The following is a 101,186-nucleotide window of genomic DNA, read 5'->3' as shown; positions in this document are numbered from 1 at the left end:
AAGAGGATGTCTGATAGCTTAAAAACTGCATCATCTATGTTTCTGATTAATTCACTGAAAGAAAAATTATGAAAGGTTCTCAGCACTCCGTCTTCTGTGAAAAGCTGAGAAACTATGTCTCATTGAGGTATGACAAGATTTGATTATTCTCCGGAGAAAACAACTCTCACATCTCGCGTATGTGAGAAACAAAACTTGAAAAGTCAAAATGGAAAAATCTGGACAGACCTATGCAAAGCAATACAGCCCAAAGTATTTACTAGAAAGCAAACAATCTCTGATAGGACTAAAATGTTTTTATAAAGAATTTAATTGAATTGTAACCACATTGTGATAAAGAGAATGATCAAATTTTAGCTACACACTAAAGTTTTTCGTCCTCCTACTGATTTCAGTAAATGAAATTTTAACACCAGAGTTAAAAAGAACAGGTGAAAAATTGGTAATTACCCAAACAGGTATTTATATATTGAGAAAGCTATCTCAGCCCATGAAACTTTGGCAGCGAAGATAATCTGCATGCAAAAGCAGAACTGATGCCTAAGCTAAAGTTAAAGTTCTAGAGACGAAGCACAGAGCAGAACTGGAAAGAAATGTCTGCAAAGCAACCTGACAGGGGAAATTGAAATGAAGACAGTAACTGCACACAAAAAAAAGAAAAAACGCGGGGTGGGGGAATTTACAGGTCAGAAACGGCAGGAGACTTGTAAATCGAAAGGTGATTCAGACTACGTACTCAAAGCTTCTAGGCAATTGAGCAGCATTGCACCTGGTGAGACTGCAGAGCAACCAGCTTGCTGATGCAATGACTAACACCGGGGAGAGGGGAGAAAATGGTGCAAACCAGCGCAGCAGATCTCTCCTAGGAAGACAGGTCACCACTGGCACCCAGCAAAATCTTCAGAGCGAGTGGCAGTCCGGAGGGGATTTAAAAGCACTGGCAGCCTGTATAAAAGTGCGATCACCAAAGAGGAAATCACTGAACGGGATGGCCTTTTTGTTTGCCAACAGGAGGTGCAGGGCTGGTTTAAGAGGAGCAGGCATTGCCTCCACCTCTCTGAGCGGGCCCAAGGTGCAGATCCATCCTTAGCACGGGTTGGGGCTTACTCGAGCTGGAGCTCCTGCCCCAGAGCAGGAGGGCTGAGTCCAGGGGAGCTGCTACCCTGAGCCCTTTCCCTTGGCTGGGCAGCGGTTAGCCTGTGCTCGGCGGGGATGAGCGACGGGCCCGGCTTCAGTCTGCAAGAGCTGCATGTACGCACGGGCTCCGGCCGTGCCGCCTGCCCCGCGGCCGAGCAGCAGCGGCTGCAGGAGCCGTGCTGGCAGCCAGCTCCGTCTCTCCCATCCCACAGCCGCGGCCTGCCTCTTCCTCCGGCGGCGGCTGGTACGGGGTGGTGTGACCTGCATGCCACGCTCGTTGGAAAGCAGCCACTACCCCCTCCCTCCCAGCCTCCTTCCTTCCCTTCTGGAGCAAGCCTGTGCTGGGCTGTGGTTGATGCCTCGGGAGCTTCGCTGCTCCTTTCTCAGAGCTGCTCAGCCCCTGCTGAGCTGGCCAGACTTTCGCACATTGGCGGCAATGGGAAGGCTGGTTTAGAGTTGAACAGTGTTTATAAAACCGCAGAAATTAATAGGAACTCAGTGGCCGGGAGCAGGGCTGAAACTGCACTTTTAAAAGACAAAAAAAAAAAAAAAAGATGAAATTTCTAGTTTATTTATTTGTGCAATTTCAAGCTGCACAAAAGATCTCAGTCCATGACATTTCCACATTACAAATGATTATAATAATAGTGGGGTTTAATAGTTTTAAAGGGCTAATGCAGATAATCTTTAAGTAGGTGACTAGGAAAAAGAAATACGTGGAGAATGGAGTTCCTCGCTTTCCACTGGGTCACTGCACTGACATTATTGCTAGCCTGTGGAAAGGTCTGTCGGAGGGAGTGTTTCTTGGGCTCTGACAGGCACTGTCTCTTACTCAGTGTTTGTTTGAGGCTTAGCGCAGTGTTTCACAACCAGTGGCTTGCAAGCCGCAAGATAAAGAGGGTAGGAATATTATTCAGGAGGTTGCTTAAGCTTTGAAACAAATAGTTTCAGCGAGATAGGAAGAAGTCCTCTCTCAATACCAATACCGCGCTGACAATGAAGGGTTTTCCACTCTGCACTCCTGTGTGGCTGCAGTGTTTTCTGTCTCTGCTCCGAGGGCCCTGGGGTTTGTGTAGCTGGGCGAATGGTTCAGCGTACGGCGGCGCACTCAGAGGCAGGAGAACGTCTGCTCGCGCTGCTGGTGCTTGGAGCCAACCAGACATGACTCAGCCCTGAGCTGGAAGCCGTGAGCTGTCGTCAGCACAGTGCTGTGCTCTGGCTAGCGAGTCTTACTGAGAGGCTAGGTGCGTTAGCTCAAGCTCCGTGCTGTGCCGGCACGGCTGCCTGAGGTTTGGAGGAGTTTTGGCTGTGATCCCGCCGGTTCAGAACGGGGACAGAGCTTGCTTGCCTCTGCCTGCTAAAGACAATGTGGACTTGCTCTGAGTCTGTATTGTTTCTCTCATAATTACTGTTTGATTAAAGCGTTTAGGATATGTTTGTCTTTTTAATTTGGCTCCAGAGTAGGGCAGGAGGCCCATTTGTAATGTACCGTTTCCTTTAAGCCCAACCTGGCAAATTCTGATTACCTCTGAGATAGGCAGCGTTATGAAACAGTCCTGAGTGCTTCTGCAGACGAGCACATTCCTGCAGCAGAGCTAGCCTAAAAAATCCAGGAGCAGATGGAAGAAAGGCTAAGGAGGGTAATTAAATGTGGCTGTTCCCTAAGAAGTAAGCCTGTTGTAGCAGCTCAGCTGGGCCCCGTAAGCCAGGTACAGGATACAACTTCATTGCGTGCGGTCTGCAGTCACAGTGCACTGAATTTAAGAGAAAGTGTTTTTGTATCGTTACAGCGTGTTAATGTGCGGACCACCAAAGATGGCTGAAAGTTCTGCTCAGCCTTCAGTGAGGGTAAGCGTCTCCCTCACTGCTCTGAGCCTGGAAAGGCTGTTGCTCTACCTGTAGGAGGGGGCTGGAGAAAGAACAGTGGGCGTCTGGTGCCTGTAAAACAACCAAAGCATTCACAGTGAGTGAGTGAGCATTTGTGGGCTAACTGTAGCTTGATGTTGGATGATAATGATGCTGGCGTCAAACGCTAGTGGCTTACAAAATGAGAATAACATAGTCAGAGCACTCATCACACCAACTAATCCGTGCACCCGCTAATACATGTCTGAATATGGCAACACTTGGCTGGCTGTATTGGCTCAGCTGAGTGTTTGTGCTGGTGAAAAACTGAAGAGCAGTAGTAGAGAGGTGATGGGAAGGAGGGTATGTGGCTGTCAGTACAACGGTGGCAAAGCAAATCCGTTCCTAGGCAGAAATCTGTCTGCCTCAGGCTGCCAGCCTCAGGCCTTAGGTTTTATGGCTGTGGGTATCTGATCTACCTGCTAGGAGGCCAGGGGCATTAGGGAGGACATGAGCTAGGAAACGAGCAAAGACTGAGCTAAAAAGAGCTTGTTCAGACTAAGAAACCCTATGCGCTAAAACCAGCACCACTGTGTTTATCCAGGCCAGCTAGTAACTTTTTGGAACCGAAAATAAGTTGGTAAGAAGTGGTATTAATATGTCTTGACTGCAGGAAATACAGTGGAAACAGGACACGTGAAAGCTGCTAGGCTCGCACTAGTCTGCAAACTCTTTTAACTTGCCTGGCTAAGGTGGTCGTGTTGGAGCTAAGGGCCCTTCACGGGCAGCTGTAGAAGTTACTGACCATCATTTTCCTCTCATGGTGGAAAGGACCTGGAAGAAAGAGTGCCTTCATATTACAATATTTGTTTATGCTTCATAACCACCAGGATGTGACAAAATAAAAATAAAAGAAGCGTTTTCAGCAAGATTTACCGTTGCCAGCCAATTCAGAGGAATTGTTCTCTGTGGCAGGCGATATGCAAAACTACAAAAGCGAAAGGGGCTACAAAGCACGCTTGAGAAATTCCAGCCATGAAACCACAAATAACACACATGCGCACTGGCAGGCAGGGGCCAACAGCCAGTACGTGGCTTTGTGTTGATAGTGGACATCTGTGGTAGGAACAAAGCCCAGACGACACGAAGTTAAGACTTTCAAAGCAGTGCCTAGTGAGATACTAAAACTACAATCGAAACCTCTAGTGGCGAGGCACTGTGCACTGTTCCAAACAGCAAAAGTCTCCAGATTATGCCGTAGCAGTCAGCAAAGATGGATTTTAAAGTGCTGAATGTTGTTTGGGGTTTTATTTTAAGGCTTCTAAGCCCTCTTCTGGATCATCATGGTAGTTCTGTCTTATGTTTGTAAGGGACAAGATTGTTTTGTTGCTGCAAAAGTGTTGCGTTATAAAGGTTTTCTAATAACTAGAGGAACACACCTACTTCCTTCATAACAGGGATTTTCTTTTAAACATACATTTTGGACACTCGAATGCCATGTTGTCTGGTGCTGCTTAAAATATGTGTTCCATATCTAAGCATAAATACCATAGGGTATGACAGTTGCTATAGCAACTAAGCATCTACTATTAAATAGCACCCACAAGCTCAAAAAACATGTGCAGCCTGTCACTACACAAGGTATTCCTTTCTTTGCAGCAAGCTAAGTACCATATTTTCATCTTGGAAGTTAGTCTGTTTCTGATGAATGTGTTTGTGCTGTGCATATGAAGATCTTTTTTCCCCCACCAGCTCTACCTTCCTTTGAACACTCCAGATACTGTAAGAACAAAATAGCCTGAAGCGGTTGCAAGCCGAAGAAGTTAATGAATAATTCCTTTTTCATATATCCTCGAACATACATTAAAGTATGGCTTTCAGATCTTTTAGGCCAGATTTGAGGCTTACACCTTTGCTGTTCTGCATCTTTTGATATTACAGCTCTTGAAACCAGCCTTGTGGAAGGCACTGTGCTGTTTCTAGAAGTTGTGTCCCTGAAAATTACAATACTGGTGGGAAACGGATTTCTGCAGTAGTGGCAAACTGGAGACTTATAATTCAAAAGCACAGTTAAAGCTAATAAAACTTTTAAGAATATGTAGGTCAGTTGTTTAAGTTTGCCTTAAAGTCATTAAGCATTTGGACCATGAAAACCAGAGGAAAAAAGTAGAAAAACAAGGACACTGAGTTTCTTCTGCAGTAACTTAATTCTAGTGGTTGAGACTTTAGTAACAAACTGTTGACAACATTAGTGAAATGTGATTTTCCTTAGACCCATCATTAGACCCAGGGAGAATAAAATTAAGCATCTGTAAGAGAAATATGCTGGTAGAGAAGTTAACACTTTATCTGCAAGTTAAATTGACTCTGTGCTCCTTGGAAGAGTAGACGAAGGCTGTGGTGGCTTGTTGGAGTGTTTGGATCGTTTCCAAATTTTGTTTTAGAGTCTGGTGAATTGATAGGTTAAACTGGAAAATGTACTGTATCCACAAATTATTGCCAATGTTGATTTGATGGCGAGTTATCTGAATTACACAGTCTATAAGAAAAAATATGTCAAAAATCATAGTAAGAACATAGCAATTATAGTTTAGGGAGGGTATCCAAAAATGAGTATAAGAAGTAGGTAAGCTAGGGCATGAAAAGGCATATTAAAAATGTATTTTTTTACCCTATTTTTTCCCAAGAGAATGATTGCTAATGCCTGTCTGCCTTATCTGGTTAAAGAGTTAACCCAATTAGAAGCGTGAGTATGAACACAGATAACAGGCTGTGAGCTAGTCTTGTTCTCTGCTCCGGTCCTGTGCCCTGACGGGACTGACAGCTTTGACTTTCGTAGCAATAAAGGAATGTTAACTGATGTCTCCTGGTGCTCTGTCGGTAGCCAGTGGTTTCCCAGCAATCATTTTAACAAGTCTAATGTTAACAGAGTAATAAATCTTTAATTGGCCTTACTTAATCTGACTAACAAATAGCACCAAATGCCAACAGACTTGGGATAAAGTCAGCGGAGCTGCAGTGGGCAGTGGTGCAGGACGATGTGGAGTGGTTTGCCGAGGCAGGGAGGCAGAGGGGGGCTCCTGAAAGAGTTGTTAGAATTTGCTGGGTGTTTAGATACCGCAGGAGCTGGCTCAGCTGAAAGCCTTAGATGGTATGTTTGCCTCTCGCCACTTGCATCCTCTCCAGGGAATCATGGACAGATCCTGGCAAGTTCCATCATCCTCTCTTTTTTTATTGTGTGATGCAAGGGAATTGATTCTCTCTTTTTCTCCCTGTGATTTTCCTTGCTTGTTTTCAGTTCTGTTTTTTTTTGCTTCTTGTTTTTCTGCCTGTTCGTAGCCATCATTTGTAAAAGGTTGCATGTTTTTGCCATAGCTGGATAAATGTTATAACCCAATCTTGTGTCTGCCTCAACAGCTATCTGTACGGTAAGCATGAGCACAGACACACGTGTCTGTACGGACCGTTTTACCTAGCAGCACAGAGCCTTACAAATTTATGATTACAGGCTGAGAACTTAAGAGATATAAGAGAGAGTAATTTTTTTTCTTCTACGGTGAAGTTCACCATGGCCAGCACGAGAAATAGGCTAGAGTCTGGTGCCCTCTTGTGACTACCTTAACCTCCTGGAAAAGCATCATCCCGTGTCTTAAAAGGGATCAGGGCTTGAATTACACTGGTAAACACAAAGAAATGTATCCAAAACAAAAGCTGGAAGTATAGAAAAGGGGGATTAACTTCTCAGTGTCATTTCTGAAATGAAACTTCTCCTGCGTGGTTCAGAACAGAGGCAGTAGACTCACGACTCATAGTTGACTGATGTGTTGAATGTTTGAATGGTACGTTGCTTTCAGAAAAGCTTTTCCACACGTTGGTCAATGAGACATATGATGCTAAAGCACTGACAAGTCAGGATTTTACATTAATATTGTTTTATATCATGGAAGGATATGTCCAAACTACATTTCTACATAAAAAAATAATATTTTCTCCAAATTCTGAAGGTTTAAAGTCCTTATGATCTAAAACTATAGGCCAGCAAAAAAAGTTCAGATTCACATTCAATTTTCCACAGCCTTCAGGGGAGGAGGGCTGGTTTCACAGCTTTGGTTTAACTTCACATTGATTTATTTGTAACGGTTTTCAGTACCTCCAGAGAAAAAAGATTATTTTCTGTGATTTTTCCTTGTACAGTGTTATTTCTCATCTTGGAATTTGACTAAGAAGTGGTTCTAGTATCTGAAACTGAATGCTAAGAAAATGAAAAGACAAATATTTAATATGATTTCCAGCTTTTTCCCTCTCATGAGAGGGGAACGTTTCTGGTCAGAAGAGGGAGTGACTCATCCTTGAATAAAGCAAGCAGGGTCCGCTCAGCCTCTCATTAGGGAAAGCCCCTTGCTGAGTTATAACATCACACAAGCCTTTGAATTCTGCTTTTGTAGAATACTGAAGTTACCTGCTGACCTTTCGTTTCCCATCAAATCTTTTCTGTTATTACGTTACAGTCTGTCTGTAGCTGCTTCACACCTCTGTGTACAAAGGAAGTTCCCCATTCACCCCCTTTCTCTGGTTTCTGATAGAAACTTCAGATTTGTACTTGGCCTGGCTAGAATCTCCTGCCTTTTGTTGGCGGGCCGTTCCCACAGTAACAGTCAAGAAAGCAAGAAGTCAGTCATACTCCTGAGTTCCCTTGTTATTTAATGTACATTTTTTCTTCCCTTTTGCGTACTGCTGCATCCAGTCCTGGGTTTAGTTTGAGGCTTGTGCATTTATTATCTTTGGGACACAGCTATTACTGTTAATACAGTTAAGTGCACCATTCCATTGAGAGCTATGCACTGTCCATTTTCATAAGCCTTATTTTAGGAAAGATTTGAAGAAAAGAATTAGAGGTAGACAGGAACCGTACAAGCAGCTAAATGGAAAATTACAGGACTTTTTTTAATACCTTTTATCCAACATATTGTCAGGTCACCACCTATAAATGTCAAGCATACAAGAATGTAAACTACCTGTAATGGGTAGTGTGGGCCTAGTCTTCTCAACTAGATTTAAGAAAGGCAAAAAAACCCCCCTAAATTAATCAAATAGGTAAGCAGTAGTTGCCTCAAGCACATCAGGCTCACACTGTCAGAGACCCATTCCAGAAATCTGGTGCTGAGAAAGTGCTTCCCAGCCCACAGAAACAGTGTCAGGAAGGGAAGAGCTTGAGAGGCAGTGTCAACATGGATAGATCTCAAAGCACTAAGGATTTTAGAGATTATTACTGGTGGCCTACTGTGTACAGAAGTTGCAACAGCAAATGCTATTAGCGTTACTGATTGTTTTCAGTCCTGTACCTGGAAAGGTACTATGAGCCTTGTGAGTGCTTGGCCCTGAGTGTTTCCAGTCTGGAAGTCAACTCTGTGGATTGGTATTACTCCTACCTTTTGGAAGCAACAAAATACCTCCCACACACCAAAATACCAGAGTGAGGAGGAATCCCAGTGAAGTCCCCAAGGGTCTAGTGCCCGTGTTACCTAGAAGGAGAGCCAAAGTTAAAATGAAAGTCTTCATGTTTGTTTTTTTTTTTCTGATGCCCCAGCATAAATAGAAGCAAATAAAGTGCTTTGAATCTGACCCTGGAAGTGCTGACTCATTAGATTTTGTGCTTTAGTACCTTATATTTGCCTCCACGCCATTCATGGCTCTGTTGCAGAAAGCTCTGAATATGCATACGATGCACCTGCTCACTCTTTCTAGTATCTCCTGCAAGGGCTTGTATTTTAAACCGAGAAGACAGACAATGCTCAAGGGAAGAAGTGTCCCATTTTACAAATGGGGAACTATGATACAGGCTGATGCATTTTTAAGTAGCTTTCTGAACACTCGGGTATTTGCATACTTGTTCATCAGAACATCTGCGACTTTAGTTTTACAAAGCTTTTCAGGACTTAATATATCGTACAACACCCTTTTCCCACAGTATCTCTCTTCCCTTTGATTCTTCACCTCCCTCAAGAAAATATTTCAAGACAGACCTTTGAACATACAGGGGATGCGCTATGATCACAGGCTGAAATGCATGGGCCCTGTCACAGACTGAGGCTGCCAAACAGGATGGATCATTTCATGGCGTACTGAGAAGGCTTATTTTGAGCTTGCTTGTGTAGATGATATTCATGTGATTTTTTGTGAAATTCTTACCACGTAGCTTATCATCTCTCCTCAGCAGACTTTCCATCTGTCTGCAAGGCTGGTTTTTCCTTCATTATCTCTGAGCATTTCTTAGAGGATGGAGTAAGAGAGTAAAACCCTAGAAGTTAGCAGTGATCTGAATTACAGTGATGAGATATATGAGTTTAGAGTCCTACTTTTTCTTACCAATAGCTCATGATGGCAGAAACTAACATCTATTACCAGGATATTAGTATTAGTCTAATTTGAGGTAACAGATTTCTCTTTTTATGGTTCACATTCCTTTCACTTGAAGATTGCATGATGAGGCCATGCTGCATCCCTGGCGCAAATAGGGTATGAGAAACGCCCTCTCCTGTGCAAAGGTTTATTGTGCAGGGGAAAGAGGGCGTGCAGTGGGATGCAAAGCACCCCAGGAGGGACTAGAAGAGATGGAGAGGACTGGTAGGTATCACATCCTTGTCTCTAGACACTAGTTGCAGAAGACGTGCTGGGAGATGCAGCTTTGGGGAGGCTGCCACCTGGATGCTTTTCTACACACACAAGAGGCTAAAAAAATGATTGCATCCCTCTGATGCGATCCTCCGACCCTTATTTGCTACCTTTAGTTTGTGCTGCTTTGAAAATAAGACGGGTATTCCAACCTGTGAGGCAGCTTGGGCATCATTTCTCTATATAGAGGACGTTTCCTAAAAGACCAGTTGCACAGCGTGACCTGTAGGATGACAATATGCTCATGAAGACAAGCTGTTAGATTGTGGACGTTTTTGAAAGCCTGGTTCTGAGTCAGGTTTCGTCACTCACTACCCAACAGTAATTCGACATTGGGTTGTACGTGATAGCAGGGATGGAATCAGACCAGCTACAGGGTCACCAAATGCAGATGAAACTTTGTCACGCATAGAGAGTCTGAGTTCATTCGTATCTGGTTTTTTTTGCCTGTTTTGTATAACTATCCCTTTGAAGCAAAATTTAATACTGAATGTGAAAGCATTTCTTAAACAGGAATAGAATTTTATAAGTGAGTTACCCCAAATAATTACTTAAACAATGCAGTCTTTAGAAATAACGTAAAATTGATGAATAAACAAACAAATCAGATATATTGTCTGCAAAAACTAGTTTGCCCAGCTCTAGTTCATAGCCAGAAATTATTCACTTCATGCTTCACAGTCATACTTTTTTATGTATGCAAACTTGTTTCAGTAATCAGCAATCCATTTATCTCCCAGGTACATATGAATGTCTGAGACACATGTAAAAATAAAATCATGTTTTATTTATTTGGTAGCCCACTCTTCTTTAAATCAAATTATGGAAGTTATACTTGAGTAAATGCTGAAGATAAAAGAGAGTGAAATTTTTGAATCTCACTCCCGTTACACTGGCGAACGACGTGCTCGCTCTGAGCCATACATGTGGAGACCTGGCTGTCTAAAGATCAAATTGGGAAGCACGGCCTAGGTTTGGTTCTGTACACTCTCCAAGGCATCTTATAGCTTAAGCTGAGTTGAGGAAGTCAAGGGACAAATCCAAATAGCTGGGCTGAGGACTGCAGATCTGATGTAGTGGGTGAACCTTTCTTCACAGCACAAAGCAGTCCCTGCAGGCTCGCTGGTACTGCCCCTGCAGGAGGGAAGGATGGAAGGATCCACACAATCAGTCCATCCTTCAGATCTGCTCTGACCTGAGTAGTGTCCTTTGCTGTGTCTCTAGCAAGTGTCCCAGTGCTGACACCCTTCCTTTGCCTGTACGGCACAGTCACATACTGTGTGACAAAACGGATCGCATGCTTCAATTTATCACATGAGAAACTGTCGGCTTAGTTTAACAACGTGGAAATAGCATTTCTTGATGTCTTCACTGAGACATAAAGCTGCTCTTCCATTTATCCAAAGAAGTCAGGATTTTCAGTTTTCCCATGTGGATACATTGCTTGGTACCTGACCCCTAATCCCTGTCAGGGAATATTTTAGTTTGGAAAACACCTCTGGAGATCACCTAGGTCATCTTCAAAGTGGGATCAGGATGTACAGGGCCTTGTCACCCCTGAGGCTTTTATTTCAGAGTGCACCTGAACAAAGAAGCTCCAAGGATTTTCATTAAAAGAAGATGCATAACAATGTAGCAATTTAGAACAGCATGTAAATTAGGCAAGGCAAAAGAATTAGAGATCAGACCTATCAGACCATCAGACCTTGCTAATCCCTGTCCCTTGCACCTACAGCACTGGGCTCCAATACTTGTTGCTCTAAAGACATTCATGTTTTATCAGAAGAAAAACATCAGAGAGATTTCAAAATTCATTGAGGTGAATATCTAATTCGCATCCATTTCAATCAGTTGGTTTCTTCTCAGTTCACTGCTATTATTCATCAGAGTTTTACATTTAGACTATGAAAATCCTGAGGTTGGGACATTTTGCATATGCGCCTTCAGAGATTAATCATCAATGCCCTGGCTGATGGGGCTGTTACGAGCAACGCCTGCTGCTGATTTTTTTAGTAATGGAAAGTTTGATTTTCAGCAATATGTTTCAGATATTCAGCACTTTGCAGATCTCTCCTTGATACCTTGGAGAGTTTGATCTCTGGGATGCATATGAAAATACAAAAATACAGTTTGTTAATTAGCATCACAACAGAATTTCACATTTTTCCAGGAAACAATCTCTTATTCAATTCAGTATTATGTGAACTACTTTTGAGGACCCAAGCCTTTCATAGATGGATGCCAGAGGAGTCACTAAATAATACAAAAAGTAAATATATCATAAATACAATAAATTGAGGAAATGCCATTTTGGCACAATGCTTCTTTGGAAAAGTGTATAAAAATAAAGCATAACATACAGAAACACCTATGACAATTTTAAAACATTAACAAGTATTGTATTTATGTGAACATTGGCTAATGCTAGTTCAATTCAGAAATGTCAACATTAATGACAATTTAAAAATATTACAGAAATACAACATTACAGATGAAGCAGAATGACGCTGTGAAACACTTTACAAACTCATACTCAAATAAGCATCCAACTGATTCATGATCTTTGTTTTACTTTGATCACATAAAAATATGAAGAAGCTGTTTAGATAAATCTTGCCAGATTTGCATCATTCTTATTTTTTAATTTCTAGTTTGAAGGCACAGGAAGCTACCATCAATAATTTATTCATAGCAAAAGCGGCAGCAGCAACTATGAAATCTGCCCCAGCATAGTCTTGTGTATGCACCACCGGCGTGTCCAAGGGAGTTCCCATCTATGGGGAGAAGGGACTGTGTTCTCCACACCGCCATATCTTCCTTGCCAGTAGGGCACTTAACACTCATATAGACTCCTACACAATAAAAGTTGGTTCAATACCAAAAGGGAAGTGTTAGCTTAGACAGAAATGAAACACAAGTTCAACAAACATTCGGAGATGGCATAAAAACAGTCCATGACACCACTCAGAAATGTATAAATTTTCTGTATACTTCAGTGCATTCCAGATTTAACTGGAAAGTAAGTAAAATCTACTAATTGTAAAATATCAAGCATTAGAATGGTACATTTTAAGAATTTCAGGACAGTGCAGGATCTTGACTAATACAGTAGAAGTACTGTTGGTCTGTGTTTTCAGGCCACTGTTTTGCCATTTAATTCTCCCCAGAATGTGCAAGGAAGATAAAGCTGCATACTGAAGTATTAGGAAAATTTTCAAGGCTCTTGTTGAAAGACTTCCTCATTTTTAATATTTTCCACTGGTTAACCACAAACGTTGACAACAGAGTACGTGTATGAGAATCTGAACATGTACCTCCTCAAGAACTAAAAATTTCAACCATAAGAATGGGCCCTACATTGTTCTCCTCAGCAGGGATTTTTTTTGTCCATCTCAGAAGATAAAACTGGTTCTGAATTTCTATGAGGAAAAGAGCCAGTCCAAAAAATAAGCTTTTAAGGTTTCAATTTGAGTCAAAGTAAATTACTTAGTTTATTCCACATGTCCTTAGCAAAGCAATATTTTCACCGATGATGCTGGTGGGCAAACTTTATCGTAGGAGACAAACAGAAATAAGAAGTATCGTTCCCATAGTGTCCTCAAGGAGTTGCTGGCCCATGCACTGTGGCAAAACTTCCTATAGCCGTCAGCATGTAAAATACTCATGTGCTGCTGTCTGCTGCCCACAGCTGGTGTTGGGAACTTCTTATTTGTGTCAGCAGCTAACTGCTAGCTGCCACCTTCTTGGTCTTCGCCACTATTACAGGTCTTTTGAAGGTCCGATGAATCTGGTATTTCTTTGTTTTCTTCCTTTAGCCCTGCTTCCTGTGATTCTTTTGACGTTTTCAATTTTATGCTGTCTGTCTTATGATTAATGGATGAATTCAGCCTGGATGAGTTCAATCTCCATCTTCTCAGAGTCCTATAAAAATCTTTTCTGACGTTTTCACTAACCAGCACGTAGATGATTGGATCAGCAATGCTGTTTGCAGTGGCTAAACACAGAAACACTGTAAAAATTGGATATATATCTTTTTCAAATGGACATGAGCAATTCTGATGAAACATAAAGTATATGGCTCTTATTATGAGTACCACATGGTAGGGAGCAAAGCAGATCAGGAAAATGACAATAATGGCGATAGCCAGATACTTCACTTTGGCTTTTTGGCGACAAGTCAAGCTGCTGCTTGTTTTTGTACTTCGGAAAATTTTGTAGTTTGTGAAAATGAGGATTGTGAAAGGTACGACAAATCCAAATAGGAATCTGGCAAAGCTGAAAGAAGCCAATTTTATGTTGAGGGGCAAAGTCTCAAAGCAGGTCTTGTTATTCGCTGTCATATCATGTTCCATGTGAAATACAGGAGTGTGGATTATTGCAACCACAGCAAAGAGAATACACACTATTATGACTGCCTTTTTTTGTCCTCTTCTCCCCCTTGACTCCAGAGCATACACCAGTGCCACATAACGATCCACAGAAATGCAGCACAAAAGCAGAATGCTGATGTAGATGTTGCAGAAAAAGATGAATCCTGTTACTCTGCAAGCATTTCCACCCATATTCCACTGGTGTCCATTTTTCACGTAGATAATCCAGAGAGGCAAGGTACTTAAATACATCAGCTCACATAATGATAAACTGAAAATGTAGATGGCAATTACTTTCTTCCTTTGGATTTGTACTAACGTAAGCAGTGAAGTTAAGCAATTTGCTGGAATGCCTATGGCAAAAACGATGCTGTAAACAGCAACCAGGAGTACCTTGCTGTCTTCGTGGGGAATTTTTGTGCAAGAGGAGTTATTGGTTGTGTTTGTACAATTTTCCATTATTCTTTTTCCAGCTGGTGTTTCCTGAGAATCAGAAGACAAGGTGGAAAGTTAGCATTTGCATCACTTAAAAATGCATCAGTAAAGATTATGGTCCCATAGATGCCAACAGGACATGTCAAGGCAACAAGTGGCATGCTTGTCTTGGGGAGGCATCTAAGACAGGCAAGTTTTCCAAGACCTGCTGGTATCCTGTAGTGTCTCCTGAGAGTCAGGTCTGATTTACTTCCAGGAGAAAGTGCCTTTTTTCACAAGGAATTTCTTGACTACAGCATGCCTATTCACTAAAATGGGGTATTGGGGACTGTCCCTAAACAAGGCTGCCTCATAAATAAGACAGAGCTGCTGATCAGTTACTAAAGTCACTTCCCACAGGAAATTAAGGGTATTAGTCTTCATTTTTTTTCAAACTGAGTAACAAAATATGCAAACAGTAGAGATTTCAGAGGCAGACTTCCAAAAGAAGCTGTCATTTATGGTTAGTCATATGGGGGAACTGTCTGAAGTGGGTGGTGGTAGTTGATGTGTCTGAGACTACATAGCATACAGGAACGAGAATCTGGCCACTGCAGTGTACCTCCACAATGTGTTACAACATAGTGGTTCAGATCTAGCTAATTCATACTTCCCTCCTCCCTCCTCTTAATGAATAACTGCAGCTGAAGAACATAAACTTGTAGTGCTATATAACACCCACCATAGTAAACCAGTGAAACTGCCTACTACATGATGCCTCTGGGAAACAACAGGAAATATGGGCAGTTAGAGGAAATCAGCAAGACAAAAGAAAAGAACAGACACACATTTAAGATATGGAGGTGAAGAAAATTAATGCTCTTTGAAGAGGTGTGGTTACAAAAAACTCCACCTTTCCAAGATAACCATACACAAGAGCAGACCTGGTATTTGGTTAGTGTTAAGTAGTGCTAGGAGAAGCATTTCTTGCAAAGTCACATGATGATTTCTATGCAGAAGTCTTCGCCAAGCGAAGAGAGGAATATGGAGGTGGGTGTGCCATAATGGTCTTGTGTGCCCTTAAAAATAGTATTTTTCTGTATTTATGAGTTGCAGGTGTCCCCTGTATAACAACCTTGACAAAAAAAGGTGTTGTTTGGCTTAATCTTTTGGGCATTCTCTTATGGGGTGGACACCTGCTCCAGGCAACAGTCAGCTAACTCCAGAAGGAGGAGATATGTTGACAGAGATTGAGTCCCTTCAGGCAGAGGAGGGGCATGAGCTTTCTTGGTTCACACTGTGTATGAGCAATTTCTTTAACCCTGAGTTCATGCAGGGGAGAAGGTAGCTTTTAGCAGCCTTGGAACATTTATTTGTTGCTTGTTTGGGCCCATCTCAAGCAAACCAAGGGGAAGCAGTCTGTTCCCAGTGCAGTGGGATTGTCTCCTGCATCTCTGGAAGGGTGGACAAGCTGGTGGGGACCTTCCTTCCCCTCCATGTGGACAAGAGCAGTCCCTGGGGTGGCATAAGCAGCTCCACCCTGAATGCCTAAAGAGCACCTGCCATGCAAGATCCCTAGAGCTTGAAGGGCAGTCAGGTCCAGATGATGAGAATGGTATGAGGAAATGGACACGGGTTGCCTTAGCCTGCGAGACCCTCACAGCAGCGTGGTGCTAGCTACAGCCCTAAACACCAAGAGAGGTTCTCCTGGCCCCTGCCAAGAGGTGTTCATTTCCAGCAAGTACCCCAATGCAGTCAGAGCCTGCTCAATGACAGCAGCTTCTGAGTGAAGATGTCCTGGCAAGCCAGCAGGCGGGGCACAGGCAGCAGTACCAGCCATCCCCATCCCCGACCGCAGCGTAAGCCGTTTCCCGGGGTGAGAAGGTTTGGAAGGGGCCTCCACAGACAGAGGAACTGAGAAGATGGGGGGTTGTGTGTGTAAGTACACCAGAGGGTGCGACCGCACTCTGCGACTACCTTCCACTTCCCCCTGTGGCAAACCATGCTCCACTTGCGTGCTGACTCGTTGATGAGGGTTAGCAGGCAGCGGTCGCCACGCTAATTGGGCCAAAGCGTCTTGCCAGAGGGCCACATCCCTCCACGTCTGAGAGTCAGACTGTCTGGAGCCTGGTGGGTATGTTCAAGCCTTCTCAAGGGGGATCTGAAGTTTCCTGTAGTTTCAAATGTCCCATCGTAAGAACGACGGGAGAAGAGGATCCTCACTGCATGGGGGGAAGACGGCACAGTACTCAGCAGGGCTGCTGAAAGATTTCTGTGTGGGAGGATGTAAAATTACTTCCCTTCTTTCCTAGCAGTGAAAGTGTACTAAGAGCTGGTGTTAAGTTAGAAAAACGATAGTTGCGATAAGGGCTGGTGGTGACTTGAGTTTTTTGCTGCCTCTGGGCATCTGCCACCCTTGGTGAATGAGGTGGGGTCTTCTCTGGGCCACCTACCAAACCTCTGTCTAGAGGGGATAAAAACAGTGCTCGGTTTCAGGGTCAGCAGCGGTTCTCCACCCAGACCTCACCTGGGATCTGGCATACGAGAACTTGTCCTCGACTCAGACACGTCTGACCGATGTGAGAGCTACTGTACACCCGCACACCACAGAGCGGTCTTGGAGACCTTCCCTTCTAAGGTGAAGAACAGCAGGTGAATACAACTTATACATGAGGGAGATGGGAGCAGCCACGGCGGGGACATGGCACAGTTGCATGCCATCTTGGTTACTCAGCGGCTGTCTACCTCTCGCACCTTAGCAAAAAAACCTTCAAGAGTGGTTGAAGGTGCACTCTCCTCCCCTCCCCCTGGGCCTTTCATACTTCTCTTGACTCTGTGTTTGTCTGAATATTCTCCTTTCTGCACTGCTTACACCTGCTGTTCGCCGCTGGTTGTGCGAAGGCATGCTTCCCCCGGCGGTACCTGTCTCACCAGCAAGCAGCCGGCGATGGTGCAGGGCAGGAAGGAAGTGGTAGAAGAGTTATTCCGTAGACACGTGGTTTCCAACGCTTCTCTGTCTCGCCTCCTTCCTTTGCCTCCACCCTTCCTGCTCTGCTTCAAGTCTCCTTCCCGTGCTTGGCACCCGTGAGTGAGCCTCAGGAAGGAGATGCCTGTGACTTTTTAAGCTGCCTGCACGGGCCATGCTTTTTTTTCTTGACTTTTGGCATATGGCCTAAGCCACAGGGCTGAGACTGAGCTGAAGAGACCTTCACCCTTAAATGACTGTCAGCTGCCAAGCGCAAAGCCTTAACTGGCAAAGTGCAGCCATAGACGTGAATTTACACTTGTAGAGAAAAACCACGTGCTGAATGCCTCTCCTGAAGGTCTGGCCTGTCATCTCAGGAGCCTGGATCCTTCCCAGCAGTAATGCTTTATGTCTCAGCCCCATATCGGGAAGGAGGAGAGGAGGACATCCATCTGCTTCCCTCCCTCACTTTCTCCTGGCTCTCTGCCGTGTCCAGGGAAGAGTCTTCTGGCCCTGGCCCCTGCATCCAGCCCCAGTTCTGAGCTTCACTTGTCTCTGCTCAGCTCTCCAGGCCTGCGGAGGGGTTTCCTCCTTAAACTGAAGATCAGAAAGCAACACTCAGCAGACAATTGATGAAATTTCTCCCTGTGACATCGCCCCTCTGCAACTGAACGCACATTTTCATCCTGTTGTCAGGCCTTTAGAGTTTGCTGTTTTGATACTTGGCTCAGCCCAGAAGATTCCCAGTTCTGTCTTGTTCTGTGGTGGCTGGGCTGTGATGGATGTATTTCCACATCTCTTGAATGTAGCATTCATACTTGTACTGCTTTATCTAAAGAGGCAGCTGGTTACCTGTGAGGACTTTGTTGTTGTCTCACACTGGTGCAGGACTGGAGCAGGCTAACCTGCATCTCAGATGTTCATTCAAATAAAAAATAATAATAATTCCACCGCTGAAAAAAACATACACCATTTCAGGGTTCATTTTTCGCTAATATTTGTGATGAGCAGTTTTAGTGATAGAAATGTTGGTTGGAACAGCAGAACTTAAGAGATTTGCCACCTCCAGCAATTTTCAAGCATTTATAAAGGGTCAAACGTAGCTGTGATGCCAAGGATGAGTGATATCCAAGAATGCATTTGTGAGAGACAAGCTGTTTCAATGCGTTAGGTTTCTTAGCTGTCCTGTAGCTTTTAGTTGAGCAAAGCCTGTCTAAAGTAGCTGTTTTCACCTTTCTGTGACCTATTCTGTTCCACTGGGCTCACTGACCATTACTAGATGCTACATCATGTCCCGGCTGTGTTTTGCATCAACAGCTCAACGTATATTTAGCAGCACTCTGAGGCTTCTTGCTCCGTGAGACTCACAGTACACAACTAACCGCAGTCAGCACATGCATGTTTCTCACCTTCAAGACGTGCAAAACACCTCATCTTCCAGGACAGAGACGTCAGCTGTGGCTGAGGAAGCGCTTGAGCACAAACCACTGGAAGATGGGGTAATCCACTAAGGAAGATCTGCTGTGTGCCTGCTTTGTATTCACCCTCTTCCGTGGACATCTGCTCTTGGCCTAGGTTATAGCCACAATGTTGGGGTAGGTAGGCCTAACATTTCTAATGTTGTTATGTTCACACTGTTAGACAAATAGATAATTACATTTCTTACTCCTAAAATGGAGTGCCTACGTGCTCTAATATATTGAGACCTTATGGAGAGAAAACCCTGGAAAAGGTCAGGGCACCTGGAGATGGCCAAGTAGAAAGAACTGTGGACGGAAGAGGCATGACGGGTGTGAAATCCCATTTTCTTGGAGTGTGGTGAGAAAGCAGCAGAAATGCCTTGCTGCAGACCCACCAAGCAGGGCTGTGAAACCAGATGGAGACTGACTGCCCTGTCCTCACCTTCTCTTTGATCCAGTGCACCTTGCATTCCTCATGGCAAGTGGCCCAGATTTACCAGGAGGGGTGGAAAGGTGCTCTTTCTCAGGCTTTCCTAGAAAGTGGCAGATTTCAAATACCAAACTCGTGTCTGGTCTAGAAATCAGATCTTCCATCTTGTGGACAGGGGCCAAAACACTTCTTTGTTGTGCAGGAGAGCTTGTGCGGTGGTCATCTGTCCTCTCTCCTTACCCAGCATCAGAGAGCATGGAACTATCCTACAGAGGTGCCCTACACAGCTCATGGAAGATGAAATCATGAGCATGGGATGCTGTGAGGATTTCACATCACAGCCAGGCCAGAATTACAGCCTGGCTGTTGCCTTTTTTTCTCTCTGCCTTGTCCCTGACTAGTAGGTCACCTGGCCCTGCAGTGAACATGCACAGAGTGGGAAGCTAGCAGAAAACTTGTCCCCTTTTTCTGTCATCTGGGTCAGTTGCCCACCAGTTGACCTTTCTGAAGCGGCTCACTAGGGTCAAAGCAGCACCAGGGCTGGCACAAGGGAATTAGTAGGAAGTAGCACATGGCCAGGAGTGGAGCAGCTGGACGAAGGAGGAGGTAGGGGTTGTACTGACAGCAGCTCGGCCGTAGCGTGAGCTGCACCCTCCATCAGTCTCCAGAGGCACTGGCCATCTCTGCTGACTATTTAGGGGTCTTTGCAGCCAAGTTACCCAGCCAGGCACCTTCTCTGTGGATGCTGCAAGTACTAAGCAGAGCACTTTGGATAAGCAGTGCCTCTGGCCATTGGAGTCACATAGAGGTGGACAGCAGCTCTACCCACATCACTCTCTTCAATTCTTTTGCCTTGAAAATGCCACTGCTAAGCGCTGAAAAGTGTGTGGACTTTTGTGAGCCTGTCGGCTTAGAGCTTATTGCTTCAGAGTGAATGTTAAGTTCTTCACTGGAGTCTGAATGAAGCAGAAAAGGGTCCTGAGAGGTGCAGAAACTTGACTAGGGGCTCTTGCTGCTCATTCAGGCCAGTTGCATTAATATTTGGTCTTCCCTCAAGAGACTGAAGTGTTCTTGCTAACACTGAGGTGTAAAGAGGGAAGTGAAAACAAGGGGGAAAGCAAAAAGGCTTTATTTTGCCTTTTTTTTGTTTTATTTGTCTATGAGCTACTCATGTAAAACTGTTTCATTTTCCAACAGAGAAGTTGGAGTGATAAAAATAACCCCTATTAAGAAAGGTGAAAAAGAAAATTGCAGATAGTTACAGGGAAGAGAGGGAGAAGTCAAAAAAAGCACAATAGTTGAACAAATCACTGGTTGAAAGTCTTTGGATTAATTCACCTGAGATACAGAGGGACAGAAGAGAAAAAAGACACAATGAAATCCATAACATGAGTACAATTAGATCATCAGAGCACATTATTTATATATTTTTCATTTTCTAATAATTTTCTGATCATCCTTCTATGCCAAGGATTATTGTTAGAGCTGAAAATTTTGAGGAGTTTTTGTGGATATTAAGAATAACTAAAAAAAAAAGTCATAGTGGTTAAGATAAAAACAAACCATCCCTTCACACCTTCCTTCCTGCCCCAAATATTTGGAAAGGTTGACAACCTGCATGTTTTAAAGCATAAATCAACCTTCAGTGAAACAGGACCTGAGTTTCTCCTGAGGGGTTTTGTGTCCTTTCCTTCATAGCATGTGGTACTGTAATTATTTGACACAAGAGTACTAACACGATGTCAGTCTGACCACTCAGATCTAGTATCATAAGACATCAATTCCCAGATATGACAGATAGGCCACCTACAATGCTCATCACCAGCAATATCACTGCTCTTCTGAACCTGGGCTTCTCTTTCTCATGCAGAACCTACATTACCTATCTGTAAACTTTATGAACTATTAAACTTTACAGCCACTAGCTTTTGTGTCTGTTAACTTTAACAGAAAGTAAGAAATTGCCATGGATTATTTGCTCTGCTGTTCTTGAAAGTAGGAAAAATATTTGTGATATCTTTATAGATAAAAATAGATTATGACCCATTAGCCCAGCAAGTCAGTGAACTGGTTTATTTTTTGTTGGTTTGGTTTTTTTTTCCCCATTAGTAATAAAAAAATTAGTAGATGAAGTCACTCCTATAAGCAAGTCTCAGCATACAAAGGAAAAGTAGCAATGGCTCCACTTAGTTACCCAGCAGACCAATCGCTTTTACTGACACAAACAAGATAGTGGGATTTGAAACTATATAGTTTCAAATTTGAATATAATATATGAATATGTAATTTTGAAACTATATGTTTCAAAGTTCTGTAGAGAAAAAAGGCTGTTTTAAAGCTACAGGACTACACTGTGAATCTAGCCTGAGCACAACTCCATCTTAAAATATCTGCCTCCATCCTAGCTTGATCAGAAGCAAACCACCGATGGGATTTGAATGCAGAAACAAATAAACACCATATGAAGCAGCTTTAATGCCTAGTCAGGAAAAAAATCTCCACGTGATTCCTGAAAGATGAAAGTGGCAAATTTCTTGTATTTGCTAGATTTCTGTTTGAGTTTTACCCTCTTCTGAACGCTCCCTGGCTGCTGCAGCTGTGGAGAAGACTCTCAAAAAACCAGACAGACCTCTAAGCAGTGTTCTGCTGAACTGAGGCATGGCATATGCTTTGGTCTGGTCACCAAGTGTAGTCACCTGAAGTTCAGGTAGGTTTTTTGCTAGAAGCAACCACTTCTGCGTCAGTGTTTATGCTAATCTCCAACTGTGAGACACTGGACAGAGAGCACTGTGGTGAAAGCAGATAATCCCACTGTTGACTAGTGCTGGTTAAAACAAGTTATGGAGCATTTGTAGGCTGAAAATAGCTGCTGTAAGGAAGCAACAGGACCTTGAAATTAGTTATACAGCCTTAATATTTAACTCTATACTGCAGATATAAGCAATTTTATTAAAAAAAGATTTTTATCAGAAGACAGAAGATATTCATCATCTGCCGTTGAGGAGGGGAACTCAGCAATCATTTCTGATGAGAAGAAGGTGTTTGATTTGTCTCATGATACACTATTCATAGATGTGAACTCTCAGCAACTAGAGATTTTAAATACCTGCGTGTGGGCGTTTACGTAGATCCAGACATCCACTTCCCACTTCCCACAGTCTACAGGTAACCATACTATTCTGATAAAATAAGCAGGTATGAGTGAACTATCACATAATTCAGGGCTGAAAAAGGACCCAGCTTAAAATTGTGATCCTCCCATAAACTGGGTGTCTTAGTGCCATGTTACACTACGTGGTGAGGGACTGCAGAGGAGAGAAGAATGCCAGGCAAGTAAGAGAGAAATGTGTAAAGGAAACCTCCTGCTTCAGGGTTTCAAACCATCTTATTCAACACATCTAAAAGTAGGTAAAACTACATATGTGTCATACGGAGTAGATAGGGGATGTTCACAGGTGAAAAACAGAACCCAAAATCCCCTGGTACCAGTAGACTCTTTTCCCCAGTCTCATGATTCAGAGGCCATGACTCATGATTTTGGGACTTCTTTTGGACCTGGCAAAGTTTCTCAGTCCTCCCTGAAAGCATCAGAGAGTGGCTGTTGCAGGGCAGATCGGTACCTACCAGCTTGTCTAGAAAAGGTCCCACAGCCAGAGGAATGGCTTCATGGCCAGGAGAGCCATCAGGAACCCCAGAAATGCCATCATAAATTTGAGGCTAAACTATAAAGCCCCTCAAGTAAAAAGGCTGAGGAAAGCATAGATTTTGGAGCAGTGGCCATGAAAGTGAAGAGCTGAAAGCAGCCCCGAGACTGGTGAGTTTTTTTCTGTTGATTCATACCCTCTTCTTCACACACCTTCACACACCAAACCAGCAGGCACTCATGCTCAATGCCTCTCTAAAGCTATCACAGCCTAATTGATATCTTTGGCTGTGGGGGCTATTTAAATAAGGCTTCTGTTACTCGAGTGGCTCATTTGGAAACATAACTGGCCAGACTTTCTTGCTGGCTCGTGTTGGAACTATGAAGTCTTGGAAGAAGGAGATGAGAGGGGGGGATTCCCATGCACAGCTTCTCTGACCTGCCCTGGGGTGCTCCTGGATGTCAAAACACAGCCAAGTGCTGGCAGATTCGTCACTGAAGGCTTACACGTGGGTGAATACTGCACTGGACTGCCGAAAGAGCAGGCTGGGGTATCAGGGAGCAGGCTGTTTTAACAAGGCAAGGAGATCTGGCCGTGCTGGCACACTGGTAGAGCTGAGTGTGTCTAATTGACAGTTTTAAGGAAAATCCGACTTCAAGCAGCTGAACAAAGAAGCACCAAGACCTATGTTCAAACCGACAGGTGTACCCCTTAAAAAGGGGTGCTCTGTCATCCTTTAGACTTTAGGATCTCCCCAGCAGCTACTTATGGACACCTTCCCCCTTCTTCTGGGCCTCAGTCATCCAAGCCTTCAAACAGGAGACTCCTGCCAAACCTCTGGCACCTCCGGTTAGAAACACACAAGGAGCCACAGAAAGGCCTGTACTAGAGCTGTGTTCACCCCAAACTGTCATGGTCAAAATCATCTCTGGGGCAGCAACTGTTCACCTGCAGTTGCTGGAGATTTCTGGACTAAGACCGTACATCTTTTCACCCTTCAGTGAATGTCAGCAGGTGGACACATGTGGCACCTGGACTAATGCCTTAAGTAAAGGTCTTCAAGTCTGTGCATGAACAAGTGAAGGACAATCACAGCCACCCTGTGGCCAAGAGAGAGACTTGTCCCTGCTTGGAGGAGCATCATGTCCGGAGATGTGACCATTCGATCTCATTACCTCTCAGGCAGGCAGGGTGATCAGCGTGGAAATGGCATAGCCATGCCTATGGCTTGTGGTAGCCCTTAGTTGGCACCCAGCACCTCTGTGCTCCTGGACCCACAGAGGCTTTGGGGACCTCAGGCTCTATTGCTGCCACACATGAACAGAGCAATGTTGTTGTAGCAGAGCTGGACAGAGGCATGCGTTTTAGTCACCATGCAGTTATCCTACCTTGTGGTAAGCTGCTTTGCTTGTCTGTAAGGTGGCTGTGGATTGTGGCTGGCCAACGGCTCTGTTTGTTTCCCTACATTTGTTTGTTTTTATTAATGGCCAAGGGTTGTGTCCTACTGCAGCTTGGTCCTGCATGCTGTTGGCCTGTCGCTGCTGAGCCCTGCCTGGGCTCTGTCCTCCATTGCTGACCTGATCGCATACTGCCAGCCTGTCGTCGCCTGGGTTTGTCTTTCCCTATATGTGGTCTCTGCACTGCCATGGTTCATTCCTGCCTTTCACCATCCTGCTGCAGCTTTCCCTGCCTCTGTCCCAAGTCAATCCATGGTTTTCAAACCACTGCTGTCCCAGGAGATCCACAAATGGTAACTCATACCTCTTTTGTCGCTCAAGTTCCCACAGAAGCCAGAGGATGCTGGCTCAGGGGACAAGTGTCCAGGCAGGACTGCCACCAGGCAGTGACACTTGCAGAGGATATTTATTCATAACCAGACACATCTCCTGATCAAAATCCCAAATTCACGAGCTTCCCCCCTTCCTGCACTGACACCTCCGTTGCAATAGCGACAGTGACAGGGATCACAGGCTTTTCCTACATCCCCAAAATATGGTTGTCCCTTTCATCCCTCTGAAATCCCCCAGTCAGAGTGTGGCTTAGCTGTACTGAAAAGAGTGAGCACAGACAGGATGGCCGCTCTTTGCCAGTAGTAGGAAAATGCATGGTGTTGAGCTTTGACCTTGTTACTGTAAATTAACTCTCTCCCATGGGGGACTTACAGGTCTTGACACTGCCCTTGTGGGTCTGTGTGGGAGGTGCTGTGATGTGGGAGCTGCGCTGCTGCTGGTAGCATCATTAGTACTAAAGAAGTTGCTGGGGAAAACCAGAACAAAAAAATGCCCAAAATAATTTTGTGACCTGCCAGACTTGGGCTCACTGACATATTGCTTCTCACTGAGAAGTCTAGCTAGTTTCCCCTCAAAATTGTTTTACTTTTGTCTAAAGTGAATGTGTCTCAGCAGATGGGATCTGCAAAGCCTTTTGGAAACCACAGTGCCTTCTATACTTGAAACAATCCTGTTTTTAACAGAGCAGTTAAGGGTGGTATTTACAAGTGCTCTGAACTCAGACACCAATGTTTCCTCCTTTTCCATTTACCATGAAACTCAATTTCTTTGTTCCTTCTTGTCCTGTGATTCACTCTCAACTAATTGGAGAACTACGGTTTTCCTTTTTTGCCATCTGGGTCACCTCCTATAGCTAGCTGGTTCACATACCAGCAGTAGGATTTTCCCCTGAAGACCTTAGTTATGTCAGCAAAAACTGTGATACTTAAAGGTTCCTCTTTGCTCCTACACATTTCTCTGACGTCTCTGTAAGCCCACTCACGTCTGCTAAATCCCCCGTAGTGTCTTGTCCAAATACTCAGCTGCCCTCTCTTCCGGCTGTTTGTACATTTACCACAATGAGCATCTCATTCTTCGCTGCAACACTTAAGAGTCTACCCTGGAAGATATTAATGTAAAAATCCCAGCTACTAGATATTCCCCAAAGTGTCCTTCCTATATCAAAATCATACATTGTTTCCACAGCAGGATATTTGGTTCTTGGAGAACGTTTTTGTTACATGCTCTGTTCCTCCAACAGCAGCAGCCAGCTCTGAATCTTAGATGTGTTTGGTAGTATCTGTCTGCACTAAATACCCTGCTTTAAAAATAGCCTTGATTCATGAAGGCAGATAAGATCAAAGTGGCGGTAGTCTAAGAGACAGATTCTGTCAAGCCTGATGTGCTCTACAGAAAGCAGCTGTAAAGATGATGGGATTTCTGCTAGTATGGTGGGATCCTTGATTACCTCCTCCTCCACTGCTCCGTTATAGCCCCAGCATAGGAGGCAGGGCTAAGCAAAAATAGCATTCCTCCATATACACTGGCCCCCAAAGGGTTCAGTTTAAAGCAGTGATTTTCGGACAGTGAGGCACACCCCACTCAGGAGGCAATAACGTGTGGCAGAGGGACATAAGGTGTCCTATCTGTTAAACTGTCCTGGCTCCATGCATGAGACATGCACAGCAACCCTGGAGCCAGGAGCAGTGGGGAGATATCCAGATGCTTTTGGACAGGCAGCTGAGCCTGTGCAGGGAGGGAAAAGGGGTCAAAGGAGATAAAAACAACCTCAGACGGAACTGCACTGAACTGCTCATTGCTAATTACACCCCATGGCTCACTGAAAACACAACCGGTTTGCACTAAGTATCAAAAAAAGGCAAGCAAAACCTGAGCTTGTGCTGAGCTCAGGCCAGATGTACAGGCACTAAGTCATGGAGAGCAGCCACAGAAACCTGTCTTCATGTTATCTGGTGCAGCAGTCACTGCAGCTGCCACTCCAGCCACGTTCCTGTTGCATTGGGACCACAACAGCTAATGTGGGCAGTGGCATGACCCTCTTTGTAACTGCAGCAATACTGCTCTCCGCTTCCCCACTCCCAACTCTTTCTGGTGTGGGAACCACTGACTTACATGCACTTTTGTAGCCCCTTGGATACAAAAATGAAGGAACCTAGCTGGGAGGGCAAAATCATTCTGCACAAAGCTGTGAAATTTCCATTTCAGCTCTGAAGTGGGACTGAGCTTTGTCAAGGCAGCTGAGATAGTTGAAACGCTGCCCTCGGGCACTTCTACTTTGACAGCAATGCTATTTGTGTGATCATGATGAGGCTGTAAGATCAATATCTCCCCAAGAGGCATGCGAAATGCTGAACCTGGAAGAGTCGTCTGAGTGTCAGGCAGAAATCTGTACAGAGGGGGTGCTCCATTCACACTGTGAGTATTTGTTTAAATGTAGTGTCCTGTGAACAGATCTGTGGAAGAGTCCTCAGAAGAAAATCAGCCTTGCCCATAGAGTGCTAAAGGGCTGAATAAATGTTTTTTTTTCCCTCTTTCCCAGCCCCAAATGAGGTTACTCGAAGTTAAGGAACTGCTGTTTTTGAGGCAGCTGATCTAAATGGGATTCTGGGAAGGGCAGGTTAAAACTAAGCCCAGATGCTCCTTGGTCTTTGGCAGAATAGCAAACTTTATGTTAAAATTTCAAGAGAAGCCAAAAGCTATAATCTGTAGTACCTTCAATTGCAACATAAACATAGACAAATGGGGGAGGTAACAGGGAGAAGAAAACTAACCAAGAAGACCCTATGAGAAATTAAATTCAGGAAACAATTCAGTTTGATCAAGTCAAACTGTTGGTCAGCCCAGCTCTGGTAAGATGTTTACCCTTTGCTAAATCTTATTTGGCGTAGGAAAGATCCTCTCCGATCTCAGAATCTCTCAAAGCAAAAGTAGGATCCTTTAAAGTCTCCAAGGAAGGAACCAAATCTGATTCATTCTGCCCATCTGCCAGTGTGGTGCGATTGCTATTACCAACCTGTGACTTTATCACAAGACTTGTGGTCCACATACATAAAGCTGCAGCTACTACGCAAAATAACGGCTAGGCTAAATGCAAAGGAGTATCAGCTTTCGTTTAAAAGCAAGGTCTTTGGTTTGCTGAGGAGAGCATTAAGCATGGTCCCAGTATTTCTGAAGTCTCAGAGAAACAGGTTAACTCCCAAAATATTTGACAAAAAAAATTATCTTAGCTCATTCTCCACATTTCTGAGTGCCAGAGATCAGCAGTACTGTGTGAATAAAAGATAGTGAAAAAGAAGAAATGTACTGTATCCAGTCGCCTTAGACTAGCAGGTAAACATCACAATAAAATGCCTGTCTTGCTTTTCCAGCAAGGTAAGGATGAGAGGAAAGGCTGGATGTGAATTCTCCTTATGGTCTACCAAATGAAGCCCAGCATTCCTGTTTCTAATACAAATATGTATTCATGCCTCATGATCTGCAGTGATAGTTAAATCTAACCTCACAGCAACCTGTATCCTGCCAAAATCCTTCAATCCTAATTATCTATCCCTGACTGGAACTAAAATTGTTTTGTAAGAGAGAAATATGTTTTTTATAGGAAAGGGAATTTGTAGGGAAGACAGGTAGCAAAGACTCCGTCAGCTGCAATGAGCTCTAATTAATACAGACCCAACAACGCTTTATGTCTATCAGTCACAAGGAGATGTAGACTACGGTGAAACATCAACAGAGTCTGCATTTCTGAAGCACAAACGCACAGCATGGAGAAGCAGTAATCAAAGCAGAACAAAGCAAAATACTGCTAAGTAAAAGTAATGCCTTGCCTCAAGGACAGAAATCACTTACTTCTTTTTTTCTCTGGCTTTTGCAGAGGAGACGATGAAGTGCTCCAACTCGTGCCGTACTCACAGGCTGCTCTGTAAAAACTGCAGGAAGTTGCTAACGATACTGTGTACAGTCATAGGTGGCGTGAGCTAGAAGAAAGTAGATTGCTCATGACGTCATCAGGCTCTCAAAATTTGTCACTTGTAGTTAGACGTACACTTACAGATAGGAAGGTGACTGGAATACCCCAGCCTTGAAAATCTTAGTCCTGTCATTACTTGAGAAAGTCATTGTAAAAAGACATCTATGGCAAGGGATTTCTTTGGGGAAGATCCACTCCTGAAAATATACTGAAAGAGTGAGAAGAGGCAGAAGAAATTATTTGTTAGTTACTGTAAGTAGAGGATAATCAGGCGCAAAAAAAAAAAAAAGGTCAGGACAAGAAAATGTGGAATTAGCAGGAAGATAGAAGGAATAAAGAGCATTCTGCTGGTGGGTCTGTGTGTAAGTGCAGCCCAGGGACTGAGGTCTATGATGTTTCTACCAAGCAGAGCATGCAGGATATAAGAGTTTCTGCAACATCACTGCGAAGTCAAAGGTTTCAAAAAGTCTTCTGAAACAGCCTGTTCTCATTGCTGTCCCCTGTATTGCTTTCAGATACGAAATAGTGCCCACACTCTTGCACAGTGGACTTGAGATCAGCCACACATGGCTGCTGCCTTTGGCAAGTCAGTGGCTCAGCAATGACAGCTGCATTTTAGGAGGGGGCCTGTGAGAAAAGCCATGCTTCCTGCGCCCGTCTGCCAAACCAGGCAGCACAGCCCAATTTGGGGGAGTTTGGGCTGTTGCTGTTTGACTGTAGCCTCCATTTAATCTATCCCTCTTGCTGTGCGAGCAGGGCTGTGAGACATGTATAGGTATGCTTGGGCTCTTTGCTGGGCATGTGTAGCTGTAGCACGATGAGCTGCTGTGGCTGGCTGATGGAGGAAGCAGAGACTGACCAGCGCAGTCAGAAGAGCAGCTAAGAGAAAAGAAAGCCTTAACAAGGGAAGTGATTGCTTTCAAATTCTGTCACTTGTACAGGGGTGAGAAGATGTAGGATCAGCTCATGTAACTGCCAGACTCCCTTTGTGACCAGAAGTTTCATCTCTTGGACTCCTGTTCTGGGAGTACACCTTAATCATTGTGCTAACATGCCCTGGAGGGACCAGAGACCAATGAACTGCCCCAGACCCAACTGGCTTGGGCTGCCAGGCTCTGTCAGGAACAGAGTGCCTGCAGTAGGTGCTTATTCCTTATTTGTACAGTGGAGGTAATACCCACTCTGGGTGCTACACATATATTCACTCGAATATGTATGAAATGGCTAGGTATTTAAATGGATGAGGAACAATATTAGAGCCCAATAGAAGGGGGTGGTGATATGAGGGAAAGACCATTCTGGTGCCAGTCATGCTAGAAAAGGCTGAGAATGCTAAAGAAGATGAGATGTTGGTTTGAGCAGCTTTGAGAAGAAGAGTTCATTTGTAGGAGTTCCTTAATGGTAAAGAGCATTGATACGAAGAAGCACATGAGCTTTACCAAGTGCCCTAGCTCAGGCTCTAAGCGAAGGAGGAAGATCCCAATGTTTTGTTGCCAGCCTAGACCTTGTTTGTGAGACCTGTTCCATGTGTTGTTGCAGATGCTCTGTGTGACCCTGCGAAAGTCTGTTATGACCAGATTTATTAAGTTTTCAGGCAACTTCCTGATCAACTTCTACCAGTTCCACCTGTGGTGAGGTGCTTACAGCACCCCGTGAGGATCTGCCAGTGCTTGCAGACTGCTGGGGGCTCAAGCAGGACAGGGAGGAACTGGGTGGCAACCTACGGCGAGCAGATAACTGAATTTACTTTTGATAGCTGTATTGAAAGTGAAACATTTCTTCTGGAAAACTGAAGAAATGCTTGGCATGTGTTTTCATTCTGGGGTGAAAAAGTTACTTTGGTTCAGTTTTGCTGAAGAGCGTTTCTGGGAGGGGTCTTTCTGTGAAGAGCAATTCATTCTCGGGAGCCAGAAGGAACTGGGGAAGAAGAGGCTGAAGCCAGCTTGGTAGCCCCCATCTGCGGAGGAGAACAGGTGAAATTTCTGTCTATACCAGCTCAGCCTGGCTGGACATAGTGCTGGACCTAGTCTGTGCACTGCTCCAAACCCACGATTTCATCTTTGTCCTCCTCTGCATAGATATCAAACCCAAAGGAAACCATGAAGAAGGATGAGAATAATGTTTCTGAGATGGCTAGGACTGATTTCTCTGTGTAGATGACCATTCTTCATTCCGAGATGTGGGACAGAAAAGAGGAGAGTGCTCTCTGTCCTGAAGAACTGGAGTTTTTGTAGACACCAGCGAGCTCCTCTGTGGTATTTTTGATGTACCAGATCACAGTTCCCATTTGGGTGCAGTCAACTGTGCAGTCAAATACCTGCCTGATTATGCTCTCTGTGATGCTTATTTGCACACACTGATATAGGGTTTGGGATATTGAGACACATATGAATTTGCCAACTAGATTTTATGGTGAAACATTGAAAATTGTGTGGTCCTCCACAGAGAAGTGGCAGACAACATGTCTATGTGCCCTTGAATCTTCCAAACGAACCTGAAAAACATTACTATTTAGTCACTGCTGCTTCATGCTTCTCTCAGTAACATGGCTCCAATCAACATCACCCACAATCATTGCCCTAGCAAGCTGAAGACTGATGCCAAGATTTCACACTGGAAGATGCTTTCAAAAACTTTTGACAAGATCTTCTGTGACTGGAGATGGAAACAGAGCTAGTGCTTCCGTGGGTGGCAAAAACAAACCAAACATTTCAAGTTTAGTCTGTATTCAGTAGAGATAATACAAGCAGTACAGCAATATAAATTTTGGCCTGAGTTGTGTTGTAGTCATGTCATATCCAGGCAGAAAAAAGTTCAGGTAAAGAGCCATTTATAGCAGAAGGCAGAAACCCTCTGGCCCCTGTCTAAATCCAATTGAAGTAAAATGGAATTGTTTCTTTGAGCCTCAATGAGTTTAGGTTGGGCATTTTGAGCATATTTCTTTCTACCTTTTAATTGCTGGGTGCTATTTAGATAGTTGCCTTCAAGGTAGCATATTTCAGCAAGTTAAGCTGCATACGAGATGTCTTCTCTACACTCTTCATCACTTTCCTACTGGGGTACAGTGACTATCCAAAGAATAAGGGAGAAAAGAGTCCAGCTTTGTTTTAGCTCACTGCTGCATAACACAGACCTTTTTTGGGGGATTTTTACAGTCCTATGATAGAGAAAATGCTTGTGCACCATTGACCAGTAAACAGAAATAACTGTGGAAGACTGATGGGGTCCAGTGTCTTTGAAAGACTTTCAGACTGAGTTTTTCACTCTTCTTTTTCATGAAAATATCAAGAGAAAAGCAGGTAGGATATTTGGCATTTCTCTGTTCCACTGCACATGAAAATGCTCTGTGCTAGTGTTATTTTCCCCTGGTTGTGACCAACAAAAACCTATGGAGGAAACCTGAGATCATCTGCCTCTTCTAACTCCACATACAAATGAACACAGAGTCACACTTACATAACAGCTCTGCAAAAGATTACCCAAGAAGGCAATTTTTGTACAGTTGTGCATCTTTTTTGTAAGCAACTGAGGCTCATTTTTCTTGCAAAATGATGGAATGCGGCTTTAAATTTTGCAGTATGGAAAATGAGGAAATGAAAACCGCTCCTTGAAGTACGGGTCTTGGGAGGAAAAAGCCAAATGTGTGGCTCTGCTCTTGTTACCAGACAGCACACTAAATGGGGACTGAGCTGCAGACCTGTCTGGGGAACACAGGATGTACAGGATGGCAAAAAGGACTTTCTTAATGATAAAAGCAAGGCAGAAAAGTGCTCAAGAGTCTCTCTAGGACAGCAATGGCCAGGGGCTAAGAAGCATTGAGGACTGAAGTTTGCTCAGCTCTGTGTTCCTCTGGCCAAGCACTGTACAAGTCCCCCTGCACTGGTATGATATACAACTGTGCCTAATAAAGAGTCTAAGTAGCTTGTGATTCAAACTTGGTTTGTCTGTGACAGTGGCTGTGATGCTGGACAGGGACAAAAACCAGCTGTGGTGTTTTTTGCAGTTGATATCAGGATCAACCGCAGGTTGGATCCCTCAAGCCAGATAGTGTGCAATGAACTCTGTGCTAAAACTAAAGCTCAGCTTCCTCCCAGCAACTGCCTACCTGCAGAGTCTTCCCCTTACACATGCAGTGTAGGTCTGCTCCACCCTGGCCTGCTGAGTGGCAAAACCATTGAGCTGAGCCCAGCACAGAGCGTACACGGCTTTCTGGCTTCCCATGCATGTCCAGTTCATAGCACGCAGTCTGCAGGGAATGCAGAAACCTTCCTGTTCTGCTGCTGGAAATGAAACGCAGAAGTGTCAGCTGCTGAGGGTTTTGATGCACTGGCTTTTCTACATGTGATGCATGCTGTGCTGTCATGGGACGGGATGACACAGGCAGATTGCTTCTGGTTTGTCAGGCTACATAAATGCCTGCATCTCATGTCTACACTTGAAAGTCCTCCTGCTTTTGATTTGCCCGTTTTTTTGAATGGTGTGTAGAAATTTGGTCATCCTCAGTTTTCACTGATGCAGTGATGTACTGTGTGCCTCAGGGGTGGAAATCCGTTAAGTCAAATATGTGACCGGTCATGCCCTCATCAAGGAAAGGTCTCTCACCCTGAAAAAAAAAGCGCTATCATGTTTGACAGTCCTAGCTCTTCATGCACTGGGATTGATATGTACCCTGGCAAGAGCTCCCTGGCATAGTGCAGCTGGTTGTCACACAATTGCATCTTAGAGACCTTTGACTTTACTGACTTCTCTGGGGCAATGACAGATTTCTCTTCTGTATGGTAAGAGTAAGGAGGTGCCAGTCTGTACGTTGGGGTCCTTGGGAGGAGGTGGGGTACGCAGCTGTGTTATATCTAACAGCCTCTTTGGGAGAGCCTGCTGCCAGCGACACACATGCAGCCAAGGCTGAGACGAGTGAGTGTGCTGCAGCAACAACAGATTTGGCTCCATACTTTGAACTCCATCTCTGAACATGCATGTCCCCAAACATCCTAGCTCATCCACGTTGTTCTTTTGTTCAGCTCGAACTGCTGGAATAAAAGGCAACTGAAAACTGTACATAGAATCAGACAGTAGACGAGCTCACAGAGTTGCCCAGGCTCTACTTTACAATTACTTGTTTCTTCCTTTTGCTCCACTTTATCTGTTTCACTGGCCTTCAGTGGGGAAACTGAGGCATGCACATGGGTGAGGATCTGGATGATGATACCACTCTGCCGTGGCCAGGCCATGAAAGCACCTCCGGCAAAGTTAGATGGTTACATCTGATGCCTCTATTGAGTGATCTTCTCTGAGTCTTGAGGGATGCTGGTATATGTGAAAGGCCCTTCCAGTGTCTGCCGCTGTATTGTCATGAGCAACTTAACGTTTTGGAGAAAGGAAAGTGCCTGATGAAGACATGACATTCAGGCTTCAATTAAAGTGAGAGATTTAGTGGGGCACATATCTTGAGATATTCGCTTCACTTTTTCTCAAATAAATTCCCTGATACAGTCTGAAAAAATAAGTATGGTCTTCCTTGAGATTTCTAGGTGTACATACACATGGGTCGAGGCAATCCCAAGCACAAATACAGACTGGGCGGAGAATGGATTGAGAGCAGCCCTGAGGAGAAGGACTTGGGGGTGTTGATTGGTGAGCAACTCAATGTGACCTGCCAATGTGCGCTTGCAGCCCAGAAAGCCAACCGTATCCTGGGCTGCATCAAAACAGGTGTGGCCAGCAGGTCAGGGGAGGTGATTCTGCCCTCGTGAGGGCCCACCTACAGTGCTGCGTTCAGCTCTGGGGCCCCCAGCATAAGAAGGACATGGACCTGTTGGAGCGAGTCCAGAGGAGGGCCACGAAGATGATCACAGGGCTGGAGTACCTCTCCTATGAAGAAAGGCTGAGAAAGTTGGGGTTGTTCAGCCTGGAGAAGAGAAGGCTCCCAGGGGGACCTTATAGCAGCCTTCCAGTACCTGAAGGGGGCCTATAAGAAAGCTGGAGAGGGACTTTTTAGCAGGGCCGGTAGTGATAGGACAAGGGGTAATGGCTTTAAACTGAAAGAGGGTAGATTTAGATTAGATATAAGGAAGGTGAGGCACTGGAACAGGTTGCCCAGAGAAGTTGTGGATGCCCCATCCCTGGAAGTGTTCAGGGCCAGGCTGGATGGGGCTTTGAGCATGATCTTTAAGGTCCCTTCCAACCCAAACCATTCTATGATTCTATGATTCTACATATACACACCAAGGGGAAAAAACCCAAGCTTTTCCCCCTCCTTTACCACCAGTTTTTCAGATCCTCTTACTCCATCATAAAGATGGAACAGACAACAGAAAAATCTACTGGAAATCACCCTTGAAAATGCTGACTTCTGAGCTCTGGCACAATTTTCTCGGTATAAATAGATCTTCCTATAAATTGGTCTTCCAGTAGACACCTGGGATTTTGGCTTGTGTTCAGCAGTGTCAATTCACTTGAACAATGAATTTACAGCCTCATTTTCCAAACACTATTTCCATGCCCTACTTGGTGCCAGGAGTGTGTTGTTTGAAGATGTATTTGTGAAGCAACCATATTAATTGGAAAGATTCTTTAACATTAAAAGACGTCCCTGCCATCGTCTTTTCTTCTGACACTATAGCAGCTTGTGTCATTTTGTAAATAAAGTTACCCATGGAAAGATAAATGGTGTAGCTTCACCTGGTGTTGGTGTAGTACAGACATATTTTAACATGGGAGACCAGAGACAGGAAGGCTGTCTGCCCTGCAGTCTGTGGTGCGTGAGAGAGATACCTGAGTTAGCTTTTCTAGAGTGAGTTTGCAGAGTGGAAGCAGGTGGACCATGATGCCACAAAGCTCTGTGTACTCCAGGTTACCCAGATGTGGGGTGTTTTTGCATGAAACTTCAGTGCAGACAAATCTGCAGGCTTCAGCATTTTAAGAAATGCAAATATCTGATAATTCTCCACCAGCTTTGGTAGAGTATGTGGCCAAATAATGGGAAGGAAACAGATGCAACTCAGTTCTGGACTGATCTTGTGGGCTCTTTCCATTAATCTCATTTGTATGAGTCTTCCTTTTCTCTGTTTAAAAAGACAGCTGTGATGTCTACTTCCTTTGAAGAGATTTTGAGATGAAGTAGCAAAAAGATACTTGCATAAGACTGAGGTATTATTGCAAATTAAAAATATATATAGATATCTACATGTAACGAACATGCATGAAATTCACAGAATTCTACAGAACTAATTGCCAAGACTCCTGCTGACCTGACTGGGCAAAAGTGTCATGATGTGCTGTGCCAACATCGCTGCTCAGATCCCAGGCAAACAGAACCCAGTCTGGCAGGAGAAAGGCAGGTTGCAGTCCAGTTGCATCCTGGAGCTGCAGCTTATGGAATACATACAGCAGATATGTGGGTCAAAATAAAGCATGTCTTGTTAGGCTCCCACGTGCCAGATACCCAAGAAAACACTAATACAAGTAAACCCATGAAGTCTGACTTTCATTTTGCAACAATGACCCTTTCTTGCCCCATCACCTCAGGTGACATCCCAACACTTTTGGGAGCAGAAGGAAAGTGCTGTGAGGACAGAAGAAAGAAGATGGCCCAGAAAGGATGCAGGTTTGCTCTGCTTGGTTTCAAGATGCTTGAGATACCTAGATGTCAGTGAGGGCTCTGGGCTATGATACACAAGTTCATTTCTTCTGTGGACAGATGAACATGAGTATCTGTAGGTAGCTGTAGGAGCAGCCACTGATACCCTACGGATGTTTTTGGGTGCCCTGGAGAAACCTCACATTGTATTTCTACAACCAAGCAGTCCCTTTGGTCAGGAATTCTTTAAAGACCAGGAAAGCAGCAGCCACAGCAGAAGTGTTGGTTGTCAGCCTCCTGTTACCCACCTCAGATGATTCATGTTTCATTCATTTTGCTTTGTATGAAAACAGCCACTTGTGCTCTCAGTCTGCTCCCCAGCAGACCTCCTGAAACAGCCACCTAGGCCTGCACTTTCTACTGAGTCCATATTGCAATATTTTTTATTTGTACTGTTGCAGTTGACACCGTGCTGTATGGACCAGACCCCCTTTCTTACAGGCACTGCGCAAAAACAGCAAAGTGAAGGGAAACCAGAATGCTGTAAGCTGCAATTTAACATAGCATCTAAATAACTGCTTGAGGGCACAGCTCCAGGAGGCAGGGTAAGCCAACATCACAGTCTGCCTCTATCCAAAGGGGAAGGTCCAGCTTTCTTTGAAAAATAAACAGTAGGATAGTTTTCTGCCATTTTAGTGAGAAGAGTTGGCCCAAGCAAGGCTCTGACAAATGCCAGAGATGGTCCAAAGGCGGTTGGCAGCAAATTGCTATGTTGGCTCAGCTGCCTGCAGAACTGCAGCTTATATCAGTCTGAAGCATGTGCTTAAAATGCTTTATGAATTGAGGTCTTATTACTGGACCAGAGCTATGGAGTTATATCTGGTCCGCTTTAGTAAGTGGATCTTTATTAGAACAGCATCAGGCTCCCAGTGGCTGTTCCTGCTAGCACATGGCAGCACAATTTTAAAAATGCTTTGCTTCTGTCTGCTGGTTGATGGAATGACAGCCAGGGATGTGTCAGCTAATTCTGTTGCTTTTAAATTTTATTAAAAAAAAAAAAAAATAAAAATGGACACAGTGGATACCAGGACTATTTTCCTAAAAAGCTTCTTAGCAATCCAAAGGCATAGAAACAGGAGAGAATAAAGGCTGGCATATTTATGAAAAGGACATCTTCTGGTGGTCTCTGTGATTGTTCTGTGGTTCCCCTATAGTGATTTGTTGTAGCAGATGATGAGTGTGTCATGGTGATCTAAAATTTGTGCACCTATTCCTAGCAACAACGTTTTCTGTTAGGAGACCATCTTTTATCTCCCTGTCAGAGGGGGTCTTACTAGAAGCATCAGTGGTAGGACAACAAAACAATAAATAACCATCTTATGATGCCAAAATCCTACTGAAAAATGCTGGCAGCCTGATGGTATTTACTCTTCAAAGTCTAATCCATTATTTGGGAATGCAGAGAAGCAATCTCTTGTAGTTAAAAACCTTATCAAGCTCAATCACAAAATCAAATGAAAAGCTGCATTAAAACGCAACGTACTTTATAAGGTGAATTATTACTTCATTGAATAAGAAATTCTAAATAGTCTAAAATGAAAAATCAGATTCTATCTGCTCTTGGTCTCTTTTTTGGTAACCACTGGATTACAAATAGTCCCTACTTCCATGTCTGCTACTGAATTTCAGTTCACTTTATTTTAGCGTATTTGAGGGGAGTTTATTTATGGTATAACTAAGGGGAATTTCCAGATGGAAAGGAGGAGTTAGTACGTACAAAGCCGGACTCTGAGCTTTTCTTCTAAGCCTTGTCTTTTTTCTGAGAAGAAAAAATCAAAACAACAACAGTTCCCTTTTACTGGTGCTTTTTCATCTGGCTGTGTAGGTGGCATGTTGAAATAATAGTTTGATGGAGATTAAAGGAAGCGTGACTGCTGTGTAACTTCTATCAGAAGGGGGAATCCCAGCTCTTTAAAGAGCGTGTGCAACTAGACATGAATATTGTTATTATAGGGTTCAAAAGAAAAACCAGCCCAAACAATCCCCCTCTCCCAAAACCTCCCCTAGATTTCCAGTACGCATAAAAGTGGGCCAGGTCCTTGGCTGGGGAGGTTTCTGCCGGCATTGGTGTATGGTCACTGAGTCTGGACTCTGAGTCTCACCCCCGTTTCACCCTGTTGCTCTGCGTTGAGTCTGAAGAGGTCACGTTGGGTTAAACCATCTCCTGCGGAGATGCACAGCCTTGCTCTGGAGATGCAAAGAACGGAGACCCCACCAGTCCTCAGCTGTGTTTGGTCGCTTCCCATGGTATTTTGTCCCAGTTATCAAAGAGCACTGCTGAAAATTATCTCCTTTCTTCCAGGCTTGGTGTGTCTGGACTCAGCAGAAGCCAGCAGATCATTTATGTATAAGGAATACACCTGCTTTATACATAAGGAACACACCTAGTTCAGCCTTCTCAGCTAAAGGAAAGCAGTCTTTAGTTCCTGGTATTTTCTTCCATGTAAATTCAAGGTACAAAAAAAGGCATAACTCCGGAAGCTATTCTTAGTAGAACAACAGACACTGAACATGAACCCCCCTTTCTGTTTAGCTCGCATCTAACCCACAATCTGTTTCCTCTCCTTAGAAATCATGCTTTTTATCATCTGTGGTCCCTAGATACCTGCAGCTGAGTCCTCCCACGTGCCTGGTGCTGAGCAACAAAGCACCTAATCCTGGTGTGGATTCAAAAACGTGGTGAAATCATGGTCCCTCTCCCCAGGAGTCTCAGTACAGCAGATCTGCACTGGGGACAACCACCTCACATCAACAGGTCCTTCCAGAAAATGCTGCTGCACCAAGGATTTATTTTTTAAATCCTGTTGTTATCTTTTTCTTTAGTATATGGCAATCCAGCAGCTGTTGTCCTTGACTCCCCAGCCGGTGGCAGGTACCGGTCTGTGCCTGTCAGTTCCTATGCAGATTCTGGTTGCTCTGGAGAAAAGATGTGACAAAGAGAGGAGGGGTGGAAGAGGGTGAGGTCTGTACCTCTTCCACCAAAAGCAGGCCAAGTATATGGAAAATACATTTATGTTTCAGAAGGAAAGCAATTGGGGAACTGGCCTGGCAACCGGGGAACTCGGCTCTCAGAAGGAAGTCCCAGTCCCTGGTGCCAGGGCTATTTTTGTCTTTTAACAGACAGCCGTAGTAGATCAAAACAGAGAAACAGTCCTGACAGCCGGGCCCAAAACACGACTGCTGCCCATGCACCCTGCTAAAGGTCATGCTCAAAGCCAGACCTGTGCTGGGAAGGCTAAAAGGCTGTGGTGATAGATAGGAACTCAAGAACCAAGTCTTTTTTTGTGCAAATGCTTGTGCAATTAGCCTGCACACGGTCACAGGAGACTGAGAAGTGATTTAACGTGATTAACAAGGACTAAAGCCAATAAAAGACTGAAGAGCAGAGCGAGCCCTGAACCTCACACAGGATGGTGTTTGCTCTGGTCTTTGAGCTGTTGCAGGTAGTTCATGGTTTCCTTTTTTCAGATTGCTTTGAAGAATTCACACATGGGAGGTGTGCAGACAACATAAGACAATAAGAGTGGCTTTACTGGGGGACCAAAGTCTGTCTAGCTCAAGATCCGGTCTCCAGCAGTGGCTAAAAGCTACCTTTCCCTGGGGAAAAGCAGTGTAACAGAGGCAGCACACAGTGTCCTCTCCCCACAGCCTTTCCCTGACTCCATGAGTCTGCAGGTCAGGGACTATTTCAGCATTGATCCTTCTACTGCTATGCATGAACGTGCAAAGATAAAATAATTTCCCTGCATCTCTGTCTACATGTAACATCATATATGCACTCACAGTTGCTTTATTTCCTTATGTTACAGTGCTGTACTGGGAGCCCACACTGTGCTCCTTCATTTGTATTTGAAATCTCTCACTTCTCCAGCTCTTACATCAGTTATGGGATAACTTTTAGTGTTTTACAGGACACAGTTTTGCTTCCTGGAACAGCATCCAATGCCTTGGAAAACTCTGAATCCATCATGTCTGGGCCAGACTTATAAAAGCTGGAACTCAGTTTGGCAAATAAATCTTGTTGTTCTTTGAAAGATGCTTATTAGCACTTGCTACACTCCCACCCTTAGCTCACAGTTGTTTGCATCTGTCACTTGTATTTGACTGTACTTACCCAGTTCATCCTCTTTACCCTTTTGGAGTATCGATACACTATGAGCACTTCTTCAAATGGAAGCATGAGAGAGATCATGTCATCTTTTTCAGGAATGCTAATTAGCCAGAGTGCTCATTTTAAATATTTTTCCTTAGTAGACCTTCTTTATCATCCTCGTGATATAACTGAGCAAAAATGTCCATCAGCAGCCCCATGTTATACATGTACACGATCTGACTTCTTTCTGAATACAGACAAATATTTATTAAGTACTCTCCTTTTTTACATTACTATTAGTTTTACGACCTCTCTCTAGTGATATTTGTGCACTATTGTTAAGCTACTTTTGTTCTTAGTAGATGTTAAAGTACTGTCTGTGCTCTGTTCTGAGGTGTTTCCAGGTGGTTCTAATGTCACTTACTCATTCCTCACACTTAGTTACTTCTATTTTATCTTAATTGGCAGCCATTTCCTCCTTTCACATCTGTGATAGATTGCTTTTCTGTTTCACAGTGATTCTTTCACTTTGTCACTGAACCAGGATGAGATTTTTAGCATGATCTGTTCGCACTCTTGACTTGGAAATTCTGATTTTTTTGACCATCTGATAAACTCTTCATCAAAGGACTCAACTTTCATTCAGATTTTTCTACCCACATTTTTTCTGCTGATGAATCTGGATAGTAACTTTCCTCAAGTTAGAGAACTTACCTTTTTAAAGCTGAGTGTTTAAGGCAGTCAGCGCTACAAATAATCAGGTCACAGTCATGATGGCTGGTCTTCAGAGAGCAACAAACTTTCTGCCCAGCAATTAGTTCGCCATTGTATGTCATAATGAACGATCTTGGGTGCAGTACTTGCTGGGTTAGAGAATTCACCTGTATCACCTAAATGCTATTTTTCTGCTGACTGCATGCATCTCCAGCACATGTCTCCCACTCTGAAGTCCTCCATGCAACCAGAACTTTTCTTTCCACAAATTGGCTGAGGGTTTAATGAATAACAGGTTTAAGGAATGACTCATGCTGCTCTTTGGCTTTCTGACTTTGTCTGATGGTCTGTAGCAGATCATTCTGCAGATATCAGGTTTGCCTGTGATAAGGGGTGGGATGGCATGCCATGGTTAGAGGGATGGGGTACTAGCGGGGGATGGGATGCTAGCAGGGGCCCTCAGCCTGTTGATCTGAGGCATGCTGGAGACACTGCAGCACAGTCGAAGTCTTATGGGGATGAGCAGGGGGCTCTTGAGGTAATGAGAGCCAACAGAGAAATATCAGAGAAACTCCTCAAGTGAACTGAGGGGTGTTCCTCCAAGAAGGTGACACGAATGATAGCCCAGCTGAAGTGCCTCTACACCAATGCATGCAGCATGGGCAACAAACAGGAGGAGCTGGAAGCTACTGTGTTGCTAGAAAGTTATGACCTAGTTGCCATCACTGAAATTTGGTGGGATGAATCCCATGACTGGAGTTCAGCTACTGAAGGCTACAGGCTGTTCAGAAGGGACAGGCGAGGTAGGAGGGGCGGAGGCATTGCCCTCTACTTCAAGAAATGAATAGAATGTGAAGAACTGTCCCTGAAGAATAGCCATGAACGGGTTGAAAGTTTAAGGGTAAGAATTAGAGACCAAGGCAACAAAGGAAACCTTGTAGTTGGTGTCTACTACAGGCTGCCTGATCAAGGGGAGCCTATTGATCAAGCCTTTTTTCTCCAGCTACAGGAAGCTTTGCGCTCACAGGCTCTTGTCCTGCTGGGGGATTTCAACCACCCCGACATCTGCTGGGAAGGTAACACAGCAGGTGGTAGGCAATCTAGGAGACTCCTGGAATGCATGGAGGACAACTTCTTAAGCCAAGTAATAGATAGCCCTACCAGAGGGGATGCAGTATTGGACCTGGTGGTCACTAATGTAAGTGAGCTCATTGGTGATGTCAGGATTGGAGGCAGCCTCGGCTGCAGTGATCACGCACTGTAGAGTTCACAGTCCAGAAAGATAAGGGTCAGGTGAAGAGTATAGTCAGGACTCTGAATTTTAGGAAAGCAAACTTCCAGCTCTTCAAGGAGTTAGTCAACAGGACCCCCTGAGAAACGGCCCTCAGGGACAAGGGAGCAGAACAGAGCTGGCAGGTCTTCAAGGATGCTTTCCATAGGGCACAAGAGCTCTTGATCCCCAGGTGCAAGGAATCAGGCAAGGAAGTGAAGAGGCCAGCATGGCTGAGCCATGACCTGTTGGTTAAACTAAAGGGCAAGAAGAGAATGCACAGGCAGTGGAAGAAGGAACTGGTATCGTGGGAAGAGTACAGGGACACTGCCCGGTTGTGTAAGGATGGGATCAGGAAGGCCAAGGTTCAGCTGGAGCTGAACCTGGTGAGGGATGCAAAGAATAATAAGAAAGGCTTCTACAGGTAAGTCAACCAGAAAAGGAAGGTTAAAGAAAGCGTACCCGCTCTGATGAGCAAAAGTGGCAAGCTGGTAACAACAGACGAGAAGGCTGAGGTACTCAACAACTTCTTTGCCTCCGCCTTTACTGGCAGCCTCTCTCCTCACACTTCCCGAGTCAATGGGCCTTTTGATGGGGATTGGGGGGGCAGAGGTCTTCCCACCATAAGAGAAGATCAGGTTCGTGACCACCTGAGGAACCTGAATGTACATAAGTCTATGGGTCCGATGAGCTGCATCCCACAGTCCTGAGGGACTCTGGCTGATGTAGTTGCCAAGCCACTCTCCATGATATTTGAAAAGTCATGGCAGTCAGGTGAAGCCCCTGGGGACTGGAAAAAGGGAAACATTGCACCCATTTTTAAAAAGGGTAAAAATGAGGACCCTGGGAACTACCGACCTGTCAGCCTCACCTGTGTGCCTGGGAAGATCATGGAGCAGATCCTCCTAGAAGCTATGCTAAGGCACATGAAGGACAGAGAGGTGATTTGAGACAGCCAGCATGGCTTCACGAAGGGTAAGTCCTGCCTGACCAACCTAGTGGCCTTCTATGATGGAGTGACCACATCAGTGGACAAGGGAAGAGCTATGGATGTCATCTACCTAGACTTCTATAAGGCCTTTGGCACAGTCCCCCCCAATATCCTTCTCTCTAAATTGGAAGGATACGGATTTGATGAGCGGACTGTTCGGTGAATAGCTAATTGGTTGGATGGTCGCATCCAGAGGGTAGTGGTCAATGGCTTGATGTCCAGATGGAGATCAGTGATAAGTGGTGTCCCTCAGGGGTCCGTACTGGAGCCAGTGCTGTTCAATATCTTCATCAATGACATAGCAGGATCACGTGCACCCTCAGCAAATCTGCAGATGACACCAAGGTGAGCGGTGCAGTTGACACGCCTGAGGGACAGCATGCCATCCAGAGGAACCTGGACAAGCTGGAGAGCTGGGCCTGTGTGAACCTCATGAGGTTCAACAAGACCAAGTGCAAGGTCCTGCACCTGGGTTGGGGCAATCCCCGGTATCAATACAGGCTGGGGGATGAAGGGATTGAGAGCAGCCCTGAGGAGAAGGACTTGGGGGTACTGGTAGATGAAAAGCTGGACATGAGCTGTCAATGTGCACTCACAGCCCAGAAAGCCAACTGTATCCTGGGCTGCATCAAAAGAAGCGTGGCCAGCAGGTTGAGGGAGGCGATTCTGCCCCTCTACTCTGCTGTGGTGAGACCCCACCTGGAGTACTGCGTCCAGCTCTGGAGCCCTCAGCACAGAAAAGACACGGACCTGTTGGAGCGGGGCCAGAGGAGGGCCACAAAAATGATCAGAGGGGTGGAACACCTCTGCTATGAGGAAAGGCTGAAAGAGCTGGGGTTGTTCAGCCTGGAGAAGAGAAGGCTGCAGGGAGACCTTATTGCGGCCTTTCAATACTTAAAGGGGGCTTATAAGAAAGATGGGGACAGACTTTTTAGCAGGGTCTGTAGTGATAGGACAAGGGGTAATGGTTTTTAAACTAATAGAGGGTAGATTCAGACTAGATATAAGGAAGAAATTTTTACGATGAGGGTGGTGAAACACTGGCACAGATTGCCCAGAGAGGTGGTAGATGCCCCATTCTTGGAAACATTCAAGGCCAGGCTGGATGGGGCTCTGAGCAACCTGATCTAGTTGAAGATGTTCCTGCCAATTGCAGGGGGGTTGGGCTAGATGGCCTTTAAAGGTCCCTTCCATCCCAAAGCATTCTATGATTCTATGATTCTATGTTCTTCCTCTTCTGTTCAGCATCTTGTAAATCTGACATAGCAACTCACAAACTGATCGTGATGATGTAGAGAACCACCCCTAATCTGCCCTTCCTAATCAACAGTTTTATTACAGTAATCAGGAAAGTCATCTCACCAGGCTTCCGTGGCATCAGTTATGTCAAATTCCTTCACAACTATCTTCCTGTTTCTCTCATTTGTTACTGTCCTTTCTAGCACCAATATAAATGACTACAAGTTCTCATTTTTTCTCATTCAGTCTTGCTGAGCTGTTGTCTGCATGCAGAGTTGCATGACACTCACTTTCTCAGCACTATTTTTAGTGTTGCTGGTCTAACCAGCCCTGTATGTCCCCCTGTAAAAATATGGAGAACCTACATGTGACAGTCATTTTTTTTCTGTTCCTGCTGTTACCCCTCTTCCTCAAGAATAGGAGACAAGCAAAAGCAAACCTGATTGCCTCATACCCGTTGTGCTGGCCACCTACAGGTTATTCCCAAAGTTGTTCTGTTTTGCCTTGATACGCTAGAATCTCGGTCAAATACAAATCTTCCTTTTTGTGTTCAGGCTATTATTTCATATCAGCTCTAGCTGGATGAAAACAAGAAAGACCTGAATGCTCATGAGAAAATATTTATCTTTAGGAGGTTTCAAGATCAGTTTTTTCTGTTCTGTCAATACTCACATGAACACTGAGAAGTGAGACTGACTCTAAACTGCTGTTACAGTAATAAAAAACGAAACATCATCTATAATATCTAGGTCAAGGGAAGGTGCTTGTGAGACAAGCTGTTGTGGTGGGAGTGTCTTTCAAGAAGAAGGAAAGGAAGAGAGTGTGAGACAGTAACAGCAAGTGAGTGTGTATTTGAGAAAGTGAGAAATATCATGAGCCAGCCAGCCTCCCACTTTGAGAGCTGCTGCAGTGCGTGGCAGGGCAACACAGTGCCCAGCAGCACAGTCCCAGCTCCTGGCTCCCAGCTCCCAGTTCCCACCCCATGGCAGGGTGGCCAAGTCCACCCAGGACTTGCCCAGGTGGAAGAGATGACCTGGCTGCTGGTTGCAGAGCCTAGAAAGGGCTGGAGGAACATAATGGAACTCTTGAGCCGGAGGAAGGCATCTTCTGCATAAAGGCAGAGGGCTACTGAGGCAGATAGCTGCTACGATCCCACGACCCACAGCATGGATGCTGCATCATGTAGTGTGAAGAAGGTTGGATGGAGCCTCCTGAGAGCAGTAAGGAACGTTAGGATGGAAAAGAATTGTCATTGCGTCAGGTCTAGAAAGTCAGGACAAGACTTGAAGGTATTAGAGTAGGCACAGAAAGAAAAGACAGGAAGAGTGGGATAGGATGTCAGGGGAGAGGAATTTGTGCTACTGAAGGTGGGGGATGGTGAAGAAGGTGTGGGCAGGAGATTTTACTGTGAACAAGATGAGAAAAGCCCCGGAGTTTGGTGATGCTGTAAGCAAAGACAGAAGTTACCAAATCTGACTGTAGGGAGAGAATAAGAAGACAGGAGAAAAAAAGGAGAGTGAATTTGGCATGGAGGTGGAGGAGGGAGTTAGCAGGAATGGGAATGCGTCTAAAAGAAAGGTTTATTGTAGGAAGAGCAGTCTTTGAGCTGGTGGTGGGACACGTAAGAGTTCACAGTTACAGAGAGGTCAGACTAACAATACGGATGAAAATATCCTTCTCAGAAAAATGGTTACTGCGATAAGGAATAGGGACAAGTTTGCCAGGGGAGGGACTGGCAAACAGTGATGATGCCTTCACTGGCAAGGCCTGCAGAGATGACTTGTGGAACAGACACCAAGGGATCAAAGTCCAGCTCCTGGAGCAGACAGGGCTGAAGATTCACCAGGGAGGATCTGAATGGAGCCAGCTGTACCCACCACCAGGTTTGTTAGCTTCTCCTCGGGGATGAAAGCAGTAAGGAGAAGCTCAGGAGTAGTGAGTGGGAAGAAGAGCAGGCAGTATCAGTTGTCCTGAAAGGTGAAGCACGAAACCACCAGTTTTCTGAAATGAGACCTGGCTACAAGAGAGCTGAGAACAACTGCCCAGAATGGGGAAAGGGACTGGAGAGCTACTCCAAGGGCCTAAGGAAGAGAACCCAGGAGCTCCCCCCAGGAGCGAGCGAGGAGGGCATCTAGTGATGGCCGAGAGCACTGCGGGGCTTTCCCTCCATCCCTCGGGCTGGTGGCACGGCGGTGCCTTCCCACTGACTCAGAAAATTTCCTGAGGCTGTGCTGAGAGTCCTCTCTCTGCATGCATCAAAACTGGGTTTTGGTTGGTTTTTTTAGGAGAAGGTGTCAAAATGCAAATGAAGCTTTCTAGCTCCTCTCTGACTGGGAAATAGAGTAAGTCACCGGGAAAACACGTGTCAGAGGAGAACTGGGTTGCCTGTCTGCCTGTCTCTCTGCTTGTCTGTCCCCAGGCAGGACCTCCTGGATAGTTAGACAGCTGGCTAGAAGTGCAGAATCATAACTGCTACAGCTGGGGCTGTCACCATCTGACCACCTCGCCAGGGTTACAAGTCCAGGTCCAAAAGGCTACATGAGAGATGGTCTGAATGCAGCCCTGGTTTTGATAGGAAAGATAATTTTTAATTCTTAAAAGTAAAAATTTTCCTTCTTTATTGCTTTGCTAATTTACTCCTTTACCACTCATGGATAACAGCTGCAGCCCCTCTCAGATGTAGGTGCCTTCTTTCCTCATGGGCATGTATTTGGTGCCATGTGTCTGAAGGACAGAGCCTGGACGCCCACAGGTGGAGGAGCACGACTCTGCCCGGGAAGCCACTGGGGAGGAAGCCTCACGCTGGGCCAGAAGCAGCTCAACAGAGCTACCTGCTGCTGATACCAAGCTGTTTTTAATTTTCTACTTGGCTATTTATTAAAGAGACCCTGCAGCGGTGGTGAGGAGCCCGTGCACGCTCTCGGTGCGTGAGCACTTAGATGGTGCTCATTTACATTTTGCCTGTGTTGTGTTAGGCTGGCTGGCTCGATAAATATCCTCAAATGCCCGCTGCATGTGCAGAGGTCTTCTTGTTCTTGCGTGACTGAAGGGAGCTTGCACACTTTCATGCAGAGGACTCAGAGGTGGCACAGAAAAGTGGTCACAATTTAGTGATCTGAAAGGAACCTTTCAAAGCTTATGCAATCAGGGATAACTTCTTTTTTTTTTTTCCCTGGGTCACTCATTGTAAAACTATTTGAGTTACTCAGGGGTAGAGAAAATTATCAAAGGGTTTAAAAGAGGCAAATTCAGACATGCCTCGGCTGTGCAGACTGCACATCCAACCTCTTTGCTCATAGAAGGAATGTAGCTGTTTCCATGTTGAAAAAATAACGTGACTAACGTAGTGCGTTTGAATAATAAAGCAACCCAGTCTGGGCCCCATGGAGTGTTAAAAGCAAGACTCAGCTTGTAACATGTGGCTTCGAAGGATCTTGTACCTCTAACTGACAGATGATTTTTGTCTGAACCTCTCAAACCAGAGGAATTCAGGAATGTCCCAGTCTGACTCTACAAATACTGGTCCTGCAGAAGGGATGTCATCCTCAGGGCATGGGGCACAACTCTCTGTTCTCACTGAGGCATCAGTCTGTCCCCCTGCTCCGCTCCCCACAGCTATAGCTTCTCTTGGCCGTGCCTGGCTGGATGACCTAGTCTTGGAAACTGCTCAGTCTTGGCAGGGGAAATGTCTGAGACACCATGGGTACAATGGGCAAAGCCAGGGAGGCCCTTGTGAGCATTAGATTGCAGAAGTGGGGTACAGAGAAAGGTTTCATGTGCCTCTGTGGCTGTCACTTGAGCCAATGATGAGAAGAAAGTTGGGAAGAGCCCTACCAGCATTTAGATTTTGAGGGTATTTGTCATTCTCCCCAAGAGCTTTGAAAATGATGGATAACACTCAGATTCACTGCTTGGGCCATTCATTTTTTTCATTAGCGTTTTGGAGAATACCAAAACATAATGGACACCAACTTAAAAAAACCCACAAAGCTGCAAATGATTCTAGGAGGTTGCTTTCAGCTGCCATTAAAAGGTTTTTGGACAGATGTTCAGCATCCCTGGAGAATAGTAGCTTCATCTGAGTGATTGACACTGGTCGTATTAAAAGAGTGGACTGGTGGGGACTCTGTCTCCAAGACTGGAGACTGTTCCCCTGGCCCAGGAACAAGCTTAAAATCATAACCATGCATCATCTTCCCATGTTGCCCTAGGTTTTAGAGCTGGTAGGTGGTCTCATCCCACCCAAGATTTTATAGAGATTTCGTTTTCTCCAACTCAGTCAATATATTTTTCCTAAACCACCAATAAATAAATAAATAAATAAATAAATAAATAAATAAATAAATAATCCTGCATCCCAAAAGCAAATCAATTATTCAGGGTGCTTCCTGGGTATAAAATCTCTGGAGCAGTGACATTTAGGAGGCTGTGGATGAGCTACTTTGCAGCATCATGAAAATTTCATGCTCACTTGGCAAGGAAGTTGGTGAGTCAGGCAAATGAGCTCTTATGCTGTTTCCCTGACCTGGATACAAACACACACAGTTTCAGATTACTGCTGTGGGTGTACAGCTCAGAGAGGGAGAGACCCAAGTGCGTTTAAGCCTTTGACATCCAAGGAGAGTGAGTTTCAGATGTGCAACACCCTTAGGGATTTTTCTGTAAATTTCAGCCCTGGTGCCCTAAAATATACTGGCCTTACAGGTGGATTCTTGGTTTCTAAAGGCAAAGGTTCAAGTCATGCACAGAGCATCCACCTAAGAGTAACTTCATTGCTCTGCTGGGAGTCACTCCTCCCGCAGGCCATTCCTGCTGCAGCCCGCAGCACTGTCCCATGACTGTGTGTTTCACCTCCCCTGCAAAGTATGGCTGGAGGTGGCAGACAGGTGGAAAGAGAAAATATGTCAACTAGTTGCTAAAGTTTTGAAGTTTAAAAAAAGCCAAGAGTGGGGAAAATGAGGGAAAAGAAAGAAAGGGAAAGCCAGTACACCCAGTGGACAGGTTTAGCCACAGCAGAACCAATTAATATGAAGTGAGAATCTGGACTTTTGAGTTGCTTACAGTTTTGTTACACCAAGTTTGCTGTACGCGGTTGCTTTATTTGCTGCAGTCCTGCCTATGCTCCTGACTGTCACACTCCCATGCTCTCCTGAAAGGCAACAAGAGCAGTTCATTCACCCTGTAAATCTCTTCTGCTTCTCTGATCGTCTCCTGCCAGCCCAGGGGTGCTCCAGCCTTGAGCTGAATGACTCGTACCGGCTTTCACCAGACGATGTCATGCTAATCCCATGGATGCTCTGCAGCTGGGAGCTTGTCTCCCAGCCACAAACACTGCAGTGGATGACACCTTTCGTCGTCCTTGCATTAATGCTTTGTCAAGCTCTCCTTTTTGTACCAATCACACAGTACAGAAGGTACCATTAAGGCTTTAAAATTTAATGAGCTCTAATAAAATCTCTCCCTGTGATATACAATCTAAGCAAAGGCTATGCTGCAGGAAGGTTGCATTTGTGTATGCCTTTACATCTTTCCCTCCTCTTTGTTTTAGCTATATATTCCCAATCACTTATATAGCATTTATGCTGCTTTATGTTGTGGAGTTATTGCAGACTAACTCCGTAAAGGTAGGTAGGTATCTAATTGCCGCCTTGAGCCTGACTGTAACACAGGGGCATCTGCCCCTCCTAGCTGTAGTGTTTACATTTCTGACATGCTGATATATGCAAACTTGCATAAATCTTGGCTTGGCTGAAATGATCATTCCTAAATCCTGCTTGATGACTTCCCGGCCCACGGAAACAAATGGGAAGTTCGTCCTCTCTCACTATTTGACTAAGATTTCATCCTCTCAATTTACAGGGCACAAGAAGATCTATAATGGCTAAATCCCATAAACTTTCTCAGTGCACCAGTAATCTGCACTGAAAACAGATGCCACTGGCTTAAGCCCTGTCCTGGGTTGGAAACCCAGACAGAACCTCCATCTCCTATGGTTTATGCAGAGCCTTCCACATCCTGAAAAAGTGCTGTGAGCATCCAGCTGATAGATCCTCTGGGGTCTGGTCTCAAAGTCTCCTGCTGAAGCTGTTCTCTGTTGTATAAACAATTAAACATTCACTGGACCAGAGAGAAGAAGTGGAAGATGGACTCTCCAGCCCCATAGTCAGGACACTCATGTGTGTGATGTGGGAAAGTCAAGTTATAGGTTCCTGCTCCAGTGAACAGATAACTAGCAGCACAAACTGGACCAGCTTCAACAGGAGAGGCTGAGACTGACCCCCCCTTCACAAGACCATCCAGAACCTGCTCATTTGGGCATTCCCCTGAAACAGAGGAGAAAGGACATCAAGAGCCGCCTGCAAAATCTGCAAGCATCTTAACTGCTGATATAAGAGCTGAGATGCCTCTGTGGGAAGAACCCAAGCTACCTCATATAAAACCTGAAACATGAGCTGGGTCAGAAGGGTCCATCTGGCTCCGTGTCTGTCTCCAGCCTTGGCTGAAGGCAGGTGCTGGTGAAAGAGCAAAACCACAGGGTAAATCCTTAATGATACCTCCCCAGGACACACACTGGGCCACCATGAGTGATATCTTTCCCAAGTAGATATAAACACCTGGTCACCTCTTCTGGGTTCCCCATGGGTTATTCTTGCACCTTACCCAGTTAGCTCATTTCTTATGGCCTTGAGCCCTTCATTTTTCTTATACCCTGTGGCAGAGGGCTGGGAGATCCCTGGGGTGTCTGTGTGGCCTCAGAGGTGAGCACAGCAACTTGTCTGCAGCTTTACTGCTGTGCAGCACCAAACACCGTGTGTGTCTGAAGCCTACAGGCATCACCATAGCACAGACCTGAGTGCTGGTTCTGTGTTTCACCTCCATAAGTGACACCAGCCTCTATTGCTTTTCACCTGATGCTTTTCTTTAATGACCTGATTGTGCAAGAGCATCTAGGATGATTTTTTTAGTCTCAGATTGGGTTTGCTTATTTTGCAAAAGTAAAGGGGAAAAGAAAAAACACTTCTTTTTAGAACAGCTCTCAACATTTAATAGCTAACTTCCATGCACCGTCAAAGGATCTCTTAATTCCCCGGTCTGTTGCACCAATTTTAAAGTGGAGGCAATGTGTGGAAAGGGAGTCAGTATCTTTAATAAATCCCTCTGGTATATTTGGACAGAAAGGCAAGCGTTCAGGCCTTAACTAGTCTGAAAGAGAAAAATCCGAGGTAAGTTTAGGATCTTCTACTTCAGACCTGAAAAACAGCGGGAGTACCTGAATTTGTCCAGATCAGTAGTTGAGCTAATGACAAATACACCTTTGCAGACCTTTCCCAAAGGATATCCTTAGATCATCTCAGCTGGTAGTGAGACTCAGCTGAAGTGAGTGATGCTGCACAGGTGTTAAAACTCAATAGTACACAGAAGAGCAAGGCTCTCATGTAGGCTCCTCGTTAGGAAGGTTTTTAAGCACCTTTAAGTGTGTTTGCAGTTCCCCTGACTTCAAGTCAAGCTCTGTGCTTAACACATTAAAAGGTGGAATGACTTAGCTTTGGAAGCCCTGGAGACTTCAGGGAGAAGTTGTTTGACCTCCTTCTGTCTCAATCCATCCAGAACATGAGAGTGAAAAATAAACAGCACCTCATTAAAAAAGAAATAGATAGTGTGACTGACCTGAGCTTGCCTTGGTAAATAAATTACAAAGCCATAAAACTGCTTGAGGAGCTGCTTTGTCCCTTTGAAACAACACCCGCTTTAGACACTCTCTAAACACATCACGCTGGGGGTGACGCAGAGTAATTGCCAAGGAGCTGTTATCATTGTCTATCTGTCAAGCCCCCATACATTCTCCCCGGGCTCGTGTCTGAGCTAAGGAGAAAGTACAAACAAGTGATGAGAGGTCCCAATGAACACCAAAGGAGAATGATTTACCGATGAGCTTTCCCAGCTATTCTTGCCACACAAAAGCATCCCAAGCCCAAATTTATACCTGTGTCCTTCTCCATACCCAAAGGACTCACGTTGATAGTTCAGCTACCCTGAGCATTTAGATGCTGCTGCTCTCAGCGCTGCTTGCTGGGATGCCCCATATTTCCTCGGTAAATAGCGGGGTTTGTGAGGCTGGCATGAATAAGGAGCAAAAGAGGACTGCTGCGAGAAATACTGGAGGGGTGATCCTGAAGATTAAAATAAACAGCCAACCAAGCAAAGTTTCATGCTGATATGTGTCAATTTAAGCACTGAGATGACAGAGTTGGTCTGAAGGTAAGTCAGTGCCTCTATTTTGGCATCAAATCTGAATGCAGAGTGGAAAAGTCCCATGGCTGCAAAAGCAAACCATGTGTCTAGAAATGCATTTGTAGGGAGTTCACCACAGATGGTGACTGATAATGATATAACATGATTCAAAGTGGGGAAAGACTCATTGTATCATGTGGCCAGATGAAGCATGATCCCCTACCACCACACTACTTCAGAAGCAAACCAAATGCACAGCATCCCATCAAACACAGTGAACCTTCAGCCCCTTGCCCAGTGCTGCATGGATTACCTGCCCATTACCTGAAACTCTCATCCTGCCCATTCCCTCACCCCTTGATAGCCTCTGTCTTTAGGAACATAACCTGCCATGGGTCACATGAAGAGATTATTATGGCCTAGACATTTAAGCTATATCAACAACTGTCCCCATGCTGTGTCCCATAGACAGGTAGGATGACAATAGGATGTTTCTTCCTGAAACCTTCCTGGCAGATCATTGTCCCATCAAAGAGAAGGTGCAAACTTGCTTTTCAGTAGTTGCAGAATCAGTGCTTAACTACCATGGAACTGGCGAGGAAAGATACAGTTTCTTGGCATGGCCTTTCTACGCTACCTTTAAATTCTTGTGTAATTAAAAAGAAGCAAGCAAAAAACCCCAAACCACAACAAGCACCACTTTTTATTGTTCCCCCTATGCTTAATGAAATCCTAAAGACTAGAGAACTGTACAGACAAGACTCCTGAGCATGGCAGACCAGAGCTTATGGGCTGTATCCAGTCTGCTGCTTGCACTGCACACAGCCAGCTGCCATAGCATACAACTGCAAGAGATCTGTAAGCGATTCAGGTCACTTATTATCCAGGACTGCAAGGCTTTGGTACAGTGAGTGGAGAAAAACAACTGTGGCACTTACGTTAGGTACCCAAATGCCCTTTTTCTCAAGCAGGAGGTGTGATTTTGTGTGTCTTGTCAGCTCCTCTCCCTTCTGCTTAGCTGTGTGAAAAGCTCCATCACCACCAGACATTGTAAGATGAGGATGGAGTTTTGTCTTTGATTTTAAATAGCTAAGCAGCTGTATCATGCCTCTGAATGAGATGAGTTTGAGATGCATTTGAAAAGCAGCTAAGAGGTAATCTCTGCTAGGCAGGATCATTTGAGATGAACCACATTTATTATTTAATTTTACTATTTAGCATCGCATGGTGTTGTTCATCTTGAGGCAGAGATTTATTGAGAGAAGTGCAGCAAAAGCACAGCGCACCAGACAGAGAGGGTCAGTTCTATTTACATGATATAAATATTCTATTACATACAGTGCAGTGAAAGGAGCTGTTTGCTCAGGATGAACTAAAGCATTTTGCTGGCCTCCTGTCATGGCAACTCATCCTGGGCCAGACCCCGTGGGCTCTTGCTCAGCAACGTTTCTTGATGCTATCAGTAGCGGCAACATTCCTGCAAAGGTCTTAGAGATACAAACCTCCTTGGCTAAGCCACCCCAGGAGCCCTTGGAGTTACCCTAACACACACTATTTTCCAGCTAGGGCTTTTTGAGCAATCTGGATGACTTTACAGGCAGATTTCCTCAGGCTTATACATGCTGATCTGTATTTAACTAATGGGACATCTTGGAGAGTAAGAGGCTATTCAGTGTAAGCAGGGACTCAGGACTGGCTGTGACTTGAAAATGTTGCATACAGTTAAGATCTGCACACTCCAGTGAGATAGTTAATGCAGTTAATGCAGTTAAAATCAATGGGCTGTGCTAATTTACCTCAGCTGAAGCCCCCAGTGTCTGCATTTCACATGGCTTTTCAGTGCTTCCTTTAAACTCTATTAATTCTAATGTTTAATTGCAAACAAACTGACTGATGGAACAGTTAAAGAAAAATCAACTGTAAAGGGTCAAGGATTTAACCTGTCCTATCTCTATTACTCCCACACAGATCTTTCAGACCAGTTATTTGCATATGTTAAAATCTAATTTGAGTTGTTCATCACATAGAACTAGGTAAGCTTTTTTTTTTTTTTTTAATGAGAGATGTAACTTCAGGGCACTATTAAATTCTAATTAAAAATCAGTCAAAGGCACCCTTCTCTTAGTGTTTGCGCCTGCAGCAACACTTCCACTGTGGTATCAAAAGCTCAGTTCATTACTTCTTAATTAATTTTGCCTTGAGAAGCTCTTAAGTTCTCAGAGGACCTGTTGGATTTTCAGAGCGTTGTCTACATAGCGTTGGCTCGTATGCAGCAGCCTTAGCCAAATGACATTCAGATCAGGAATTCTTACCCATGTAATCCAATTTGATACAATGGCTGCAGCCAGCCAGCTTTTGGGAATCTGAAAGACCCTTGACGCTCACAACACAGAGGATATCCCGCCTGGAGCTACTGATCTGGTAGGGATTTTACCATCTCCCTATTCTCACTGTGCATATTTTGCAGTTGAAAAGGTTGGTTTATAGGTTGTTTGGGTTGGGGTTTTTTTTGGGGTGAAGAAATAAGAATAAGAAACTAGACTTGTTCCTGACCCCCAGGAAATCTTGTTCTCAAGTCCTTGAGTTGGCCAAGATTTGCCCCACCAGGCTCCTGAAGATGTGCACGTTCATTTTCAAGATAAGAATCCTGCAATCGTGATCTCCCACTGCAAATGATTCATTTCCCCTCTTGGCCTGGCTGCGTGCGCACGTGTCTGAGGGTGGTGAGCCAGGGGCTGACCAGTGCCCTGGAACAAAGAAAGGAAAAGAAGGGAAAGGGGTGGAGGAGAATAATCTACCCAGTCTCCCAGGGAACATTTTTCACTGGTCTAGAGCATTTTCACCTGAACAGTTTTTGCAATGAACAGAGCATAAAGGGGCCCGGGTAGCTTGAGCGTCTGAGCACTCCCCAAACTCTACAAGATGGGTTTGACAGAAGAGCATGAATTAAACTTGTCTGTCAAAGCTGGGCTGAGCAGGACATCTGTAGCTGCTGTCCAAGCCAGGAGAGACCTGGGTGGTATAAACTTTCATTAGAAACTTTTGTATTAAGCCTGGGTTGCACAAGCAGATCCTGCAACTATCAAAGGCAAGAGTTCAAATCTACCTTCATGTGTATCCAGGTCTTCTTGCTGCAAGGCACAGAGTTAGATAGGTGTGACTGAGGGAGCTGTGGATGAAAAAAAGTAGAAATGGGGAACAGGGAAGGCTTAAAAGGTTCTGAGGCAATGTCAGCTTTCTGATTTTCCTCTTGGAGAATGTGCCCAGAGAAAAGGGAAGAAGTTAAAAATAGAAGGAAAAGAAACCTTGGTGAGTAGATGGGATCAAGGCATTTTGGACCGTGGTGAAAGCCCTCTCCTTTCCCCAGGGTATCCTGTCCTTTTCTTCAGCAACACTTTAGATAAAGCTTGCCTTTCCTTTTCTCAGATGCTGACTTGGGGGTAGAACAGTGGCTGGATATTTTGTTCCTCCTCCTCTCTGCTGGGGATGGTGAGGGAGCTGAGCAAGAAAACAGACTGGGCGTCTTAAGGGGGACCAGGTATGAATTATCCATTCAGCTCTCACTTCTTGAAGCCTGTCCACGCTGGAGCCAGCAGAAGCAGATCTCAGGGCTGAGGTCCTGACCCACATGCCTGCCCCTTCCTTGTTCCCAGAGCCACACTTAACAGCAGACTCTAGTGATGGATGTATGAATAGCTCCACAAGGCTCAGTTGGTCTCATTTACATGTTACAGAGGCCAGGAGAGGTTAAATGTCAATCCCAGTTTTGGTCCATATGCTCTAGGATTTGATGCTCTTGCTATGTCATATAGCATCAACACCCACTAGCTACCAGTTGAGACAATCATCCAGCTGAGCTAAGAGAGCTGCAGCCAGCCTGGGCCAGGGAGAGCAGGTCATATTTCTTGCTGTTCTCAGCAAAGAGTCAAAACTTCAACCTGCTTGATGCTGCACTTGTAGATGTGCTAAGTCAGTGTGTACCCTTTGATTGTGGCCAGTGCTATGTTGTGCCAACATAGTCATGTCAGTCCTAGAGAGAAGAAGCTGAAAGTCTCTTCAGTTTTGATTTTGAGGTTCCTTCAATTTCACCAACCTTTTATTACTGAAAGGCAGCAGACCTGACCCTAGTGTGCCCCAGAGATGTCTTCATTCAAATGTCAAGGACCACAGAGGCTGTGGAGCTTGGATAGGAGAAGACAACAGGAAAGGAGGGTTGGGTTCTTACCTGAGATGTAGGAATAAAGCTGGTCTGGCTTTCCTTGGAGGAAAAAGCACAGCACAAGACTGCCAAGGCCATAGTGGTACACAGATGGCAAATCTGGAGGGAAACAGGGAGGCCCTTGCCTACTCTGTGTGTCAGGATAGGACCATTTTTCCTGATATGCTCTGGGATCTCACAGCTGCCAGTAATAAGATTATAAGGGGGTGCACAGAAAGGGCTGGGGCAGAGCGTGAAGAGCCCATGGGCTGTGTAGGAAATGAACCTGAGCAGGCAGTATAGGAGGTGAATCTGCCTTACACTTGGTATGCATGAATAGGCTGACTTACTGCCTTTGAGCGTTCCCAGACTGACTGTTTGCCCTCCACTTTGAGTGCTCATGAAAGGGGAAATATTCTATGCTCAGGGAGCCTTGGAAGATGTTAGCCAAAATTTTGGGTGGGGAGGTGAGCAAGGCTGCAGGCTAGTTTTAGCAGGAATCCCCTATATATTTGAACCTACCCCCTTTTCTTTTCCTGTTGAGAACACCTGGCCACGGGGCTCTAGCTGCAGTCTGTGCAAGACCTCCTGGCAGGGAAAGCAAGTCACTTGTGAAAGACTTCCTAAGGGAAATGCTTACATCCACTGAGGTTTAGCATACTGGAAAATGTACAAAAAGGAAAAATTCTTGTGTAGGACAGAGGATGGCCTGGATAAGATAAGTGATATTGTCAGGCTCTCAGAGCCTATCTGTTTTCTCACACCATGTTCCATCGAGCAAGGTTATATTGGCATCCTTCCAGCCTGTACCTACTCACTTGCATCTGGGCAGAAACCCATCAAAGAGACTGAGCCCAGCTGCAGAGCTGAGAGTGCAAGTGGACCTTCTCCCTCACCTCCTGCTCCCCTTCCAGTCCCTCTCCTTCTCTCACCTCCCTGCCACCCCTTCCACCAGCTGGCACCAGCCAGAGCATGACCCTTGGAGTACGTGCCTCTGACCACCCTGCCTCCAAGCTGTTTCAATGCCGAGCACTCGCTGCTCCGGGATTACTGGGAGTAAGTTTCCAAGGAATTCATTTGTCATTGCTTGCTAAATAAATGGAGGCTGATAAGAATCTGCATTCTGCTTCCATAAAAACTTATAGATGCTGTATCTGGTGTCTAAGTAGTTTCTCACAAAAAACGCACAAGTCACTCATTCTTCTCCATAAAAGCCGGAAAAGACTGCCTGGATCAGCTGCTGTGGTTAATGCTTGGGAGGGAGGCCTCTGTGCTTTCATTATCAGCAGTCACCATGAAGTGTTGGACAGGGAGGGCTCAGCAGCACAGCAGGAAAAGGGTTTAATATCTGGAAACAATCTTGCAGAAGTCTCTCCTAGGGCTGAAATTCCTGGCAGGAGCCTTTCGTCCAAATCTCCTGAGACAGCAAGGGAATAGACTCTTGCCCTTTGGTAAAGCCTGGCAAGTTTTTGATATTTTTGAAAAGCAATTAATTTTTTTTTTAAGCTCCATATGACAGGAACCATAGAAAGAGTACATCTAGTCACTTTTTATGATGGACATAAACCAACATATTCCACAAGTGGCGTCCTCGATATTCTTCTTAGGAACAGGTCTGGCTCACATCGCCAGAGCACCTGAAGACCAGATCTTTAGATGCCTAATTGCTGCTGAAATCAGTGTGATTTAGTTATCTGCTTAAATACCTTTTCAAATCAAGCCTGTGCGGCCTTGCATGTGTTAATACATGTATCCTCATAAAATCTCTATGAAGCAGGACTGTATTTCAAGGGTTGGGGTACAGGGACAGAGTAACTGATGGTCACGTTTTCTGAAGAGCCTGGAGTAAATCACAGCAGTTTGAAAACCCCACCCCTGCAATTTGTCCAAACTCTGAGAGTCTAGGGGTGACATGCGCAACTCCAGCCTCCAAACCTGGATTTCACAGGGCCAAGCAGGCAACAGCTAGAGCTCATTAGCTTCAGTAGTCTTTTAATTTTTCTATTATTATTACATATACTTTTTCCATTATAGAAACATCAGGCATTGGGGAGGGTGGGGAAGACTTTTGTGCTTCAAATAGGTCTTCACAAAAGGGCTAAAAAAAATTCCCACAGAACACCCATTGTCATCTGTAATATTAGTAACACACCCAAAATGGAAAAGATTCTTCTTGTGAAACTCTCAGGTTGCTGTTTTGTTTGCTCCTTATTAAGAGTTAATAAACAAAACTGTTTGGGTTAATTTTGTCATGTGTACTGCGAGTTGCTAAGTAACATGGCTCCACTCTGCCTGAAGTCTGTGTAGTGAGACAACTGAGAGAGGCATTAAAGTGCTATAAAATAAATGGGATGGATCACATTATAGTGTACGAGATCCTGGCTTAGCATTTGGAGTATGGATTTTTTTTCCCTTTCCTTGTTTTAGGTGTAGAAAAACCAAAGTTACAGAGTCCACCTGACGTACGAAGGGCAAAGAGCAGGTTATGCTTTTGGCAGGTGGGATGTTGTGCAGCTCTCGCTGGGAGCTGATGCCTGCAGATCTCTGCCCCTTGCTGAAATCATTGCTGAGCCAGGGATGATGTGCAGCAGGAGGGCAAACACCGAAGGGCCAAGGAGGACAATGAGGAAATTATCTTGGTTGTTACAAGATCTGAGAGGTTTATGCACAAGATTTTTGATCAGCAACAGGTGGAGGGCTTGATGTCTCTCGAAGGTCCTACATGGTGGACCATCATAGCAGGGAAGGCACACCACTTGCTGTGTATGTCTGTGGTGCTACAAGGGCTACGGTTCTGCTAGATTTCCCTGCTGCTTTCCAGAGAAAAGCCTGTCTGGGATGTCTTTTAGTTCCTAGCAGGGCCAGGCAGGCCAGGTTGGACACAGTTTCAGGAGCAGGGCTGGGAGAAGGGAAAAGCTGGATTAAATGGTGACCATGCGAGATGCTCAGAGCAGAAACCTGTCTGTCTTTGAGGGATGGGGGAAAGGCAGTGATTTTGCAGCAGCTTTCAGACAAATGGACTCCTCTTTAAAATGGTGACTATCACTGTCGTATGAATGTAAATTGAGAATTATTTTCTGCAGACAAGTACAAAAAGAGGTACTGTGTGTAAGGTCTGATTTCATACTGAAAGCAACTAGCAGAGAACAAGACACTATTTTAATAGCAATAGAGATCAAGCATGTTGCTGGGCTGGGAATTACCAGGGAACACTCTTAAAGGTTTTAGCAGATCTCTTTTTTTTATTTTGCAGACATTGTTCAGTTTTTGAAGAAATCCTAATTTGGATATGAGAATTTCAGTCTTTCAAAGAGGTGTTAGCAGCTGCGTAGTTTGTCTCTTCCTCAGTCTTCTCCTAGGACAGGTTGCTCTCAAGAAAGAGGCATTTGTGTTTGGGCTGAGGATCCTAAAGGAAGGATCACATACATGTTTCTTAGGACCATTTCTGTTCCAGGACTGGAGATGCACTTTGAATAAAGCAAACAATTCTAGAAAAGTGTTACATTGGTCCATTTGTATGGTGAGCCACAAGCTTTCAGGCTATGTCACAGCTTTCAAAATTATTATTTTGGTGCAAAGACTAGTGTTTTCAGGATACACTTTTTCAAATGTGAAATTTCTCCTTTAATTCAGTGACTTTAAATAGTATCGGTTATGCTGCAAATCAAGCAGGGGCTACAGGGAGAGAGGAGAGAAACAAAATCCAGGAATACCAATCAGTCAAAGCAGATGCTGGAGGAACATGAGCAGTGCAAGTTTCAAACTTTCAGGGCTTCCCACATTTCTCAGGGCTAAACTGATACTAGTCAGTATGAAAAAAACCCACCCCAAAACTCCAAAACTTTCTGTTTTTTGAATGAAGTGTGGGCAGTAACTGCTGGGTTTAGCAATCAATTTGTCTCTTCCAGGACATACCTAAAGCTATTTCCTTCCAATAGCCAGCCAGACATCGTCCAAGTGCCTGCAGACAAGACGAGAGTGAGCTCCTAGCACCATCTGGGGTTATGGTTAAAAGCACCAGGTTGGTAGTTCCCAAGATCCTACCAAGAATGCTTTAAAGGACACAGGGAGTTCATTTATGGCTTCTGCAAGCAGAAGTTGGGCAGGATGCATTTCATACGACTTACGTGTAGAACGCATATAGATCATGCATATGCAGTCTATTTATTGTTTTGCCTGCAGTGCCTGACATAGTACTGTCTGACAATGAATCATACAGATTCAAACAGTTCAGTGTGCCGCAGATTTAAACATGTAATTGCCGTTTCCTATTGTCCCCAGTCCAAGGGGCTGGTGGAACATTATGTTAAAATAATAGGGCTGCTATTAATAAAGCCGTCAGAGTCTGTGTTCATCACTGCTACATGACAAAACACATCCGTGAGGCAGAGGTTCTCATCTGCTGACACAGACAGCTAAACCCAGCCATGCCAGAGCTGCTAACATGCTTCTCAGTCTCAGTGGAGACCCTGTAGAAATACTGAGACGATTAAGACAAGACAGAACAATATGACTAATGCAAACCAGGAGCTGACACTGCTTCTTAGAAATGCTGTTGTGTGCATTTCTGCTGGTGGAAGGAAGGCTAAATCACTGGCACTATGTCAACTGATTGCTTTATTTATATGAAATTTGCTATGCCAAATAGATGCCTGCTCCAGGGAATACATAGACACCTTCTGATCTCAGAAGGAAGGGAGATGGGGGACACCTATTTTGAACAGGAGTGTCTTGGGAAAGTAGCAACCACAGCAGGTTGAGACAGTGGGGTGTCAGGGCATGGACAACAGACCTGCCATCTCCCAACAGGAGGAAGAAGTGTGAGTGACAAAATGCAGCACAGACAAAGGATTATTTGAACGCTCTTGGTCAGCCAAAGGTGTCAGGTGGATTACAGATACTTGTGATTGTGTGTTGTACGAATATTTTAAAATTAATTATATTCTGACCTGGAAGGGAAGATTTGGATGGTCTGCAAGGCTGAACTTCCCCAGACAGTCCGTAGATATGTGAGTGATGAGCACTTGCTGGAGCATCCAATAGGAACCAGAAAAAAAGCCTGAGGCCCAGATTCATTTCACCTGGCTGTAAGAACTTAAGCACCACAGCTTCCTCTAAAGAGAGGTATTGGGAGACACCTAATCCCCACCTGAGTTGTGCTTTGGGGGTGTTTGTCTCCTTCTGGGTTGCCTTTTGGTGCTTGGCATTGTGGGGAATGAATCTAGGACTGAGCAGCACCTGAGCCCACACCAGAACAGTTCCTCTCCTCCTCCTCTGGGAACAAGGTCTCTTCCCTGGCAATTGTCTTCTGCCACTTTTCGATCGATCTTGACTTTCACTGCATCCTAACCTTGTTCTTTGCTGGAACTCCTTGACACCCAATCTCCCTCCCAAAATGCTGACTCAGGAATACCAACACTAAGCCTTTGAAACCCTGATATTTCAAAATTAGTTTTTCCCTCCCCACCCATCACAGAGAAACTCAGTAGCTGCCATATCCCTCTGATTATTTGCTTCCCAAGAAAGATAAGCAGTCTACTGGCACTGCTGGTCTGCCTGTCCACCCTGTCCTCATCTTTGCTTCCCATTGCAGATGGTCTCACCAGTCTGGTGCAGATAGGTCACATAGGCACAAACCCGTTTAAATTGGGGCTCGAACGATACTTTAAGTGACATGTAGGCCTCTCAAGGGTCCTTCTGAGACCAACTGAATTTCAATTCATTGAGAGAGAAGTTTCTTTCTGAGCAAACAAGAGAGAATTGAATGGGGCTGTGCTCTGCTAGACGGCGCTGAGGTTGATATGGCAACAAAGGTTCTAAAAATGATGAAACGCAAATGATATTCTCCTGCTATATAAATAGCTGTGTCAAGTTGTTATGGAAACTGTCAAGTAAACTGGGTTAAGAAGGGCTACTTTTTCTGCTCTCTTTTGCCAAGGCTTTCTGAAACAGTTTGTACCAGCACAGTGAAGAATGAGGACCTACGAAAACTGGGAGATGCATTGATCAGAGAGCCTCTACAAATGAGGTGGGATGGCATTACAGCCTCTGTCCTCTTGAGAGTCTGGGACTTTGAATGAAGTGCTGCACTTGCTCTGTTCCCACAATGTACTGGTGGAAGTCATGATGTGGTCTCACCAGAATCCCCTCCTGGAGACCTGGGGCATGGTGCTCTGTGGAGACACTGTTGTGTGGGTAGATTTTTTTTTTCTGAAGGCCCAGAACAAACACTCAAGTGGGTGAATGCCAGGTGGAACTGCAGTCACAGCTGCGCATACAGTAAAGCACTTTTGGAGCAGGCAGGTGGAAGAAGCTTCCATCAAGATTAAAAGTGTAATTCAGTGGGTTTTGAAACCCATGTACAAGCTGTGAATTGGAGGGGGCATCATGTATCCTTTGATGGGAATATAAAAAAGGTGAAAATCAAAGCAAAAATGTTGAATTACACCATGGGCACCAATCTTTTGTCTTAAAGATATTCCAAGAGTAGATAGACCCAAAATATCCAAATCCTCTCTGAAGGATCCTTCTATTCTTCAGCCGACAGATTGCTTCGATGTCTTGTTTTCAACCCCAGTCCCTTTTGTGAGCTGCACAAAGGCATCACTTAAATTAACCTCTCCTTGTGAGATGCCCACTGTGTTGTATTGTCAGACGGGTGATTTTGAGATAATGCACTTGTTCTTGATTCATTTTAGGTCCTTAGGAATTTTCCAGTAATGAAATGCAACTTGATCTCTTTGAAAGATACCAGGCAGGTAAATTAACCACTCACCCTATTAATGCTGTCCTGTTATTGTCACTGCAGCTGTCCAAGAACATAATTCAAGCAATATAACTGTTCATGGTATGCACAGCCTTCTTATCTTTGTTTCCACCGATACAGTTATCTGGCACCTAACCCTCTCAACACAATCAAGATTAAGAGTCAGAGGGAATGAGGTTGTTGAAAGGTTTTCCTTTCATATTTCCAAAGACATGATAGCAAAGAGAATTTTAAAAGGGTATTACTGTGTTGATGTACAGTGGGTATTCAATCCCTATAAAAAGCTCTCTGTCATACATTCGATTCACCTTTCTAGAGCTTAGCAGTCAGCATGCAGAGTTATGCCACAAGGGGTTAGTGGAATGTACTTTGTTCCTGTGTATAAATAGCTAGCTTTTAATAACGAGCATTCAAAAGTATGCAGAAGTGAACAGGATGTTAAGACTGAGAAATCCTTTTCCTCTGGAGCTGTGCAAAAAAAAAAAAATATTCACACATACAGAGGAAAGAAAGTAAAACGCAGTGAGTTGGCTTGGTGCCAGTATTACAAAAAGGGGCGAAAAAAAAGGACAGGAAAAGTTCCCCTTTCTCTCTGGGAGAAAATTTTTGCTTTTATCCCTTCAGTGAAGAAAAATTGCCATTTGCTTGGCAAAAGAATAGTATGTGTGCACAATGGGGAAAGGCTGCGACTCAGAGGTCAAACAGTAAAAACTGTGCCCTGCAAATCATTTTTGAAAGCTGAATAAGTTGCACCGTGCTCATGCTGGGATGCAGCTCCCACGCACAAGGACCTGACCCAGCTCCAGGCCAGGAGGACAGCACTGCGGGGTGGGTCAGGGGAGGTAGAGGAGGACTCCGGCTTCTTGGTGCTTGCTTGTGAAGCAAGAGACATTGTTCATGTCACACTTCACTACAATGTGGCAGGCAGAGGAAACCACAGTCAGGGGCAAGGAGGACACTCGTGTGGTCCAGATGAGGGGTGCAAGCATGGTGGTCAGTCCCTCTGCACCCCAGGTCTCCATCTGCCTCGGCCATTTCAAGTGTAAAGTCCCCAGATGATGGGCTGTTTCTCCTTGTGGGCCTGGCACAATCGAGGCATGTTTCTGGTAGTGATTTCCAAGTCCTATATTGTATAAATATATGAATAAGTAATGAAGACTGGTAAGGAAGAGGATCGGATGCTGTGGAGATGGGCAACAGTAAAAAGACCTGAGATAGATTAGTAATGCAGATATTTCTACGGAGTAGTAAATGCTTCAGAAGGAAGGAGGAGAGGATAAAACAGGAGTACAAATCAAGCACACAACTGGGAGAAGGAAAAGCTCCTGGTAAATGGCTCCCAGCCAAGAAAACATTCAGGCAAAGAAAGGAGGAGAATGATGTGCGGTCACGGAGGCAAAAGTGGAAGGTGTTTCAAGGTGCATTTTATATGACAGAATTAGAGATCAAAAGAAATACACAGAGGAAGTATCATCACCCTCTTAATTTGCTGGAAAATATGATGTCTGTCCTCCTCAGATGGCTACAGCCCTAGCAGGGAGCAGGGGAATTAACTCTTCCATCTGCACCATGTCTGAGGGGTTTATGGTCACCCCAGTCGGGATTTCAGAGGCTGGTGGCTGTCCCCCTGTCTCCTGGAGCAGGGTTCCTTTGCCGCTCTGCTGGCTTGTGCACAACACGCTTGTGGGACTGGAGCAGAGCCAAGGCATAGGGCCCACATGGAGTAGTGTACCAATTTTTCTTGCCTTTCTGTTGATTTGGTAAAGGGGCTAGGACAATACTCAATTCAACTCTTTTTTGAAGGCATGAATATGTCTAAGCTACTCTACGACTTCATATTCATCTACCTTACTTTTCTAGGCTGAGCTGCATGTGGGATTGTGGGTGCATGTGATACATGGCATGAGAAATGCTGGGTTTTTAGCATTTATAGTATGATTTTAAAGTAGGAACTGGCAGAAAGGAGCTGGATGGTCTTATGCTCCTGAGACCTGATGAACCAAGACTGACTCCATGGTGCTTTGGGCTGGGGATCTGCTTTCAGGAGTAAGCCATGCTGATCATAAGAAGTACCTGCAGGATTATCATCTCCAAAAGATGGGCACTTAGAAACTCTATATACCAAGGTTACAAGTTCCTGTTTTGAAGGAGGCTCACTATCTGAGACTTATTCCTGACTATAAAAATGGGGAAGACTGTTAGAATTGGTGACATACCTCTAACTGAGGACAGCTAAGTGCAAAGCAGAAGCAGAACTACTGAATCGAACTGAACATTCACATTTCCTCTGTTTTTTCACGTCATTTAAGGGAGACGTCAGTGGAAGACGAACTTGGTGACAATTCCTCAGAGGTCATATAGCTCTTAAGCAGCTCCTGGGGAAAAGAAACAAACAAAACACCCCCTGCAACTCAGGGCACTGTGCAGTGATTTTCCAGTCCTTTCCAATTGCTTCACATTGCGTGGGCTGAGCAGTGATTGGGAGATCTTACATTTTAATGCCAAGTTTCAGAAAGATCTTTCTCGATGTCTACTCCACCTTTGTTTCCTCTTTTCTTTGTGGTTTGGGTCCACCCAGACTCAGAAGCCAAAGAAAAGTGGATGGGCTGATTCACTAGACTTTGCACTTGAACAGCTTCAGACATTTTTCATTCATTCCAATCCTCCTTGGAGGCATTCGTAACATTTTTGCTATTTTTTTCCACAACCTTACATGTATATACATTGCACTATCAGATAGGGTAATAATAACTATTAAAGAAGGAGTGTGCTTGTTCACGTCTTCTAGGTGATGTAAGACAGAAAAGTAGCCCACAGCTCAGTTCTCTGTAGCTCTGCAGCCGCTCAGAGACTGCCCACAGCAACATCTCTCCTGCTTCCCAAGCTGTGTCCTTTTCTTAATTTCATGTTCTTCCTGGTACCATTGTTTCTCCCTGAGATCAGGATGCACGTCCCAGTTTCCTGATGCTTTTATTCTCACTCAGCCTGTCTCATTTTAGCATTTTATTTCTGAACCGAAGCCGTTATTGGATATGTTCTCAAGCATACTTTGTAATCATCCCTGGAAATGTGGTCTACTATCCCATAAAGCTAGGGAAAGTTGGCCCTAGAGAGCAGACTCATGATCCTTGATGTTTTCTTGCCTGCTGGGAGCTAAACATTCCTCGTAAAGTCCTCCCAGGAGATACAATACCTTTCAGAAATTTCCTCCCCTTTTTTCTTTTTCCCAACAGTGGAAATGCTTTACATACTTTGCAGATGTGTAAGGCTGTTACGTAAAGCATCACATGAAGGCAAGGGCTCTTGCAAATAATAAAACTGCAGGCTAGTTGAAACCAGCCCCTTATTTCATTTTCCTTAACGAAATGTAAATCTACACCCACACAAACTATGCGTGCTCGGAGCAAAACAGTATTCCACATTCTGTGGCGGGGAGGGAGCCAGCCTTGTGGAGGGGCAGCTACCTCACCACGCTCCTTCTCCACTGAGCTTGTGCTTCATTTCCACACTGGATTTGATCAGCCTGGGCAATGGCACAGGTGCTGGCAGAAGCACTGAGGTGAGGAAGTGTCTTGCCTGTCCATAACCCATCGAGCAGCCTTCCTTGAGGATCTGCCCACCCCCGTGGGCTTTGCAGATGTGGGCTGGAAAGCACTCAGCCTGTTTTCCTTCAAGCAGTCTTTCACGTGTCCAGGCAAACTTCCCGCTGGATGCACAAGCACAAGGAACAGGAGTGGGGCGTCTGTCCAGCCGATGTCCAGCCTGGACCTTCTCCATTTCAGCAGCCTGGGTCTTTTGCCCTCTTCCCTCCTAGTTCTCACTGGAGTTTTCCCACTTTCACAGTAGCTTGCTTTTCCACCACTCCTGTGTCTGGTTTAAATATGGAATAACGATAATAACCCTACCTTCAACCACCCCCTCAAAAAAATGGAAAGGCGTAGCAATCTAGGAGCAACACCTCAGTGGGCATCTCAAAATCACTGCCACAAAATCACTGCCAGAAAATTAACCAAGTCAAAGAGCAACCTGCAGGATCAGACATTTCTCAATATGATATCCTAGGAAACTGTTTAACATGGCTAGCTTCAATCAAATTAATTGTCTATTATTCAATTAAAAATAAGGAAGTAAAGAGACAAAACCTTATTTAATTTCTTTCTGTCATCAGCCTATGTAATCTGCAGTTTAATGAACCTGATGGGTTGCCTTCACATGAATAAAGAATTTTTCCTCAGGCCACCTACTCCAGTCATCACTGGGGATGGCGAAATCTCAGCTCCATTAACAAAGGAGAAGTCCAAAGGTGCTGCTCTGCAGATGGGACAGAACAATTCCCCATTGCTATTAAAGTGCCTTAACTGGAAAGGACACATTTGGGCTTGCAGAGGGGCAACATACCCCATTTTCTATGAGCTATGACTTCCCTTTCTCACGCATCTTTTGTGACAGTTCATTTCCCCTCCTCTTCCCAAAGGTGACCTGTTTTATATGCAGTTGTTTCATAATTCGCTGCCAGGTCCCAGAACTGCAGTGTGGACAAAGACAAATGCTCATGAAGGAATCCTTCCACTGAGCACCTATGCGTTGGCTCAAACCTGGTCTCCAGGAAAACTGCACAGAAACCCTGAGCCTCCTGCTCTGCAGAGAGCCTGGAAGAGGAGCGCAGGCTGCCTGCAAGCTGCTTCTCTGCTTCTCCCACCTCTGGACACCAACTCAAGCCCAGAATTAGTTTCCCTGAAATTATACTCCTTGAGGCAATCTTAGAGAGCCTCATCTGCCTGGTTTTGCCCCATGTAATCACCAGCCAGGTCCCTTTCTCCAGCAGAGCTAAATGACATAATATAAACTGCTGCTTCATATTTCCTGCACCTAAACATAATGTTTCTGGTCCAGTTGGAGAAGATGAAGTTCAACATGTCATCAGTTAAATTGGACTTGAAAAGGTAGAGCCAGTGGGAGCAGGAAGAATAAGGAGTGGAGATGGTACACCATGGAATCTCAGGTAATTCAGATGCTGATGGAGCTGGAGGTGGCTATGGCAGTAGCTCTACTCTACTGCAGTGCAGAAATAGGTGGCCAAGGGTCACCAGTTGCAAGAGTCTCTTCTCCATTTTAGTCTCACTTCTGAGTCTCCATTTCTGCATGTTCAATCATTTGCTCACATGAACGTGCACACACACATTTCATTACATACTTGGTGTGCATGCCATTTCCCCATGCTTGTAACCCCCTGTCAGTCGTGTGGACCATCCTGCAGCAGACACTCTAATTTGTGGAGGCTGTTGGGCCAAAAAAGTGATCCTAAATCCTTCACAATGCTAAAGCGAAGCTGCAGCATTAACAGACTCCCTGGCACAGCCTTCGTGGGGATCTGTGCTTTCTTCTACCTTCGTTAGCCTTATATAATGTTACTGCTCAGCTGCAGCTAGTGTGACACTGGCTCCTTTGTGCAACTGTAAGGCTTTTGCGCATCAGCCAAAATGCAATGCTAAACCAATCAGGATAATAAGCGGCCGACTGTTAACATGCGGTTTCCGAAAGATGGTTGTGTACTATTTCATAAGTTATTGCAACTGTCTGTTTGTGGCTAGGGTAAGTCAAAGGCAAGGTGGGCTCATCCTGGGAGTAGGTGTCCTGGTCCACTCAATGCCAACTGGACGTACAGCACTGGACACTGGGCTCTGTGAACAGTTGATGGAGAAGCCCCACTTGCCAGCTGAGAGCTTTGTACTGGTGGATGGTGGGAGCTGGTCACTGCAGTACTTATGCCTCCTATGCCTTCCTCATGCCCTGCTCCAACCCTGCTTGGCGCAAGCAGCGAGAACCAATGTTTTCAGTGGGATATTGTGCAAAGGGGAAGCAGGAGCTGTGGTGACTCAGAGACTCATTTTTCCTGGGCAAGATGTTCTGATGGGATTTGAAAGCTCCTTTCCTGTGGCAGAAGTCTCCTCTGCTACTGCAGCTCCCAGAAGGGTGGGTCCCAGAGCCTGGGAAGTGCTTGGACCTTCAGGATGAGCCTGGCCTGACGCAGAGCTGTAGGAGGGACCAAGCTTTTCTTGTCCTTCACCCCCAAAATAAATCAGAAATAAGGCAAAACAAAACAACAAAAAAAAAACCCAAAATGGAGGCATGGAGGGGTTGCTTGTGAGGCGAGCTCTGAGTCTGAGGAGAGAGGTCAGAGGATTCCCTGTCAAGCAATCAGAAATTAAGGGAGCAGATGATAAACTGGACAATATTCCTTTAAGTCAGCATCCAGCTTTGCCGGGCTGCCCAGCCAGCTCTCTGGCATTTGAAGCACTGTGCAAATAAAGATAATGTGACATGACATCCTGTTAGGAAGCTCACTAATTGGCCAAGGAGCAGTCGGGATCAAGCACTGCAGTGCATTTTGGCATTGGAAATGCCATCAGAGAAGGCGCCCAGCGCTGCGGGTAGGGGACATCTCCCCGTGCCCAGGGTGCAGGGTTTGTAGTGGTTGCTGTTGGGGTGGACGAGTCCCCACTCACACCTCAACCTTCCTGAGTGTTTGGCCGATGGGAGGCTCAGGCAGCCTGCCACTGGGCTCGGGGTCGCTGCAGGAGGTGAAGGGGCACCTTTGAGTACAGAACAGCCCCAGTTTCAGAGATTCCTGCTGTCCAGGGACAAAACCCCTTCCCTGCAGCCTGTTGTTGTGGATGGTGGTGGCAGTGGCTGGGTCTGCAGACTCCCCTGCATGCCCGCCACCATGCACAGTGTCTCTCTTTTCTAAAGTAGTAGGGTCATGATTCAGAAACTAGGCTATTTTTAATGGAAATAGGTGTTTAGTCACAAGCTCAGGTCTCTTGGTCTTTTCTGGCAGCTACTCTGAGATGTAACTGGTGAGTTCCTCTGTGTGGTGGTCAACAGAAACTCCGGTTTTAAGTCAGACATCTGAGAAACCATTTCCCCAGCTTTTAACCAAAAGGAAAAGCTGGTTAAAGCTATCCATCAAGCACTGCAGCTCCAAATGCCTTGCGCCCTGGGCAACTCCAGTTATCGTACCCAGCTCCAACATCAGCCGTGGGCCAAGCCTAACCCCTGAATTGCAGCACCCCAAGCAGCAGAGCAGAGCAAGATTTAGGCTGTGTAATGCCAGATCATTTCTGCTTATTTCCAGTTTGGTGTGATTGTGAATACCTCCTCTAGCAATCACCTGACTACTGTAATTTTGGTCTAAAGCATGTGACTCCAGTTATCATTTCTGAATTAAGATATATATTGCAAAATTTTACATTTTCCTGTATGGCCTAGAAAAGTCTATTCTTGACTGGGTATGACTTGACACCTTTCTGGATAGCAAAACTACATGTCTCTTAGTTTGCCCAATGGGAAATGTACATTACTAGTAAGCTAGCATGACATATCAAATTCTGCTCCCTGAGTAGAGCATATTAAAATGCCATTTTTACATCCCAAATTATATTTCATTATGCAGTCAGTTACAATTTTGACAGTAGCAGTGCACAGAATGCATTTCATATGCTAACTAAAACAGACTTTTTTTTGCTAATTTGCTGAAAAAATATTATGGTATATCTAGGACATAGTGTTTCTGGAGTGAAAAGAACAGCAGCATCAGGGATGTAGTCTGTGATCTTTGTTTTGGGTGCTGTTCTTCATACACTCCACTCAAGATGAAGTGACAGACATTTCACCCAGTATTACTAAAGAACCATCCCATTTTATGAAATTTTGTCTAATTTATACACAACTCTGTAAAAATACTTGCTTATTTATCTAACATGCAGTTGGACTAGATGTTTGTTGTAGGTCCCTTCCAACTGAACTATTCTTTTCTACAAAAACAATTTGCTAATTCAATAGGTTATTCTCATAGAAGATGACACATTTTTCCAGATGGCTTTTAAAATTCTTAAGTATTTCTTTGAAGAAAGAGAAGAAAAGGTGAACCTAGGGTTATAGACTACTCTAAGCCATGTTGAAAACCTTTTTGTCTGTAGAGGTGGATGTGGGGTTTAGAACAGAGCAGAGCAGAGACCATTTCTTTTAATGCACATTGGCAAATATGAGAGATTGAATTAACTTTATTTTCTTGAGCTGCTCTCATGGCCTATGTTGTTTACTCACTCAGGGAGGGAAGGGTATAAAGTGCCATCGCACCTTGTGGTATGGGCAGCAGTAGGACAGGCTGTGGCAGCAGGGATGTGACATCTAATTGCCACCTACTTTATGATATTGTTTTGTGTGTGCCAACCAGCCCAGCTGGAAGTGGGTATAACCTGCATCCAGATCCAGCAAAGGCTACTTCCTACCATCATAGGGGACAAAATCAGGAGGCAGATTGTGCTTCAGGTGCCTCCAAAACTTTGGCTTTTAATACTGCTGTCTAGACCCTGCCATTATTCAGGACTGCCTGCAGCCCTCCCTGAAATGGCTTCCCGATGTCATCTGTCCCTCTGTGTTTGACCACAGTTTGGCCTGAAGGCACCCCAGCAGGAGCTCATGTGCCTGTTTTGTGTGTCCCATCAAGCAGTTCATTCCTCGTGCTATTACCTCTCCCAGCTACCTCCTGCTCCTGGCTTTTAAGCAGCATTGAGACACTGATCAGTACAGCAGAGTAGATCAAAGAGCTGTTTAAAAAGTAGTGTTATATTAATATATGATTGATGGGGATGGCAGGTAGTGTGCAGGGGGTTCCATGTATATGACAAGGCTTGAAGGACACTGAACCCCAGACCCTGTCTGTCTGTGCTCTGCAGAGGAGCCCAGAGGCTCCCTCTCCCCAGGCACCAGCGCAGCGCCTATTGGCAGCGCTGCATTCATTTTGGCTCATGTCAGGCCAGCAAAGCATGATAAGAGATAATTAGTGATTAAATTGCAACCTTTTATCTTGGTAAATGACAGTTACTTCCTTATAGGCTACCTACGTTGACAATGAGTGTTCAGGAAAAGCTGAACAAATCTGTTTATTTTGATCCTGAACAAAAATCTGGAGAAGCTTCCCGGTTTTTAGGCAAGTCAGGATGGCAGACTCGGGAACCTCCCAGGGAGAAGTTTTGCTGGAAATGGATGCACACCCCAACTATCTGCCTTGGTCCGGGCCGCGCAGCAGCAGAGGGCAGTAGCTCAACGTGATGCTTCCTCCACCGCAGACTACTTTTCATCTCACGGCAGCTTTTCCTACAGGTTTTTGCAGCCTCCAGGTAGTTGTGCATGCTATTAACATCAATCATGCCTTTTTAAATAAACCTGAATATCCTCTGCAGGAAAGGAGGAGTGCTTGCCTGTGCCCCCAGCCTCTTGCAAGGCACCCACGGGCAGCAATGGGTGCATGCAGCTGACTCACTGCCACAGGTGACTTGGTGCCTCCCCGTCGGCCTGGGAGGTGGAGGTGGCACAGGGAAATTAAGGTACCGTGTGGGATGTGTAGGGTGGAGCAAGCATCCTGGGAACTGAGACTGAAGAGTCAGACTGGCTGTTGTCGCTCATTAGACTCTCCTTTGCAATGGATTTGGATCCCACCTGAGAGGCCAGCGGGCTGTCGACACAGTGCAGGTAAGGCTTTCAGCAAAACCATAAGTCCTCGGCTAGTGCTGGCTTCTGCAGAGTCCTGCATGTCAGTCTTTGGAAAGAAAAACAATTCCTATCCTATTCAAGGGTAGTTTCTGATCTAGTACAGAGCACCCAGACCTTGCCTTAGCAACATTAAAAAACCCTGTTTACAGTCCTCTTCCTTGTGGATACTACAGAGTGACCCTGAAGCTAAAGACAGTTAGGACACAGCCTCATCTAGAAAAACAAGCAGAGGTGCAAAAATGATTCCCTCTATATCAGTCTCAAAAGCCTCTTCAGAGGCTTCAGAAACCTGAGCAAAGAGAAGGGAAATAAATCATGGAAACCTGTGATGAACCCCACCCTGAAAATACCAGCGTATGCGCTGTTGAGGCAGAGAGTAATAAAACCAATGCACATGCAGCAACATGGCAGGCGGGTGCTCACAGCCACATTTTACACAATCCAATGCAGGTATGTGAGTTACTGCCTAGTGCCCTCCTTCCTCTCTGAGACACAGTCAAAGAGCTGCACAAACACGTTGAGGGAGCTGCAGGTTATATCTTTACCTGCTTTGGCAAGCTCAGCTCAGCCATTAGCTGGGTGAAAGCTCTGCCCCACAGCAGGTCCCGGGAGCTACAGCTGGCCCAGGTAGTGCCTGGTCGTCTGTGTATGCCAACGTGTAGGCTTGTTTTCCAACGCAGCTCTGTGAGCCGCAGCTCATCCCCGCCCCTCCTTGGTTCCTGCAAGGCAATGGTGTGGGGAGGCTGCTGGCTGCCACTTTGTGCAGGAGAAAGAGTCATGAAGGGGGACAGGAGCCTCCAGCACAGAGCAAATTGGTGGGAGCACCTTGTTTCCCTTGCCTCTGTGGCGCCTGGTTGCTCTCCAGACCCAGGCAGACCCCCAGGAGGGCTGGCACTTGTTAACTCCCCCATCTCCCGGCTGGAGAAATCATGGGCCGTGCTTGCTGCAGCCTCCCAAGAGTCTGACTTTTCCATGTCTGCAAACGTCTTTACTGTATGCCCTGCCGCTGGTCTGCATGCTGAATCCATAACCTTGCACCAGACCTTGGTCTTTCCTGCCTGCTGCCATCCCAGGGAGCAAACACAACAGGAAAGAGAAGGCCATCATGCTGGAGTGCTTCCTTCTCGCTGCTGCAGGGGAACACCCAGCAGCAGCCCCATCCTGGTGACAAACTTCCCTGCACTGCAATCCCTTCTGCAGGCCTGTCCATACACTTTGCATCCAGACTTTCCGACTGTAGTCACTTGCACCACATACAGAAATGCAGCATTTATTTTTAACCTAAAGGGAGTCACCCAGGGTAGGGTTTCATACAGAGATCCTCGGAGCATTCAGGCTGGATCAGATTTTTAAAGATGTTAGCACATTGTAAATCAGTACATTCCCCATCTGCTTTCTTCACTTCTGTTAGAAGACAAGGTCCATCCAGCACCTTGAGGTTCCAGACACAGTTTAAGTACCATCAGGATTTGCTAAAGGACATTTTTGCAATGTCTAAAACACCAGAAGTAAATGGGTTCCCATCAGCCTGGTTGTCTCATGGGGTTTCTTGTCCACTTCTTGGGCCCTGCAGGTTCGTCATTGTGTACCTGTGCACAGAGAACACTCAATCTGGCATGAGCAATACTTAGCTCTGGACACCTAACCCTGCAACTACTCAAATAAATAGAAAGATTAAGGATCACCCCAGGCAATCTTTTCCTTCTTTATGGGAGAATGCCACAGCTCTGCCCTGTCTCAGAGGGCCACTGGGGTGAAGTGATGTGACTAAGGGCATGCAGCAGCTTGGTGGCAGACACTCCAGTTCTCTTGTGCCACACTGGGAACACTGGTGTGCAGAAAAATTCCCCTAAACAGGTCACCACTGATGCCCCAAGAATATTTCAGAGCCTCACATGGCTGAAGGAGAGACAAAAGTCTTGTGCAGATGAGGATGAAGAATCAAAGCGTGAAGTGAGAACGAGGCAGGAAGAGGTCACTTGCTGAATGGCCCAGAAACTCCTAGAGCTGAGACTTGGCTCTTGATCTCTGGTCAGAGGGTTGGAGACTTGAATTTTCCTGGTATTGCAGCAGCCCGTGACACAGACCTGCAGCAAAGCCATGTGGATTGCTGGTCTTATGGCGATGACTTCAAGGACAATCTTGGGAGAGAAAACCAGCAGTTCCAGCTGCCACCAGTGCTTATCAGAGCTGGAGAAGGTAACGATCATAAAGATCTAAAGAGGAGGATTTGGAATTATCTGGCTGTTAATAATCCCCAGGCACTACCTGTTGCTTGCTCTGTAGATGGCAGCACAAGGAAACCAATCAACTTTGTGAACTCCGTGCAAGGCAAGTACATAGGTCTGTCATTAACAGGGTCAGTGGAGGGAGTTATTTCACCTGAGACTTGAACCACTTTCAATTTTTAACAGCAATGAATTAGGAAAACAAGAAAGAAGCCACAGCTGCAAACAAGTAGTAAAAGTAACTTGCAAAGAAAGAGAGGTCCTATGTCATGTAGAGATAGCCTTCAGCTCATAAAAACCCCAATGGTTACCACATAACTTCAGATCAAGAGAAGAAAGCCACCTGAATAGATTTATTAAGAGCCTGTTTTCTTTTGGGCACAAACCTAACCTTTATTCTGTGTTTAAATAGCAAAGAGGGATTCGTTGTCTTGATCCCCAAATGTTTTTGCAAGAGGGGCTGGTATGGCAAAATTTATCAAAACACGACATGTTCTAAAGCACCTGGAATTTCCACTTGAAAAATGTGGGTAGCTAATAGCTCCCGATCACCTCCTCTGTGTATCTGCCCTGAAATAATCTGGTTACATTGTGATAAAGCTTGGCTTTGCAATTTAAAGCCATAAATATGCCCTCCTGTAGAAATACAGGGCTTTTGTTTTCCCGTCCACAGGGCACATTTGAGAGGGAGCCTGGAAGGACCTTCATCTCGTGAACTCCCAGGGCTGCTATTTCTGAGCACTGATTTCCTACTTGGGATGTAGATCTTGACCTCCATGCCCCCAGCCGCCTGGTTTGCATAAACAAAAGAGCATCGCAAAGAAGTCAAAGCCGGATGTACCTACAGCAAATAAATCTCTTCCTCTCTGACAAACAGAGAATGAATTGACCTCTTGCACGTCATGTCTGGTTGTCTGACCAAAACTGTCAGTCACAACTTTCCCTCTGGAAGCCTTGGATGAGACAAGGGATAAAAGGGACATAAAAGTGACATCAGTAAGACTAAAACAAAGAATGACAGGATTTCCTCTACCATCCCCATTACTTGATTGCTACGAGTTTTCCAATCATGGCTGGTCAGATCCCAGACAGTGTCTGTGTGCATTTGGTTCACCCACGGCGAACTAATAAACCATCGCATGTCGTGCCCTCCCGGCGTTCCAGCCCCATTTTTGCATTCATTTTCTGGAAACAGTCCAGCGAACAAGTTCACCAGTGTGAACATTTGGGCTGGAGTGAATTTTAAAGAAAACATCTGGGATCTCTGCAAACAGGAAATCCACCACACTTCTGGGCTGGAAACATTTGTAGCTGAGAACTGTGTGCTTTCTACACTCGGGCCATGAGATCCCTGGGAGATGCCCTGTAATCCGCACATCCAATCAAGCCCTCACAGTTCTCCTCGAATTTCAGGTGGTGATCCTAGAAGCACAACGCTAGGAGTCATACCACAAATTACAGCAGGAATTATTATATCGTGAGTCATGGGAAATTAATCTGTGAGTGCTGGACATTGCTCCTGGATAATTTGGCCATGCCCAGACTAGGAGGGATGTGAACTCCAAGGCAGAGCTTGTCTCCTCTCCGGGTTCATGGAGGGGTTCCTTCCCCCTGGTGAACTGGGGAGAGGGAAGAGGAAATCGTGCATGGCTAGCCCTCGTCCCGGCACAGATTTAGGGGCTCAGGAGGAGAGCGCACATCAGTCCCACATTGACTTTGTGAGGAACAATGTGGATGCATTCATTGACTGGATGACTTAGAGTGAGTTATTTGCTCGGCTTTACTAACAATGTGACATGCGACAAAATGTCACAGACAATTCCTTCCCAGTCAGATTTTTTCAGACTCAGTCACACAGAGCCATATTTTCTGGCATACACCAGCTGGTCCTATTGGACCTGCACATATGTATGCCAGCTAAGGTTCTGGCCAGTAATCTCTGTAAGATATATATATATATATATATACACATGAATATCAATCACAAAGCTACTAGGAAGATTTCTAGTTTGCAGGGTGAATACGCAGGGCAGCCCATAATGAGAAGCACCCTCACGTGGGTCATGAAATGGTGGTGTGAGATGTTAGAGTACAACTGCTGCCCCTTGGATACTAGCTGAGGCTTTGGAACCCTCTCCCAGCCTTCCAGTTACCTGTCAGATGTGGAAATACAGGATAACCTCCTCCCCATGGAGATACCACAGGACTAACCAACCTTTGCCAATGCCTCCTTCCAAACCACCCTGGGAATGGGGAAACTGAGGCAGCAGCTGCTGCAGAGAAGACCATGGCAACGGGGTCTGCCCAGGACCCTTTCCTATCCATTTCATACTGAGTTGGCCCAAGAGATGCAGAGACATCGCGGCAGTGGGGCCGGGGTCCTGGGTGTACACTGAGCTCAGTTCTCACATTTGGGCTGACCTACTGCACTGGTGTAAATCCAGGCTAATTTGGGCCTCATCAGTTCATGCGGGAATGGTGCCTGGAATGCACATCTGTATCATTTTTGTCCTTTTTTAAGCACTGTCAGATCCCAGGCTTGTGAAGAAACAGCATGTTGGGCAGGAAAGCTCTGCACCATAGACCAAAGCAAAGAGAGGACTGGCATGCTGCTGGGAGATGCCAAATTGTCTCAATTTTTCAGTGCAGCCTGGAAACAGGGGCTCTCTTCTCAGACCCCAGAGGTTAAACTGGGAACCCCACCTGAAACTCTGAAGCTCACATCTGAAAACCTCTGCACCTACCTCTGGAAAGGATGTGCCTTTCTGTGAAAGAAAAAAAAAAAAAAAAGGATTGCAATTCAAATTAGAAGGCAATTGGACAAGTTAATTCCTGGTGGCCCCAGTTGCTTTATATCTAAGAGGAATGTAGCCCATGCATTTATTTCCACCCTTCCCATTCTCTAAGTGCTTCAAGGGCTAATATCTTTCCTTTAGAAACACAATGTGTAAAGCAAAACAAAGCTGTAGTCCCTGCAGTGCCCAGTGTGTTTCTGCAGGAAATTGGGAAAGGAGAAGGGTGCAGGTTGCTGTTGAGCTGGTCACAGACCATTCCTCCATTTCGGATCTGCATACACGAGGCTGGATCTCGTGTGGGGGCTAACTGGGTTGTTGGGTACAGATGACCCACAGGCTGCAGTCAGTTCTCTGGGAAGGTCCCAGGCGCATCCTTTGGACTTTGCACATGCTTCCTCACATGCAGCCTGGTCCCACTCCTGCCCTCCAGCCTTGCTTTGACTTGCTGAAATGGGGCAGGGGTGGAAGAGGAGGAGGAAGGGAAAAATATAAAGGAATGATGAAGGCTCAAGCCTACTTCCAGCTCAGCTATGTCAGCAGCCTTCTGTTTTTATGGATCTTGAATTTAAGAGTTCTTCCCACTGTCGTGGAGATTTCTGGTGCAACACAGCAATCCACACTCTGGAGGAAAGAGAGTGTCCTTGTGCCTCCATTCAGTTGGCTCCGCGCTCCACGAAGACTTTCTGTGGCAGATGTGAGCACTGGGTAAGGATTAGGAAGGCTTCAGATGGTAAGGAAGTGCCTCATTTGTTTGTTGGTTTGGATGTTGTTTTAAGAACAGTACGGTCTCTTGTTTTGCTGCCCCAGCAGCCAACTCCCAGTGCCGGCCTCAGGTTAACTCTGTCAGAAAGGCTTGGAGTATACACCCTCAGACACCTCCTATTTATCTACACAACATGGATGTGGGAAGGGAAGCGCTGGTAGCCCTTAAAAAAATAAATTAATGTAGAGCAACTGACAGGCAGATTAAGGCTCCGAACCCCAAAAGGACTTAGATAAAAATCAAAAGGATGTAAGGAACAGGGCTGTGTGACTTTCCCAGGGGTGGCACAGGTAGGATATGACTCCCAACAGCCTGGTGGTCCCTGGTGGATGTGCCAGTCCCCATGCCACCCTCTGTCCATGGTGTGAAGCACTCAGAAAAGACCCTTGAGAAGAGCAGAGGCTGGCATGCGGGAGAGGCCAGCCATTCTCCTGTGTATCTTAGGATGCAGCTCAGCTAGTATCATATCGTGCTGGACTAGAAATCACATTTGCTTGCTGAGTTCCCAAGATAAAACAGCATATAATATCTCAGTAATTTTCCATCCATCCGTTCAGTCTCATACACTCAGCATTTACTATCATCAACTTTATTGTCTCTTCCAATGCAAACAGCCCCACAGCACAGCCTTTATCTTCGCCTCCTTATCTCCAGGCTTCCAGGCTGGGGGAGCCCTCTGGAAAAAGTGAGATTTTTCTCAAAGAGAAACATGATTGCAGGCAGTTCACTTCAGATAGGCCCTACTACTTCTCACTCTTGTAGTGGAGAGGCAACCCCCTTAGGAGCCCATTTATTTAAGTGGAATACTTCAACAGCTGGGAAAAAACCCATCCTGCTGCTGGAAGTGTGGGAGATTCACATGACTCCAGCTAGCAGAAACCAGGGGAGCCATGTGGCCCAACAAAACAGACCCTTCTCTGCATTGCCTGGTGTTTATTCTGAGCAAGGCTTTCTGATAGGGGTTTTCCCTGATCAGATGCTCCCTTCCTGGTGGTGCTACACACAACAGCAACCACAACACGAGAGGACACCTCACATTTTTTTCCGGATAAAAGTAGACTCCAGGGCACATGGGGCCAGGAAACATGTCTAGAAGATGCAGGGAAATGGAGCAGAAGCTCCTCTGGACCATCACTGGTGGCAATGAAGGTTCAGGAAAGGACAGCAGGCGCTGCCATGCAGTCCACACTCAGAGCAAGGCTTGCTGGGTGTGATGCTCGTGGCACAGAGCTTGCACTGCTCTATATGCTGGAAATTGTATCAAGCACTCTGTCAACTTAGTTCAGTTTCTTTAAAAAGTCATTAAAAAGTATTCGGAGAAACTGAAAGAAGCCTTGACTTGAAAGAGGAAATGTGGATTGAAATCCTAAATGCTTTCAATATGCTAAGTCCACATGTGAAGCATGATTTAAACTGAGATATGTGTTGCCTAACTCAAATGCTTGTAGTGACAGTTACATTAACCTCTCTGGCACCGGAGAGAAGATCACATCACACTAATACCACCTCTAAACAACAAAATACATGCCAGTTGAAAAGTTAACACGCAACTGGCATTATCTCTGTTTTCTATCCAGGCTGTGCCAAGATACTCTTTTCTTACAAAGACTTGATCCAGCTCAATGTAGGGGGGGGAAGAAAAAAAAAAATCAATTCTCTAAGTCTGAATCCTAGCACTTGGCAAGCTGCGCCCTGGTGAGTACACTTCGCTAAGCAGGACATGTCTTGTTTGCTGGAAAAACTTAAAAACCAACACCTCAGGGTGCATTATTGCAGGAACTTTTCATCACGAGGGAGGAGTTTCCTGAAATCACATGGTGAAAAGGGTGAGGGAAGGTACAGAGTTTTTCTTCAGTTCTACCCTGGTAAACATACCTTCTGCAGAAGCAAGATTACTTGTTTGCAGGTTAGACTTACGCTGCACCCGTCTTGTTCTGTGGGCACGTAGCATCATGAAGCACAGCTAAAATTTGGCCTGTCTCAAGGTCAATGGAAGTGAGCCACCTGGTATCCTGTTGGAGGGAACACTTTGACTGGCTCCTATATTTGGAAAGGCCATGATTAAGCAGAGCTTGAAGGCTGAGTACATCCTCAAGGTCTGCAGCGGGGCAGGACCTCTAGGATCAGATCCCACGGTAGAGTTGCCATAATACGATGCTGAGAGGTGCTATATAAATATGTCATTTCCAGTGATTCACTCTTCCCACAGATTCTTGTCTGTGCCATGTTTCTATTAGTGTTATAAGCAATTTGTGGGTGAGACGGTGTTTTACCAAGGACCGTATCTGTGATTCAACACTTTCTCCCATCCTGCTAGTTTGAGAGCATGTAAAAGAGACGTTTGGATACAAGACACGTTTAGTAGTTCCTCCACATGCTGGAGGGTGTGATTGCTGAATTCTCACTTCCCTGACCCAAACCTTTTTGCTTGTCTGTAGTGGGGCTCTGCCTAGAAGCTCCAGCTGAAACTCAGGTGGTGGTTGTGCTGGGTGCCATACACAAACGTGCCCCAGATGACACCCTGGCGAGAGCAGGGATCAGGCTAATGCATATTTGCAAACTCTTCTTCTCTCTATATCACCCCCCCACACCCCACTTTTTTTGGAGAAGACGTCCCATTGCTTGTCCCCCACGCTCCCAAATGACAACTATCGAAATTGCCTGACTGTGTGGCTCCGCATGAAGCTGTTCCTCTGAGCAAGTACAGACAGACAGAGTGATTGCCATAGCAACAGAAGTTATGTGTGAAATCCCTGGGAACTGGTCCTCCTCCTCCTCCCCCACCCATTCAGGTCTCTTTTCAGCTTTCTCTCCTTTTTTTCCCAAGGTGCCAGTATCAATTCATTCCTTGAGCTGAACACCTAGGGAGATGCTTTGAAAACAGTCCGTCGGGTTACGATAGCATGCCACCAATTACTGCAGTGGCGGGACAACTTTGTGGAGCATCATATTGGAAAAAAGCATCCTGCTGGGTCCTGGGAAAGTCTTAATAAGGTGAATTGAAAGAGAGCAGATAGTGGGAGGGTTCCTGCTTGCATTTAGCACCTCAAGGGCATATCCCAAATTCGTTCCTGATCAAATCTGCACTGAACTATTTACTTTTTGAGGTGCTAAGTCAACAGATGTGCATCAAAACAAATTAAACCCATTTAACATCAAGCTGCTAATGGTTAGAACCAAACAAAATAATGCAGGTTATTAACCCCATAATAAGGAGCTCATTAAAATGTGAATTACCAATTAGGTTACTTAGGAGTTCCATTAGGAGAAACACAAGCAACAGAAAAACCACTGAATATTTGCCAGTTGCTGGGTGCAACACACTGCAAAGACCGATGGCCAGGGAGATGTGTCCAGCTGGCGTAGACTGGCAGAATTGCCAAGGGCTGCAACACAACCAAACTGTCTTAAATCAGAACAGGATCAAGTTCAAACATCTCATGGACTTGACTTGGACCTTGAGGAGGAGCATTTTATGCAGTGAGTGCTGGAAGTTTCATTGGTGTTCAGGGTTACGGATACCAATGCTACCACTCACATTTGAGTTTGGATTGGCATTTAGCTTCCCTTGGCAAGCAATACTTCCTTCAGGTCAAAAGGGGGATATTTAAATGCCCTCTGGACATGGCAATCAGCCCAAACTTACTAAAACCTTTTTATGTTGTAGACTCTGACAAGAGGGGCAGCTAAAAGCAGCATGACCTTGCACATAGGCATCCTCAAACTTCTTTGGAGAAGAGTTTTACTACTCAAGTCCATGCCCTGCATTTTACTATTTCACACAGCTCTGGGGTTTTAACTTATTCTTTCCAGGTACTAGCATTTTTATATCATCTGGAGGGAGCTGGCAGCCTCCCAGAGCTTGCTTTGCTTTATATATGTAAAAATATATTTTCCGCAACATACTGAAAATGGCATGCACAGAGGTGACCTTTAAGCTTTATTTTGTTGCTGCATAAAAGCAGCACAGTAACATGCTCATGTTGAAATCACCAGTTCCCAAATGGCATCCTTCTTGCTTTCCCACTCACGCTTCAGCGGATTTCAGATATCACCAGAGAATCTGAAAAGCAGCAAGTGCACTGCCTGGCAGACAAGCTGAGGGTATAGAAAGATAGAGACAGAAATGTGTATCAGCTCTCTTTCAGTTGTACAGTTAACTCTCACAAACCCCAGACTTGAGCTGAATGGTCCAAAACAGGCTTTTAAAGATATCAAGAATGGGACAGAGATTTAAAGGTTTCTGACTTAAGAAAAATGCTTTAAAAAAAATCCAGATTTTCCCTTCTGAAGGCAGGGAAAGCCCCAAAGTGGCAGGCACTTCTCCAGATGGGAGAAGGAAGAAGCAAGATGCTTCAAGAAAGGTTGATGCCTGGGTGCACGAGGAGGCGGTCTATGACAGACACAGTTTCCTGAAGCTCTCTGAAAACATCCAAAAGGGGCACTTTTTCCTCAGGAAAGGAGCCAGTGTTGACCCTGGGAGGACAATAGCTGTGATAAATCCCTTCTGTTGCACAGCTAAAGCTCTATACCTCAGGGACCACACCACCCAGGGACATCCATTACAGTCAACCTAAATGACAGTCTTCCCGTGATGACTGAACTTGCAGGAGGAGGTACATTTAGTCAAGTAAATCACTTTCCACTTTGACAACACCATCTTTATCCATGCTTCTGCTTCATCACCCCACATTTGCTTTATGCTCTTGCTCAATCCTTCTGGTTTTATTGAGGTAGCTAGTTACTATCCATGTTTCCCGTTAACTCAATAAATACATTAAGGAAGCACTCAGCTGAGCATATTCCCTATAGTATAGGCTGTGGCTGGCTGTATGGCCAAAGAGCAGCAATGGATACCTGTAGGCTCCCAGGGCGCATGAGAACAGCTCCCATACAGCTGAGCTGGGCCCTCCCTTCAAAGCAACAGGATATCTCTGCAGTGCCAAGCTTGGTGGCATGTCAGGATATACCCCACCGTGGGTTTACGCTGCACGGCCTAGTGCTGGGGTGACCTCACTTGGGAAAGTGGCTTTTGCTGTACTGGAATGCCACTCCTGCAGCTGGCACACATTCGGGAAAGCTCTGTTTCAGCCTCTGCTTAGGCCAGCTTGCAGTCCCCATCGAGAGCCCTGCTCACGATGCTCAGTTTCACTCATGGTACCAGCATCCATTCCAAACACACCTGGGCAAAATGAACCCAGGGTGGGGGAAAACACATAGGAGTTAGCCACTCCATCCCAAAACATCATTAGACCCTGACAGGCCCCCCGCCACACCCCATGGGGAACATCAGGGTGCGGAGATGAGAGACCACACAAGGGACCACCAGCATGTGGTGACTCCAGGCAAGTACAAAGCTCTGCCGAAACAGTACTTTATATGGGGGCATGAGATCAACGTGTGTGTACTTCTTTTTGATATAACAAGACTGGCACTTCAAGGGGAGGAATTATGTGAGTGTATCAGTAATATCTTTAGGCAGCCCAAGGTGAACATTTGAAAGATATTTAATAGGCAAAACTGTGCTTTGAACAGGCAGCAAATCAAGGTCATCTCATTCAACAAAATCACAAAGAACAGTGAAAGTGTTAAATCAGCATGGTCATATGTTTACAGTGAATAATTTAAGCAGCACCAGAGTTGAAGCCAAAAAGATTTGTTTCAGTGCTTTGAATTTAGCACTGTTTTCAGAACCACTTAAAATGGTAAATTATGTTCTTCTATCCCACTGGTCTTACAGAAACTCAGTCCCTCACATCATGACTTTGTAAAGGATATTTGCCTTAAAGACTGAGTGGGGACAGGTCCTGTTCTCTTTCATCTTCCCCAAGATGTTAACTTTTACCCATACGCTTTACTGAGGACAGAAACTGAGATAAAACAGGTGACTTTACTAGCATTGTTCAAGAAAGCATTAAAAAGATGTTAAGTATATTTTAATCTAGAACTGTGCTGTAATCTCAACTGGTATAGACTGACATATTTCCAATGCTATAATGGACCTATGCCAATTTACATCAGCTGGCCACAGCATAAGATGTTGAAACCAATTGGAAAAACTCATCTGATATTTAAAAGCAACATATGGGAGCAGCAGAGACTCTAGGAAGACACTCCATTTAGGATATTTTGAAAACAAAATATATCCTACTGTATTGTGGAAGGAGGTGTATTAACTTCTATCTGTGTCCTATGGACAGTAATTATAATTTACATCTTATTAATATCACTTCACATCTCACTTAACTCTTATTGTCATGGCCTTTTGGGGCAAATGAGTGGAAAGTGAATGTTGCATTGCCACATGTGTGTTGAAGGAAAACAAATTTTAAATGAGCCAACAGAAATGCTTGCCCTGGCAGGACTTGCTTTTGCAACTCAAATGCTACTGCTTATAAAGAATATGTACAAAATGTAAAGATTCAGATAGCTACCAAATTTGAAGAAACTAGTATTCAATGGCCATGGAGGTTATGCTTGGCAAATAGACTGGTCACTGTGAATTGTCCCATCTGCCTGTGGGAGTGAAGTTATGAATGTGTTCAGCACACCCATATTCAGCAAAGCAACCTCAAGAGAACATCAGTATAACCTGGAGAATTTTACGCAGCCAGGGTCTGTCTCACCTTTGGTTTACATAAGAGTTCAATCTGCAAGCTTGTCAATGCTCAAATGCACAAACAGTGCTGTTTGTAGAACAGACACTATGAGAGGATGACACAGACAAACATGGGAAAAGCATCTGTTTTCTCACTCTTCCTTGGCAGCAGGTTTAAGAGCACAGTGCATATTTTGTAGTGATTCAGCATTTGACTACCTAAAAAAAATAAATCAATATTTCCAACTCGGTTTCCCTTATGTCCTTTTACTTCTTTAAAGCAGCTGCGTAGATGAAAGCCTTATAGTAAAGATTAGTCTCATCTATAAATGCAAAGTAAAACTGTGGTTTTTTGTTATAAAATATGAGCCTGCTATTGCTACAGGGTTTATGAAGGAAGATTAAGTTAGTCCCGGTGAAAAATTCAGATGGGGAATAGTGTTAAAAGGTATTTCATCAATGGAAGTAATGTTGAGGCAGTTCAAAGGTTGGCACAGCTTCCCCAGCTTGACTGAAAATCTCATGCTTTATCAATATACTCAACATTTCTACACATTGAGCCCATCACAGACCTGCTCTGAAGCCCACAGATTTCAGTGTGCTCTGTGTCAGGTCACTTACAACTGTTAAGAACAGAAGCAGAAAGAGAAATGTATTGAATGTAAATCGGAAGTGGCACATCAATACTGCCAAGAACTCCTGATTTGCAAACACTGACACCTCCCCTTCCATATCATTTATTAAAATAAATTCATGCAGGCATGGGTAAGAAACATTGAAACTGAAATTTTAAACTTTCCTTCCCTATTGGCTGGCAAGAGGGGATGGAGGAGAATTAATCTCAGAGATGTCTACAACTCAGTCCCTGCAGAAGGCTGAATACAAGGGCACAGCAGATACCTAAGCAGGTACTTTAGGCTTCTGTTTATGGACTTGAAGAAGTATATGATTTTGTGAGAATGGTTTGGGTGGAAGGACCTAGATCACTATCAGGCTGTTTCCTTGTAACTGTATAAATTCCAGGGCAGATGATCACCCTGAACCCGATGGCTGCAGAGGCAGTTATGTGTGAACCCTTTTGCACCCTGGCAGAGCTTTTTTTCTTACCAGATTGTCACGTTGTGATAAGTTCTCCAGCAAGAAGGGTTAATTACCCTGCCTGGTTGGCAACAACTGTGATTCTTCGTGCTCTTATAATGACCATAGAAGAGCCATATGAAGAACTGCTCTGCAGAATTGTCTGCCCAATGACTGTGGTGCCTAACATAGATTAAGCTCCTGACTTTCAAGCATCTGAGATTGTATGAGATGATTTCAGGCCTGGATGTGGCCCTGAGTGTCCTCAGACACTTTGGAGAACAAGCCAAACAAACCCAAGCAGGCAGCAGAACCTGCTCACCACCATCACAGCACTGACTCAGGCTCACAGCATACAAATGCTGCGCTCTTAGCCTTAGACGGGTAAAAAACATTAAAGCTAAAAGGCAAATCATATGCATTATGTACAAAATGACTGGTTTATACCATTATGTTTTGATTTCCTCAGGAAAACTAGGACAATTAAAGGCAGGAAGGAAGATCATAAATTTGAAAGAAGACAAGGGGATAACCGCTCACCTGAATAGGAAGTTTTAAATAGTCTATCATTGACTCACCATGATTTGGAAAACAGTATACCTTACACTTTTACTCTTGCTTGAAAAACAAAGAATAGATATTATACTATGAATTAAAATAGACTTGCATGGTAATCTGTACCCAAACTGATCAAATACTTATATTAGTTTTAATTATACATGTTACCCTTTCATGGCATAGACATATAGTGAATAATAGCTAGTTTTGGGAGCCATTCCATGCAAATGAAGAGTTAGTCTTCAGCCTTTCAGTCACAATAAACTCTCCATCACAAGACTTGGCCCTTTTGCCAACCACTCAGCCTCTAACACATTGCCCACACCTATATGCCTCTTTAAACCAGAGAGACAGACCCATGTAATATCTAGTTAGCCATGCTCTATAACAGTTGTTTTCTGTAATAGTCTTCCTTTTTATAAGGGAATATGGTGGGACAGCTGAAATTAATATAAATAACAATAATGTCTATGTCCTCAATCAAGATGAGGTGTTCCACTGTGCAGGGGGGTTGTGCATCTTTATATTAAATCTTCTCTCCATCTCCCCCCATTATTTAACAGATAAAATAGAAAAAGCATGGAGAAAAGCAGTATTATCCTTATCTCCTGCTAGGGAACTGCTGGACATAAGAGTAGGAGGATTAAGTAACTTGGGTTCAGGAAGTCTGGGCTAGAACTAGGAACTGACCCTGGACTGCTCGTCCCACCGTCTCAACCATGAGCCTGCACTTCCTCTCATTTAGTAACACCAAAGTGGCGTGCTATTTGAAGATTAGACAATGTAACATTTCCTTTGAAAATATAATATTAATTTTGAGTCCTTGTATTACTAGTCCCAAATCCAACAATTGTTCACGTATCTGCATATTGCCTTTGTGATTGTTTCTCTGAAACAATACTTATGTAAGCAAGCACCACATTGTCCAGTCAGAATAGCAGCCTGGAGCCCCTTACAAACTATTTTCAACAGCTCATAGTTACTGTACATGCATGGCCTTTCACTGACAACCATGCTCAAAATGCAGCTAACTCAGCCAGCATTTGAGCAAAATGGTACCTTACTATGGCTTCTGTGCAGCCAAAACACACTTTTGAAACCGGCACGGTAACCAGAGATGAGCAGATCCCAAATATTTTGATAGGCAGAGCCCCATAAAACATCAAGTTAGAAACTCAGCAGCCCACAGACACCCATGACTTCAGCGGCTGCTTCAACCTGTATCTAAGCAGCAACCCACATGAGTCAAGTGGTGGGAGTGAATTTCTCATTCCCTTCCTTCAGAGCTTCCGTTAGTGTTGCTACAGTCGCTGTTATGGGCACTCGAGTGATGCTGTATGATTATAACATGCTGTCACCCTCCCAAACATGTAGGCGGATTTCATATCGCTTACGTATAGCGAAAGCCTTTCCACCGAGAAGAATTGCCAGGAATTCCTTAGCCTACTGTGAGCAACACTGCCTGAGCAGAGAGGTGAAGAGCTGCCACTTCTGGTGAAGATCAGATAAGAATGAGGAGTGTCTACTGGGTGAAAATTCAAGAGCAGAGGGCCTGCTGCAGAAACCTCCTGCCGTAGGGTCCTGAAAGCCCCATGTTAATAAAGGCTCAGAGATGACATGTGTGAAAACGAAGAAGAATTGGCTAGCTGACCATGCACATTTTGAAGTTTCTGGATCACAGCTTGCACTGTGAATCCCAGCCAGAAGCCAGTGGGCAGCCAACACAGAGAAATGGGGGCACTGGTGGAACGAGTGGTTGAGCAGCTTTGTAAGGTAACCACTGAAATTCCTAATAGGTCCTCTCATCTTTTCCCATATTGAGTGGTGGTGTCCACAGAGGAAGCAGAGACACTGAGAGATGATGGACAAAACTAGGATTCAAGTGTAGCATTAATCTCCTGTCTGTGGTGAAAGTCTAGTTGAGGTTGTGAGCTAACAGGAGTTAAGTCTAGTCCTTGACGTATGGTAGCGTAGCTTTCTCCTAGTTCCCACATTGGAGAGCCATGGTACTACCACAGGGATATCAAGAAGGAGGTGAGATTTATCTCTCCTCTGGCCCATGTTGATTCCAAGAAAGGGGAATAAATAGCACCACTGCAAAGGACATCTGCAATCCTTGTGCTGGGATGGGGCTTCTCCATGTGATAATTCATGTCCTGTCCTTTACCTGCCATACGTTTGCCTTGCCCATTCCTGGCTGTACATACCGGGAGTGATCTAACCCCATGCAGCTGGGATTTTCCACTTCTTCTGCAGCGACTTTTCTTCCACTCGCCATAACACTTTTCCCGCAGTATTCAGGCTCTGTTGATTTTTCTTCCATTTTCACATGTACTCGTCCAAGGAACATTGCTGAAAATTTGTCTGTAAACATGCTGTGAACTCCGAGGCAGCCAACTGGTGACTCCATGTAGGTGGAGAACCAAACACAGGACCAGTGTGTGTGGTGGTTTTAAACCCTGTTCTGGACCATGGAGACCTTTCCAAGCCAATCCTGCTCATGAGCCCTGCTCAGCAGCATTCTTTCATGGTAAGGTTTGTCTCTATATCAGACTATACCTTGCTGCCTCCCTTTTTTTCCAGGCTATGTATGTGTTTATTTCCTTTGATGTTCCTAGTAAATAGGTCATTCCTTCCACCCTCTTATCTATACCAGCTAATCTATAACATTACCTGTTTGCCCGCACTCTTTTCAGTAGGCCCTGCCCCAAGTGGTATTCCTGTTAGCACTTCAAAAGTGGATTGATCTGGGGGTTTTTAATGAATTATCAGTGGTAGTTTTCTATCAACTTCTGCATCCAAGGGTCTTTTCTGGATTACTGCTCTCCACAGCCTCTGGCTTACTGTTTTGACCTCTCTTCAGTGAGCATTGTTACCCTGTTGATGTTTCTGCACTTAGGTTTGTTCAATTTCTTGCTATTTCCATTATGTCCCACTCTTCATTTATTGAAATCCCTTTAGGATGGTGCTTCTAATAAATGATTTGCAATTCACACTCCAGCTGGGTGTTATCTTTGAATTTGATTGATGTATTTTTCTTCTCCTGCCTCGATGCTACTGCAGATGAATATAATGTCCAACACAGCAAGAGTCCCTGAGGAGCCCAACTGAACATGGCAATATTTACAAGCATACTCCACTTTCTATTGTAGGGGCAGATTTTAATCTCTTTCATTGTTATTCCCCGTAACCACCCTACATCTTTCTTGTTCTGCTTTGGGCCCAGTCCAACCACTGTTAACGTCAACTGTGTCTGCATGGAATCCTTTAGGGATGGATCAGGATCTACAGGAATATTGTATCTGAAGAAACTGAATAAAATAACTTACTGAAATTGAGGGGCTCGCTGCAGGAGAGCTCTCTGTACAACCAGTTGTCTTGTCAATGAGTGAAACCCTTAAGGGCAAATTTACTGAGCAACTCAAGGGACTGTATCCCCCTTCCCCTCCCACCATCATGGCCCACTATGGTGTACACTCCATCCCACATGATGGATAAGCAACTGCTTATTCTTCACTCTCCCCACCCAACACATACACCCTGTGGTTTCCCTCCTCCCATCAACGCTGTGAGTATAATCTGGCTGTAGAGTCTATCACTTGAATGCAACTGCTTTTCTCAGTGTGATCTGTCTTTGTGTGTAACACATTTCTGTTTTGTTCTTCCTGCAGAACATGTACTAATAGTTTCTGATTATTAGAGACCAAATTTCACCTGCAAAGGATGTTAAGTTAATTGATCTGTAATTCCCATTTTGGAAAAGAAGTGTGATGTTTTCCCTCTGCCAGTCATCAGGGCTTCCTCAGTTCTTCAGGAGCACTTGAATATAATGGATAATGGGCCTAAGAGTTTTTCAACTAATTCCTTTAATACCCTTGGGTATGTACCATCTGGCCCTCTGTGCCGATGTGAATGCATTATGCTCTTAATATTTCTTTGCTGTTTCTTTAATGATTTTGCTAACTTTTAGCTCTCAGCTTCTTGGCTTTCCTTTGATTGCTCATTGCACATAATGTTTTTAAAGGAAATTTAGAAAACTGAAATAGATGATGATTTTTTCAGCCCATTGTATCCATGGCAGAAATGAAGTCACTTTTAAAATTCACCTTTCATCAAAAAGCATCGAGTCTTAAAAGTCTGAGCTGCAACTATTATCTTTTACCCTATCCAAGAAAGGCTGCATCTACAGAACATTTTCTGCTATTTGGAAGATCCCATGCAAGAGAATTTTCTCTTAGTCTAAGACCCTATATCCAAGTCTTGTCTACTCAATACTGGTGGGTAATTTTCCCTTCTTCCTCTCATGTCCTATTTTCTCTCTCACATTTATGTGCACATTTATGTGACCCTGCCTACATCCTTCAGATACTTGTAGACTCATGTCTGCTATTATCTCTTCACCAACTTATATCTAAGCATTACTAAATCTTCATAAATCAAACCCACACCAAATGATCTGATCATGTCTCTACTCTTCTCTGAGGCCTCTGATTTTACAGTGTTTGGTATTGGGATGCCAAGAAGTTAACAGCAACCTTCCAGCTGTATCTGGGCCAGGCCGGTTAGTGTGATGCCCACTGAGAATGGCATGGGTCTTCTGCAATGCAAGCTGGCTGCCAAAAATGACATGTAGATTGCCCTCCTATATCACCTCCCAGCCTTTCCTTACATGGCTGCTTCTGAGTGTCCTTTGCGGGTATTTTTTCCTGAGTGCTCATAGCTTACATTATTGCAGTTTCATTACGTTATTTCCTGGCCACATTGCTAATCTCTGTAGGTGCCACAGGGTAATGTCTCTGTTCAATAACATTCAAAACTCCTCCCATTTTAGCAGCAACACCATCTTGCTGTGCATTTCCCCTGCTTACTTATATGTGACTTGCTTTCATTTTTCTCCAACCTTTACTTCCTGTTTTCCCATATTCTTCCCAGAATATTTTTCCTTTAAAATGACTTCTGTAGGGTTTTCCTTTCCTTAAAAAAACCAAAAATTTCTCCTTTCTACATATGCATGTCAGACATAACAGGTTTATACTGGGCTACCTCTAATACATGGTCTCCTTGAAATAGCTACAGACAATGATGGGTCTACCCACATGCTGAAAGATGTAGTAAAAGCTAAGTAAAATTCACTAGATGAAACAGTAACTACGCAGCACATCTACCAGGGCATGCTCCCAGGATGGTTTCAATTTGGATGTGAATCATTCCCTGTACAATCCACTGAGGAAGGAGGGGGACAGTCTCCTTACTTCTTGCTTTTAGGTGACACTAGATTGGAAAGCTCCTATCTTGTCTCAGGTCAGACTTGCCAAAAGGACTATGCTGGAGCTGCTCTGCACTTCTGACTTTCCTCAGCTCCTGCATGGGTGGAGAGGCAGGAGCAGATCAGTTCAGCCTCCTGAACCCTGCCACCTTTGACGACATTGGTACTGTTAGCTAAGGATATTCCCAAGGCTGCTCTCAGGATCAGGCTTGCCTCCCTTCTGCATGGCACATACCCTAAGCATAGCCATGGAGTGCCATGGAGGGACACACTAGCCCTGCATACCTCTTCAGCCCCAACACTTAGGGTCCTGGCAAAGATGCGTGGAGCCCCCAGGCTCTGTACGCAACATTAGTGAGGGGACCCTTGGGCAGCGGACAGCTCGGATGGCCTTCAGACCTCTCCAGAGGCTTCTTTCAGTGCCATACGGACATCAACTTCAAGCCTGGTAGTTGTGGTTGCCTTCCCTTCACCCTGACTTTGGAAAATTGTTATGCCATGGTCTCCAGCACTCCATTCCCTTGGCACATCCAGAAAGGCAGTGTCTGGATATGGACTAGTCCATGCCTGTCAAAATGCTGGATGGGAGGCAGAGCACGAGAGGAAACTGGACAACTTCCCTGAGCCTTCAGGCTCCAAAGAAGAACTGACCCCTTTTTTCTCCTGAAAAATGAAAGAATTGCAGAGACAATAAACAAAGAGCTGCATTAAAACTTCAGTTTGCAGGAGATTGTGAAGATTTCAGCGATATCGTACTCCCCTGCAGGAGGAGGGATTAAGAGTGTTACAGGACAGATTTACAAACCCCGGAGAGAATAAGTATCCAACTGAAATCTTTCTTTGGCAATCCCCTTCCCTTCCTCTTCTGGGTCTCACCCTGTCTTCTGGTAACACTTAGTACAAAACCACCAGCTCTTGTTTATTTTAATGTGTTCTCTACTTTCCCCTGAACCCAAATGAAACATGAAAGGTCTGGCTTGAGCACTTGCAAGTAAAAATAGTTCTAAAGCCCATATATTTAAGGCCCTTGAATGATATCTCTGAAATAATTCATCCTAAGCCCATGAGAGGGGAACGGTGTTATTTGTTGAAGGAATGTGTGTTGTGCTGATAGTGGGAAATACTGACATGTAAAGAGCAATGAACGATACTGCAAAACAAAAGGAAGATGAGAAAAGGGGCATGAAGACTGCATTGCGCTGTATGTGGAAGAAGAGCAACATATATTTAAGATAAAAGCCAGTTTCAAGCTGCCTTTATTTTCTCTTCTGCTCTGATCCTTCTCTTCCCTTCTTAGAAATTTAGATTTGAATATGTCTTTCTTGGTACATGAGAGTGTGGTATATCTTGGTACATCTGTGGTACACAGGAGCACGACCCTCTCTCTTTCATATAGTACTGCAATTTGTTTATTATCATCCAGGACTCATTTATTCTCTCTGACTTTTGCCCATTTTTGAAGTAAGATAAATCAAGACTATGAAAGCATCAGACATAACCCATGTAGTCTCTTCATATCAGCCTTTTGTCTCTATTGCTCTGTATTTGAACAAAACACTATGCTTTCTACTCTCTGTCACTACAAACTTCTGCCTTAAATTCCTTTGCTTCACAAGTGAATGTTTTCTTTTTTCATCTTCTAGTAATAAGGCAAGTGCAGCTTTGCAGTCATTATTCCTTAGTGCATTTCTCACTGAGCTCCAGAAACTTGGGCAAGGGTAGCTCAAGCCATTGCAATAGCATTGCCAGGTGGGATTTTCTGGAAGAGATCGGTGTAAGTCCTGTCTTCCTCTGATCTGAGGTTTTTCATCACCATTTTTTAGCAAATGATTCCCAAATGCAACATTTCTAATTAGTCTTTCTCAGATATCATGGAGGGATGCCACAAGGGTATTCCACAGACTCCTGCCTGTCTTGACAGACAATTTATGAAATCTCTTGAGTTGTGAAGGAGGCTTTCTTTTATAGGATGGTACTCGAAAGAATTTAGAAAGTATACTTGATTTTAAGCACAGACACACATCCTTCAAGGGCTGCTACATAGAGAAACCCATTGAAGTGAGAATATCCTCATGGCTCACCAGTGAGGAACATGAACATGGCCATATGGAGCAGATGCAAGCTTCAGACCACTCTGTGAGCAGTGCAGTTGAGTCCCGTTAGCTGAGCTAGAGAAGAGGAGAATAATGGGTCAAAAATGGCCAAATACAAAGGGAAAAATGCTGGAGGGTGTGAAAAAAACAGACCCATGCCTTGCAGCCCTCAAGGTTGCTCTATTAACATGAGGACTTGCTGCATTTATTTAAGCAGGATGAACAAGATAAAAAGAGCTTGTTGGTGTTGGATGCTGAGGCAGTGTTTAAGACATCCCTGACTCACAGCTCACAAGCTGCGACTCGTTTTGCAAGTTCAGTCCCTGTTCAGATACGATCAGGGAATGTCTCTGGACTGGATTGCGAAGGAAGCAGAGTCTTGCCAAATATGCTCTGCCCACAGCACCGTCCAGACCTGTCAGATGATATTTCTTCTAATTTTACTAATGTATGCTTGGCCCCGATTCCATGCTACCTGAGGCTACAGCCGTAATAAAAACACAGCACACATGCTGTGGGTGGGTGCCTGCAGCTGGTGGGAGTTGAGGCACGTGAAAATGAAAAACACAACCCTTTCTTAATTGCAGCATAGAAATCAAGAAATAATATTCTTCTGATTCCCTGCCTTCTCCCTCTCTCTGTGGTGCACCCTCACCCATGGCCCTGTCAGTTGCCAGAGAAGATGACAAGTTTCCTTCATATGTAGGTTGCTCCATAGCCTGAGCAATGCTTAGATTTTCAGGCAGAAGTGGGCTTGTATGCCACACACAGCTTGTGTTCAGGTGTGGCTCCTATGCTAGGACCATCCCACATACACACCTTGTGGGTTGCACTGGTGGATGGGGTGTTGGTGGTCTAATCCCTACCTGAGGATGAAACCATCAGGCTACTGTCCTGCCATGGTCATGCAGGACATCCACTCCTGGGATGGAGTGAAAGAGCCCTTGACACGCACTTGTATCCTACCCATGAGCTGCTTCTCTGGGGGAGATGGGCTGTATTGCAGCTCTGAGCTGTGTGAAAATCTCACTAAACAGCTTGTGGGTTTAGAAAAGTTGGACTTCTTTGGGCCATGAGCCCTCCTGAATATGCAACTTATAACAATATCAATCACCTTTGTGTATGTAGAAAAGAAATTAAAACTGAGGCCCAAGGGAAGGTACTGGCTTCATGGGGAAAAGCAAAGTGAGTACTAGCATCCATGGGACTTGTTAGTGAGGGGACATGTGGAACCTATTGATTTTAACCAAGAAACAGTGCTGAGCCTGGGACTCAACCTCTGGTTGTTTCTGGGCCCAGTGTGCTGCCTTGGTGAGGGTGTTCACCCTGGGGGTGAATACCTCTGGCTACCAGTACTGACCGTCATCCTGAAAGGGAAGGGGCAGAGAGGAACTCCTTGATGCAGCCTTGTTTCTGCTTTCAGGATATAAACACAGGCATTAGAGGAATACTCCTTCAAAGGACCAAAACACGTTGAGGTACAAATATGCTTACCACTGAAAGCAGCCAGCCATTGCAGCTCTTGACCTCCCTGTCGCATTTCTGCACTAACACATACTCCTGATATCACTTGTTAGGGGCCACCTTGTCCTCGATGGCTTTTCCCGCTGGAATCCCTTGCAGAGAGAATCAGCATGGGTTAGAGAAACCCATGAGTAGTGCTGAGAAGGCCGTTTATGTGCTGGGAAATTTTGGATTTCTATGGACCTGTAGAAGTTTCAAGCTTCTAATGTGAGACCAAATCCTTGTTTCCAAGCATATAGTGAGCATTGCAGATATCAGGAGTATTGCAGTTTAAAAATTTATATTCATGACACATAGCATGGTCTATTCTTGTTGATTTTCAACGACAGCATGTTATTTACCAGCAGCGGTTTTTTTTGCTGGTTGATGTTTAGCAACTCCACCTGCTGATGCCCAGCCCTGCAGGATGATATGCAAGTAAAGATGGTGCAAGAAATAGAAAATGGTCACTTTCTTTTTCCACTTCTTCTTCTGACTGATTTCACACAGTTAGTATATGTTAATGATTGTGTTCTTTAACTGGTCTGTGCTGTCATTTTTCTCAAATGCCTTAAAAACACTTGCCCAAGCAATGCACTGTCATATCAGAAGGAGTTTCTTTTCCTCACTCTCTCTGGGGGAACCTCCACCCCTCTCTAGGCAAAACACATGAGATGCTAAGGCTTAAAATTTATGGAGCCTGATTTAAAAGCCAGGACGTCTCCTGGTCTCAAGGGAAGGGAAATGACCCTTGGCTTATTTTGCAGTCACTCCTTTACAGAGAAGGAAGTGCTAATAAGAGCTCACTTGAGGCAAAACAGCTTAGGACAAATGAAGGCCAAAAGCAGCCGGGTAATTGCTGTGACTGGGAATAAAGAGGAGCCAAGGAGAACACGTGAGAAGTTTCCCTTGTGAATGGTGCTCTGTGAGCGATACACATCAGCAGTCATGCTAATGTCTGAGGAGGGAGCTACCGAACATCCAGAGCTGCCCCTGGGGAGCTGCTTCCCCTTCCATACCAGCTCAGCTGGAGCCCATTGCAGGAGCTGGGTGGTGGGGCCAGGTCCATGACTGCAGTGGGGGAGAGGAGACAGAAAGGAGAGGCAGCGTTGGAAAAAGGAACTGCATAAAAAAACACCAAAGGTGCTGGTAGGAGTTAGACATGGAGAGAGTACATCACACACCTTGCAGATACATGAGTGCTTGAGCAGTTTGAGAACAGCTCTGCAACCCGGTCATCTTCACCCAGGGGAAACCTCAGGTGAGATTTCAAAGCACAGCATCCTCAGGCTCTTGGGATCCCTCCTGGAGGTGCATCGGGGCACTCACTCCAGCTGCGCTCAGCACATTCCCCTCGTGACGAGCCTTCCCACAGCCTCCCCAGCAGGGACATGTCCCCTTGGCTGTGCCACCTCCGAGTGTCCCAGTGCTGGGTGCCCCTCCATGCACCCCAAAAGTGACCATGCTCCAGGCCCCATGGGGGCACTGTGCACACACAGCAAGACGGACCCAACACGTGATGCAGCTGTAAGTCAGGAGGGGCCATTAGTTTGTCTTACCTGGCTCGGCAACAACAGACCATCAGATTTCACCCGAGTACTCGGGCCGGTGACTTGATCAGGCAAAATATCTTGGTCCTCTCAAGACTACAGGGTCCTTGGTCAAAAGTCTGGGAATGAGATGATAGACTGATTTCTCCTGTTGTCTGATGCCTCGTCAGTGGTAGAGAAGGGCTTGGGTGAGCTGTGCCTCCGTGATACCAGCAGGCAACCAGCAACCCACTACTGTAGAGGAAGGCAAAAAGAATCCAGGTCCTTGCTTTCTGATCTGAGGAAAAAACAGTTTTGAACCTTAAACACAGTAATCACTTTGACCCTCAGCAAGTTAGAGTCAAGAGTCAAAAGGGGATGTGGCAACACTGCCATGTACAACTGTTGCACCACTTTTCTTGTTGCACTTCCACTTATTGCTCAAGCATGGCTTACTGCCCTTCCTGCCAGCATTTGCCAGTGTTATACTGACTAAAAGTTCAGAATGATAGTGTATAACATCCTTATTAGTAACTGTTAAAAGTTCCCAGACAATGTGTAAAACGAACGTAATTTCTTAATGAAAGACTTGATGCACACAAAAACTTGTGCATGCCATTTGAATACTATAAATAGCTTATAAGAAAATCAATTATCAGGCAGTAAATCTAGGAGTCCTAGACAATAAATTCTTCTGTGTTACTCATTTATATGGCGCTTTCTTGCTGTTGCATACTATAAAGTCTCAGAAGGGGATTTGCTGTCATGTATGTATGTAAACACACATTCCCTTCCAGATCTTTCAGAGATGATGCCCATCTGTAGTGTCCTCATCTTACAAGGGCGAGGGAATGGCAGCACCTTAGCTTCTCCCCAACAAGCAATTCATCAATCAATAGAGGTGATTATCCCACTGTATTTAGCATTGGTGCAGCCTCACTTTGAGTACTATGTGCAGTTTAAGAAAGATGTTAAGGTACTTGAATGTGTCCAGAGAAGGGCAACAAAACTGGTGAAAGGACTGGAAGGAACATCCTATAAAGAGCAGCTAAGGACTTTGGGCTTGTCTAATTTGGAGAAAAGGAGACTGAGGGGCGACCTCACCGCTCTCTGCGGCTTCCTGAGGAGGGGAAGCGGAGAGGGAGGTGCTGAGCTCTTCTCCCTGGTATCCAAGTGATAGGACGCATGGGAATGGTTCAAAGCTGTGCCAGGGGAGGTTCAGACTTCACATTAGGAAACCTGTCCTTACAAGAGGGTGGTCAAACCCTGGAACAGGCTTCCTCGAGAGGTGGTCGATGCACCATGCCTGTCAGTGTTTCAGAGGCATTTGGACAACACCCTTAATAAAATGCTTTAACTTTTGGTCAGCCCTGATGTGGCTGGGCATTTGGACTAGATGATCATTGTAGGTCCCTTCCAACTGAAATTTCCTTTCCTTTCCTTTCCTTTCCTTTCCTTTCCTTTCCTTTCCTTTCCTTCTTTCCTTTCCTTTCCTTTCTTTCCTTTCCTTTCCTTTCCTTTCCTTTCCTTTCCTTTCCTTTCCTTTCCTTTCCTTTCCTTTCCTTTCCTTTCTTTCCTTTCCTTTTCCTTTCCTTTCCTTTCCTTTCCTTTCCTTTCCTTTCCTTTCCTTTCCTTTCCTTTCCTTTCCTTTCCTTTCCTTTCCTTTCCTTTCCTTTCCTTTCCTTTCCCTCAGCTGCTGGTAAAGGCCCCTACTTGCCTCCCACACATGCCACGAAGTCCAGGTTCCCTGGGGGACAGGTTGCTCAAACGGAGTCCCACAAGAGAGAACTGCTAAACACAATCCTCTCTCTCTGCACCCTGGTTTGGTGAGTGTGACTGAGTGCAACCTGCCAGCTCAGCTGCCTATGCTAACACTCTGTCCTGGGGAAATGACACCTGAGCATTTCCAGTAAGCGATGCATCCTTTCACTGGCTGCTTCTGGGAACTCCCAGCTGAATCACCCAACCCTCTGCAGACGTACACGCATTTCCTACTGTTTCTCTCTGTCTCTGGAGAAACCAATCTGTTGTGCACCCTCTTAGAGCATGTGAGGTATGCTGCAAGGCAATCAGCAGGTGCCAGACAGACGGAAGAGCATTTTCAGGAACACTTCAATCTGCAGGTCTGTCCCTTTTGCTGTCATACTGGGAATTGGAAGCATCCTGAGCCTTCAAAGGAAGGTGGTAAATGAACAAAAAATATACTCTTAGAATGCATTTACTCCTGTAGGAGCCATGAGCTTGTATTACTGCCGTATTCTGAAGGCAGATCCACATATGTGATAACCACATTGAGGACAATCACAACTGGCCTTCTTTTCCATAATGTTCAGGAAGAGGGAGAATAGGAGTTGGATGCAGAGGGAAGAGTAACCCAAACACCATGCGATCTTGCCCTATTGAACATACTCGCTTCACTGAGGAGTATTCCTAGTAGCTGGATCAAAGCACATCATGCAGAAAAACATCCTTTCTTGCCACAACAAAGTGGGAAGGTGAGATGTCAGTGGACTCCTTACTGCAAGGCTGGGTTTACCAGGCTTCACATCATTGTTTGATCGTGTTGAACCTTCACTAGCAAGACTGAAAAGCCCCTTCAGTTTCCCCCTGTCACATCTCTTCTAGGTGGAATCACACACCTGCAGTCATTAAGTCGCTTCTCAACCTGTTGTCTGACAAGCAAAAAGCATCCTGGTCCTTAATCCACAAAGCTCATTTTCCAGCTGCAGCCTCACTTCACTGATCCTTCTTTACAGCCTCCAGTATCTTCACGTCCTTTTGCTGCCCTGGCACAAGCCATTCTTGTAACAGATGTAAGATTGCTTTCCTGATTGCATGTCACTCCACATTCCATCCCTCTGTGAAAGAACTAGACTTTTCTTGTCACTCCACTGCATGGAGGGCATCTCTTGATGCGGTCATTGGCACCGCTTCCCAAAGCAGTCTCCCATCCTGTAGGTAGACCCGGGGTTTACTTGAGTTGGAGAGCTGGCAGCTGTGCCAGGCTTTCCAGATAGCATTTGTCAGAGCATAAGTAGTTTAAGCAAACAGAAATGTAAAGAACAGGCTGACTATCCCTACCCTTTGCTAGCCAAGTTCTGCACATGTTCCCCAGTAAAATTCCCAAACGAGGTCAAGGCATTTAACTCATCATCATAGAGTTCCCCCCAGACTGAAGGGTGTTCAGACAGATTACAAACACTATATCTAAGTAATATGGATCACTAAAATCCACCGCGGCAACACAGCTGCTTTGGGCTGGAACACAGCAGCCATCCCAAGCCAGAAGTGTTACACAACCATTGCCTAGAAAGGAGGAAATCAACAAAACTTCTCTGGTTTCAATTGCAGCAGAAAATTATTTATGTTAAAACTGGGCTTGGCCAAT

The 101,186-nt window shown here is 44.9% G+C and overlaps 1 protein-coding gene across 2 annotated transcripts; it reads right to left on the bottom strand.

Moving 5' to 3' along the window:
* Window positions 1-11,048: 11,048 nt before the first annotated feature.
* On the bottom strand, window positions 11,049-98,088 carry GPR132 (G protein-coupled receptor 132). Of its 2 annotated transcripts, XM_082318616.1 has the most exons (3): window positions 97,829-98,088; window positions 28,574-28,701; window positions 11,049-14,507 (listed from the first exon to the last, which is right to left on the bottom strand). In XM_082318616.1, the coding sequence occupies exon 3, from the start codon at window positions 14,481-14,483 to the stop codon at window positions 13,383-13,385; it is 1,101 nt and encodes a 366-aa protein (XP_082174742.1). In that variant the 5' UTR covers window positions 14,484-14,507; window positions 28,574-28,701; window positions 97,829-98,088; the 3' UTR covers window positions 11,049-13,382. The 2 variants fall into 2 exon arrangements, with proteins under 2 accessions (XP_082174742.1, XP_082174743.1); XM_082318617.1 differs by lacking the exon at window positions 28,574-28,701.
* Window positions 98,089-101,186: the final 3,098 nt, after the last annotated feature.

Source organism: Platalea leucorodia (assembly GCF_965183815.1).
Source record: "Platalea leucorodia genome assembly, chromosome: 7".
Lineage (NCBI taxonomy): Eukaryota > Metazoa > Chordata > Aves > Pelecaniformes > Threskiornithidae > Platalea > Platalea leucorodia.
Note: the sequence above shows the minus strand (reverse complement) of the source record. Positions and strands in the feature narration are given on the sequence as shown.

Coding starts and splice junctions, on each gene's coding strand:
- GPR132 (XM_082318616.1), bottom strand. CDS start 14,483: ATGGAAAATTGTACAAACACAACCAATAACTCCTCTTGCACAAAAATT.